At 42.8% G+C, this 127216-nt stretch overlaps 2 protein-coding genes across 2 annotated transcripts; one reads left to right on the top strand and one right to left on the bottom strand.

Moving 5' to 3' along the window:
* Positions 1 to 7903: 7903 nt before the first annotated feature.
* On the top strand, positions 7904 to 23778 carry LOC126195134 (dynein light chain roadblock-type 2). The gene is made up of 4 exons (XM_049933630.1): positions 7904 to 8167; positions 8248 to 8326; positions 23184 to 23351; positions 23464 to 23778. Exons 1-4 carry the CDS (start codon positions 8165 to 8167, stop codon positions 23505 to 23507), a joined length of 294 nt encoding a protein of 97 aa, XP_049789587.1. The 5' UTR covers positions 7904 to 8164; the 3' UTR covers positions 23508 to 23778.
* A 1820-nt stretch (positions 23779 to 25598) lies between these two features.
* On the bottom strand, positions 25599 to 62486 carry LOC126195133 (transmembrane protein 234 homolog). The gene is made up of 5 exons (XM_049933629.1): positions 62069 to 62486; positions 49970 to 50121; positions 49734 to 49800; positions 28132 to 28224; positions 25599 to 25768 (listed from the first exon to the last, which is right to left on the bottom strand). The coding sequence occupies exons 1-5, from the start codon at positions 62082 to 62084 to the stop codon at positions 25674 to 25676; spliced, it is 423 nt and encodes a 140-aa protein (XP_049789586.1). The 5' UTR covers positions 62085 to 62486; the 3' UTR covers positions 25599 to 25673.
* Between the last annotated feature and the right edge of the window lie 64730 nt (positions 62487 to 127216).

The following is a 127216-nucleotide window of genomic DNA, read 5'->3' as shown; positions in this document are numbered from 1 at the left end:
TCATATTTTTTAGTGTTTCTCTTTTTCTCTATTGGTATCATAATTGTTGCAAGGAAGTCCACATGCCATTCCACTTTGTCATCTATCTCGTTACAGAGGTACACTATTTCTTTTCTTGCCTTGTTTCTCAGACTCTTCAACAGATCTGCTGGCATATCATCATTTCCACATGCCTTCCTATTCTTCATCTCTTTCAGCAGCTTTTCTATTTTTGTTTCCAAGATGGTGAATACCTTTCCATCTTCCAGCATGTAATGCTCCTCTTCAACCTTAATTTCGCTTTGTATTTCATCCCCCTTATAAAGACATTCAATATATTCTTGCCATCTGTTCAAAACCTCCTGTGGTTCTTCTGCTAGAGTACCATCCGCTCTTTATATTTACATGTTATTCCTCTCTCTTTTACATTTAAAAACTATCTCACTAGCCACTGTATACATCATTTCATGCTTTCCCTCTTTCTCAATTTTCTCTTTTTCGTGGCATTTCTGTTTCTTCCATTTTTGCCTTGCTTCTTCAGTTCATTATTCAGTTTCCTGTACCTCTTTTTGCCTTCTTAAGTTTCTACATTTTTCCACTTTCTCCACTCTTCCATCTTCTTCAGCATGTTTTCTGTTATCCATTATTTCCTGATACTTTGGGATACTCTAATTCCTAGTACTTGTTTGGCAGAATACATGAGTCCTTCCCTCATTTTTATCCATTTGTCATTAACACTTTCATCAGCACTACTTCTTTCCCATTTTTCCATGAATCTGTTCTCCAAATCTGATACCTCTCCAACTAATATCTTTCCCTACTCAAATTTGATGTCCATATGTAACATCTCCTTTTGTGGTGTTCAAATAATGTTTTACCAACTGCTAATGAATTTTCTTTACAGAAACTAATTGCTCGTTCACCTCTCTCATTTCTTATTCCTAATCCAAATTTTCCTACTGTATCTCCAGCTCTTCCTTCACCCGCCACTGCATTCCAGTCCCCCATGATGATAACGCAGGCATTTCTATTTTCTTTCCTTATTCAGTTTCCTGTATCTCTTTTTGCTTTCTTAAGTTTCTTCATATATTCTTCCACTTCCTCATCTCTATGCTGGCTGATTGGCATATAAACCTGTATTAACACCAAATCTTTTGAACTATACTTCAGTTGTATCATCAATATATTGTAACTTCATTACCTTATTTTTCCGCTTTTTCCCTAACAACATTCCTACTCCGATTCAACACTTTTGATTTTCTCTGAGTAAAACAGCGTATAATCTCCACTTTCTATCTTCCCATTCTCTCCCCATCTCATTTCACACAAACCGAGGGCATATAATCTGTTCCTTTTCATCTCCTGTTTTGCATTCTCTAGCTTTCCTGCTTGCTATAGTGTCCTTTCATTCCATGTTCCAATTCTTATCTTTCCTTCCTTCACTGTCCCTTTCTTCCTTTCAAATATGTCTACTCTTTATGTGTTCCTCTCCCAAAGATCCGAATGAAGGGAAGTTTTAACTCCGGAGTCTTTCACTTGAAGAGACACACCATGTACTGCTTGGGAATGTAATGTGGTAGTTTCCCGTTACTTTCCACATAGGCAGTAGCATCCCCAGCCTAAAATCGGCCGCTCACTATGAGTCAGATGCTATCTATAGCCGCCCCTCTGGGGTACAGTCGCTACTTGTACTCTTTTTGTACTCAAAGAGAGAAAAGGTGCCTCTTCAACCAGCTCTGCCATACTGAAGTCCATCTTCTCCACCTTCATTGCCGTTGAGGTCTTCACTGTAACCCTCGCAGGAGCCCTCACGAGGCACTACCATCCAGGCCAGGTGAACCAAGGTTTTTTAACGAGGTGTTATTCCTCCTCCTCCTCCTCCTCCTTTCTCAACCAGGCTTGGGACCAGCTATGGTGGATTTTGATCTATTTTAAAATATAATAATTAATACTCTGGGGAAATAGCAAAACAGAAATGAAATTCTTGTAATGCAGAAGACAATTAGAGTAATGGTAAGAACAAATAGCAGAAGTCATTGCAAGCCTTTGTTCACTAAGACTTTAACTCTAATTAATTTATGTATGTAGAAAGTGTTAGTTACATACTGATTGAACTACCAAATTTAAGTGTAAGAAATTAAAGACATGGTTATAATACAAGACCCAGTACCATGCTGCTCTTACCACAAAATAGACTAGCAAAAATAAACAGTAGTCATACACACATGGCAATCAAAATGTATAACAAACTGTGTAAAAATGCCATGAACATCCCAGTCAAATCATTTACTTAAGGAAAAATTGCATGGCTGCTTGCTAGCTAACCCACCTTCCTCTTTAGAAGAATTTTTAGAAATATCACATTCGAAAATGTAAATAGTGTATGTATCTAACATTAATAAGCATATATACTGACAAAGTCTATTTCATGAACAAATGCTGGACGACTAAAAAACAATCGGAATCTATTCAGGGATTAAATGTTTTAGATCCCTATATAAATCATTTTTGACCTTGTACTGAGACCATGATAGACACTGTTGGAACAGTTTATGTCACAGTTCGGGAAATCTCGGATTCTGTTCGATCCATTGATCAGCCTGCATTCTAGTGACCTGTTGGTGCTATGCTGATTATCTATAATAGCGTTTTTAATGCACTATGAATTTCGACAATAACTGTGAAACACGCACTGAAATTCCATCTAAGGTGGAGATCATACAAAACAACGGAAACCACACTGAAGCGCCAAAGAAACTGGTACAGGTCTGCGTGTTCAAATACACAGATATGTAAAAAGTAGCAAACGGCACTGCAGTCGGCAACACCTACATAAGACAACAAGCGTCTGGCGCAGTTGTTAGATCGGTTACTGCCGCTACAATGGCAGGTCATCAAGATTTAATTGTGTTTGAACTTGGTGTTATAGTCGGCGCACGAGCGATGGAAAATAGCATCTCCGAGGTAGCAATGAAGTGGGGATTTTTCCTCTGCAACCGTTTCACGAGTGTACTGTGAATATCAGGAATCTAGTAAAACATCAAATCTCCAACATCGTTGTGACCGGAAAAAGATCCTGCAAGAACGGGACCAATGATGAGTGAGGAGATTCATTCAACGTGACAGAAGTGCAATCCTTCCACAAATTGCTGCAGATTTCAATGCTGGGCTATCAACAAGCGTCAGTGTGCAAACCATTCAACGAAACATGATCGATATGGGCTTTCAGAGCCAAAGATCCACTTGTGTACCCTTGATGACTAAAACTCCGCCCAAACAGGCCATGAAGGCTCAAGGGTACCCTGGTATGTCTAGATATGACTCTGACAGGTGACATATGTAAGCATCCTGTGTGACCACCTGCATCTATTCGTATCCATTGTGCATTCCTACAGACTTGGGCAATTCCACCAGGACAATGTGACACCCTACACGTCCAGAATTGCTACAGAGTGGCTCCAGGAACACTCTTCTGAGTTTAAACACTTACGCTGACCACCAAATTCCGCAGACATGAACATTATTGAGCACATCTGAGGTGCCTCACAACGTGCTGTTCAGAAGAGATCTCCATCCCCTCATATTCTTTCGGATTTATGGACAGCCGTGCAGGATTGCTGGTGTCGGTTCTCTCCAGCACTACTTCAGACATTAATTAAGTCCATGTCACGTCGTGTTGCAGCAATTCTATGTGCTCGCGGGGGCCCTACACAATATTTGGAAGGTGTACCAGTTTCTTTGGCTCTCCAGTGTCATAAACAAATAAAAGATTGCAATCATGATTTTGTGTGGTTTTCGAGCTTTCGATCGTCCCATAATCTAATGATGTCTGATGGCACTATCTCCAAGGCAGGTCATTTAGATGTAATTTATTCTCATGATAAAAATTTACAGTCACTTTATTATGATACAGTTCGTTTGTTTGGCATTTAATTCTTGATTAGTTTTCTTGACTGTTTCATCTAAATGGCGATTTCTTGTTTTCAGACTGATTAATTGTGGTAATGTTTCTATCTGTTGTCCAACTATGTGAACAGGGGTGGAATTGCTCATTTGCAAACCTACTCGGTAAACCATTACTGCCTCTCATAATCAAATAAAATGTTGTATTGGCTTCATCAAGCAATATTTTTTGGAAGACATTTTCACCTTTGTTACCTTTACTTAAAAATCGACATAAAAGTTTCTTATATCCATACATATATACATACATACTGTATGAGAACGCACATTGTAAATTTGTTCAAATGCAATAGGAGTTTGTCCAGTGGTAGGATTTAATGTTGTTTCTACCACTGTTTCAAGAAATTGTGTAATTGATGCAGAGCCGTAGCTTATCATTGTGGCTAGTTCATAGTTTCTTTTGTATACCTTGTACTCAGGCCACTCGGATCAAATGTAACATGATTGTTCAAATAAGCTCGATATTGTATCGAGCGCTGTGGTGAATTGGAAAATCTTGATCCTGTTCTAACGCTAGTATCGTTTGACCACCTCTATAATCCCCTATTATATGTAAAAAGAGAATAGTTATTCGAGACAAGGCCATAAAAAGAACAAGTGTTATTGAGATGTAGTGGCTAGTATTTGGAGCTTGCAGAAGAGATTTCAGCAATAATATCTTTGACGATTGCCTCTCATGATTCTACTCAGTCTCTTTTGTGCAATAAAGATTTTTGGGTTAAAGGTCAATTACCCAAAAACATTATACCACACCCCATAACAAAGTGAAAGTACTCAAACTAAACAGTTTTGAGAGCATTCATATCACCAACAGTGGTATAATTAACTTTTAGATAATTATTCAGATTATTTTGAAGTTAACAAATCACTTTTTGAAAAATTTGATTTCATCCTGGTCAGTTAGGTAACTCATTTTCCACTCTACATTTGGCTATGAACATTCGGACAAACATATGTAGCAAAAACTAGTGTCACTTTCCTTGATCAGGTACGTGTAAACATGGACAAGTGTACATCAGAAAACTTTGATACTGGCTATAGTGACCACCTCTTCGCAATTACTAACCATACCTGCAAATCATATTTCGACCATTGTACAAAACATTATCCATAAAAAGGTTTATAGTCAGAAAAATATTGGAACTTCCAGTATCTAATCAGCAAAGAATCTTGGAGAGCAGTATATGATACCTCCATTATCAATGAAGTGATGGAAAATTTTTGAACATTTTCAAGCTTAATGTTGACAATGTGATTTCCAGAAGCACAGATAGATTCAAAAACTGGGTTACATCAGGCAGTAGAGTATCTTGTAAAAGGAAATGGGAACTTTTTATGCAGTCAAAAACTGACAGCAGTCCAGAATTTAATCAGTTATTTCAAAAAATACAAGCTAGTTTTGAAACGTCATAAAAGAGGCAAAAATTAAGGAAAATGACGAATATATGAAGAAGTTATCCAATAATTAAGTCCATGTGGAAAGCTGTGCAGGGTCTTACAGGGAAGAAGATAAGTCACAAAAATATTGTGACATCGCATGTGGCGAGAATGTCACTGACCCTAGGGCAGTTGCAAACAGCTTCAATTCTTATTATGCAACTGTTCCTGGAAAATTAGTGAAGGAAAAATTTGGTAATCATTTTAATACAACATGGAAATCTTTCATCTATAGAAAAAAATAATAAATCCATGTTCCTCAGTCCAATAGGCCCAACAGAGCTATTAAATATCATTAATTCACTGAAGAGTAATTATTCAACTGGTGTTGATATTCTAGATTATATTATAAAAATAACAGCAAGACAAATAATCTCTTCTTTATATATAAATACAAATACATAAATGACCTTGTCGATGACATCGGAAGTTCACTGAGGCTTTTTGCGGATGATGCTGTGGTATATCGAGAGGTTGTAACAATGGAAAATTGTACTGAAATGCAGGAGGATCTGCAGCGAATTGACGCATGGTGCAGGGAATGGCAATTGAATTTCAATGTAGACAAGTGTAATGTGCTGCGAACACACAGAAAGATAGATCCCGTATCATTTAGCTACAAAATAGCAGGTCAGGAACTGGAAGCAGTTAATTCCATAAATTATCTGGGAGTACGCATTAGGAGTGATTTAAAATGGAATGATCATATAACGTTGATAGTCAGTAAAGCAGATGCCAGACTGAGATTCATTGGGAGAATCCTAAGGAAATGCAATCCGAAAACAAAGGAAGTAGGTTATAGTACGCTTGTTCGCTCACTGCTTGAATACTGCTCAGCAGTGTGGGATCCGTGCCAGATAGGGTTGATAGAGGAGATAGAGAGGATCCAACAGAGAGCAGCGTGCTTCATTACAGGATCATTTAGTAATCGCGAAAGCATTACGGAGATGATAGATAAACTCCAGTGGAAGACTCTGCAGGAGAGACGCTCAGTAGCTCGGTACGGGCTTTTGTTGAAGTTTCGAGAACATACCTTCACCGAAGAGTCAAGCAGTATATTGCTCCCTCCTGTCTTAAATGCAGTGGACAACCATAGGGGTACCTCAGTTTTATTCTTAGACCTAACAAAAGCTTTTGATGTAATTCATCATACTGTATACCTGAGGAAGCTTGAGCGATATGGTGTAAGAGTGGATTAAATCATATTTGGAATATCGCTCTCAGGTAACTGAAATTAAAGACATGGAAGGTAACGAACTTGAAGTATATCTTTCAGAACAATGTGGACTAAGTAATGGTGTTCCACAGGGCTCTATTTTAGGTCCCTTTCTTTGTTTGGTATACGTTAATGATTTTCCATCACACATTAGGAATTCTGAACAAGTACTGTGTGCAGATGACACCAGTCTATTGATTGACGGGAATAACGAAGAAAATCTTACTCCATCTCTAAAAGATAATACAAAAGAAGTGTCTGAATGGTTTACCAGAAACAGGCTAATAGTTAATCCACAAAAACGGTACTCATAAATTTCCACACAAATGAAAATAAAAATGCGGCACAACCTATATCATGTATAGATAACCTAAACATTAGTGCTGTTAATGAAACTAAATTTCTTGAGATTCATATCCAGGGAAATCTTAAATGGAACACACATATCACATCCCTAAACTCAAAACTAGCAAAAATGAGCTATGTAGTAAGAATTCTTTGCAACAATACTAATGCAGAAACAGGTACTTTGCTAGTGTACATTCAGTACTGAAGTATGGTATTATTTTCTGGGGAAATGTGCACCAGGCCATAACAGTTTCAGGAAACAAACGGCAATTATAAGATTAATGAAACAAGTGAACAGCACAAAAGCATGTAAACCTTTCTTTAAAGATCGTACCCCTTCCCTGCATTTATATACTGTAAGTAGTCATGCCTGTCAAAAACAGTACACTGAGGATATCTCTTGTCTCAAAATAAAAGTGTCCATGACTACAGGATCAGGTCAGACAGTGAAATGCATGTTAATCATTGTCACACCACATTATGCCAAAAAGATGTATATCATGCAGGAACAAATCTATACAACAGCTTACCAAGACATATAAAATGTCTTGCAGAACTTTAAAAAGTCTGTCACAGCCTACAATCTGAAGTACTGCTACTATTCAATGTCACAGTACCTTATGTAACAACAAATGTAATTTGACTCTTTAACTGTAGAAATAAGTTATAAATACACAGTATTTAAAAAAATATAATTATTAACTGTATAGATCCAATCTGTTATAAAAATTTACATAATGTATGTTTGATGTTTGAAAAATCAATACATAAAAAGGTTTTGCGCCCAATATCCTTTGTACGATATATGTACTGAAAAAGAGATTTATGTGGACAAATAAATAATTTCTAAGGAGTCTTGTTTTCGCTCTGCCAAACGTCTAACAAATAAGGGTCGATGTGTATTCTGTTATGTTCTTTACTGCAGTTCTCTTTGGTTCTTGTAGTATCATAATAAATATAGCATTCGACAGGAATATGAACTGTTACGGTCTCCTTCAACTCGTAGGAGGCTATGAGGCTACAAATTATACATGAGCTGGTCTCAGTGAGGATTCTTCGATATATATCGCACAGGACGTTTATCGGAGTGAAGAGGATAGTCGATAACTTTAAAACTCCTTGCATTGTTGATTTGTTGTCAAGTACTGGAAGTATGTGCTAATGTCAGTGTCAGTGCTGTAAAATAATCGTAGTGGTGTGAAGTCCTGTACATTTATTACAATGGTACCCTTATATTTCTTATTTTCTTGGGCCATTTATTGGTGTCATTTATGTGTAACAATTATTGTGAATTATTCTTTCAGGCCAGTGAAGTTGAAGATACCCTTAAAAGGATACAGTCCCATAAAGGGGTAGTTGGGACGATTGTAGTGAACGCTGAAGGTAAGTGATTGTTAATATTGTAATACATTGTTTTGTTTGACTGGCAGAACTGTTCATCAGCGTATGAATCATATACCGAAAAAGCACTGTTTGTTGCCGCTTGATACGACGGTTAATAATCATGTTATTTACTTTCTTCATTTTCTCAGCGTCCGACTTTTTAACCTTAAAATGAAGCAGAGAATAAAAATGTTTTCATTATTTTGTGAATATCTTTCCCAGTGATGTGTTGTTTTCTTTCAGAGTGTTAGATTCTGCAAGTAATTCCCAAATAGGAATGTCTTTTCTTCTAAAGTATCACTCAACAGACGTGCTAGGTATATGCATGTAACATCAGAATGCGCGGGGTGGTTTACTGCTTTGAAGCTTTTTATGAAGTAAAGTTACTTGATGTTGTACAACAAACAACGGTTCTAAATGTTTATACTTGGTCGTGGTTCTCTTATGTAAGGAGAAGGATTGTGCTATCACTGTAATAGGAATGTGCCCCACATTTACCATTCACGCAATTACAGACAATGTAATGTATGATTTGATAAAGAAATAATTTAGATCTGATGTGTAGTCTGCTACAACTGGAGAAAGTCTTATGATGTAATGGAAATACTGTCATATCCACATAACTATTGTAGAGTCCATATTTGTTTTGATCAACCACACTGAGCATTTACAATACAACATCCTTGCCATGTTGGATACACCAGTTCTCACCCAGACACCAAAGTGAAGCGACATTGGGCTGTGTTATTACTTGGAGATGTGACCAGTTAGGAACATCTGGTGTCATTGGCTCAGGAATGTGCTCGTTGCTGAAGTGTAATCCAGAGAAAGACTGGCACCAGGCTGTTCAGCCATACAGCACTATTACTATTAGCATTTGCAGTGCTGTAAATGTGTCTTAATGGTTTCTGTCTGACATTTGTGCTGTCTGAATCAGAATAAGCCGTTTGGTGGCACATAGTCAAGGGTATTTCATATTAGTTTTAACTTTCCTCCTTTACAACTGAATCAGAGATGCTGCTTTATAAGCATGACCGCATGCAGTGTATGGACAGTATAACTTCTCACAGATGGTGCTGAGAGTAATCCTTGCTCCCTTTGAAACCTACTCTTGTAGGATGGACAGCATTTAGAGCAAAAATGCATCACTGTTTTTATGAAAAAAGAGGTGACATGCAAAGGTAAATATTGTTTAAGTAATTTTATATAAAAACTAATGTTTTGTGGTTACAAAATATAGACACATTTACTAAATAAGGTTGACACCCAAATGAAACCAACTTTGACAGATTTCCACTGATATCTAACTCCCAGCATCCAGCATGAAGAGTGCAAAGCAGTGTTTTTAATGATTCCTCTGCTCTCAGTATCCCACATTAAAAGTGTGAAGCTATGTTTCAGGTCTGCTATGGCCTGCGCATGCTGTAATAGTTTTGATTTTATCATACTGACTTGGTGTGAACCATATTTAAGGGCAGTTTGTGTTCTTACAATATTGCGAAAAGATGTACTCTGAAAATGTTGAACAGTCTTCCATATACTGCCCGATATCTTTGTTGGTGTGGCCCACTGATTTTTGCCGCAGACCTGTGGAAGCACAAGACATACACATAAATCATGCAGCCCCATTTTCTTCCTACTGGTGTTTCTTCAGCAATAAAATCTGCTGAGCTGGGAAAAGTTAAATGAAAAAGGCCATAGAAAATGCATTGTTGGAAAGCTTAATGTCAGTGGCAGTTTTGTTCATGTGCCTGTCAGCTGCTCCGCACCTGTGTTGTATGGTAAGTGGTTACCTGTACTTCTTCTCTGGAGAAGTAATTTTCAAGAATGGCTCACATGAGGTTCCGATAAGTTACTTTCTCTGTATCTAAGCTACACAATCTAGAACCCCCTACCACTGCATGACTGACTTGGTTGCCCCACTGTTCATGACTCCATACAGCTTTGCACTAGCATTGAAATATTGGCATTGGCCCTAGTGACTTACTGGTAATGATACAGGAGACTGTCACCACAACACACACTCATTACATTCATTAACATTGAGAGATGGCTGCTATCCACCAAACTAAGCAGAGAAGAAAACAACAGATCTGATAACTGGTTTTGCCATTCACAAATTATTTGTATATGTTGAGAATAGCAGTAATGCCGTTCATCCCTCCATTAGTTTCTAGTGATGACTCTTCATCCAGAGCTACATACTGCCTTCTACCATTGGGGAATCTTCAATTCAGTTACATGAAGAACTGGTTGTAGCTCTTAAGGTACGCAGTTTAGAGCTCATGTTTACTAGCCTTTTTCCATTGAATGATAGTTCCTGTCATATTCCTGAATATTTGACCATTGCTCCTGGGACACATTGTGTAGATTCACATGTTTGCAGTAGATACCAGTTATAAGTGCTGCTAATTTTCCTAAATATTCAGAGTAAAGTATAACAGACCATTTTTAAGTCTCAAGATCTGTAGATTTTATAACTTCCACAGGCATATAATTTTAGAAATCAGATAAACTTCATTCACAATTTCATTTTTGTTTTGCTGTCTCATCATCGGTGCACATGAAGTTAATAGATAACTGGGCAGAATGTTTCAAAATGCTGCTGACTTACCTGATCAAAGTTGTGGGGCATGTGTGATAGCTCTTTGATGCATTGTGCCTTTAAACTTGTAAGAGCCATCCCAGATAGCATTCCCCCCCCCCCTCCCCCCCCCCCCAAATCCCATTAAAGTATCCACAGTCTCATGAAGCCTGTGGGACACTTCTTTGGACAGCTTGCTGGTCATATTGCTAAACCACATTGGACTTCTATCATACTTCACCTTTGTTGGTACAACCTCATCCAGCATGTGTTGAATCAGTACAAAATGCTATCAGTACCAGTAAAAAACGTGCAAGTGAAATTTGCGCACATTCACAATGCGCTTGATTCTGAAGGAAGACACTGGTCTTCAGAAGCAAGAATTGTCATATATATCAGTCTGTTGCCTGTTGCATATTTTCCCATTAATGCCATGTATACTCTCTTCCTTGGCAAGGTTTTTTTTTGGGGGGGTGGGTGGGGTGGAGAAGGAGGGGTAAACTATATTCACCCTGTATATAAAGGGTTTATCAAAAGTAATCATCAGATTTAAAAAAAAAAAGATGACTATTATGTTATTTGAAATATGTGCATGAGCAAAGTACTGTTGGAAAGAGCAAACTGTAGAGTTTTATATGGTTCCTGCTAGGTAGCAATAGTGTACGCCCACCTTAGTTCTAGTAAAAATGGTGTCGGGACAACACAAAGCATGACTATCGTACTAAGTATGACGCTACAAATAATTCAGTACCTTATCTTGCTGACAGTACAGGTAATGTAATGGATGATGATAAACAGAAGGCCGAAATTCTAAACATAGCTTTCAAAAACTCATTTATGGTAGAGGACTGCAGCACCATTCCCCCTTTCAGTTATCGAACAAACACAAGGATGGCTGACGTAGTGTTTAGTGTATCTGGGATTGTGAAACAGTTAAGATCCTGCCAGGAAGGCATCTGGCCCAGACGGTATCCCCATAAGATTTTATGTTGACTATCTACAAATATAGCACCATTCTTATCCATCATCTATCAGAGATCATTGGAGCAGCAGGAAGTTCCATGGGACTGGAAGAAGGCCCAGGTCATAGCAATCTATAAAAGGGTAGAAAATCGGATACACATAATTACTGGCCAATTTCACTGACATCGATTTCTTGTAGAATCATGGGACATATTTTGTGTTCAGACATAATAACCTTTCTAGACTCTGAGAAGCTCATCTGCAGAAACCAGCGCGGTTTTAGGAAACAGCGGTCATACGAGACACAACTGGCCCTCTTTGTGCATGATTTTACAACAGGTTCTAGATACTGACTCCCGGGTTGATGCCATATTCCTCGACTTTCGAAAGGTGTTAGACTCGGTTCCACACTGTCACTTGCTCCAAAAAGTGCATGCTTACGGTCTATCTGATGGCATATGTGGTTGAATAGAAAGTTTTCTAACAGACGGAGAGCAGTATGTCATCCTGAATGGAGAGGCTTCAACAGAAACAGCTGTACGATCAGGTGTGCCCCAGGGCAGCATAATAGGTCCACTGCTTTTTATGATTAACATAAATGATCTAGTTGATGGTATTGACAGCACCATTAGACTGTTTGCCAATGATGCTGTAGTCTGCTGGAAAGTAGTATCATATGAAAGTTGTGAACAAATCAATGAGGATTTGCAGAAAATAAGTGCGTGGTGTAATGACTGGCAGTTATCTCTCAATATTAGTAAGTGTAACTTACTGCGTATAACAAAGCAAAAATCCCCTTTAACGTAAGAGTACAAAATAAATGCCCAGTCTTTTGGAAGTGGTAACATCTGTCAAGTATCTGGTTGCGACTGTTTGAAATGATCTCAAATGGAATGATCAAATTACACAAATAATGGATAAGGCAAACTCTAGATTGCGGTTTATTGGTAGAATCCTGAAGCGGTGCAGTCCTTCAACAAAGGAAATTGCTTACAATACTTTAGTTCGTCCAGTCTTAGAGTGTTGCTTGTCTGTGTGGGACCCTTACCAGTTGGGTCTGATTCAAGACATTGAGAAGGTCCAGAGAAGAGCAGCAAGATTCTTGACTGATACATTTAGCCATCACGAGAGCATTACAAATCTCATAGAAAGTTTGAAGTGGGACACACTTGCAGATAGATGACGTGCTAAATGGAAGGGGCTGCTCACTAAATTCCGAAATCCGATCTTCGCCGAGGATATAGAGCATATTATTACCACCAACTTTCAAATCACGCAATGATTACCATTCAAATATAAGGGAAATTAGAGCTCGTACTGAGGCGTTCAGACAGTTGTTTTTCCCTCGCGCGATCCGCAAGTGGGGGGGGGGGGAATTATGACTTTGGCGTGAATAGTGCCCTCCGCCACACACCACTTGCTAGCAGAGTATATGTGTAGATGTATGGTATGGATCCTCCTACAACACAGAGCATTCAACGCTAGTATGAACAACTCTGAGAAACAGGTTGTTAGTGTTAAGGCAAATCGCCGGGCCGTCTCCGAGTGTCTGACACAGATGTTGAATGCATCCACCATAGTTTCACAAGGACTCCAGAGAAATCCATTCACCGTGCAGTTGACAGCCCAACATGCCCCCGATCCTCCTAGCTTGTGTTGCATCGATGTTAACACATGAAGCCATACAAAATTCAGCTACTGCAAGCACTTCGTGAAGGTGACAACAACTTGTGGAACTCTGTAATTTTGTTCCTGCAAAAAGGAGGATGACAGTTTTATTCCACGCTCAGTGTTGAGTGACGAGGCAACTTTCCATTTAAATGTAGGAAGGTGAATAATGCGAGAATATGGGGAACAGAACAACTATATGAAGTTGTATAACATGAGACAGATATCCAAAATTTAATGTGTTTTGTGCAGTTCGAATCACATATCTCAATATGCTTGAGAACTTTTTTTTCCCACAGTTGGAGACTGATTCAAATAACTTCATTTACCAACAGGATGAGGCACCGCCACGCTGGCACCTGGAAGTGCGGGAACTCTTTTAAGTCAAAGGATTACTGAATGACGGATCAGTCGCACTGGACCAAATGATTCAGCCTTACATTACTAGCCTCCAAAGGTCACCGTACCTGACTGTATGTGATTATTTCTTGTGGGGGGCTTATAAAAGACTCCATTTATGTGCCTCTGTTGCCAACAACAATGAATGAACTGAGACACTGCATAACAGTGACTATGGAAGCTGTAACTCAAGACTTGCTCGATCTAGTGTGAGAACAATTTGAGTACCGCATTGACGTGCTGTGCATCTCTGGGGGGGCATACCGAACACCTTTGAAAAGGTATAAAAAATCTTTTTGGGTATCCTGTTCATAAAAAATAAATAAATAAAAAAATTTCAGTGCGTATTTTTATTAGTTTCAGAGATATCGACGTGCCAGATTGGATGATTCTTTTTGATACACACTGTATATTCCAGTAGGAAAAGTAGGGACACACAATGAACAAACCACCTTCCTTATGAAAGTCACTATGCACTAGTCTTGATACTGAATGTACACAGAAGATGGTCACACAGCAGAGCTAAATTTACTGAGAAAGATTTTTATATAGGTGCACAATGGACCAGAATCAGCTGTCATCACACTTTTAGAACTGAAAATCTTCTCTGTAGGAATCAAGATGGGTTATGAAAACAGTGATCATGTGAAACCCATGTAGCTGATGTGTTTCTTGACTTCTGGAAGACTTTCCATACAGTTCCGCACTGCCATCTAATGAATAGCTGTGTGACTGGATTTAAGAGTTTATAGCAAACAGAACACAGCATGTCACTTTCAGTGGAGAGAAGTCTTCAAACGTAAACATAACTTCAGACCTGTCCCAAGGGAGTGTTACAGACCCAGTACTTTTCACAGTGTATATAAATGAACTAGCGAATACTGTTGTATGTACCACAAAGGTTTTCGTGGATGATGCTCTTGTAGATAGGTAAGTCACCACGCCAGAAAATTGAATCTAGATGCAGGGAGATCTACAGAAGATACACTTGGTGCAGAGGATTTAAAAGAAAAATTCCCTTATGGTTTGCATCTGCAAACATCTTTATCAGTACCCCTTTAACTACAGGAAAGTTCTGCATACAGCCACATGGCCAGGTAGTGGAGGTAAAAGCAGATCTTTGTTGTCAGTGCCATTTAATAGAGCATCATTTGGTGCGTTTAAATTTGTTTGTGAGTATTTAAAATGCCAGCTGTGAAATATAGGCTGTGATTCCTTTCCTCAGTGATAAAGGCATGAAAGTGGCTGAAATTCATTGTCAGATCAGTGAATTTTATTGAGAAAACATTGATGGCATGATATGGAAATGGATGGGAGCTTTGAAAGATGGCCATACAAATGTGCATGACTAGGAACTAAGTGGGTGACCTTCATTGATTACTGTCAGTTTGGCACAGAAAGCTGGTGAAAAAGTGAAAGAGAACAAAAACTTTACGATTTTACAGAACTTTTAAATTATCGAAAGTTACGCTCATGCTGGATACCAAAAATGCTGACTGAGGTTCACAAAAGCAGACATTTAGCCAGTTCTTTGACTTGTCTGGAGTGGTACAGAGGGGAAGGTGATAAGTTTTTAAGCCAGATTTTTGCGGGTTACAAAACGTGGGTGGGTTACTTTGCACTTGAAGCAAAGCAGCAATGCGCAGAATTGTGGCATTCAACATCGCCCAAAAAAGTGAAGTTCTAGCAAACAATTTAAGCCGGGAAATTGTATGTACTATTTTTTGAGACAATAAGGGAATATCACTTGTGGATTTTTTGCCTCATGGTAACTCCATAAAATCTAAGGCTTAATGTGAGAACTTAAAAAAACCACACTGTTAAATCCAAAACATAAGGTGTGACATGCTGAGTAAGGGGATCACATTACTTCATGACAATGTCTGAGGACATGTGGCCAATCAAACTCGAGAGCTGATTGACTCATTTTGCTGGGAATAACCTGTTCACCCTCTGTACAGTCCCTATCTACCGTTTGTTTCTACATTTAAACACCAACTGGGTAATAAGTGCCATGATGATGATGAAAATGTCAAAATGACTCTGTTCCATTGGTTATCTAATTGGACATATCTCTACAAGGACGGTATTCAAAACCTGGTTCTATGATGCAATAAGTGCCTCAGTGTCAGTGGGAATTGTGTAGAAAAGTAGGTTAAAGTACAAGCTTTCATATAAAAATAAAATTGCTAAGTCTACTTGTATTATTTTTATTGTAAAATGGTACTTAAAAATCATGCCTCGTATAATGCACCCTGGGGGCTCAGTTCAGTTTGTCGATGTGTCTAGAAGGATCATTTGAAATGTAGACACTGCACACTTGTCATGTTGCAGCAAGAAGAGTAATCAGCATGGGAAGTTGGTCACTGAACTGGTACACATCACTGCAGTATCATTTGGATGCAAGGAGCATAGAATGAGTTCTCTTCAGCATTGTGTGCAAGATTTGTCAAACACATGGCGATTTTTGTAGAGAGAATGTGGAAATGGTCTGGTAACAATAAATTCTCAGGAATTGTGTCCCATAGGTAGTATATGGGGCCAGTAGCTTATATGGATGCTGGATGCCTCATTGTCAAGGGTAATATAGGAGCTTTTCAGTGTCAGGAATGGATCCTCCAACGTATTGTCCAAACCTGCGGTCCACATTTTGGTGGTGGATTCTTCTTGAAAGATGATAATGCAGATGCGTACTGTGCTCACCTCATGAACACCTTCCTCCAGGATACAGGGATCAACCGAATTGAACGGCCTGCAGTAATTGCTGAATGAAGCCTGTTGAACATAATTGGGACCACTTATAACCTGCAATGTATCATCACAAGAATCTTCTTCCCACACTTTATGACCTGAGGAGAGCCCTTGCAAAGCATTGTACAGACTTGAAGAGTGATGTCTTGTTCCCTTTGTTAGTAGCATACTGGGAAGGTTTCAAGCACATTATGATGCACAGGGTGGAACAGCACAGTGTTGAATGTTAAAGAGCTGCAGATTTTGATTTCACAGATGTGCAATTTTAAAAATATTGCTTTTATATTGGCTTGTTTAAGGTAGGGAAGGTTAAAACGGGAGGAAAGATAAGTCAGACCCCAGGATGAAAGAGAGAATCTATCGTTAAGATGAATAGAGACATAGATGAAGGGGGAGGCTCTGACAGCTCCTCCTCCATCTTTGTCTCCCCTCATCGTCACAAGTGCCTCCCTCTCTTCCTGAGGACCAGGCGAACTGCCTTTCCTTTTTAATCTTCCCAGCTTTTGGAACTATTAGCCTTGTACGTCTGCATTTCTATAGGCAGTACTGAAAATTTTTCCTGCAGAGGGGAAGTACTGGCCTGCAGTTCTCTCATAATTTTATCGTTTCCTCAAGTGACTCTTCATTTTGATGGCACTATTGTTTTGTTTTTATTCCACAGTACAGTTATTGATTTCAGATTCATAAGACTTATTTTTTCCCTTCTCCCCATGAATCCAAGCCTACACATGTGTGCACGTATGCAGGTGGTGCAATTTTTTGTAGTTTGTATGCTGCAGTAGTAACTAATGTTACTGATAGTTGTGCATTTACGCAGTTCAAATTTTAATATGTACATCCAAGAATGTGCCCTATTCATAGGCTTCTGTTCATGCTTTTCATTAATTGTTGCTGCTGACAATAACATGTGTTTTTGTGCTGTTCAGGGAGTTACTTCACAGGAATCACTTACTAATTCCTTGAAACATATTGACAATACTTCTGTCATTGTCTGTTTAGTTGTAACACTTGTCACCCAGAAAAGTTACCATCTCTTTTTGATGTACTGAAAGCAAAAAGTCATGCACATGTACAAAACAAATAGGAGTATACCCAAAATTGAGTGCTGTGGGCTCCCACTGGTGATTAGTCTCTCATGACTAAAATTGTTGTGGATTGGCAGGAGAGCCAACCCACGAATGCTAGAGGAAGCCGAAAGGCACGTGTTGAAGCTCACGCCGGCTGGCGTGAGGTCTGGAACAGGACAAGGAATTTAGACTTCAGAAAAAAGGAGGTAACTGATGGAATACTTAACTTTAATCCATTAATGTTGAACGTAGCTCTTGTCTGTACATTATTTACAATATCAATAGTAACTGAATAATGGCGCCTTGCTAGGTCGTAGCAAATGACGTAGCTGAAGGCTATGCTAACCATCGCTAGCAAAGTCGGTTGTACAACTGGGGCGAGTGCTAGGAAGTCTATCTAGACTTGCCGTGTGGCGGCGCTCGGTCTGCAATCTCTGATAGTGGCGACACGCGGGTCCGATTTAAAGGCTACCACCTAGCAAGTGTGGTGTCTGGCGGTGACACCACAAAATCCCCCCCCCCCTCCCCCTCCAGTATCATTTGGTTTATTCGGCACCACTTACAGCAGTCTTTTTGTTAAAGACTACTCAAACCAATTGTTTCTAAACCCATTAATTAAAGCTTTTCAAAAATGTGCTTCTGGTTTCATCTGCAGGTCAATATGGTGCAAAGTTAACTATATTAGAAGCTAATTAGTGTATTTGCATTGAAACCAGTAGTCATGCATTGCTGTCTGTAGATATGATCAGAATATAGTTTTAACACTTAACTAGTTGCATCATTTTTGGTACATGTTGAGTTCGTTTGGCTTGAAATTAAAAAATGAAAAAGAATATAGTATTCCTTTGCACCCTGAAATAACCATTTACAGTGTGGATTTTTATTCCTTTTTGAAAGAAAAAGATGGTAGCTATGATTTTTTAAAGAACCTTTTAAATTCCAAATGACTGCTTTTTTAAATAAAAGTTCCAGTAATCTGTTATCAAGTTATATAGAATAAAATGTTCATTCTTTATTGTCTTATTCGCAGGCTGTACAGGTACCTTTAGTGTAAGTCTGCTTCTTCGACAGTAAAGATTTTACTAAATACATATTTTTCAAAAATAAATACAGAAAATTTGTGACGCTTCTGGAGGGGGATACTTCTTGGCCAGTACAGTTTTCTGGATGTTTTGTTGCATACTCACACTTTCATGCGGGAACACTGTGGGTTCTACTGGGTAGCACCTGAATGAAAACCATGCATTCTGTGCAAGTATTCTGTCAGTTTGTGTACCGAGACCACAACAGTTAGCTGAAAGGCGAGCAAAGACTGCATTAGACAAACATTGATTGTAGGTAATAACAAAGCCAAAATAGCAGCCCTACAGAGAGCCGTGCAGTGCATGGTTATTGTCAGTACGTGGCAGCCGCCAACTCTGCCACAAGCATTTTGCCACATGACAAACATGGATATACTCTTCCACACTGTGCCTAGCGACATCACTGGATGTATGCATAACTATAGCAATTGACCCATCAATATGTTTGTTGAATCTGTGAGTGGGACCAGAATCATTGTGGACAGTGTGGGGAGGATAGGGCGGGCATGACCTGTTGCAAAGGCTGGGGTGTGGCTTCGAATGCCAGTGCAGAGTCAGAGGGGAGGGGGGGAGACTGATGTGCCTGGGTCCAGATCCATAGATAGGGTTGATGGGCAGTGGATGATGACTCGAGAACCAGGAATTCTAGGCACCTACTACCTGAATTTTGTCCTGGAACAGGACCTCGGATCGATGACTGAGTTTGCCTCAGATGGCGTAACTGTAGCTGGCGTGGTACCATTACCAGTGAAGGATGTCCCAACTTGTGGCCACCAGTACCAGGTGGCAGCTTCGGTGTTCAGTTTGATTTCTGCACCTGGACTGCGTGATACTTTTACAATTTTGCCACTAGACAGGTTAGGTCAGCTGAATTTCATTTTAGATGACAATACTGATCTCTCACAGTCCATGGAAATTGGAGCTTGAATTGCTTGGGAACTCTTCAAAGCCTTAGCAATACAGATAACAAACTTCAGATAGAGAGAGATCTAATTGCAGTCACGTTTGAGCAGAAACTTCACTGTCTGGTCCTAATCTAATCACTTTGTCATGGAGTAATAATTGTGAGTTTGAGGTTCCACAAGATTATGTAAACTTGCATTTTATTCGTTAGCTTGGTAGTTCTTTGATTCATGATGCATAACTGTCTGTGTTGCATTATGATATCAAAGGAACTCTCAAAAAGCAACCGACACATGCATTTTTGTAGCAAAATATTCACTTAAAAATGACTGGCCACTTTTTGCGTAAGATAATAGATCTTTGGGTTTGTAGATAATAGAAAGGCTCTCTGTTGCTCAGGGCACATTCCTGAAAATAAAGTGCTAAACACATTTGCTACCCTTCCCAGTCCTCTTAAGAATCATTGAATAACTGGAAAACCATGATTGCAAGAAGCGATTGTATACTTGCCGGATCCATCAGCTCCTGTACAATTTCAAGCTACTGCACAAGTTACTGCTTTCCAGAGCATGAATAACTGCTTGTCTATAGGGTTTGAAATACTCAGCAAAATAACCGGGCAAGTCCTATTCCAGCACAGGATTGATTTCAATTCCAAAAAAATCTTCGCCACCATTTTTTGTAAATTGTTTCTTCAACAATATGAATTTCATGAAGCAAAAATTATTTACAAGTGAATCACAGAAGGTATACTTCAAAGGTGTGGAAATACACACAACAAAAACTTATACAGTATGATACCTCTTGCCCTCTGAAAGTTTCTTGAATAACTCGCATGTTAGTGTAGGGGAAGACTGTTGGTGGTTCAACTGGGAAGCACTTAAATATGAACCATGTTTGTTGCACACCCGTATGCCGTTGGTTCATTCACTGAAAACACAACTGTGTATTGAATGGTGATCAAAGACTGTACCTATTGGCATAACATTGATAGTAGGCAACAACAAAGTCAAAATTGCAGTCTAGGAGACTGCCATCAGCAGTTAGACCATAGCACTTGCTGCAAACATTGGCTGATTGCAACAAGTGACGCATGGGGGCCCATGGCATGGTTAGCTAGGGGAAAAATAGATACTACCTACAGGAAAATTACGTGCACTTGCGGGGAAAAGAGAAGCTACTGCATGAATATCAAGAGCTCAAATAGAAAACAGTTACTGAGGAAAGAAGGGAAAGGTGCAAAGCGTATATAGAAGGTCTATACAAAGGAAGTGAACTAGTGTTTGGGAGAAAGATCCAAAAGGGAGGGTTTGTGAATGAACCATTGAAATTGTGCATGTTGTGATCAGCAGCGTGTGCTACTGGGTGGCCAACTCTACTTTTGGCACAGTTTGACAGTGGCCATTCAGTCAGTTGAATTGCTGGTTACTTGTCATGCCCACGCAGAAAGCTTTGCAGAGACTGCAGTAAAAATGGTAAATAGCATGATTGCTTTTATAAGTTTTTCTGCTGTGTTGTATCATCAGGCTTTTTCTTCTCAATACCAGCTTTTCTGAACTACATAGATGGGAACTGTCCTTGCAACACACCTTTATCCCTGCAATGCTCCTGGTCTGGTCTCCACTAGCGCACTGCCCACATCAACCTCCTCCTTGGCTCAGGATTGTAACTGCATCCAGCTTTCACCCACATCCTCTTCCCCAAAGTCTCGCCTTTGTGTGTTCTGTAACCCCCTCCCAGTCCACTCCTCCATGTCGTAGTCATTGTGTACTGCATGAATTCAGTGGTGCCCGTATGTTGCATTCCTACATCATGCACCTGCTGCCTCTCCCTTTCACATTCATATCCCACACACATGCTGCCTCCCTCAGAGCTGTCAGCCACCCTCCCACCCTCTGGCTCTCCTGTCTCCCTTCTCAAACTTGACCCAAAACAAACCCTCTTCCTGGCATGTATACACATGGGCCTGGGTGTGCATGCACATGCTCTATGTCGAGAAAGGATTCATACGAAAGCTAGTAAGTTTCTAGTCTTGTTTATGTGCCTCTCAATGACTCAGTGCCTCTTCTATATGGGAAGACAGCTGAACTTAACTGTGCATTATCACTCATTAACATCACTTCCCTGCCACCATCATTTACCTGTGATGCAAGGTAATGCTGTGGAATTGCGTAATTCATACAGATTCAGCAAGGCCTTAATGACCATGTTGTTGACCAGCATTGTACCACTACCATTGCCTTCTACATCTACATCTGTACTCTGCAAAACACTCTGCAGTGCATGGTGGAGAATATGTCCCAATGTACCAGTTATTGGGGTTTCTTCCCATTCCATGCCCATAAGGAGTGCAGGAACTATGATTGTTTAAATGCCTCTGTGCCTGTCTTGGAACAAATACCAAGATCCTGTCTCCATTGTGGGCTTGAAATATTTTTGAGCCCCAAAAAAAGGCCATCCTTAGAGACTGTGAACATAAAACTAAGACTAATGCTTCAATAGTCTCTCTGTATCACTTATCACTTTTGCACTCGAATAGTTACCAGCACTGTTCATGTCTACCTGCTGTAATTTGAATGTGAAATTCCTCAGCAAGTAGTATTAGTAATTTTTCAACAGCATGGTAGTTGTTAGTTAATAATAACATTGATTTAATTTCAGTGTGATTCTGTTAGTTCAGTTAACACAGGATTTACCTATTATGGTGATATAATGCAATTGACAGATGGTGAATTCATATTAATTTTATAAAGACTGATTCCAGTCCCCATTTAGTCACCTTGATTTAGGTTTTCCATGATTTGTGTTAGTTGTATTGAGCAATTTTTATGGTTCCTCGAGCAAAGTTATGACTGCTTTTCCTTTTGTCTTTGGCCCCTAGGGTAAGAGTTCAATACCAGTTTGGTGAACATTTCTCCAATATTACTTCCACATGCAACGACATTGTGTAATGCTGAGTTCAAAAAAGAAATGTTTCAGCTTTTCAAATTAACTAATGTGTTTAATTAAAAAAAAGTGACTTTGTATTGGTACACCCTTTATTTCCAAAAATGAGCTTTTGGCGTGATGTAGCATTAGGAAGTGCCATTAGTGTATACCCTAAATAAATAATATTAAAATAAAAGGAGCTGTCGGAATGCATCAGTGTTGGGTGTCACAAGTATGCAGAAATGGTGTTTATACCTATAGATACAAAAATAAAACATGCAGACCACATTTACCAGCAGCACCATGTGTATGATGGTTGTCATCCTTGCTCAACACAATTTGTTTGGAATTCAGTGGGTGGGAAATGGTTTTTATGCCCCCCCCCCCCCTCTCGGTTTCTTTCAATCTTTGTCATATTTCTGCTACCTGTGTATGTTGAAATGTCAGAATGTGTTACTAAACTGACAGAGGGAAGAGCCGTCATTACAAAATTAGTTTGTTCTTATTTCCAGGAATTCCTATTAAGACGACAATGGACAACACAACTACTGTTCAGTATGCGGGACTGATAAGCCAGTTGACAGACAGAGCTCGCAGTGTTGTTAGAGATTTAGATCCTACCAATGATCTTACTTTTCTTCGGATACGGTCCAAAAAACACGAAATATTGGTAGCGCCAGGTGAGAAACCAAATTTAAACAGGATTTGTTTTACACTGCAATGATATAAATTTTGAATAAATTGTTGAGTAGTTACTGTTTTGAAATGTTACTTTTTTTTTTTTTTTTCCAGACAAGGAATTCATTCTTATAGTAGTGCAGAATCCAACAGAATGAACTGCAGGCCAAAGTGGTGTAATCTGGCACAGCGTGTGTTCATCAGTGTTCCTGAACACAGTTTTAATCTGTTGCAGAACTTCACTCACAAATAATTTACTGGAATATATTCTTGTTGCATTTGCTGCAACATGATCCTTAACATTTTTGCAAGCTTTACTCATTATTTATTGCCATATGCTGATTTTGCAAAATAATGGAAAATGATTTATGTGTATTTCTGTATTCTGTTAGCATTTTTACTGATAAAATAAATATCATGTTACCATATGCATTCTTAGGAGTACCAGCTACTGAGCTGTGCATTTGTTGAATAGTCACTGTATTCTTAAGCTTTAAATAGTAAGATGTCACGCAAACTAATGCATGATCATAAACCATTGTTGATGAACGGATGTTGAAGCCCAGCATGCATATTGACTTCCAGATGATTCTCAACGAGTTAAGAGTGCAGTACCTTAGATTTTGTGTTCGTATAGTGGAAGTGTGGTAGCTGTAAAATTTTTAAAATGTGTAATGCAGACAAAGTTACATTCCTGCATATGACACTACATCATAACCATGTAATTTATACAGTACAGTTAGTAAATGTTTACCTTCATCTGTGTACTACAGTTTGCAAAACATTTTATTACAATATTAATATCTCTCACTTTGCCTACCAGTGCGTTTAAGAGAGAAATTAATTTCACATCTGTTTGGAGAGATTGAAACCATAAGATGACTGAAATGAGATCTTCCAGTTTTCTACACTAGTTTTCACAAGTCCACCATTTACATTTCTCAGTTAAAAGAGCTGCTCCTTTAGTATGACCGATGTTCTTGTTTTGTGCTCTTCCCTACTTCTCATATTAGGAATTAATCATTTTGATGAAAGTTAAATCACTTGATCTGCTTTATATTCTGGGCAATACAATCTGCAGTCAGCCATAACAAAAAGTGCTTGTAGTTTAATGTTACTGACAAGAAAAATATCTAACAAAAAAGCTAAATGTTTGCTAAAACAATAAATCTGAGTAGAGAAGTACTTTCAGAGGCATATTTCCCACAACAGAAGTTCCTGTGTTGTTGTATGCTCTTCCATTATTTGTCAATGAAGCAGCAGAAACGTGATTTTTCATTAAAATGATTGGAAAAACAGTGGAATGGAATGGTAAGCAAAGTCGATAACGGCAACTTGTAGACATGCTACATCATTTCTGGTGCATCTGCACTGCAGTTGTCCAATATAAAATGCAACATCACTTTATCAAATGATGCAACAGGAGTATTATCTTAGTAGCCTGGTTGTTGCCACACGTATGGCAACATAGCTCTTTACCTGGTGCAGAAAGTTGATTGTAAGTAGATGATGAAATATCAGTCAAGGGTTAACAAATATTGTTTAAAGCAAATATTTAACTGTGTGCTATATAATTTCTCATTTATTAATCTTCTAAATTTGCTTGTGTATTACATAGTATTGCTTCTTATGTGACGTGTCCTTCAGTAGATTTTAGATTCGTCAACCTTGAAACTACACTCTCTGGTAAGTGGTTGTTTTGGAATAGAACAGCGCAATATTCTCAATGAAAGAGCAGCCTTTACAAAGCATACACTTTTTTCTTGGTTGAGGTCAGTGGAAGCTGGAGGAAATGGGAGTAACAGGCTAAATGTCCTTCCCATACTGCAACTCTGAACTTTTGCTTGTGTTGCATACAAAACATTTATACTCACTGCTGGAAATGATTTTCCTTTTCAGAGAAGTCATAGGTAATGCTGCCATAGTACCTGAAAATGATTTACCACCTTTCTAACACCAGCAGCTTAATCAAAGCATGGAAGAATGTAGTACAGTATTCAGAAAAGCTACTACAGTGCTTCTTCACACAAAAGTGTTTGATTCCTAGGGTTGACAGTGAGGGGACATAGTCCACCTTCACTGAGGAAAAGCCAGAATGTCCAGACAAAGCCAAGAAAAATGTGTACCTGTACAAATGCATAGTGCCCCCCCCCCTCCACACACACACACACACACACACACACACACACACACACACACACACAAAAATCAGGAGAGAGTAAGGAGATGACAAACTTCAGAATATTAGGTTAATACGCAGTAAAGAAATCTTTTATTTTATACCGTCCCATTTATGAAACAAATACAAAAATGATACCATAGATTCATCCAGCACCACCTCCTCCATTTTGCATGAGGAATTTGTCCATACAGCAAAGTGATATTCCACACACTATCAATGTAATGCCACACACGGTCTCTGTAGAAATAAGTTCAATATTGACTAGCAATAAATTAGCAAGCAATGTGAACAAGTATAATTTTAAAGCTATGAATATAATTTGTATCACTATCAAATTCTTCTTCAAGTAACCCTGTGTGGAATTAGACATGCAGTTTCAACAGAATAAATATAGGATAATATACTAACAGTATAAAAACACACTTAAAAATCTGGATTTATTCCAATCTGTGAGAGCCCAGGTATCTCGTATTGACATAATTTATCTTTGTAATTTTTTAATGTGACTGCAGAACTGCTGCTACTTCCATTCTAAAAGCTAGATTGTGTACCATCTCTATTTGGATGTTTTATTACTCTTTTCTGTGTAGAATTGACAGAACTCATTGACCTTAATAAGTTCATCTCTCTCTCTCTCCCCCCCCCCCCCCCCCTCCCACTCCCAGTTGGTACCAACCAAAGTCGCCTTTGTGTAGGCATTTGATTAGGTGAGCTTTTGTTCAAAGCAACACAAGAAAATAGTAAATATGGAAAGGAAAACTTCAGAAACAAACCACACGTGAAAGAGGTGTGTGTGTGTGTGTGTGTGTGTCAGAGTGAGTGAGTGAGTGAGTGAGAGAGAGAGAGAGAGAGAGAGAGAGAGAGAGAGATATGAACTTCTTAATGATATTCTACACACTACAAGAGTGGGTGCGTGCGCGCACACGCACACACACACACACACACACACACACACACACACACACACACAAACTGGTCCATCAGCGCTGTGTAGGTGCACATTGTACCAGTTGTCAGGGATTGACATTCTGTTCAAGTATGGATTGCAGGAAGAATGGTATGCATTGTGGGAAGAATGATTGTGACATCTCATTGAATCGGGTGTACTGCCGGTGGCCTGCCTTTTTCTGCAACACAATATTTTAACATCGTACCTCGGCGTCTTCATCAGGTGCTTCCTGTGACTGAACTTTCAGCACGTGATGAAGACGCCAAGGTATGATGTCGAAATATTGTGTTAGAAAAACACAGACCACCGGCAGTACACCCAATTCAACGAGATTTCACAAAATCGCCAGGAAAGTCTAAGAAATTAAGAATGATTGTGTTTGGCTCTCTCTCTCTCTCTCTCTCTGTGTTGTAATTATTCTAATCTTGTCCTCACAATCCCTGCTTGAGCAGTACATAGAGATTGTAGTATATTTGTAGTCATCATTTACAGGCGGTTCTTGAAACTTCGGCAATAAGCTATCTCGGGATGATTTACGTCTATCTTGGAGTATCTGCCCCGCAGGTCAGGCAAACCTGTGACCATTCATGCTGCCCCTTTCTCTATATGTTCAATAACCCAAGGTAGTCCTATTTGGTACAGGTTCTACACACTTCAGCAATATTCTAGAATGGGTCACATGAGTGATTTGTATGCAATCTCCTTTGTAGATTGACTGCACTTCCCCAGTATTCTCCCAATACCCCGAAGTTTGACTGGGTCTATGTGATCATTCCATTCCATGTCCCTACAAAGTGTTACACCAAGGTATTTGTATGAGTTGGCCAATGCCAACTGTGACTCATTGATATTATAGTCATAGATACTACTATTTTTTCATTTTGTGAAGTGCACAATTTTACATTTCTGAACATTTACAGCAAGTTGCCAATCTTTTCACCAGTTTGGAATCTTTTCCAGACCTGAGTGAATATTTATACAGCTTCTTTATAGACAACTGCATCATCTGCAAAAAGTTTGAGGTTCCCATTATTTTTGTCGCAAGGTCATTAATATACAAAATGAACAGCAATGGTCCTAACACATTTCCCTGGGGCATACCCAAAGTTACTTGTACATGTGATGATGACTCTCCATTCAAGATAATGTACTGTGTCCTACCTACGAAAAAGTCCTCATTTCAGTCACAAATTTTACTTGATACCCATATGACTCTACAATAAGTGTAGGTGTGGTACTGAGCCAAATGCTTTACAGAAGTCAGGAAATATGGAATCTATCTGACTGCCTTGATCCAAAGCTTTCAATACGTCATGTGAGAAAAGTATGAGTTATGTTTCACATGATTTATGTTTTTGGAATCCATGCTCTTGATTAGTGCTGATCATGGAGCGCATTTAACTAGGCCAGAGATTTCACATTCTCAAAGTCTCTGACTTGCTCTGGTTGGACAGGACTTGTGGGAAGTTCAAATACATTGAGCAGGCTTCTGTTTTCATGCGACATTTTTGTTATATTTGGATATAAAAATCTTCAGAAGCTATATATGTGTGCTTAATGTTGATATTCTACAGTTTTTGTGTGTCATTACTTTGAGGCATACTTTACTTTGTGGTATAATGAAGCTAAACACTTCTGAAGCTGTACTCACTGGCATTGGGTAAGCTTTCTCCCAAGATCCAACCTGTAGCTGCAGTGAACACAAATGTGAGGGAATTTGCTACTGGAACTGCCAAAGACATTTCTGAAACAATGGATTACACAAATGAAACACTGAATAAAAAGTACAACTGTTCATACAAAATAAATATCCATCAATTTTACTTGAATGTAATGTTGTAAATACTCCCCCCCCCCCCCCCCTCTTACTATGTTCACTGGAAAGAGCATTCCAGGAATAGAGGTCTTCCTCCTACAATGTAATACTGATCAAGTATCTCATTAAATTCCTAGTGTAACATGTGATGTCAGGCTTGGATGAAAGCTGTGGACTAACAGCAGTTAGGCAATGCGTTCAAAATATCTGACATACTTCTATAACTGAATATTGCTACTTTAAGTTTGCTTTCAATAAGGTATTTTGCATCATAAAGACTTTACTTTTACCATACTACGTATACTGCTGATAAAATATGGAATATTAAGTATGATGGAAGTAGTACTGGGAGCTGACCAAATAATATATGAAGTATTGTACTGAAAAGGAAATACCTCCAAATGTTTTTCATTTTTTTTTTTTTTTTTTTTTTTTTTTTTTTTTTTTTTTTTTGAGGTGGCTACACAAATGGAAATTGGGAAATCACCAGGGTCTGGAAATGTACCAGTAGAATTTCGTGTGGCCTAAGTATTCTGTATGAGTACCTAAGCAGCAGTATCACAAGTTCAATCAGCCAGGCTGTAGGTGAGGATTTTCAAATAAAAAATGCAGAACATTTGTAAATCAAGTGGAAGAACAAATTGGCTTTAGAAGAGGCAGGTCAGTGTAGATAACATTCTTACCCTAAGGCAAATCATGGCAAAGAGACTGGAAAGGAATTGAAGCAGTCATTTGGTCTCCATGGATCTTGAGAAAGCATATGACACAGTGCCACTAAAGCTATAGTTTGAGGTGCTGTGGTCAGAGGAATTGGCAAAAATGTTTGTAAGAAGTATCATAAACCTCTATAAGTCAGCAGAATGTGTTATTAAAGTGGGGAAAAGAAATCTGTGGATAGGTCTTCAGAATAACTAAAGGATTGAAGCAAGGATGCTCTCACATTCTTTGAGATGCATGTGCAGAAGATAGTGGATCTATGGTGTAGAAAGTGCATGGGCATGTGAACTGAAGTAGGGAACCACTGTATGTAATACTTTCCTGCACTGATGATCAGGTCATTGAAGCAAATGATGAAGGGGAGGAAGTTTTTGGAAGAGTATAAAAAGTGAGGTTCGAAAATTAATTTTGAGAAGATGGAGTATCTATGTTGTGAAGAAGAGGGAAGTAACTTGTACATTGGCGGACACCTCATTAAGTATGTTAAGCGTTTAAGTAACTGGGTAGCATTCTATCGGGCTGTTGTATATTACTGACCTTGCTGACAATATTGATAGTAATCTCAGACTTCTTGCGGATGACAGAGGTATCTACAATGAAGTACTGTCTGAAAGAAGCTGCATATCAAATCTCGATAAGTTTTCCAAGATTGGCATCTCATTCAAAATGTTCAAAAATGTAAAATTGTGCACTTCACAAAGCAAAATAAATGTAGTATCCTATAACATCAATTGGGCAACTCATGCAATATACATTGGTGTAACACTTTGTAGGGATATGAAATGGAATGATCACAAAGGCTCAGCTGTGGGTAAAGCAGGTGATACACTTCAATTTTGGTAGAATACTGAGAAAATGCAATCAGTCTACACAGGAAATTGCTTACAAATCAGTCATGCGATCAATTCTAGAATACTGGTCAAGAGTTTGTACACGTAGCAAATAGAACTAACAGGGGATATTGAACCTGTACAGAGAAAGAAAGCATGGATGATCACAGTTTTGCTTGATCTGTAGGAGAGTTTTACAGAGATACTGAACAAACTGAACTGGCACACTCTTGAAGATAGATGTAAACTATCCCGAGAAAGTCTACTCACAAAGTTTCAGGAACTGGCTTTAAATGATGACTCTATGAATATAATACAATCCCCTATGTACTGAAAGGCAGCTATCCAAAATTTAAGTCTATGCCTTGGTCTCTCGGAAATGAGTTTAAAGGATTTATATAAATCCACTGTGGAACCAATAAGAAGCTATGGGACTGAGTGCTGGGAACTCACAGAAAGTAAAGACTTAGAGCTTCAGAAATGAACCACTTGAGAAGAGTATGTAGAATTTCCCTTCTTGACCTAAGAAATGAGGAAATTAGAGAAAGGATGCAGATTGACTATAGTATTATGGATAGAATAGAAGAACAACAGTTACGATGGTTTGGGAATGTCAAAAGAATGAATGAAAACAGATGGCCCAAGAGAGTACTTTCATGGCAACCTCTTGGAAGCAGAAGAGGATGAACAAGACTAATGAGAGCACTATAACCTCCAAATCTTGTGAGAGATTAGCTCAGCAATATTTGCTATCCAGATACCTCCAAAATCAGAGACATCAGTGTCTCAAAATCTTCTATTTCAGTTACTTCCATTCACTGATGTGCTATGGACTCATCTTCTGGGTTAATTCACCACTATTGAAAGAAGTATTTATCATTCAGAGAAAAATGTTGTCAGAGTTGTATCTGGAATTCCTGCAGGAACTCATTTAATCTTTTTACCAAGTTGGGATGTTGATAACTATATCACAATATCTCTTTTCAATCATGACATTCATGCTTCACAAACTCTCAAAATGAATAACACCACCATCACAACACAAGAAGGAAATGTGCCATATAATGTGATCTGAAGAATCTGTCTAGTGCAAAAAGCAGTAAAACACGCTAGCACAAAAATCTTCAACTCTGTTTGAAGTTCATTTTGAAAAATGAAGAAACCACAGGACAGTTGCTTGACCCACAATCTTTTATTGTGTACACAAGAGTTTTGGAACACTTACAGTTCCATCATCTGCTGTAAAAACTATAATCACTTTATCATGTGAGGTCATCCTCACCCCAGTGTTGTCATGGAACCAAAGGTTCTGGGTCAAAAGTGTGAAAGGGACAAAAATTCCATAACCACTACTCCCCCCATGCTGCGTGATCTGTTTGTGATCCTGGTGACACAGCACAGGGGGGATAGTTGTCATGGGATTTTTGTCACTTTTACCCTTTTGACACGGAACCTCTGGTTCCACGACAACATTGGCATGAGAATGACTTCAGATGATTAAGTTATTTTATTTTTTTACACCAGATGGCACTTTGAGTGTTCCAAAACCGGTCATGAATACCATAAAAGATTGTGGATTAATCAACTGTCCTGCAGTTCTTCATTTTTCAAAATGGACTTGTACACTTGCAGCTGTCCCATAAGGAGAACACAATTCCAAGTAGTATTAAGCCCTTAGGGGGTACTGACCGATTATTTAAATGTAAGTTAAAGGAATTTTTGCTTAAAAACATTTATATTCTCTATATGTATTCTGCAACAGGGACAGATGAGACTATTTCTCATATATTTATGCGTTTTCCCATTTTAATGTCTCTTGTTGCTTTAATTACACCTTATAAAACACTTGGTGTTCTGTAAGTTATGAAAACGGTCCTTGCACTTTCTTGGATCATATCTGAAATTTGTATTTCAAACCTGAGGGTGTGATTGTTAATGTTTCTTGTTAACCTCTGTATGTAATTGTTAATGATGTGAACACAATAATGAATTAAAAGTCTTCACTCATTCCAGTCCAGATGCTATTATGTAATATGGAATATGCAACACAATACATAAACTGCTTTTTTTATAATTCTGTGGTATATCATGTAAGGGCATCATTCTTGTTTGGTGAGCTAAATCTCTGTCAGCCATCAGCCTCTGTTGGTGAGGAGATTAGCAAGTCACTTATTTAGCTTTCCTGTTTGTTTTCATAGTTTAATTCTTAAGTTAGTAGTAGTACAATGGATAGGGTGTATGTGTGCTGTGTGCAGATGCAGGAGGAGCTGGCCACAGTTTGCAAACAGCTGAAGACACATATTGCCATGGTAAGCTGTCTGCAGGCTGTTGCCTCGGGGTGTGGCGGAAGTGGAGTAACTGATGTCAGTTGTTTCACCCATGGGCTCTGCTATCGAGGCACCTTCCAGCATACCTGATGTGGGGGATCCACTCACTGTAGAGTGAGTGGTGGGTTTTTACGTAACTGCATCACTTGAGGCAGAGTGTCAACGTGGAGTCTGGCTTTGCCCATTCACTCTGTAATTTGACAGGTAGCTGATACTTCAGCAGGGTCCGAGCAGGCACATGGGTGGGGGGGGTTTACTAGTTATTGGGAACTCCAATGTTAGGTGCATTATGAAGCCCCTTAGGGAAAGAGCAATGAGGGCTGGAAAGAAATTCAATGCGCACTTGGTGTGTCTGCCTTGGTGGCCTCATCCAAGACTTGGAAGAGGCCCTACCTGTGGCTACTGACAATGCAGGATGCAGTAGTCTGCAAGCTGTTACTACAATCAGCACCAATGAGACCTGTCGTTTGGGTCTGAGGTCATCCTCAGTTTTTACAGGTGGCTGGCGATGTGATGAAGACTGCTGGTCTCACTCACAAGGTGCAATCAGAGTTCACAATTTGCATCATCATGCCCAGAGTTGATCGGGGCCCTTTGGTTTGGAGCGTAGTGCAATGTTTCAAGCAAAGGCTCCGTTGATTCCATGACATTCATGGGTGCAGATTTCTGGATCTGCATTATGGGCTGGAAAGTTGTACGACTCCCCTTGATCGGTCAGCAGTGCACCACACAAAAGAAGTAACTACTCAGATAGCAGAGTACTTGTGGAGTGCACACGAGAGATTTTTAGGCTAGGTAGTAGTTTGAGGTTCTCTGATGGATGCTTGCCAGTTGATAAGCAGGAAGAGAAATCAGATCGCATACAAAGTAAGGACACTTCGACTGTCAAAAGTTTAATGGAAAATTGTCGAAGTATATGTAACAAAGTTCCTGAACTTACTGCACTGCAGAGAACTTGTGGCATTCAGATTATTCTCTGAACCAAGAGCTGGACGAAATGAAATAGTAGGCTCCAAAATATTTCGCTAGGCATGGGACACACATGAAAAAGATAGATTATACACCATATGAGGAGAGGGTTCATGGCTGATGACAAAAATATTGTGACTATTGATTGCAAAACTAAGTCATCTGGATGCAAGTAGCAGATTTAGGTGAACTCAAGTTAATTACTGGATGTTTTTCCCAGCCACCCTGTTCTATGTCAGCAGAGCACGAGTACCCAGATCATGCAGTATTACTTGGAGGCAACTTTAATCTACCAAGTATAGACTGGGACATTTATGAATTTACTGCAGTTGACATTGACCGACAGTCTTGTGAAACACCTTTGAACACTTTTTTCGAAAACTGCCTTGAACAAGTAGTTAGACAACCCACACACAATGGAAATATTTTAGACCTTGTAGCTATGAACAGGCCTGACCTTAGTGCGAGTATAGAGACAGAGGTTAGTGGTGGTGATGATGATGATGATGATGATGCCATAATAGAGATAATGGTTAGTAAAGTTGATAACTCCATCATGAAGGTAAAGAGAGTATTTATGCTAGAAAATGATGATAAGCAGTTGATAGCGTGCTACTTAGACAATGAATGGACGTAATTTCATTCAAATATGATAGACACAGAGGAATTACAGGCAAAGGTGAAACTGACTTAAATTGCTCTCTGGAGACATGTGGATGAAGGATGGAAAAGACCCTCTGTGATTCAATAATAAAGTTTGGAAAATGCTGAGGTAGTGGAGATTGTTGCATTATTGGTTAAGAAAAGAACACACAAATATCAAAAAGCAGAAGTTCATGGAAATCCGTGTGTTTGTAAGAAGATCAATGCATGAAGCAAACAGCAACTTACACCGTCATACCTTAGCAAAAGCTCTTGCCAAGAACCTGAGAAAATTTTGGTCACATGTAAAATCATTTCTACTGCTGGCAACACATATTTTGCATAAGGACCATGAATATCAGATGGTAGAAATTAGGGCTTGTACGGAGGATTATAGACAGTAGTTCTCCCTTGCTCTATTTGTGATTGGAACAGGAAAGGAAATGACTAGTAGTGACACAAGGTATCCTCTGCCATGCACTGTACAGTGGCTTGGGGAGTATGTATGTAGACTTTCAGGGTGACACAGAAAAACAGGAATATTTCCACAATCCAATAAAACTAGAAGCGATGAAGGAGAGAAAATGCTCTCATAATAATTGAAACTTTACAACTTTTAACATTTATGAAACATTGATGGCATTTGTCATTTCTTTTTAAACTATGTCCTTTAGATGGCATCCTCCTGTACGAATACATTCGTGAAATCGGCTGTTGAGAGTCCTCACTGATTGCTCCTAAATCTCTGTTTTAACTCATCCAGGGTTCTTGGTTGAGTCGTGTAGACTATGCTCTTGAGGTAGCCCCACAAGAAAAATCACAAACAGATAAATCTGGCAATCTAGGGGGGCCCCATGGAATGTTACTGAATTGTGAGATCACATGGTTACCAAACAATTCTCGCACATATGCCACTGATTGCCGTGCAGTGTGTGATGTTGCTCTGCCCTGCTGAAATCAGGCTTCTTGAATGCTTGGAAAATTGTTCAATGCAGGTGTAACAAAAGTTCATAACATCTCCACGTAACGATTGGCATTGACAGTTATTGTGTTTCCCTGTTCATTTGTAAAAAAATACGGTCCGATAATTCCATGTGATGAAACATGACACCATACTGTCACTTTACTAGTGTGTAAAGGGCGCTCATGAATATCATTGTGATTTGTGTTTGCCCAGTATCAGTAGTTTGGTTTATTCAAATAATCTGTGAGATGAAAAAGTGCCTCACCCGATATGCACTACTTGTTTAGAAATTCATTGTCATTGTTTATTTTTGTTATCATTTATTGACACAATCCTAATCGTAACCAGTAATCATTGTCCTTCAGTTGTTGCACCATCTGTAGTTTGTATGGATGAAATTTTAAATCAAGATGAAGAATGCTGCAAGTACTCTCCCGAGACATTCCGACCACTGCTGCTAGCTTATGAATTGAATGCCGTTGGCTCTGTAAGACAGACTTGCGTACAACACCAATGTTCACTGGAGACTGCACACTTATTTGTCATTGTGTTGGTTTCTTCTTGAGGGCAGATCCAGTCCCTTCAAAGTTATTAATCCAACATTTTATCATGTGTTTTGACGGAACAGCATCATGACGTCCTAAATTATAAAAGTGTCAAAACTCCCTCTGCACCGCTACCAAACTATCATTGTTTTTATAAAACATTTTTATGGGTAACACATGCTGTTGTCCATTCCACTGATCCATGATTACTGAAATGGCGGACTGTTTACTCGCTAACTATCACAATTCGCAGTGCTGCCACCTGCTCATGGCTGCCCCTACTCATTTCAAACATTACCGTTATTCTGTGTCACCCTGTATAACCTTTCCAGTAAAGTAATGGCTTCTACAAGTTTCATTGATCACATAAACTGTAGTTTCTGTTGTTTCCATTTATTGCTTCTAAATTTCTCTCAGCTTGTTCGTTAGTTTGGAGTTAAATTTTGTGTCTGCAAACATAGTCACATTGCTTTTCAGAATAACAAAAAAAATCATGTTTAAAAGCAGCAAAGTGCCAGTCAAGTTGGAAGTCATTTTCTTCCACCACACTGTAAATATCTTAGTAGACTAATGCTCCAGAAAATGTGGGTTTGTGGTCTTTATCAGTCATCACCAGCCTGTGTTGCTGCCATGGATGAATCTTTCATAGAACTTGCTATCAGTTGCTTTTACACCACCGTCTTTCAAAAACTGCTGTGCAAATCATTTATTTTAATGATCAAGTACTCCATGTTATCTTCATAAAGTGCCATCTCTTTCAGCAACAAATTCAAACTATTCTTGATGAACAACTTTAACAGACACTTTCACAGTCTAATACAACAGCGATTGCAGTTTTATTATTGATTAATACTCATGATATACCACAATTTGCAACTGTTTGGTCAATTTCCTCTAGTCTAGCCTTCTTGACAGAAAGAGAGTTGCAAAACCAAATACCTACAGATACCTTAATTTTATATATTCTTGATAAGTGACCTATCTTGGCACAAGAAGAAGGCAATCCTCATCTACACCGAAGAGCCAAAGAAACTGGTACCTGCCAAATACCATGTATGCCCCCACGAGCACACAGAAGTGCCGCAACACGATGAAGCATGGACTCAAGTAATGTCTGAAGTAGTGCTGGACGGAACTGACACCATGAATCCTTCAGGGCTGTCCATCAAACTGTAAGAATATGGGGGGTGGGGGGGGGGGTGGAGATCTCTTCTGGACAGCACATTGCAAGACATCCCAGATGTGCCTATAATGTTCATGTCTGGGAAGTTTGGGGCCAGCGGAAGTGTTTAAACTCAGAAGAGTGTTCCTGGAGCCACTCTGTAGCAATTCAGGATGTGTGGGGTGTCACATTGTCCTGCTGGAATTGCCCAAGTCCGTCGGAAACAAGACATGAATGGATGCAGGTGATCAGACAGGATGCTTACGTACGTGTCACATATCAGAGTTGTATTTAGATGAATCAGGTGTCCCATATTCCTCCAACTGCACACGCCCCACACTATTACAGAGCCTCCACCAGCTTGAACAGACTCCTGCTGACATGCATGAGGTTGTCTCCATACCCTTACATGTCCATCTGCTCGTTTGACCAGTCAACATGTTTCCAGTCATCAACAGTCCAATGCTGGTGTTGACGGGCCCAGGTGGGGCATAAAGCTTTGTGTCATGCAGGGTACATGAGTGGGCCTTCGGCTCAAAAGTCCATATCAATGACGTTTTGTCGAATGGTTCACACAATGACACTTGCTGATGGCCCAGCATTCAAATCTGCAGTAATTTGCGGAAGGGTTGCACTTCTGTCACATTGAATGATTCTCTTCAATTGTTGTTGGTCCCATTCTTGCAGGATCTTTTTCTGTCTGCAGCGATGTTGGAGATTTGATGTTTTACCATATTCCTGATATTCACGGTACACTCATGAAATGGTCGTATAGGAAAATACCCTCTTCATTGCTACCTCGGAGATACTCTGTCCCATCTTGGCTCGTGCGCCGACTATAATGCCACATTCAACCTTACTTAAATCTTGATAACCTACCATTGTAGCAGCAGTAACTGATCTAACAAACTGCACCAGACACTTGTTGTCTTACACGAGCGTTGCCAACCACGGCGCCGTATTCCGACTGTTTACATAGCTGTGTATTTGAATACGCATGCCTGTACCAGTTTCTTTGGTGCTTCAGTGTATAAGCAGACTGGTGTGTAGCACATAGACACACATAACAGAGGGAGCAGTTGCCTGGGCTGAGATAAGTGGTGAGGGTCTAGGTAAGGATGCACAAGTGAGAGCAAGGGGGGGAAGGTTAGCAGGATGGTGCAAGACAGGTCTTTCAACATACGTCTCAGCAACTGCACAAGAAGAAGAACAGAGGGTCAGAGGGTAGAGTAGGTATGAGGGGGGTCCCCATAAAAAACCAAAATAACATTGCCATGGGTGGAGCTCGTGTAGTATGCATTTCTACCCATAGACGAGTATAGCACAACTCATTGCCACTTCAGTGCTGCCTATTGTGGACCTGGCTTGTTCTGTTCATCTGCAGTGATTGTTTTTGCTAGTGCTGTTTTGTTCGTGTTTTGTTTTTTATGATAGCAAATTTAAGTGAACAATGTGCAGCTGTGAAATTTTGTTTTCTACTGCATAAAAATCGTGCTGAAACTGTTTTAATGTTGAAGCAGCTTACCAAGACGACACTATGGGAAAAACTCAAGTGTACGAGTGGTTTGATCAATTTAAAAATGGCAACATCTCAATTAATGATTAACCTTGTTCTTTACAGACTGTCAACAGACAACTGATCAATTGTCAGAGATTAGTTGTTTATCTTGGAGCTTGGTTCAGTCTTGATTTATGGCATATAGGAGACTGATTCTTTCACCACGACAATGCACCTGCATCAGAAGCCATCTCTGTTAGACAGTTTTTGGCTAAAAATGGCATGGTTCCTCTGCCCCTCACACTTTACTCGTCTGACCTGGCACCGTGTGACTTTTTTTATTTCTACATGTGAAAAGAGGCATGAAAGGACACCAGTTTGTGGAAGCAGTCAAGTAAAAAGCAAGGAAGGAGCTGTCACCTAAGATGACTATAAAAAATGTTTTGAACAGTGGAAGGACATTGGGACAAATTTATTAGTTGTAGTGGAGAGTATTTTGAAGGGGATAAGGTTGTTTAGTAAACAATTTGAAAATATATAGCTTTTAAAAATTAATTCCATTTTTTGGGGTACCTCCTCATAAAATACATACATAGAGAGACAGTACACAATTTGGACTGGGAAGGGGTGGTGTTAACAGAAGAGAGAAGGGAAAAGCTAAGGAAAGGCAGTGGGAAATAGGTTAGGAGAGGTTCAGGTCAGGGGAATTGTGAGAGGGCAGCATATGCTGGAGAGACAATTCCCACATGTGTAGGTCACAGAAACTTGTGCTGGAAGCAAATATCCAATGGCCCCATAGTGCTGAAATCAATTGTGTTGTGGTGCACAGCATGTTCAACAACTGGATGGTCAAGCTGAAAGTTTGTCAAAGTTTGGCAGTGGTCATTCATGTAAGTAAACAGCTATCTAGGCCTACCTGTCATGCCCACATAGAATTCTGTACAGTAACTGCAGCAAAACTGACACACAACATGGCTATTTCCACATGTGACTCTGCCTTTTGTGGGTAGGAAATGCCTGTGGCAGGACTATAGTAGGAGATGGTGTGTGGGTTTATGGGGCAGGTCTTACATCTGGGCGAACAACAAGGGAATGACCCACAAGGTGCAGTATTGGGAGTGAGATTGGAATTGGGATGAACACAGATATTCTGTAGGTTGGCTGGGCTGTGGAACACTAGTTGGGGTGATGTGGGTAGGATATCTCATCTCCCACAAGAACCTTCAACTTTTCCAATTCCACCTGTCCTTCACCATCATCAATCTGGTCCATCATAAACATACAATCCAAGCTCAAAGCATACTTGACAGCCTCTACTCCGTTCACAAAATCCTTTTACTGTTCGACCGCAACTTCTTGAGTGCCATCGCTGCAATAGAAACGTCTGCCCTTCAACAGTTGGAACAGCATGCTACTCCTCTCCTATGCCTGCATGGTATTACCTGCAACCAAGAGATCCTACCAATCTGATCTAGCCCCCACTCATAGCTCCCTCGCTGTGGCTTGCTGACTTACTTCCACATTTCCAAAAATTTCCTTACACCTTCCATGAAACACAAAGCTCCCTTAACACTATCATCAACTTTTCTGCCAAAATTCTGATCCCTGCATAAGTTTGAGTGCTTTCTATATACCACATTTTTAGCCCAAACCCTAAGTTCAACCATACTGGACTCGTAAAGGATCTTCTTTCCTTTCTCATTCTCTGCAGTGGATACATTTCTTCGTCATGCACCCCACTAATAACAGTCAACCAAATCTCCGTACAAAACATTGTTCAATCCCTTGCTGTACTTTGATGAGTCTGACTCATGAAAACAAATGCAGGCCAACCATAAACATAACAAGTTACACATGTGAGAACAGAAGTTGGGCCAAATGTAAACATCTAGCCACACTCATAAGAAAAAAATGTTCTGAACAAGTGTAAACATCATGAGTGCATCCCATGAGACAAAACGTTGTTAGTTATAATTGTGGTTTAGTTCTTACCATTATGAGAATTTGTCACAATTTATTAAATCTACATTATGCGTACTAGTGGTTTTGTACCCTCATTTTTGAAGAAAAATTTAATAAACCTTTACATAATGTCAAGAGTGGGGTGTTTACGCGGAAATAGTGACGAAAAATCCAGAGATAGCGACATCTTTGTACAAAAGGGAAAGTGTGCAAAGCTTTCAATTGCAGATAATGATAGTAAGAGAAAATGCAATGCCTCAATCGTGTATGATGGATCTGGCAGGAAGTGAAAAACACACCAATCATTTGGAAATATTTCAAATCATTTAACTGAACACCCAGGATTATTAGAATTATTTTTTATTATGCTTGATAACAAATTGTGGGAAATACTTGCCACAGAAACAAATCTCTTCACATGTCAGATAACAGACCATGAAGGGCACAAAGCAGAAAGAGGAAGACACTTGGTACCCTGTTGTTTTTGACAAAATGAAGGCCAACTATGCACTGTGCGTCTTGATGGCTCAAGTCAGAAAACTAAACATCCAAACATATTAAGACCAGTAGCACAAATGTGAATATTTTTTTTCAAAAAAAAACTAATGGCTCTTAGAATATTTAAACAAATTTGGAGTTTCTTATATTTTTTGCAAAAATGAAACTACTGACAGTACCAACCAGTTTTGAAACATAAGATCTATTATTTGGCCTGAAAAAGTTAAAGAAATTCACATACCAGATGAAAATGTCAGATAGACAGGTTTTTAATGAAAGATTAAGTACATTTAGCATACAAACACACTACTCTTTAAAAAAGAGGAGTGAGATTTGCATTAGAAATTCACAAACTACCAGAGGCAAGTACTGGTTATTGTTATGGTTTCAAAATATTTCCTGGCCATGACAAAACTGATAGCAACAGCAGTACATCAGAGAATGCTGTCATTAACTTGTCAATTTTCATAGTGAATAAGGAATATACTATGTTTCTTGACAACTGGGACTTTTCTCCCAACCTCTTTTTAAAATTACACCACGAAAACATAAATGTTATCAGGACGGTATGCAAAATATGCCAAAGAATATTCAAAAACTATGAAAGGAGAATGTTTATGAGAAAATTGTAACAATTTGTTGGCTCAGAGATCAGAATACAAGCTTGATGTGTAAATGATATTAATGAAATAAGACACTGTAGAGAGGGTTGAACACACAGACAAACAGTTTAGAAAAAGAATGAAGCACCAATGCATCCTCGAATACAATAAGGGAATGGGCATAATAAATCATCAAGATCAAATGTTGGCCGTCTCCCAATCATGAGAAAATTCCTCGAAGGATACAGGAAACATTTTTGTATATATAACAGACATGGCTCTGTTCAATACGTACATTATCCATAAAACAATACACAGTCAAAGAATGGAAAAATATGTTGATTGTCAAATAAATATAGCAGAGGCAATTTTTAAAAATGTCCAATTACTGGACTTTGTAAAATGAGGAAAACATCCACTAGGTGAAACACCTCTTCAATTCAAAGTACAATAGTGTGCCCATTTCCCAAGGGGAACATATGAACCTGAAAACTAAAAAAAACACCCAATAAGGAAGTGCAAAGTTTGCATAAAACACAAAGCATGAAGTGAAATGACTTGGGAATGATGGAGTGTAAAGCACCTTTACATCTACCATGATGTTTACAAAACCACCATACCACACAAGACTACTAATTTTTGGAGTTGTAGGTATTTTCCTATTGGAAATTCATTAAAGGGGAGCACTTTTTCTTGTAGTTAGATTTTTTGTTGACAATATCTGTTTTTCGGAATTGTGTTATAACATACCTTCTTCAGAAATCACACATGAAGATGCCATAGACGATTATAATTTCTATTAAATTATTGTTTATATATAACAATATACATTCATATTTATATTTTTAAGTAATGTTTGAAAGATTTTATTAAAAATATACATATTAAAAAAGGTACATTAACTGAATTAGTTCTGATGTCCACAAGAACAGTATTGCATGAAAAAAATCAGCACTTATCTACATACCAGGTATCCAGAAGTCAGCTTGTATTGCAACTGTCTAGCACAGCATGTTGGCCTGTATAGCACTTGTCATCTCCAACAGTTTGGGCATGGATTTCTTTGAACTAAATGGCACAAGGGGATGAAACAGTTCTGACTTCCCTCCAACCATGAACTTCCTTCTCTTTCATCCCTTTCTTGCAGTCATCCCTTTCTAACCTGACTTCACCTTCCTATCCTACATCTCTCCCCAGTGAGTCCAACACCACTCAAATAGAACATACAGCTATCTGTTATCTGGAAACCAATCAAGATCTTATCATCCTTCCCACAGACCAAGACATTACCACAATGGTCATGAATCACAGTGACTATGTGACTGAGGGCCTCCATCAACTTTCCAACACCTCTGCATACAAACCTTACAGACATGATGCCATTCCAGAAGTCCAACATGATCTCCAGCAGTTCCTCAAACCCTTAGGTCTCTATCCCAAAATGTGACACCTGAATGCATTTCCTTCCTCACTCCAGCAATCCCCCCCCTCTTTTACTCTCAGCAGCCCTGCCTTTTACATACTCCCCAAACCCAAATCCTCAGTTCTCCCTACTGGTCATCCCATTGTGGCTGGGTACAATCCGCCCACAGAGCAAACCTCTACCTTTGTTGACCAATAACTCCAAATTATTGTCTGTAACCTGACACCCTACATTCAAGAAACTGCTCGCTTCCATCATGCCTTTTCACAGTTTCTGTCCCGTTACTCCAAACTCCTTGTAGGTTACTGTGGATGCAACATCCTAATACACCAACAACCCTCATGCCCATGGCTTTGCAGCCATGGAACACTACATTTTCCAGTGACCGCCTGCCTGAGGCCAAACCCATCCCTTTTTTCCTAATCCTCATAGCCAACCACATCCTGACCCACAATTATTTCACTTTTGAATTCCAAACCTATAACCAAATCAGTGATACTGTCATGGGTACTCACATGGCACCATCCTGTGTCAACTTATTTATAGACCATCTGGAGAAATCCTTCCTATCAAGTCAACACCTAAAACCCTTGACTGGTTCAGATGCATTGATGACATTTTCATGATTTGGACTCATGATGAGGACAACATTTATCCATATCCTCAGCACCAACTCCAAAACCTGCTCCACCTGATCCTTCTCAGCTGCATAAGCCATCTTTCTAAATGCCAATCTGCACTCTTAGACAACAGCTCCATGAGTGCATATTTTCACATCAAGTGCACCAACCACATACAGTACCTCCACTTTGACTGCTATCACCCATTCCATGTTGAAAAGCCTCTTCTTTACAGCTTTGACAGCCATCTACCTTGGAAAGCCTGATTTGACAAAATATACTGACAACCTTACCAGAACCTTTATTGACAGACAATATCCTATCCAGCTCAGCTATATACAGATCTCCCTGCCATATCATCCTCTGAGACCGGTAAATCTATTAACCACCTGTCGATAAGCACTCCTACAATCACCCAGTATCAACTTGACCTTGAAAAGCTTAACAACCTCCTCACAAGTGCTTCGATTATGATACTTACCCAGAAATCTACTCACATCAACCAAAGCAGTGTCCCTTCACCGATCCACCTATAGACTGTCCTTGTCCATCCATATTCCAACCCAGCACTCCTTTTTGTCAACCCAGATGCAAGGCCTATCCCATGCAGCCTCCTGCAGCCCAGCCACAAGCATTTCCTACCCAGTAAAAGACAGGGCCACATGTGAAAACAGCCGTTATATGTCAGCTATGTCACAATTACTGCAAAGCATTTTCTGTAGATATGATAGGTAACCAACAGTCTACTCATATGAATGGCCACCGGCAATCTGTGGTGAGCCGCAAACTTGACCATCCAGTTGCCCAACATACTGCACACCCCTATATGAGTGACTTTCAAGATCTGCTTCATTACACAGGCTGTTGCATTCTTCCTTCTGGCACACATTTCTCTGAACTACACACTTGGGAATTATCTCTCTAGAATACCCTCTGGTCTCACAATCCTGGATGACACCTCTGTTAACCCGTTTCCAACTACTTCTCTCTTTTGTCCACATCACTTCTTCTTTGTAAGATTGTGTACTGCCTCCTTCCGACATTGATCCCCCCCCCCCCCCCCCCCCCCTTTCCATGAGGGCATCACTATCGTCATCTTCCTATCTTATTCTCAATTCATGATTTAAACTGTTTTTGTAATCATCTTGTGGTTGAACCTCTTTTCTTGTCTGCATTTGCTTCCTAATACAGTATAAAGAATTGTGGTCCTGCCTTGAGCAAACACAATTTTTCTTGTTTTAGTACCCAAGCATGTTTAGGAGACGTTTCTCCACTCAGTGGGATCATTTACTCTCTTAAATAACACATAAAGAATTTATGCATTATAAAACAAAACAGCTTATGGGAACACAAGGAAAAAATTAGGAAAAAATCATTTATATTAATGCTTGGTGTCTGTTCTTTTGGACGTGTCTGAAACCACAGATGCAACATCTGGAATCTGCAGGTGTGATACATTATATATAAACTGAAACTGGAGGGGGGAGAAAGGAAAGGAAAGAAAAGGGAAGGGATTATTGATGTCAGCTGCATTGGGGCTTAATGTAAAATCAGCAGTGACAAGCGAAAATGTCTGCCGGATCGGCAGTTGTGTTAACCACTGTAACACCCAGACACAGTGTTTATAGCAATTAGTGGACTACCTTGGCATGCCTCTCGGCCAACATAAACTCCCACCAGGAGCCACCTATCCACAGTTCCTGCCGATGCCATGTCTTCCATGCTCACTACTTTGAGATTCCTGCAGGAGGTCAGACATAATCATGCATCCACACTGAAGAAGGTGGATTCATTGCCCATCAAGGCATATCAATTATATGAATGCTTGGTGTCTCTTCTTTCAGACATGGTTAATGCAACTGCCTAATAATCAGGAGATCATGGGTTCAAATCCTGGTCTGGCACACATTTATATTCGTTGCTGCTGAGTCTACATAAAGTCCCAATGCAGCTGATATCAATAATCCCTTCAATTTCCTTTCCTTTCTCCCCCCCCCCCCCCCCGCCCCCTCCACTTTAGTTGTGGATTCTGCACTGTGTCTGTTCTTTCGAACAAGTCTTCAGGACATGGACAGGGACTGTGGGTAGGTGATGCTAGGTGCGAGTGTGGGTCGGCCAAGAAGCGTGCAAAGATAGTCCACGAAGTTGTGATAAACACTGTGTCTGGGTGGTGCAGTGCTTAATGCAATTGCCTAGTACATGGGAGATCCCGGGTTCGAATCCCAGTTTAACACATTTTCCTAGCTACTCATTTAAAGGTGCCACCAATAAGGCATAGTTACAAATGAAATGCCTATATAAGTTTGTGACACCTAGAAACTGACGAACTCATGTATTGTTATTGGTTGTGGATGATTCAATGTCGTCTTGACTCTCTCTTGTGGAGGCTATGTTTCATGGGTGTTGATGGTGTGCACCACTGGTGCTCCAAAAACACACTTCAATGGATTTATAAGCAAACTGTGTGCACAAAGACAGTTGAAAAGCATGCATAAATGCTCTAAATGCACTTCCTCTGATCTGGACATCACTAAAACATTTTCAATATAGATAAAACAGAAATCAAGATCATGTATCACTTTGTCCATAAACCCTTGAAAAGTTTGGGCACTGTTGCATAGACCAAATGGCATCCTAGTAAATTCAAAAAGTCTGAATGGGGTACACTCAGCCGCTTTGGGGATGTCCTCTGGCATGACTGGTTTTTGATAGTAAGCTCGCAATACATCTATAGCAGAGAAGATGCATTTCCCATGTATGTTGTGTATGAAGTCCTCAATGCTGGGAATGTGGTATCAATCAGGAATAGTCTGTTTGTTGAGCTGATGATGATTGCCACAGGGGCACTATCCATTAGTTTTCTGTGGCAGGATGTGGAGAGGCAGATACCAGTTGCTACTAGATGGTTGACAGATTCGCTGCACCAGCATGAAGGCAAAGTCCTCATTTGCTGCTTTAAACTTATACAGTTTCAAACACAGTGGTCATGCATGGATGGTGTTGTGTAGGAGTTGTTAATATGTAGTGCACCATACTGTGTTGACTGGTGCAAGTGTGGGTGACTACTGTGTCGGCACTGTTCATATTCTGACTCCTTAGGTTGGCTGTCGTACCCAGAAGACTGTGGTGTTTGAGGTTTCAAAGTAGTCCAAAGTACGAAAAAAGTCTGCTCCTAATATCCGATACTCAGCGACTATGAATTGCCATTTGAATCAACATTGAAGACCCAGATTGGGAGCTAATGTCACCCTTTCATATGTCTGATTGGTGGAGCCACTGGCGGTAAACAGGTGACAATTGTTACGACTACCATGAGGTAGGCATTTTGCCGGGTTAACTGACACATCTGCTCCAGCGCCTGTCAAGAACCGCTATTTTGTGTATCGCTCAGTGATCTGTTGAGTCAATTGCCATCAGCTATGAGCCTTTGTCATTAAATGGCAGGTCACAATTCGTGGTCTCTGTACTAAATCATCTGTAGTACCAACATATCCTCAAGGTTGGTGGCGAGCAGCCATGACTCCAAGTTGAGCTATGGTGCCGACATTGGTTGGTACTAGAATGCACATTCACAACCAGTGCTGTGAGCTCTGCCAGATGTGCCTGTAGCGATGTAAATGTTGCTGCGGCGGGCTCTCTGGTTGTGGTGTGGCAGTTGCCTCTCTTGCACACAGATACCTTTCCACTATACGGTTGGCTGTCCGCAAGAGTGCGTCTAAAGCTCTGGCACACACCGTAAGTATCTTTTGTGCGCCCTTGGGCAGGCGTGACATCCAGATACACCTCAGTATGTTACCACTGACTGCATTATTTGCCAAAGTGCACAGACGACATAATAACTGCGATGGTGTTGGATCACCAAGCTCTTCTGTGTGCAGCAATTTCTCCAGTCTCTTGGTCTCTGACTGTTACAGTCACTGATTAGTGTGATTTTAATCGCTGAGTACCACTCCACGGCAGGGGAATCACCTGTTACTGTTCATATTCCGGCGCTATTCGTATTCTGGCTGCTTAGGACATCCTTTGCTTTGCTGGCCATCTTTTCATTTAGTGCCGCAATGAGGTAGTTGTACTTCTTCTCATCGGCAGTGACATGTGCCAACACAAACTGGCTCTCCAATTGAGCAAGCCAAAGTATTGGGCTTTGTTGCCAAAATGGAGATGGTTTCATGGATACATGGCTGACTGCTGAGATCAATGGCATCTCACTTGTGGCTGCTAGTTCTGGCACAAGTATAGTCTAGGCTCCTCTGTAAGTTGCATGAGAACTTCATAGCATGGCTGGCACGGTTGTCTTATGTGTGCATTGTGGTACAAAAGGTTTACATGTATGCTGTTGCCGACGCAGTCATTTAACTCACTAAGCAGCGTGATAATGTGGTTGTCACCATTAAATGTTTGGTATTTGTGACAAGATTTGTGTCAACATTTACAAAGCACAACTACAGAGACAATGCATAAAATACATCTCTGGTTACACATGATGACCAAAAGTAAATAAAAAGAGTAAACAACACTATGACTACATAACGTCTCATAAACTTCTTTGACAAGCAGCACTTTGCAGCAAGATAATTTGCCACTACCACTACAGATAGACTGCTACTCCTCATACAGAGGAGAAGGTGAGTAGCAGAAAGGCACAACCAAAAGACTGCTATATGTTTAAGCTTTTGGCCAAAAGGCCTTCACCTAATGTAGAAAACACTCATGACTGCTGTTTCTGACCACTGAGACCAGACCCATTGGTCAGAGGTATTGGTCATATATGTGTGTGTGTGTGTGTGTGTGTGTGTGTGTGTGTGTGTGTGTGTGTGTGTGTGTGGGAGGGGGGGTGAGAGAGAGAGGGGGAGAGAGAGAGAGAGAGAGATGTGCTTGCGTCAATGTTGTTTTTTTTTTTTTTTACTTTTTATTTATTTATTTTAGAAGAACGCCTTTTGGCAGCTCATCTGTATGCTTTCTGTTGTGGCTGTCTGCGGCTCAACATCTCCTCCATATGGTGAGTAGCAATCAATCCTTTTCATAATATTAATGTTTACTCTCTCCAACTTTTTGGTAGCTAGTTGGGTCACTCCAGTTAATATGTACAAATGTTCCAAAACTATACATAATCTTTTTTAAGTGCTCTGAAGTAATATGGTATAAAAAAACTGCATGATTCCTAATGACATCTCTTTCATGCAATGTGCTTAATGTCTCAGAGTTTTGAGGCAGCTGAGTTAAAGATAAGTTGCACCATTCAATTTTGATTCTTATTGACTCAATACATGGTTTCCATTTCCAAAAACTTATATTAAAAGGTGACCAGCTGAAAACGTTTCATCTTATATTGGCAGTAGTACAGAATAAACACGTTGCACATGTACTTATCAACTTTTCCCATACAATTTTTTTACTGTGATAATTCTATAAAGCATACTTCCCTGAACATTGACCAGTGTATCTTTTTGGGTATATATTTTAAAATCCTGTATTTGCAGTTACAATGTACACTGCCCATCAGTTGTTGAAGGCAGATGAAGTATACACAATTTGACCTCACTGGTTTTCTGGCAGTGACTGATTAATAAGGTATTTTAGAATATTCAGCCAAGTTGTTGATTCCATTTTTCTGCAAGACATTCGACAGCTGAACAAGTTGTCTTCTTCAGGTGCTGCAAGCTGTGTTATAGAGGTTACTAACTGACTGGACTTTAGTCAGACTTTTTAAATCTTTATTCACCTACTCATAAGAGCTGTTATCCCAGTAGGCTGGGAGTGGGGTAGATGGGTTCCCAGTCGAGAATATCATGGAGGGGATTTCCAGTTGATGTATTCGCCTCATAACCAAGGGAAACCTCCCAAAACCTGTGTGTGCATGTGCGTGTGCGTATCAAAGCTGCTATTTATAGTCCATTTTGACTCTTAGTGTCCACTTCCCCCCTTGATGCTCATGTTTTTTTAAGAGCTTACAGGGACATTCAGTGAAGCACACATTCTCTTAGTATTTTCTAGGTCTGATGGATGAGACACACAGTGAGATTTTGATAAACTAAATGCAGGATCCAGAGTCCTGTTGAATTTAAAATTCCATCCTGGTTTATTATGTTTTTCATCTTTTTTTCAAGAGAATCTTTAGTTACAATGTCTCAGAAGCTTGGAATTTGCACCCCGACTCTACTCTCATTACATTTCATTTCACGATTATTGTTCACATAAAATATGATGCAACCAGTAACAAGGTGCAAACACCAAGTTTCTCAGACAGCCTAGTTAATGCGTCTACCAAAATAAAGACGTTCAAAAACCCAATAAACCAAGACGGAGATTTCAGTTTAAGCAAGACCTTAGATCCAGCACTGAAGATATTGAGAATTCAGCAGTCATCTCAGCCATCAAAGCAATAGAGGACATACCAGGGGCTGGGAGTTGAATTCATCTACAAACACCATTGCTACACCGACTATACTTCATGGATCGCTGGAGTTCAGGCATGAGTACACATAGCAAAACAGCATCAGTGATCAATATATCATGCTGGAAAATTAATGCAATCAATGCCTTGGCTGAACAACGAAAAGCACGCCATCAGAATGTTATTTTCTTTACAAAAATCATGGATTATAATACGCGTTTTAAGTCATATGAAGTTCACAGATTATTCGCAGAATATGGTAAATAAGGTAAAAATATAGTTACCTGTATTTTGAAGAGCCAAAAAGTAAAACAGTGAACCACTCTGGTTTAAAAGGAAAGGTGTCATGTACTGTAAAAGATGTAAATTGAATTTACAGACAGCTATACATGATGATTACAGTTTAAAAAATCAGAAGCAAGAATAAAATGAATTGCTTGTATTAAAAAAAAATACTAGTTACTGAATATGTAGAAGACTATGAATGTCAAAGAAAAACAATCCATAGTAGTATACAAACCTTCCAGTTACTCAATAGGAATTTAACTTCTTTAAAAAACTTTTTGGTAGAGGATTTTTCACTAATGTCCTCTACCCCTGAACTTCCTTTTTTGATGAATGGATTAGTGCAGCCCCATAGAACAGCCGCAACAACAAGGCTCATTACAGATGCTGCAAATAGAAATAGTAATTTGATACAATGCGAAGGCTTTTTATTGCATAAGCGGTCATATCGTAACAAGTCTGTTTGATGTACAGCATAATATTGTGTGCTATTACAATCATTTGTTTATATCCAATGGTTCAGCAGTGAGCAATTGACAAAGGAAATAAATCAATGAATCAAAGTAGCATTGATACAGTGACTGTACACATCATGTTAGTTATCAGTCATTAAGATTGGATTTTGTCATACATTTAACACAATGCCACTCTTCTATCACAGTGTTTCTTAATGATTAGGGACAAAAGTCTTATGCTACACATAAGAAAGCTAGATTATAGACAATGTCCAAAATCAGCAAAGAGATTCTGGAAACATAGTGGCACTGATAGCTTGAGTGTCGACAACTCCAATAGTTTCAACACTTATACAGACCATGGGAAAAAATCATACAATTTCAGACTGACAAAGGACATAATTTGCAAGCTATGGCTAGGGAGGGAAAGCCTGGAGAATGGACAAAAAGTTTTACATGCTAAAAAGTAGTTATGGAAGGGGAATACAAAGCCTGGTGCAGTTACTAAGTAGCTTGTGTTTCTAAGCCAAGTGAAGAGATCAGCTATGCTGCCTATGAAGTAGGGGAATATTTTGGAGAAGAAAATTATTTTCAACTCTTGGGGTGCAGGAAGCAGCTTGCATTGCAACTTCTATTAGGCTTTAGAGTTGGTTACCAGGCAGACTCCTTGCACTGGTGTGCAGATTATTATTCAAGTAGTACAGTAAATTTTACATGAACCTTTAAAGGGAAAATGTTTAAGTAGAGCTGCGAGAATCACTAAAGAGAGGGAGACATTCACACATGGGCATGATTCATGGATCATCTCTCCCTCAGTATTATCATATTTAGTGTGGTCATTTAGAAAATGCTCCTGGTATGTACAACTTATTGACTGAAGCAGTTGTCTCACTAAATCAACATTCATAGAATCCCAATGATTTACAGTGTTTTTGGTAGGAATCTTTCATGTAAATTACTTCAAAAGAGGGAGCTGTTGCTATTATAGGGTCCAGTCACATTAATGTGACCACGGTCTGCATCTGACATCAACATGCAGTAACCACTCACTGCGGGCAGGTGGCAGCACTAGCAGTGGAGGATGTATAATGTGTGTATGTGTGTGTGGGGGGGGGGGCATGAAAAACAGTGCAGTTGCTTTTGAAATGTGGAAACAGAGTGATTTATTTGATGTTTAAAAGGTTAAGATCATTGGCTTTCACAACAAGGGTGGAAGCATTTCTGACATGGCTACATTTGTAGCCTTTCACATCCCACTGTAGTTGATGTATACTGCGCATGGAAAAATAGCGCTATCCAAAACACTTGCCAAGACAACTGTGGTGCGCCATGGGCCATAGACGACAGGGGTGAACTATGGCTATGGAGATGTGTACGGGTGAATAGACATGCAAATGTTGAGCAACTGACTGGCCAGATGAACCAAGGGGCCACCAACAGTGTCTCCTCAACATATGTTCAGTGAATGTTGCTGTGATTGGGCCTCCACAGCAGGCACCTGGTTCGTGCACCCATGCTGACTCCTGTTCATCAGCAATGAAGGATGGAATTTGCACACCAATACTGCAGCACTGAGTGGTGTCAAGTGGCTTTCTCACATGAATCAAATTTTATGCTCCATTGGACAAATGGCCGTTTGCCTGTACAGCCCTGCAACAGTAATCAGAAGGGTCCAGGCCAGAGGAGGGAACATTATCAACTGGGGTACATTTGTGTGGCATTCTCAGGGTGATCTCATCATTCTGAAAAGGACAGTGGATGAGCACAAGGACTTGTCTATCCTTAGAGATCATGTTTTTTTCTTTCTTTCTTTCTTTTTTTTTTTTCTCGGCATGATGGTATGTACCAGCAGGCAACATGTCATACAGCTTGAAGTGTACATGCATGATCTGAAGAGCACTAGGACGAGTTTACTGTACTCGCCTGGACACCAAACGCCCATGTCATGTATAATCATCGGAGAAACCTAGCGCAGCTGGCCATAGCACTGGAGTTGGCACAGCTCAACATTGTTTTCAGTACCTTCCAGAATGTTGCTGACTCTCTTCCTGCATGTCTGTGCTGCAAAAGTTGGTTATTCAGACTTCTGACAGGTGGTTACATTAATGTGACTGAACCATGTATAACCTGAATGTGTAAACAGCAGTACACTTGTTTCCTGAAGTTTGTGGCTGGTGACGTAACAGAGTAACATGATTCAAAAGATGTAGATGTACAAACAAATGTATGTTCAACACGCCAAAAGTCAATCAATCATGTACTCATTGTTGCTGTTGAGTTACGTCATATTTACACAAAAAATATGTTTGAAGTTATAATTATTTCATTATTTTTGTGGACAGTGGTATGATATGTTACATCACTTGGTGTCAAACATTTACTAATATTTCTCAGACCTTTATTATGAAATATAAGCTTGTTATGTGTCATAACTAAAATCCTTTGCATGTGTGAAGTGTGTTGAATGAGCATATTTAATATGGTATTGTATCACCTACAACTCATCATACAGCTGCAATTTTTTATTGAACTTATGTGTAGAACTCTTGAGTTGATTGTACCATTTTTCATGAAGTGCAACACTTGTGAGGCAAAACATTATGACTGCATGCTTAATGGCATGTTGGTCCATCTGTGGAATGCAGTACAGCATCAATTTTGTATGGCACTGATTCAATAATTCCTACATAGATTTTCAGTAGTATGTCACACCAGATTAGGTTGCACAATTCCTGTAAATTATGAGCCAGTGTTTTGTGGGCACCGAACTGGCATCCAGTAGCACCCCTGATGTGTTCTATCATTTCAGATCTGGCAAATATGGTGTATACGGCATCAATGTCAGTCCACTATCGTGCTCCTCAAGCCACTGTAGCACAATTCTAGCCTTGTGATGTGGACAGTTATGCCAGGAAATGCCATCACCATCACAAAAAACATCAAGCATGAAGGGGAGCAGGTGGTCTACAATAACATTCACATAATCCACAGCTGTCATTGGCATTCACTTACTACGACGGGTCCTATGGCCCATTGCATTGTAATTGACAATGTCACTGCATTAGCATAGACACATTTAGGGGTCATCTACTGCAGAGCCCCATGTTCAACAATTTGTGCTGCATGATGTGCTCTGAAATACTAGTGCCTGCACCAGCACTGTTCGCTTGTCATCAGATCTGCCACAGATCGCCACGTCTCTTGCTTTGCAGAGTGGGCGAGCTTCTGACTGCCACATTCTCTGATGAAGTAAGGACATCTGACTCCTTGTTCTTTGCTTGTGGATTCAGTGCCTTTCAACCACTTGCTACAAATGCTCAGGATAGTAGCATGCGAACAGCTTCACCATTTCTGACAAGCTCGTTCCCTGGCACTGGGCTATAATAATCTGCTTTTGTTAAAATCACTAACGTCAGTGTGTTTCCCATTTGAAGCCCTTATCATCAATAGAATTGTTCCCTGTTTGTCTCTGGTCCATTTATATACTTCCCTTACAGTGTCGAATGCCCACGACAACACCAGGTGGCATTCAATTTTGTGCTAGTCAGTGGTTATAATGATTTAACTAGTCACTGCAAGTCAATAATGATGGTGAAGAGCAACTGCACCGGATTATTTGCTCTAATAATAAGCAGGGACTTTCATAATTGCTAAAATTAGTTTTTGTAGTTTTCTGTATATTTTCTCATTCGAAGGAGGGGGCACATCAGTGGTTCTGAAGTACCCTTAATGCCTAAACATAATACTTGTGAGAACTGGGTTGGTGTCATCTATGAACGTGGATTCCTGGTTAGTGAACAGCATCTCTGCAATAGAAGGAACTTATTCACCTAGAATATCCAGAAAATCCTTGACTATTGTTGATCCTTAAAGAGTATTTGGAGAGTTATTATAGTTATTAAGACACATGAACAGCAGGTTTCAAGTCTTCATCCAGCAATAAAGATTTTTTATCTGCTATTTCTAAAACATTTCTAATGCAAGCCTGGATGTTTCCCTCACTAAGATTGTGATGAATATTCTCATAACTTCTTTTCCAACCTGAACACATATTCTGCTTCTAATAACTGTGGACTCAACAAAATGTTAATCCCTCTAGTTCCCCCTCCTTCATTACATTAAGTAGCTACAGGACCACGATAATACTATAAAACTGTAATCTGTACCATAACAGAGCTATATCCACAATGAACAGTGAAAATGAAATTTCATGTGGCTAGGGCCTCCTATTGGGCAGACTGGTCATCTGGTGCAAGTCTTTTGGACTGACGCCACTTCAGCGACTTGCGTGTCGATGGGGATGATATGATGAGTAAGACAACACAACACTCAGTCCATGAGTGGAAAAAATCTCCGAGCCAGCCAGGAATCGAACCCTGGCCTCTTTGCGTAGCATTCGGCCGTGCTGAACACTCAGCTATCAAGGCGGACACAATGAATAGTGCAAAGTACCATAGATGGAAGTGTTTGGGTGTCCACTGTTCATACATCCAACTTCTTGCTGAAAACAATGCAAAGGATTAGTCATTGGACCATATTACTCTTTTCCAACCAGAAGAGTTCCATGTTGCAACTTCTTTCTGGCATCTGAGTTTTTACAGGATGGCCTTTATTGTGATCTTAGCCTTGGAGTCCGTATCCAGCAGCAGTAATCCACTCTGTGTACTTCTCATTTACTATAATAAAAAAAATATATGTTTTGAGATGCTGACAGTTCAAACACCATTATCTCAAAGTTCATTAGTATAAGTACTTTCAATTTTGGTGTTCTCGTCATACACCTCCTATGTTAAAATTACCTCAGATCTCATTGCTCTTGATACAAGTAAAATACTGGTAATCATTGATACAACTGCAGCAACTTAATGCACTCGAACAAAACATCTTTATGAAAATTCATGTGTCTTTGCCAGTTTACCTCATCTACACCTCACCAACTGCACAAATAAATAGAACTACTATATCATCATATGGCATGAAGGCACTGCACTCTAGAATATAGGAAATTGTCCTTTCCCATAACCATATGTTTAAACTTCCTTGTTTTGTTTGTCGTTGTCTTCAGTCCTGAGACTGGTTTGATGCAGCTCTCCATGCTACTCTATCCTGTGCAAGCTTCTTCATCTCCCAGTACTTACTGCAACCTACATCCTTCTGAATCTGCTTAGTGTATTCATCTCTTGGTCTCCCTCTACGATTTTTACCCTCCACGCTGCCCTCCAATGCTAAATTTGTGATCCCTTGATGCCTCAGAACATGTCCCACGAACCATCCCTTCTTCTAGTCAAGATTTGCCACAAATTATTCTCCTCCCCAATTCTATTCAGTACCTCCTCATTAGTTACCTGAACTACCCAACTAATCTTCAGTATTCTTCTGTAGCACCACATTTCGAAAGCTTCTATTCTCTTCTTTTCTAAACTATTTATTGTCCACGTTTCACATCCATATGTGCCTACACTCCATACAAATACTTTAAGAAAAGGCTTCCTGACACTTAAATCTATACTCGATGTTAACAAATTTCTCTTCGTCAGAAACACTTTTTCTTGTCATTGCCACTCTACATTTTGTATCCTTCCTACTTCGACAATCCTCAGTTACTTTTCTCTCCAAATAGAAAAACATCATCTACTACTTTAAGTGTCTTATTTCCGAATCTATAATCTATTAACCACTGCATCACCAGATTTAATTAGACTACATTCCATTCTCCTCGTTTTGCTTTTGTTGATGTTCATCTTATATCCTCCTCTCAAGACACTGTCCATTCCGTTCAGCTGCTCTTCCAGGTCCTTTGCTGTCTCTGGCAGAATTACAATGTCATCGGCAAACCTCAAAGTTTTTATTTCTTCTCCATGGATTTTAATTCCTACTCCAAATTTTTCTTTTTTTTCCTTTACTGCTTGCTCAAAGTACAGATTGAATAACATCAAGGATAGTCTACAACCCTGTCTCACTCCCTTCCCAACCACTGCTTCCCTTCGGTGCCCCTTGACCTGTATAACTGCCATCTGGTTTCTATACAAAATGTAAATAGCCTTTTGCTCCCTGTATTGTACCCCTGCCACCTTCAGAATTTGAAAGAGAGTATTCCAGTCAACATTGTCAAAAGCTTTCTCTAAGTCTACAAATGCTAGAAATGTAGGTTTACCTTTCCTTAATCTATTTTCTAAGATGACTTGAGTCAGTATTGCCTCCCGTGTTCCAACATTTCTGCAGACTCCGAACTGATCTTCGCCGAGGTCGGCTTCTACGAGTTTTTCCATTCGTCTGTAAAGAACATGCGTTAGTATTTTGCAGCTGTGACTTAAAACTGATAGTTCGGTAATTTTCACATCTGTCAACACCTGCTTTCTTTGGGATTGGAATTATTACATTCTTCTTGAAGTCTGAGGGTATTTCTCCTGTCTCATACATCTTGCTCACCAGATGGTAGAGTTTTGTCAGGACTGGCTCTCCCAAGGCCGTCAGTAGTTCCAATGGAATGTTGTCTACTCCTGGGGCCTTGTTTCGACTCAGGTCTTTCAGTGCTCTGTCAAACTCTTCACACAGTATTGTACCTCCCATTTCATCTTCTTCTACATCCTCTTCCATTTCCATAATATTGTACTCGAGTACATTGCCTTTGTATAGACCCTCTATATACTCCTTCCACCTTTCTGCTTTCCCTTCTTTGCTTAGAACTGGGTTTCCATCTGAGCTCTTGATATTCATACAAGTGGCTCTCTTTTCTCCAAAGGTCTCTTTAATTTTCCTGTAGGCAGTATCTATCTTACCCCTAGTGCGATCAGCCTCTACATCCTTACATTTGTCCTCTAGCCATCCCTGCTTAGCCATTTTGCACTTCCTGTCGATCTCATTTTTGAGACGTTTATATTCCCTTTTGCCTGCTTCATTTACTGCATTTTTATATTTTCTCCTTTCATCAATTAAATTCAATAATTCTTCTGTTACCCAAGGATTTCTACTAGCCCTCGTGTTTTTACCTACTTGATCCTCTGCTGCCTTCACTACTTCATCCCTCAGAGCTGCCCATTCTTCTTCTACTGTATTTCTTTCCCCCATTCCTGTCAATAGTTCCCTTATGCTCTCCCTGAAACTCTGTACAACCTGTGGTTTAGTCAGTTTATCCAGGTCCCATCTCCTTAAATTCCCACCTTTTTGCAGTTTCTTCAGTTTTAATCTACAGTTCATAACCAATAGATTCCTTACGTCTCACATATTGTATGCTGATAATTGCAGGTCTGTGGGTGTCACAAAATTAAAATTTAATTACCTATAATTCTGAAACTGTTAAATTCATTATCTGATAACTACAAGTACATATAAAGAATGCTGTCATTGTTTGGCTTTTACAGATTACTTATTGGAAGGTATTGATAAATTTTAACAGTTAATATTTTGATAACCACATTGGAAAACAAACTGACTGCTGAAAACATGAGCTCTTTACATGCATACGGTATTCTTTCTTTTTTGTGTGTGTATCGAATATTTTATGATGAGACTAATCTTCTGACTCAACCATTTTCTCATAGTTAAATAGGGTCATTGACTCTTGGTGCTCATCAGTTATATTTTAGATATGTGCCTTGGGAATGTTGGAAACAGATGCTAGCATCATGCATGTTGGTAGGTACTGAGACCTTTCTTCAAAGTTGGAAGGGGAGTATGTGTATAAATTCAGATGCTCCTCTGTAATGATCTGAAATTAACTTGCTTTTCTTGAAGTATATCTCCCCTCTCGATATCTTGTTTCTTCTCTTGATAGGCTTCATTTTCTTAGCAGTTTGGTCTGCGCTGAAAATTTAATCATGCTTATCTGTTTCCAAAAAGCTACTACATAACATACACAACTCTTCTAAGGGGGGGGGGGGATGATATACAGTTTCAGATCATAAAATATTGAAACATCACTTTGTAGTAATAATTCGGCAATTAAATCTATCAGTACAGATTGTTTGACAGTTCACAGCAGACTACCTCATCTGCTCTTTCCTTCACAACATAGCAGATTGTCACCAGGTGCACTATTCCATGTAGTGCAGTGTATCTCCGAGGCCAGAGGGCAACTTCATGGAGTTATCACCAAACCAGCAGGTGCCGCAAATAGTGGCTGAATTGCCAGTGTTGCCTGATCTTGTAGAAATGCTGTAGCCATCCTCACTCAATTACATGCACAGGCAATATGAAATCCCCATAGAATATTTATGTCCAAACTCACTAAATCCACTAACTGTATGTTTGTTGATCGTCATTCGTCAGCATTATAAACACTGTCAATACATCACATTGCCACTACGCTACATAAACTGTCGAATTCACTAGATGTTACTCAACGAAAATGTGGGTGATAACAGTTGCTGGAAGCTATTACATACTCAAATTCAACGTGCATAATGAACATCAGGTAGTGTAATACTTGGCGACTTAAATAATTTTGTGTGCATAACTGGAGAATAATGCTCACTTGTCTCATGATATCTCATTTTTTCTAGATCCTAGTATAAATAACTTTCAAGCATGTGCAACAAGTTAAGAAATACATTGGTGTAGTGAAGCAGTTTTAATAGAATGTTTCTGTATATCGCACTAGCTATTAACTGGTCGTAATGATGGTAAGTGTTATGAAGAATCCGAAGTTAAAGTTGGTCCCATACTCAGTGTTAAGTTTAAATGACAGAACCAAATTGCTCTCCTGCTTTCTGCCAATGACATAAAGAGATATATTGCCAGTCTCTTGCTCCAACCGGTTAACAAAATTCCAAATGCGAGTTTATACGGTGTGCATTAGTGCAGTAATTGTTAGTGCCATGTAGTGTTGATTCAAATGCGTACAGAATGTAAGGCATGAAGAAAGTGATAGCTCGCTGCTGTTGCACACCTCACTCTTCCCAGGTAGTTTTAGGATGCAGCCACCATACCTAACATCCCCATCTGACAGTCTGAATACCATCACTTTTCGCTGCTCCATTAAACACTGTGGAAGTCCTTGGGAGTTAAATACGGACAATGGTCCAATGCCTGATAATATGGATATGTAATTCATAACCTCTCCTCCAGTTTCTGATGATGAATATTTCTTCTACCTTCAAAACTCAGACCAGTTACCTTCAAGTTAAGAGTTGTCAACTATTGTGTCTCAGCATCCTCATCTGAAGAGCCACAGGGTGTGACATTAAACATAGGAATTTTCTTTTCTCTCTTTATGCTAAATGATCAATTGTATATACCTTTTAATCATAAATTACATCCCAAAGTTGCTATTTGAAAAATAATAGAATCCTAAAATATTTTTCCATGTCAGGATGAATATGAAACAATAATTTATAAAAGTGGGTGATACTACATACTATTAATGTTTTCTAAGTGACTCCTTGGCTGCTTTATTTCCTACTTTATGTCTGTTAGCAACTTGTTCCAAGAGTTCTGCATCAGTATACAGATCCCACTGCGGATTCTAGACAAGGTTGTGTATACATGACTGGCAACCTCGTATGTACAGTATTCATACACTGAGTACTGAGAATTAGATGGCAACTCATCTGTTATGGTTTTGATTATTAGATACAAATTATATGAAAGAGCAACACTAATATCATTGAAGTGGAATTTCATATTTCTCTGAGAGCATTGGCATGCTCTCTTGTATTCACTGGTGCACACAGTAATCACTGATGATGGTGAATAAAGTACTTATTCAATTCTGATATATTAATGTACAGACTATTAGTATATAAAACAATGAGTGATATCCCCCATAACATGCTAACATTTTCCTCTTCTGTGCAGAACTGCCATAAAGTGCTCTGTGATAAATGAAACTAGGCCTGTGTTTAATTGGTTTTCATTGTTCTGTCATCTAGATACACTAAGGAATTTAAAACATCAGGTGTGTCGGCACTTGCCTCTCTTGTATGGTTCTGGAACTGTCAAAAGTATTAAAAAAACTTGCAAGCTATGGCATTTGTAATTCACAGACATGCTTTAAAAGGATAAAATCATATTTCAGCAGTAACAGAAGGCAGGATATGACAACAGAATCTTGATGCAGATCTGAAATCAGGCATATTAAGTATGGTGTACATCAAGGATCTGTACTTGGCCCACTCTCTTTACCTATTTGTAAACAATATTCAAGGTAAGAAGGATATAGGCTAAAAAGTATTGAATGCTTCTAACATGAAACTAGTGGATATTGAAGAAAATCTGGAAACATGGGAAAGAATTGCTTTCATGGTAGCAAATAATACAGCACAGTGGCCCATACAGCAATATTTAACTATAAATCGAAAAAAGACAATGTTCATGGTGCTCACACACTGAGAAAAGGAAGATCACATAGATATACTCATATATGAAACAAGACTGGAAGAAGTTAAAAGATTTTTGGGAATTACATCCACCAGTAAGCTTCAACGGAGATAACTTATGGACAATGTCTGTTGCAAATTAAACACCATTAATACTTATAATGAAACAACTAGCAGATTATGCTAACAAAAAACTTCTATGTACAGAGTACCATGCATTATTTGAACCACACTTACAGTATGGAATTACTGTTCGGGGAAACTCCTTCAGCAATAACACAAAAAGAATTTCTGTATTGCAGGCAAAAGGCCATTAGGAACATTTTCAATAAAACAACAAATCTATGATTCATGTAGGGCTGCATTCTGTAATCTAAAAATGACTTTTCCATCATGTACATACATGAAACAATGATTTTATTCACAAATGGCAGTACATTACTAGAAAGAAATGCAGATGGTCATTCACAAGATATAAACGCCACCTGAGATGAATACCCATGACTAGTAAAGCATCATCTCAAGAGTCTACAGTACAGCATAAGCAAAAGGATATTAAAAAAAACTTCTACACAATTCAGCATCATCATGTAAATGAATTATTTAGTGGAGAAAGAATTTAACAGTGTGGAGTGAGGAATGCTATTGTAACTGGTATGTATGTACTGTAATCAATTGAAAATATTGTAGTATGATGTACGTAAATAGACCTTACGTGTTGTTTCATATTGTAATATGTAGGCTAATGTTTTTAAGATTTTAGGTTAAGCTGATCTGTATCACAGACATACAAATTGTACATAATGAAATTGCATAAAAATCAATAAATCTTAATCTCTCGCGCACATGGGCATTTGATGTTGGTTTGTCAGTGTGTAATAAGCATTTTTATACCTGTAAAGAATTGAAGAGTTTGCCGTGAGAATTTTGTGTACAGCTATCTGATGCTGTATTATTATGGATTTATTATTTACAAATGCTAGAAGCATTCTACTCTATAATAATCACAATCCAACAACGCAGTATTTTCATTGTGAGATGTTATAAGTTTCAGTATTAAAAGTATTCAGTTGTAAACAAAAGGAGATTTCAACAGCATAATTCTTTCTGTTTTATTAGAATGTAACTTTATTACTAAGACCACTACTATATAGTGTACACATTATTAATTAAATATGAGTGGTACCGAATTTATTATTACAAATAATCGGAGCATTCGTAAGTAAGCGGTGTATACAAGTCGTGCACCAAAACATCAGAATATTTCTCAGTTGTCTGTCACTATTCGGAAAAATTTCTGAAACACGGGTTTGGCAAAGTGGCATTTAAAGTGCCTTGATGGCGAGTTATGAAGGGGACCCTACCACATAAACTGCATTCTTTTATTTTTTAACAACTGCATAACTAAACTGTCTACAAACACTAAACACAAGATATTTCTACATTTCGCCAAGGCAGCACAGCACAACAAAACCTTCTGCAGTACGAGTGACGACTGCGTGAAATACACAACCTTCTTAAAACAAAACAAAACAAAACAAAAAAAAAGGAGATGTCACTCACATGTTGTCCCACCCATTTTGCGATGTTAGAAATGGTAACTGCTATCCAAACAAAACAACCATTGTAGCCTGTTCTTACAATGTGTGAACTGTGAAATTAATTGGTAAGTGCTAATAGTAATCTGAACACTGCGATATCAAAGGAAAAATCAAGTCAATTTGTAGCCTCAAATTATCATCTCAGAAACTTATTTCAAAATACGCAGATAATAAAAAACGCCTTTCCCTTAGATAGGCTCTTAATTGTGGACTGGACTGCGAAGAACAGTAAATCCTACACGTTCCCTCATCGTTTAAGCAAACTGCTACGCATCCCCTATTTGCCTGGCACTTGGTGCTGCGTTTATTATGAATTTATGATGAAAAGGTGACAGAAGAAGAAAACACAAAGCCGACTGTGGGTAAAAAAAAATACCAGAAATACTGGGTGATCAAAAAGTCAGTATAAATTTAAAAACTGAATAAGTCACGGAATAATGTAGACAGAGAGGTACGAACTGACACACATGACATAGGTTTTTATTAGAATCAAAAAAATACAAAAGTTCAAAAAATGTCCGACAGATGGCCCTTCATCTGATAAGAATAGCAATAATTAGCATAACAAAGTAAGACAAAGCAAAGATGATGTTCTTTACAGGAAATGCTCAATACGTCCACCATCATTCCTCAACAATAGCTGTAGTCGAGGAATAATGTTGTTAACAGCACTGTAAAGCATGTCCGGAGCTATGTTGAGGCATTGGCGTCGGATGTTGTCTTTCAGCATCCCTGGAGATGTTGGTCGATCACGATACACTTGGAACTTCAGGTAACCCCAAAGCCAATAATTGCACGGACTGAGGTCTAGGGACCTGGGAGGCCAAGCATGACGAAAGTGGCGGCTGAGCACACGATCATCACCAAACAACGCGCGCAAGAGATCTGTCGGACGTTTTGTGAACTTTTTTTTGTTTTTTTTTGTTCTAATAAAACCCCATGTCATTCCAAGCATGTGTGTCAATTTTTACGTCTCTATCTACATTATTCCGTGGTTTATTAAGTTTTCAAAATTATACCGACTTTTTGATCAACCGGTACATTGTGACGGTGACGTTTTGTTTGCAAATTTCAGGTCACAGCAAGATTTTCGATTTTATCCACGGGAAACTGCTGCTACAAGGTTGGTAATACATTTCGTTAGGTGGTAGCAGGTGACTTATATTCCAGTTTGAACAATTTAATTTCTCATGTCAGTGATTAATGATTATTTCAAAAACAGAGATATTTAACGGAAGCTCTTAGTCGTTGTATCATGGATTATTTTATAAAAAAGTTATATACAAAACTTTAATCATACAAGGTTACATATAGATTGGCCCATAGGGCACAGTGTTTTCCGCTGCGAGATGGGCGCTGTGCATCAAACTGATCACATCGCTTGTTCATAAATTATTTATTAAATTTCATTAACACAGCACTTTATAAATGGAAAATATCCTTAAAGGAAGCCAAAGATGACAAAAGAGCACAACAACAATATAAATGTTAATCATTCGATTTGCTTATCGTTAATTTCAGGCTGTGGTAATAAGTGATCAAGTCACTTTTTCATTAGCTTCTTAATAAATCTCACTAATTAAACTCAGTATAAGTGACATATGTCTTTACAGAAAGGCAAAAGTTGACATTAAAACACAACAACAATGATAATATTACTCATTCATTTGTTTCATCACTTTTGGACTGTGGTAACTTTAGAGGAATTTTAACGAAGTCAGAACAGAAAGTTTCAGTGTGCGTCAAGCAGATTGGCTTGTGATACATTTTACAATAATATTTTGTCAGTCTTTTCCTTACTGTGCAGGTATTTCGCCTTTTCCTCTTGATCCCAGTTCCTTTTCTGTATTACTGTTTCTGTCTTCTGCTTTTTCTTTGCACTCTGACCTATAACATTGTAGCCTCAGATGAAGGTCCGTGTGACTTCCTGAGTTGTCCAAGCTTTTTCGAGCTAAGTGAGGTAGAAGTAATGCAAGATGCAATTGTTTCAGGAATCCTTTTTTTTTGCTACAATTCTCATTGTTGCCACAAGAAATTACTTGCGCGTTAACTGCACTCGTACTGATCCCTGCAAAAAGTATAACCATGGGCGAATAGCGCACATTTCTTGCAACATTGTACAAAGTAGTAAACTTATATGTTAGCGTCGACTCCACCTTTGGCGCTATTGTAAAATGTTGCAATGGGCAGATTCCGTTTATCTCCAGTGTCAGAATCTATTGAATTATCTTCATGCAAACTTGATGCCAAAATCACATCCTTCCCATTTTAGGAACATTAGAGACAAAGACATCGTCAGGAGCGCCCCACGGAAGTGTGATAGGACCACTGTTGTTCTCCATGTACACAAATATTGGGCGAACAAGGTGGGCAGTAGTCTGCGGTTATTTGCATACGTGATGCCGTGGTGTACGGTAACGTGTCGAAGCTGAGTGACTGTAGGAAGAGACAAGACCACTTAGACAAAATTTCCTGTTGATGCAGTAATGGCAGCTAGCCCTAAATGTGGAAAGATGTAAGTTAATTTGGATGAGTAGGAAAAACAAACCTGCAACGTCCGGATACAATATTACTAGTGTCCAGTTTGACACAGTCAAGTCATTTAAATATCTGGGCGTAACATTGCAAAGTGCTACGAGGTGGAACGAGCATGTGAAAACTGTGGGGGGATGGCAAATGGTCGACTTCGGTTTATTGGGAGAGTTTTAAGAAAGAGTGGTTCGCCTGTAAAGGAGACCGCCTATAGGACGCTAGTGCATACTGGTCTAGTATGATTTAAGGAAGACATGGAAGTAATTCAGAAGAGGGCTGCTAGATTTGTTACCAGTAGGTTCAAACAAAATTTAAGTGTTACGGAGATGCCTTGAGATCTCTGGAGGGAAGGTGGCATTCTTTTCGAGAAACACTATTGAGAAAATTTAGAGAACCAGCATTTAAAGCTGACTGTCCAACGATTCTGCTCCCGCCAAATACACCCTGCAGAAGGACCAAGAGGGTAAATACTAGAAGTTGGGTGCATACAGAGTCGTAGGGACTGTCGTTTTTCCCTTGCTCTATTTGCGAGTGGAACAGGAGAGGAAATGACAAGTAGTGGTACACCAGACCCTCCACCACGCACCTTACGGTGGCTAGAGGAGTATCTATGTAGATGTAGACATAAAAAACTAGAGTGCAGTCTTTCTTGAAGCCAAAAAGTGAACTGTGGACAGCCCTTCCTGTAATGGTAGCACAATCCAGAGGAACTTCACACTTAATTTTCATCGTTCCAACAAAGGAAAAAAATTCCTTTCTAACTCTTCTATCAGTTGTCTGCTGTTACATTTTGACCGAATTGATAAGTAAGTTCAAACAGTCACAGAGAAATATCTGAAGATTTATTGTTTATATGGTATAATCCTTCTGGCTGCAACCCAGCGTATACAGGGCGTTACAAAAAGGTACTGCCAAACTTTCAGGAAACATTCCTCAAACACAAAGAAAGGAAATATGTTATGTGGACATGTGTCCGGAAATGCTTACTTTCCATGTTAGAGCTCATTTTATTATTTCTCTTCAAATCACATTAATCATGGAATGGAAACACACAGCAACAGAACGTACCAGCGTGACTTCAAACACTTTGTTACAGGAAATGTTCAAAATGTTCTCCGTTAGTGAGGATACATGCATCCACCCTCCGTCGCATGGAATCCCTGATGCGCTGATGCAGGCCTGGAGAATGGCGTATTGTATCACAGCCGTCCACAATACGAGCACGATGAGTCTCTACATTTGGTACTGGGGTTGCAAAGACAAGAGCTTTCAAATGCCCCCATAAATGAAAGTCAAGAGGGTTGAGGTCAGGAGAGCGTGGAGGCCATGGAATTGGTCCGCCTCTACCAATCCATCAGTCACCGAATCTATTGTTGAGAAGCGTATGAATACTTCGACTGAAATGTGCAGGAGCTCCAACGTGCATGAACCACATGTGGTGTCGTACTTGTAAAGGCACATGTTCTAGCAGCATAGATAGAGTATCCCGTATGAAATCATGATAACGTGCTCCATTGAGCGTAGGTGGAAGAACATGGGGCCCAATCAAGACATCACCAACAATGGCTGCCCAAACGTTCACAGAAAATCTGTGTTGCTGACGTGATTGCACAATTGCGTGCGGATTCTCGTCAGCCCACACATGTTGACTGTGAAAATTTACAATTTGCTCACGTTGGAATGACGCCTCATCCGTAAAGAGAACATTTGCACTGAAATGAGGATTGACATTGTTGGATGAACCATTCGCAGAAGTGTACCCGTGGAGGCCAATCAGCTGCTGATAGTGCCTGCACACGCTGTTCATGGTACTGAAACAACTGGTTCTCCCGTAGCACTCTCCATACAATGACGTGGTCAACGTTACCTTGTACTGCAGCAACTTCTCTGACGTTGACATTAGGGTCAACTGCACGAAGAATTGCCTCGTCCATTGCAGGTGTCCTCGTCGTTCTAGGTCTTCCCCAGTCGCGAGTCATAGGCTGGAATGTTCCGTGCTCCCTAAGACGCCGATCAATTGCTTCGAATGTCTTCCTGTCGGGACACCTTCATTCTGGAAATCTGTCTCGATACAAACGTACCGCGCCACGGCTATTGCCCCGTGCTAATCCATACATCAAATGGGCATCTGCCAACTCCGCATTTGTAAACATTGCACTGACTGCAAAACCACGTTCGTGATGAACACTAACCTGTTGATGCTACGTACTGATGTGCTTGATGCTAGTACTGTAGAGCAATGAGTCGCATGTCAACACAAGCACCGAAGTCAACATTACCTTCCTTCAATAGGGCCAACTGGCGGTGAATCGAGGAAGTACAGTACATACTGACGAAACTAAAATGAGCTCTAACATGGAAATTAAGCGTTTCCGGACACATGTCCACATAACATCTTTTCTTTATTTGTGTGTGAGGAATGTTTCCTGAAAGTTTGGCCGTACCTTTTTGTAACACCCTGTATTTCCAAACTATGGAGGTAAAATACTTGAAAATCTTCCTGGTTTCCTGGGTATGTGTTGGAGAAAAATGCACCTTCCATGGAATCCTTCCAGTTCCTCATCTACTATAACATTTTTCCGATGGTGTAGGAATTCTAGCAGTTCTGCACGAACATAAAAAATAATTACAAAATTGCTGTAATGTTGTCTGTCTCCTTTCATCGCGAATCACATGACTGTCAAATCTAAGGCAGCACATAATGGCTTTGCAACGTCTTATGTTAATTATGAGGAGAAATTTTGTCAATGCCACACCATCAGTTCCCCACAGATCCTCTGAGCATTGTGTGTTACTTCTGTTAACACTAGCTAAGAAACCGATGAAGGCTTTCAATTCAGTAACATCTACTGGTTTTATGTCGCTCACATGCTAAAATGAAGTTTTGATGCTCTGAATATACTGATTTGTATACAAAACTATGCTGTCACATCATTGGCCGGTGTTGAAGTTACTGTAAAATTCTTCGCGCTATCAACTGTGACGTTTATTACTAGAGTACATACATGGTGTCTTTTCTATCCCATCTGTGCACTGGTTGCCACATAATGATTGACTGATATGACTTGTATGAGTTGGGGAAATAGTTTTGGTGGATGGACGGCAGCTTCTGGGGGTCGCTAGCAAAGAAAAAGTGATCGTGTATATGAGTGCATTATGAGGAAACAGTCGAAAGGGAACGCAGAGTCGTCAGCTATTCCGTCAGTGTGAGAGACGAGTCTAAATGTAGAGCTTGTGAATGACCTTCGGACTGTAGTTTGGACACCTACGCCAACGCCGAAAAAACTCTTCCAGTTTGCTTATGTTGTAACTGCCTTTTATTTAAAATCATCCAGTGTTGTGCTATCCGCCGTAAGAATATGATTTACAACATGCAACGTCTAGTTTCCTGCGAAAGGCCATGGATCAGAACTTCTTAATATCAGTTTAGAACATGGCACAGGCCTCGAAGTCATTGCAGAAAAAAACATGTTTGGCATTGTAGAAAAGCGTGTTAGAAAACAGTGTTTGAAACAACTAAACAGGACCAGAGGGATTTAGTAGTCTGCAGGATACGATCATTCGCTGGTCAAACTTTAAAGTGGCCTCTGTAGGGCCTGTATATTTAATAGGCGGCAATAGCAGTAGCAGTTTGAGGTGTAAATTCGGTAAGGGACTTGGTAAACCGTTAGGAATGCTTGGATGGCTGAATGCTGCGGTATTCTGGGGGGCATTGCGAAATCTCTTTCCCCGCGCTGGATCCCCACCACAGCTTTGCGTAATCGCGCCAGCATCGCTGCCTAGGTGACTTCTAAATCGGTTGAGCTTTTATAGTTCTTAATTTTTCTCTGTTTGGAGGTAGTGAATAACGATGATAGCGTGGTGGGCTGATTGATTTGAATGGACGCGGATCTGTAGTACTCTTATGTAGTTTGGAGATGTATCACATTGCGCGCATTTCCATCGACTGGTCAAAACAGGCTCCTGTCGCACTAACTCAGGTCACTTTGTTTCTACACGGGTTGCAGAAGGTGGTGGGTATGTTTTTCTCCGACTTCTGCTCAGTTCTGACTTAAAATGGAATGAACACATGCGCGAAGCTGTAGAAATGGGCGCAGCTGCAAGATGTGTAGGGACTGTCTAAAAGCAGGTTGTATTTTGTACTGTAGCAGACAGGTTCGAGGAAGGTGACTCGTTGTGAGATATGAGAGTGCCAGAACTACAGTGTGCGATTTGCAGGGGGGGGGGGGGGGGGGATGGGGGGATTTCAACCCACCTGCATCAGACAATCTCCTCCTCTTGTTTTAGTTTATGCATCTCAACCTGGGATGTTTATTTCCCAAGCACTGGAGTAAAACTTTACATATAATTTAAATTTGTGGAGCCGAACACTGAAAGTTTTTAATAAGTCTCACTATTAATATTATTAATATGTTTCAGTTTTCTATAATCAGAATAAGTACAACTTTTCACAAATGTGCCTCTACTTTTTGTATTCCCCTCGTATATCTGTACCTGAATGCAGGTGATTTTGTAAATAAGCTTTACCTATAATGTACTTTTAAAGATATAACAAGGGATGGCTTTTCTGATAGTGCATACGCGTCAATAGTGAGTTTCGGCATTAACATCTATTTATAAATAGCTGTTTAACCATGCGTAACGCCACGGTCCAAGCTAGTAACATATTTAATTCTACTAACCCCCTAAGACATCCCCCCCCCCCACTGGTAAAAGCACAAATCGCACCCTGCAGAACTATGACTGAGTAGTAGTTGTAATCATTAAAGGAGTTGTCAGTAGGATCCAACGCAGGTATGTGCTTGAATGGAAAGAGCTGTTTCCAAATCCCAGAGATCATTTGTAGCGGATAGTGAAACACTAAAGATCTGAGAAGGTAGTGCACATTTTCTTACGATCTCAATCAGCACCTGATCTACACTACTGTTTGTGTTTCTTCTCAATCAGTCATCGCCTATAACTCACTGGGTATATTGCGGAACCTCTGATATGGTCTCGAGACAGGATGCGCTACAAATACTATAGAATTATCGGTTTGAGGGAGTGGCAAGTACCACTTACATACCACGTTCCTTAGCCGAATCACTTTCAAAATGCAATAATTTTATCACGAGGTTGCATCGTGCTCTGATAATAGACATTCCTACGATCACTGTCACGGCATTTGTTCAGAAAAAAGCACCTCATTCAGAGGTAATGTCGTATGTTGATTTGTAAAGCGGGTATAGCTTTTAACATGGATACTTGTGAGCACCTGTAGAACCAAGACTGCTTGTGACAGTAACATACAGTAGTTGTTGAGATCGAGTTTTTTTTTTTATCATCTGGTCGATTATGTCTCTCTTTCTAGGACACGGTGGTAGGACTCGCAAGAAAAAACCTAAGAGACAATACCACTCTTCGTTGATTTTCGCTCAGTATTACTTCTAATCGTAGGCAATCAGCTATTGATGAAGTACTATATTTAGTAGTAGTAGGGAATGCGTGATATGTTCGCATTTGAGCGTCAAGTTTATAAAGTATGTGTTTGTTGGAAGGAAATGACTACGTCCAGTTGTAAGGAGGGTATGGATTTGACTTGGAATACTGCCTAGTGCTTGATATCGAGAAGTAATGCGAAAATGGTATAATATTATGGTGAAAATATGTGTGCTCTTGTAATCCCTGAGTCTGGAGATGTGAGTAGGAAAGCAGGGTGTATTTCTGATACTTGGCTCAGTGTCCAATGCCGTTCAATGAGACCACGATCGTAACATTTAATTGTGAGTATAATGATATATATGTGACCGGTTTTCTAGAATGATTCCGTGTATGCATGGGAATGATTCACGTTTCCCGTTAACAGCAGCAGCCATCCGAATTCAGAGGTCTGTTGGAGTGTAGGAATGTATCTAAGTTAACTTTCCCGTCCTCTAGACGACGAAATAGCGAACTAATACTCAGTATGTGTTAAGCGGCTTTCGTGATCAAGTGGAAATTTGAGAAGATGGTGCGTTTGCGCTGGACAGTTATTCCCTCCCATGTAAATTGTTCAGTTGACTGCTTCTGCACATTTCACGCCTTTATTTAGTTGAGAGAAGATCGATTTTGGTGGGTGGAAGACACATCTGCCTGTTCTGCAGTTGGCTTGTAAATTATAGGAATGATTTGGAATCTGTTACATCGCTGGCTTCGGTATTCGAGAGTGGAAATATGAGTTTTCTATATTTGTTTCTAGTTACTCAGTGGTATACAGCATGCTGGACCTCGCTAAAGTTTGGAGTTTGTATAGAAATAATTTCCAGTCTATATCTTGGGAATTACGTTGCTCTAGCGATGGGTAGGACGCTGCCTAGTGCTTGATATCGAGAAGTAATGCGAAAATGGTATAATATTATGGTGAAAATATGTGTGCTCTTGTAATCCCCGAGTCTGGAGATGTGAGTAGGAAAGCAAGCAAGCAGGGAAGTAGGTTCGGATCAGAAACAGTAACGCGTTTGTGCCGACGGGTGACGATCGCGAATTTGTAGAACAGTTATGAGTGCGACTTTGGTCCGCTGAGGATGCTCTGATGTAAAAGGGACGATTTTGTTTGGCGGTGCATATGAATTGTATGTTTACCTCATCGACACGGTATGTGGTGATATATTGTTGGGTTGGAGCTCGGTTTCGCACGCTAATATTCAAGCTCCTGTCCTCAGTGGGGGAGCACTGTAACTGGGTAGGTGTCTTTACGAATTTGACGCTATGTAGGGTACGTAGTGATATATTGATGGGTCGCAGGTCAGTTTCACGTTCTAATATTCAAGATTCTGTCCTCGGTGGGAGAGCAGTGTGATTGAGTAAGAGTGTTTCTGTATTTAACAATATGTAAGCCACTTTGTGAGGTTTAGTTGTCATTGCTAAATGTTGATCTGTGTAAAATAACCGCAGGAAGTCTCGTCTGCAGAAGGAAAAGAAATGCTGACGGTGCTTGAATACCGGCGGCATCAGTAATTCGGCAGGTAAATTCGATGAGAGCCAATCATAATGCTCGATTCATTCACATGTTTTGTGCTGGGATATTGGAGCCTCTGCATAGGGGTGAGAACATTTGCGTATGTTGAGAGCATGAAGGCTATGACGTTAGGAGCGCTGGGAAGAGTGCATTCGGCGTTATTTTCGTAAACAGGTTCTATTAGAACAAGAATTTCCGCGCATACAAACTGAGACACAAAGAAAGCGAGCGTTAACTATTTCTGGGACACTATACTATTCCCGAGACGTCGACTTGGCTCTTATTTCTTACAAAGCCATTTGACTTAAGAATAACATTAACATTTAAGATGATGAGTCGCCACACGGACGTTTCTCGGGTATGAACGACTGAACGCAGCACATATGTTCTGTTAGGAGGAACTTTCACCTTCATCCAGCGTCGGCTCGCGGCTGTGCGCGCCCTGGGAGCATCTGCACCGGTGTCTAGGTGAACACGTATTTGGATAGGAATTTGCCAGGTGTCCAGAATAAAAGCAATGTTGCCACCTCATGCTTGAGGGCAGCTGTGCGTGGTTTGACGGCTGACAGCCACGTCACTTGGCTGGGGTTGCCACAAACCTCCTGTGCACTTTACTGGACAGGGGGTGGTGGAGGTTATTTGCACGCACTGATTGCATTATTTTGCGAGCAGGTCTGCAGGCTGTGCTATGCGTTATTTGGACAGTTTACGGGTACCGAGCATGTCTACACATCACTGTGCTGCATTATTTAGGAATAGCTCGCAGGTCTGTACTTTCTGTTGACAGAAAGTGTTCACATTAGCAAATGCATTTAATTTTATTTTATGAAACCAATGCTGCAAGACAGCTGGAAACCAGATATCAAATGAAATAAGCAACTATGTACAAAGTAAAGCATAAAATAATCATTCAGTAGTCATGAGACATTTCATAAGTTAGTAGAAATTCTCTCAATTCTCGTACATAGACACTTGTCCTAATCAGGTGTGCAGATGTAAGAATGCTTCCAAGTTATGAGCGTGTCGTATTTGCGGTGCTTTCTACAAAGGAATGTCAATAGCGAGGTTAATGGCCTCCTTTTTTCTCCACCTGTGCCTCTGAAAGGCACACACTAATGGCTTTTTTTCCAGGCAACTGTCGTGCGGCTGGGTGCTTACAGTGACCTACCTTCCTTACCGAAATATTTACGACATCAGTTTCCGCTACAGTGACAGTTTGATAGAAATAAGATTTCACAGGTGGAACTATTTGCGTTCCAAATCTGTAGAAACAAAATCCTATAAATATAACACTGTCCAAAAAATTTTCGCTGGCATTGTGATATGTTCACGCATTTACACACATTTCATAAATCTTTAAGTACGATTCTTGGTTTCCAACAACCTTTTTCACAAATCAGAGTCCCTAACCACTACTCATTATTCCTTACCTTATTCGTCGACACTTCTTCAATATTTCATCATAACAGATACGTAGCATAATCAAATAACTCATATAGCATCAGCTTATTGATCATAAACATACCGCAACAGCATAATACACATAATCATCGTAATAATAACATCATAACACCTCAGTCAAATCTCAAAAACGTCGTAGCTTTCTGCAATAATGTCAAAACCTAAATAAAAAACCTCTGCTCATTTCAACAGTGTCATCTACCTCCAACGTACTTTAAAAATCATGATCCCATACCAAATACATTATTCAGAGCTCTCATAGTATCACAATGGTTCCGAAAAAATACGAACAGTTCACAAAGTACAGACGAAATACAATTTCATAAGTGTGAAGTTATCCATCTGTGTAATTGCGTAAACATGTGTCACTGATGTAGAAAAAAAAAGTTTGTTTCTCTGTTAAATACTCAGATAGCTGTGTAATTTATGTGTTAGAGAAATATGGTACCGATGTGTAAAGTTGTATAAGCAAATACCATATTAGCTATGGCTCCTTGTGCTTGCCAAACACATGGTACACAAAGTAAGCGTGTACCCCCCTGAGGATTAATGTAATTATACCCTCAGGTGTTACAGATTACAGCAATGGAATGAAATGTATCACGGAAAACATTTGTATCGTTGTACTTCAAATATCTTTAAAAAATAAATTATTTAAGTACAAAATTAATCACCCAAATACATGTACTGTAGCGCTAAACTGTGTGTCTTGTTGTAAGATAATCTCTGTGTAAGTGTCGTAGTTATCGTCCTCCGAAAGCTAAGTTCTGCAGAAGCCAATGTACTTACCTCATGATAAACAAAAGTGAAATGCTTTGCGTATAGATATCTTAGTTATTACGCTTATTGCCGTGATGATGAAAGTACTGTGCAGTAACATATTGTTGTACTATGGAAAGGCAGTCTCATTGTAGCTATACCACAAAAGTTACTTTTGAAACATGTTTTACTTCCCAGAATAATACAGAAAAACTGTGCAGATATAAAACAGAAACACTGCAAAAACAACATTGTATATTGTCACTCATTAGTAGCGTCATGATAAAATCGTGTAGCTGTCACATAAACTAACCACTGTGTCATCTGGTATCTCACTGAAAGTACTTTAAATCCAGAATGTATTTTCAAGTCAACCAAAATGTTGCATTAAAATCTCATTAGCAGTACCAGTATATGTTCTAAGTATGTAAGCCTTATAGTCATTACGTAATCGTGCAACTAACAAGCAAGAATGTACACACACAATAACACTGTGACGTCTGTTCACTATAACAATGCATTCGTAATTTCTGTTCAAATAAGTTCTCTTGGTTCTTGATTGGAATTTAACTTCAAACATTGTTGCATGGTAACAGTTTCTAAGTCTGACAATGCATACTAGAAATGTGAAGTGGAAAGTTTTATGGCAGAGACAAAGTTAAAAAGCAGATTATTTTTCAATAAACGGTTTCACATGTGGTGTAAACCTTTACTCTTTCTAGTACACAGAGTTTCAACTTGAACGCAATTATCATACGGTATACGTCGGTAAAGAATACTGGAATTTTTCTCAATGTTAGCGTCTATGTTATTTTTCTCTGAGCCAGCCCGCGCACGTGGCTGCCTGCGGTGCGGGTCATTGTCTGCTATCTCTTTGTTGGCGTGCGTCGTTATTGGGATTAGGAGACCTAACTTCTACAAATTCACCTTGACGAGAAGGCTCTGCCCTGTTTGAAGCTAGCCAGTTCTGATGCAATTCAGGTCTGTCGTTACGATTATATCGTCTGTCGTCATGTCGGTAGATTCCATAGTTTCTTTCTTGCCGGTGACGTGGTGGGGAATTTCTTCCTGAATCATAACTGCGCGCCGAACTGTTGCGTCTGAAGTTATTCTGTCTCCCTTGATAATAATTGTTTTTGTTCCCATACTGACTGTTTCTATGGTAATCTCTGTCATATTCATTACTACGGAAATGCGATCTTTCTCTGTAACTATTATTACTCTGCCAGTGGTTGTCATATGGGTGGTGTCTGTTTTGGTCACGATTTGCGTTGTAAGAATAGACTTGTCGCGTCCAGTTATTGTTTCTGTCGTCACGGAATTGTGACGGATGTGACCTGTAATTGTTGTGCTCCTGTTTTCGCGTTCCGCGATTGTCAGTGTCAATTTCCAGTTCTTTTAAGAGCCCCTGAAAAGCTTCAATGTCGTCTTTGCAACGTCCTGCCAAAATAATATGTCGCAAATGTTCAGGTAATTTGATTAAGCAAATGCGGATGAGTTCTGAGGGGCTGTATGGGTTTGACAGGTACTGATTCTTGTGCAACATGTCTTCAAAATATTTCACAAGACTGGAAAATTCAGACTGTTCGAAATGTTTCATCATTATGATGCTATGTTTTACTCGATCTTGTGTGGCTTGAGACCAATATGCTGAGAGGAAGGCATGATAAAATTCTACTTCACTGTGGCAATCGTGAATGACCGATCGCATTCTTACAGCTGGTTCATTCTCTAAATAGCCACACATAAATTCTAATCTGTGCTCTAATGACCAGTTGGGAGGAAAACAATGAGAGAATTGATGGAGCCACGCTTGTGGATGAAGGTCGTTGTCAGAATTCATAAATGGTTTAAATTTACGTGTAGTAATGAACAGCTTATAGTCAAAGTCATCATGTCGGCGAGTCGCATATCGGCCATTGTTACGTCGTTTCGGCGGTTCCATTTCAAAATTCGGTGCACCTTACCAATTTATTTCATGATTTCCGAAATGCGCTGTGTTATTATTTTGTGGCTGTTCCGAATTTCTATGTCCCTCTTTCCGTATTGGGGCGCGAGTGTCCTCAGAAATACGTAATTCTTGTATTACCTGTGTCAGCTGATCTTGTACTTCCCGGATTTCTCTTTGGTGTTGCGTATTAATTTGATTCTGATTTTGTTTGAATTTCTTAATTTGTTCATACTCTTCTGTGTCAGTGATGGCTACAGGTCTTGTGTCATTCAGATCATCATCTACCTTTGTAGATAAGTTAGTGAACTGATCTGAAAGTTCGGCTACTTTATCCGTTAGTGAAATTATTTCCTCTGTGTGTTTTTCTGAACCAAGTTTTAGAGTGTCCACTTGTGTTGAAATCGTATCTACTGTGTCCTTTAAGTTTTCCTGAGTTTTTGCAAGTTGCATAACCGAATCGGTAGATGCAACTGAGTCAATTTTAGCTTGCAAGGTGTCGTGATTTTCATGAACAATAGTTTGCAGTTCTTTTATGGCTGCTTCGTGATTCTGTAATGCATTTTCATGACGCGAAAAAATAGGTTGGAAATGCTCACAAATTTGTGTTTTTACGTCATTACAGACTTTTTGACTTTTCGATTCGATTTTATGTAACTCAGTAGTTAAATCTTCACGTGTTTGTTCAAGTGTGGTGTCTAACTTTTGAAGATTTTGTTCCACTGTTGCTGTGTTTGTCTCTGGTGTTGTTCCATTGTGTCTAACTTTTGAAGATTTTGTTCCATTGTGTCTAGCTTTTGAAGCTTTTGCTGTGTTTGTCTCTGGTGTAGTTCCATTGTGTCTAACTTTTGAAGCTTTTGCTGTGTTTGTCTGATTTTGTTCCATTTGTTGCATTAGCTGTAATAACAATGCATTAGTGTCTGGCATCTGTTCCTCTACGCTTTTCGGCAGTGCATTTGCACCGGCAACATTCACATTTTGACAAGCAGAAAATGTGTCTTGACTTATTTGAGAAAACGGTGAGGACGCAAAACCTGAATCTACAGTATTTGCAAAATTGTGTCCTGTCATTTCGGATTCCTGAGGCGAGCTGTTGCCGAGCGATCGATCGATAATGCTTCCCTGTTCACTAATTGTTTCACTGCGTACGCCATTGTTTGCCGCCCGCTCCATTTCCCTATGCACAATTACCAAATTACTATGTTGAACATTAGTTAATTCATTACACGGTGGCACTAACACACTGCTTTCGTCTTCACTGTCATTTCTCAGTTTACTTTGGAGCCTAGTATTACGTTTTTCACACGCCATTATTGTCACAATATTTCACACGACAACACAGAAAAACACAATTTGAAGAGCAAAAATAAGAGAACACATTAACATAGCACTGAAAATAATATCTAGTTAATTGCAAGAGCAGCTGCGAAATACTTTGTGCAAATCTACATGCATGCCACAACTGTTTTACTGTACAAGAATGAAAAACTACAACTACAAAGGAAATTCTCTCTACAATTACGTGCTAGCAATAAACAAAGGCTGCACTAATTGCACAAACTACAAGAAAAAAATCAGAAGATTCCAGTGAGGTATCCTCGGCTAAGGGTCGACATATGAAACGTCCCCTTAGAAAAATTATACAGGACTGTACTTTAACTGACACACAATATTTTTGGCGCAACGCAATCTGACTTTCAAAAATCCCTACAAAAGAATGGCCCTGACTAACATTAACCTATACCTTTCACAAATCACTTACCTCACAAAAATCTTGGTTACTCGAACTACTGCAATACAGCTAGCGCCATTACTGCCAGCTAAATAAAAGATTCAAACTACGGAAGGCACTAACTACTGATAGGCATAGTTACCAAATGAAAGATTTTAATAGAGAACAAACAATGTATTTACCTTAATAGTGTTGAAAAATCATAATATACATAGCAGTTCATGATATCCAGTCTTACAAATTTCAAAACTCCACCATTTCTCTCCCCACATCCACCACTGCTGGCTGCTCACCTCCAACTGCGCAACGCTACGCGCTGTTCGCATCCAGCTGCCCAACACTACAATGGCAGACAACATTGCAAACTAGCCACAGACCTGCACACAGCACAGCCAGTGATTTTCATACAGAGCGCAACGTAACGTTGCCAATAAGAAAACAAACAGCCTACTTACAATACGAGCGAGGACGAAAACCGTGTGGAAAATTTAGATGTTAATAGGATAGAGGATCAGTTGGAACTTGAAATGACAAATATGAGTAGAACTGGTTTGGTAAGTAGTAATGATCGCACGTAAGTGACTAGCTTGGAACTGTAGTAATCCTACCATTGTGGTCAATATTCCATCTGGAGATATCAGTATCAATAAGCTGTTTGCATTTCTAGTGAAATCAAAAAAATTGTTCAAATGGCTCTGAGCACTATGGGACTTAACATCTGAGGTCATCAGTCCCCTAGAACTTAGAACTACTTAAACCTAACTAACCTAAGGACATCACACTCATCCATTCCTGAGGCAGAATTTGAACCTGCGACCGTAGCAGTCGCGCGGTTCCGGACTACAGCGCCTACAACCGCATGGCCACCGCGGCCGGCTTAGAGAAATCAAATCGGAACAAAGAGGGCTAAATAAACAACGTGATCTTAGAGAGAAAACCTTCAGACAGGAAATTTTAGAGCAAAACAAACAACGCGAACTTGCGGAAAAAGCTTTTCGGGAGGAGAGGTTGGAATTACAGAAATAACGAGATTATCAAGACCAAGAATTAAAGAAAGAGGTATTAAAGATTGTTAATGACATAGATTCACGTACTAAGAAAAGGGATGAGTACCTAACTGCCGAGATAGATAAATTAACATTAAGTGTAAAATCTTCTAATGAAATGAACGAAACATTGCAAAATTTGGTCTCCAAATTAGAGGGAATGTGGAGGAAATAAAGAAAGAACAGACTAAAATAGCTGAACAGATCGATAAAATAACTAAACAAGTAGAAGATTTAAACATCACAAGGCTGGAGTTTATTGACGACTATCTTAGTTCAAATGGCTCTGAGCACTATGGGACTCAACTGCTGTGGTCATCAGTCCCCTATAACTTAGAACTACTTAAACCTAACTAACCTAAGGACATCACACACATCCATGCCCGAGGCAGGATTCGAACCTGCGACCATAGCAGCAGCGCGGCTCCAGACTGGAGCACCTAGAACCGCACGACCACCGCGGCCGGCGACTATCTTAGTAAACAGACGACTAAGATAGAGAAGGATGCATCAGAATGGTTAGAAGCAAAGGCGGGAGAAGTTTACACGCAAGTTCAGAATGCTATCGAGAACGCGACGAGAAAGAATAAACCAGATGCACCACGACGCGAGGACGTAGACAGCGTGGAGCAAATGAAAGCAGAATTCAAGCTTATTAAGGAGAAAGTTTTATCTGATATGCCTATGTGGCAGGAATATGTAACCAATCGTTTGTCAAAAGGTGAAGGTTGCTCCTGCCAATCCACAAAAAAGGTAGTCCTAAAAGACAAAACCAATTTGAAGGATATCCAGAACCGTATTCTAGAAATCAATTGCCTGTTAGGAAGCAACAGTGGCGAGAGAGCGATGAGAGTAACAGTAGATGTAGCGGTGAGTCGGATCTTGAAGATCGATATTATGATCGCAAGGAGGCTGTTTCATCTTCTAAGGATGAACACAGTATTTTGAAAGTTAGACAGTTTCAAATATTTTCGAACAACAAAAATTCAGACACCCAATGGTGTTTATAAAAAGTTTCAGAAATGTATTTCCCCTATCTTGGAAGGAGCAAGATAAAATACAGTTTATAGCGTCAAAGACCAGCGGAGAAGTTTCACTGTGGGTATCAGAAGCAACTTAAAGCTGCAGAATCTGTAGAGATTTTGAAAAATTATTCATCGCTAAATATTGGTCGCAAAGCAAGCAAAATCGATTAAACAATGAAATATATAGTCCGGATCGCAGAAAATGGAGAGGCAAAGGACCTGCTAATATGGCAGATAACTGATGATGATGATATAGTCGGGAATTTTACAATCCTAAAAAAAGGGACCAACGAAAATAGAGGACTTGCCCGCGAAAGGCAAAGGTCCCGAGTTCGAGTCTCAGTCTGGCACACAGTTTTAATCTGTCAGGAAGTTTCACATCAGCGCACACTCCGCTGCAGAGTGAAAATCTCATTCTGGAAACATTCCCTAGGCTGTGGCTAAGCCATGTCTCCGCAATATCCTTGCTTCCAGGAGTTCTAGTCCTGCAAGGTTCGCAGAAGAGCTTCTCTAAAGTTTGGAAGGGAGGAGACGAGGTACTGGCAGAATTGAACCTGTGAGGACGGGTCGTGAGTAGTGCTTGGGTTGCTCAGTTGGTAGAGCACTTGCCCGCGAAAGGCAAAGGTCCCGAGTTCGAGTCTCGGCCCGGCACACAGTTTTTAATCTGTCAGGAAGTTTTACGAAAATACTGTGAAAAGTACATCAATAAAACTCGATACTGGGATAATCCCATTAGGGATAATCCCATTAGCCACAGAGTGGTTATTGGAATTCTCAAGGGAAAATTACCTATTTCTTTACGTGAGAAATTAATAAACGTACCAGATGACGATGTTGACCAATTTTCGTCAGATATTGATTCCCTGGACGTAGCTCAGGAAGGCGCTAAGAACATTGGGAATCAATTTCATTGAACTAATTGTAATCACTCTCAACAAAATAATTGTTGCCGGCCGGTTTGGCCGAGCGATTCTAGGCGCTACAGTCTGGAACCGTGCGACAGCTACGGTCGCAGGTTCGATGTGTTTGATGTCCTTAGGTTAGTTGGGTTTAAGTAGTTCAAGTTCTAGGGGACTGATAACCTCAGAAGTCCCATAGTGCTCAAAGCCATTTGAACCAAAATAATTGTTGTAGTGGCAATAACAGTAATAGTAAAACGAAAGACAATGGGAAGGGTCACTATGTTAATCGAAATCAGAATAATAAGTATAACAATCAGGATAATGATTATCAGTCTGGAGATAAATATTATAAACAAAATAATTCTAATAACAATTACGGGAGTAGTGGACAAAATCGTAGTAATAATGCTGATTATAGCAATAGAAATAAGCAGAATCAGAATGGACACAATTCAGATGGAAGACAGGCGTGTTCAGTGGGGTAATGGACCGAATATTCAGTGGGGGGCTCCCACAAATTTTATTTCAGCTAACGGATAATTTGTACCATCGCCCGTGATGTCTAGGCCTGAAAATATTTCTATTAACGGTAACAATGGACGGAATGGTCAGAATTCTGGGGTTTGAATGGTGGTACTCTATGAAACGGTGTAAGGTTATGGTTAGGTGGTTTCTTATTCTATGACTGAACACAACTGTAAGCTGTAATGACATCATATAATACTGCAATTTTGTCACGGAAATACACGCTTTTACACAGTTTACAATGTGACAATGTTAAGACAGTTGTCAGAATGACGCATCTCGGCCTCTGAAAGTGAACTAATCCTAAACACAGCAGTGTTAAATTTTAATTCTCAGAAAGTTAAGTAATTCTAAACACAACAATATTAAATTTTAACTAGAAGTTTCTATACAAAATTATTCTTACGATTACATCATGGTGTTGGCCAGTACTACGACAAATCATCCGATTCCGGTTCAAAGTTCGGTACTATTTTTAGGGTGACAATCAAGTCTACGGAGAATGGTGAGTTTTGTGACAAGTCGAGCAAAAGATTACCCAAGGGCGCTCGAGTTTACAGTGAACCAACAAGTTTACGCCTCTGCACGCGGTATTTACCTTAGCTGCGATGAGTTGTCGTCTGCCTGGCTGCTCTCGCCTTCTGAAATTCCTATAAAATCTAATTAAACCTTTGCTGAATTTTCCAGCAGAAACTCTCCCTATGTTTCTCGATATGCGAGAAAAGATGAACTCATCCCTAGTCTCAGACTATGGCGATATACACGCACATGGCTGGAGCAGCATGCATATTATAATGCCCTCTCAGTTCTCGAAAGAACAATTAACTAATTGACTGGTTCGTTTCTCCACAGTTGGAGCTCAACGATGCTACAGCGCATTTCTAGCTGGCGGTCAGCCACTGTGAACACAGTGTTCACACAAATTTCTCCTCTGTGTCGTACAGAGCATTATGCACTCCATTTTGCACTTGACGCCAGTTTAGAGAAGAGTCCCCAAACGTTTCACTCTTGTCTTTCTTGTATCCGATTCGACCATTAGGAGCGTTCATCTTATTTTGTGGAAACTCTCTCTACCGATTGCAAGGGTCCTACCACTGAACTGCGTCGAAATCTTGGCACTTTACTCCTTCCCGGTGCGTTTCCGTCAATCGGACGTTTTGTGCCTGCTCCAGACGCTTACAAAGTTACATGTGTCTATCACGTGTGTACGACTTGCAGTTCACGTGTTCGAATGCATCAATGGTTTTGTTCGTATCCCTTTGGCATTCTGAAACTAAAGCTTCTTTCTGTCCTTTCTGGCCCCGTTACTCGCCCTGCAGTATGCGTCTCCTGTCCGGTCGCTGGCTCTCGCTGCGGGACGCGCCCCCTTAAGGGGGGTAGGACGTCAAACGGGCCGACTTGGAGCAGGAGAGGCACCACATGACATTTTATTTTCTACTGTCTATACTTTTACAAATAAATTCATAAAACTTTGTCAGCATCACCAGGAAGGATTCAGGATTCATACTCATAGCAGTGGAAGTGCAAAAGCATAACAAAATAAATTTTTTTTAGATACGAAATTTCATCAATTTTTCACCTACTGTTGGCTGCATTTGTTGCTATTGGTACATTTTTCTTCACATGTAAGAGAGATTCTTTGATTAATTTTGCACAGCATACATACCATACTTACAGGTGTATGGAACTATAGAATTTTCCAAATCTATTAAAAACTGTGATAAAAATTGAGATAATTAACTACAAAATTTGATTTTTTTTCTAGACATGAAGTTTAAAACGTAACAGCTCATTCATTTTTTCATAAATTAAATAGATTCTAGAGTTTCAGGCACCTGTAAGTATGGTTTGTATCCTGTGCAAAATTCATCGAACAGTCTCCTTTACTTATGAATAAAAGTGTACCTATAGTAACAAATGCAGCCAATAGTAAGTGAAAAAATGATGAAATTTCACATGTAAAAAAAATTATTTTGTTATGTTTTTGAACTTCCGGTGCTATGCGTGTGATTCCTGAATCTCGAAGTCATGCTGACAAAGGTTTATGAATTTACTTGTAAAAGTATAGACAGTGGAAATTAAAATGTCCTGTGGTGCCTCTCCTGCTCCAAGTCGGCCCGTTTGACGTCCTACCCCCCCCCCCCCCCCCCTTAAGAGCGTTCTGTAGTGCCTCCAGGGGTGGGGCCTCTGTGTCTGCCTGCGCTGGCGTCCACACAAAACGTTTCCTCTCTCTGCTTGTTTCACCTTCTGCTCATTGGTATGCATTATATAGGGGTGGTGTGTTAATACTGTCGATTGACTGCCATCCCTTTTGCATTACATATTTATAGGCAAATCTGACCATTACCGCCAAAGTAAGTTGAGTGTCATACTCACTTTCCCGTTATGATGTATAAAACAATGTATATGTAAGGTGCGAAACTGGCCTTCATTTATTCCGCCACCTTACAATGGGAACCACAAGGCAGATGCAACAAACTACACTTCTGGCCATTACTGCTTCTTGCGGCGTTTACCATCTTTGATGCCGAATTGTTTGCGATCTTGCGGGCATTGGAGCAGATGAGATGTGTTCCCAGTCTTAAGTTTCTCATCTGTTCTGATTCCCTGAATGCCCTTCAGACCATGCAACACTTGTACCCTGCGGATACGGTCGTCCAGAACATCCACGATGCCCTACTCCACCTGCAATGGCAGGGGAAGGAGGTTTCTTTCTGCTGGGTGCCGGGGCACATGGGTATTAGGAGAAACGAACTGGCGGATGTGGCTGCCAAAGATGCATGTTCCCTCCCTCACGTTGTTGAATGTGCCGTCCCCCTCCATGCTGTTACCTCCCTTTTGCGTTTTCGTGTTATGCGTCAATGGGAAAATGCGTCAGTTGGTGAAAATAAGCTGCGTTTGGTCAAGGCCACCACGCGGCCATGGCGTACGTCCTACCAGTCCTGCAGGCGGGATGAGGTTCTCCTCACTCGCCTCTGCATCGGGCACAGTCCATTAACGCATGTTTTTTTACTCCGGCGGGAGGACCCCCCAATCTGCAGTGCTTGTGGCGCCCAGATTACTGTCCGCCACATTTTACTTGACTGTCTTTTATTCTCTGACCAGAGGGCGGTGGTTTCCTTGCCACCGGATTTGCCCTCTATTTTGCAAGACGACGCAACGACTGCGCTTAAAGGCTTACGGTTTTGTGTCCTGTCCAATTTGTTGCCTCGGATTTTAGAGAGAGGATTTTAATGTGCTGCTGGGTGACTGGTTCACCCAGGTTTTAGGTAAGAGCTCCACCAGTCACGATTACCTACTTGTTTCACTTCGATTTCTGTTCTTCTTTCCTTTTTTAGTGCGTTTCTTCTCCTCTTGTTTTGCCTCTGTATGTGAGGATTTGGAACTGCGTCAGGTCTGTGTCTTTTAGCCGTTCTGCTTGTTCGCTGTCCGTCTTCGTCCCTTCACCGCATGTGTTCCTATTTCTATGCGTTTGGGCGCTGATGGCCACGCTGTTTAGCGCCCGAAAACCTCAAACCACACACACACACAATTGCTGCACCAAGAAGAATTGCAGATGATAAACGGGTATTCATTGGACAAATATATTATACTAGAACTGACATGTAATTACATTTTCACGCAATTTGGGTGCATGGATCCTGAGAAATCAGTACCCAGAACAACCACCTCTCGCCGTAATAACGGCCTTGATACGCCTGGGCATTGAGTCAAACAGAGCTTGGATGGCGTATACAGGTACAGCTGCCCATGCAGCTTCAACACGAGACCACAATTCATCAAGAGTAGTGACTGGCGTATTGTGACGAGCCAGCTGCTCGGCCACCATTGACCAGACGTTTTCAATTGGTGAGAGATCTGGAGAACGTGCTGGCCAGGGCAGCAGTCGAACCTTTTCTGTATCCAGAAAGGCCCGTACGGGACCTACAACATGTTGTCGTGCATTATCCTGATGAAATGTAGGGTTTCGCAGGGATCGAATGAAGGGTAGAGCCACGGGTCGTAACACATCTGATATGTAATGTCCACTGTTCAAAGTGCCGCCAATGCGAACAAGAGGTGACCGAGATGTGTAACCAATGGCACCCCATACCATCACGCCGGGCGATACGCCAGTATGGCGATGACGAATACATGCTTCCAATGTGCGTTCACTGCGATGACGCCAAATACGGATGCGACCATCATGATGCTGTAAACAGGACTTGGATTCATCCGAAAAAATGACGTTTTGCCACTCGTGCACCCAGGTTCGTCGTTGAGTACACCATCGCAGGCGCTCCTGTTTGTGATGCAGCGTCGAGGGTAACCGCAGCCATGGTCTCCGAGCTGATAGTCCATGCTGCTGCATACGTCGTCGAACTGTTCGTGCAGATGCTGGTTGTCTTGCAAACGTCCCCATCTGTTGACTCGTGGATCGAGACGTGGCTGCACGATCCGTTACAGCCATGCGGATAAGATGCCTGTCATCTCGACTTGCTAGTGATGCGAGGCCGTTGGGATCCAGCACGGCGTTCCGTATTACCCTCCTGAACCCACACATTCCATATTCTGCTAACAGTCATTGGATCTCGACCAACGCGAGCAGCAATGTCGCGATGCGATAAACCGCAATCGCGATAGGCTACAATCCGACCTTTATCAAAGTCGGAAACGTGATGGTACGCATTTCTCCTCCTTACACGAGGCATCACAACAACGTTCCACCAGGCAACGCCGGTCAACTGCTGTTTGTGTATGAGAAATCGGTTGGAAACTTTCCTCATGTCAGCACGTTGTAGGTGTCGACACCGGCACCAACATTGTGTGAATGCTCTGAAAAGCTAATCATTTGCGCATCACAGCATCTTCTTCCGGTCGGTTAAATTTCGCGTCTGTAGCACGTCATCTTCGTGGTGTAGCAATTTTAATGGCCAGTAGTGTAAAACCAGCTGCCCTGAGCTTTTGCAGTGTAGCTGACAAAGAGATGGGAGGCAATAAAATCTTAAAGGCGTTTGTATTGAGGTATGATGATGGTACGGATATTAGAGAAGAACTCTTAGATAATCCAGGAAAATTAGCGAATAGTCCTATTGAAGTGGTGCAAGCCATGGTTAAAGTTAAAATCTTAGATGTAGATATTAGCATCTTGTTGGACACTGCCGTAACTTTTAGTGTGGTGAATATGGGACGTTACTAATATTTGAGTGCCAGTATTACCGGTAGCCAACTGTACTTTGTCTGGAGCATTAGGAACAAATTCTGTGCCCATAAGGGCCCTAGTACAGGTAGAAATACTAGTGGAAGGGTAACGACTTATTAGTACCTTCTTGTTGGCTCCTAATTTAACTTATCCATGTATTTGGGGATAGGATTTTATGGGGAACGAGACGTAATGCTCGACACTGCGAAGGCTGTGCGTTCCTTATTATATGTTGTAAGACAGTGATTTGGGAACCAGGTTTTAAATTGTAAGACATTTCCATGGGCAGATGTGGACTCTGACCACAATCTATTGGCTATGAACTGTAGATTAAAACTGAAGAAACTGCAAAAAGGTGGGAATTTAAGGAGATGGGACCTGGATAAACTGACTGAACCAGAGGTTGTAGAGAGTTTCAGGGAGAGCATTAGGAAACGATTGACAAGAATGGGGTAAAGAAATACAGTAGAAGAAGAATGGGTAGCTTTGAAAGATGAAATAGTGAAGGCAGCAGAGGATCAAATAGGTAAACAAACGAGGGCTAATAGAAATCCTTGGGTAACAGAAGAAATACTGAATTTAATTGATGAAAGGAGAAAATACAAAAATGCAGTAAACGAAGCAGGCAAAAAGGAATACAAACGTCTCAAAAATGGGATCGACAGGAAGTGCAAAATGGCTAAGCAGGGATGGCTAGAGGAACAATGTAAGGATGTAGAGGCGTATATCACTAGGGGTAAGATAGATACTGCCTACCGGAAAATTAAAGAGACCTTTGGAGAAAAGAGAACCACTTGCATGAATATCAAGAGCTCAGATGGAAAGCCAGTTCTAATCAAAGAAGGGAAACCAGAAAGGTGGAAGGGGTATATGGAGGGTCTATACAAGGGCGATGTTCTTGAGGACAATATTATGGAAATGGAAGAGGATGTAGATGATGATGAAATGGGAGATATGATACAGTGTGAAGAGTTTGACAGAGCACTGAAAGACCTAAGTCGAAACAAGGCCCCGCGAGTAGACAACATTCCATTAGAACTACTGATAGCCTTGGGAGAGCCAACCCTGACAAAACTGTACCATCTGGTGAGCAAGATGTATGAGACAGGCGAAATACCCTCAGACTTCAAGAAGAATATAATAATTCCAATCCCAAAGAAAGCAGGTGTTGACAGATGTGAAAATTACAGAACTATCAGTTTAATAAGCCACGGCTGCAAAATACTAACGCATATTCTTTACAGACGAATGGAAAAACTGGTAGAAGCCGATCTCGGGGAAGATCAGTTTGGATTCCGTAGAAATGTTGGAACACGTGAGGCAATACTGACCCTACGACTTATCTTAGAAAATAGATAAAGGAAAGGCAAACCTATGTTTCTAGTGTTTTTAGACTTAGAGAAAGCTTTTGACAATGTTGACTGGAATACTCTAATTCAAATTCTGAAGGTGGCAGGGGTAAAATACAGGGAGCGAAAGGCTATTTACAATTTGTACAGAAACCAGAAAGCACTTACAAGAGTCGAGGGGCACGAAAGGGAAGCAGTGGCTGGGAAGGGAGTGAGACAGGGTTGTAGTCTCTCCCCGATGTTATTCAATCTGTACATTGAGCAAGCAGTAAAGGAAACAAAAGAACAATTCGGAGTAGGAATTAAAATCCATGGAGAAGAAATAAAAACTTTGAGGTTTGCCGATGACATTGTAATTCTGTCAGAGACAGCAAAGGACCTGGAAGAGCAGCTGAACGGAATGGACAGTGTCTTGAAAGGAGGATATAAGATGAACATCAACAAAAGCAAAACGAGGATAGTGGAATGTAGTCAAATTAAATCGGGTGATGCTGAGGGAATTAAAGTAGGAAATGAGACACTTAAAGTAGTAAAGGAGTTTTGCTATTTAGGGAGTAAAATAACTGATGATGGTCGAAGTAGAGAGGATATAAAATGTAGACTGGCAATGGCAAGGAAAGCGTTTCTGAAGAAGAGAAATTTGTTAACGTCGAGTATAGATTTAAGTGTCAGGAAGTCGTTTCTGAAAGTATTTGTATGGAGTGTAGCCATGTACGGAAGTGAAACATGGACGATAACTAGTTTGGACAAGAAGAGAATAGAAGCTTTCGAAATGTGGTGCTACAGAAGAATGCTGAAGATTAAGTGGGTAGATCACATAACTAATGAGGAGGTATTGAACAGAATTGGGGAGAAGAGAAATTTGTGGCACAACTTGACTAGAAGAAGGGATCGGTTGGTAGGACGTATTCTGAGGTATCAAGGGATCACCAATTTAGTATTGGAGGGCAGTGCGGAGGGTAAAAATCGTAGAGGGAGACCAAGGGATGAATACACTAAACAGGTTCAGAAGGATGTAGGTTGCAGTAGGTACTGGGAGATGAAGAAGCTTGCACAGGATAGAGTAGCATGGAGAACTGCATCAAAGCAGTCTCTGGACTAAAGACCGCAACACCATATTTTATTTCTATTTGTTATTCCAGTAATAGTAAAGCCCATCTCATTAACCTTGAATGAAGAACTTTGCACGTCATAAGAAAGGTCACATCCTTGTGGTCACAATATACTACTACCCTTTTTGCGTATACAATATATCTAAACTTCCTGAGAGCCCACACCACAGCTAATATCTCCCACTCGATCGTAATGTATGCTCTCTCGCTGTTGGAAAGTGTAGATCTTACAAATGAGATGACCTTAATATCTTCCAAATTGTCAGGCTCTTTGACTTGGAATAACATGGCACATATGCCCGTTGCTGAAGCGTCCGTCATAATACAAAATTCTTTATTCATGTCAGGATGACACAAGAAATTAGCCTTTAACAAAGCTTCGCGTATATCGTAAAAAGTTATTAGCTACACTCGTTATTCCATTTCCAAGGCGCATGCTTTTGTAATAGTCCCAAAAGCACACCATTGTTTAGTAAGCGATTGGGTAAAAGTTTTCTGAAAAAAGACGCCATACCTAGAAAAGATTTTAATTGTCTCTTTGAGGATATGGAGAATTTCTAATCACATCCAATTTCTTCGGATTAGGTAGGCCTACTATCCCATCCGGCGAAATAATAAGCCCGAGAAATTTGATTTTATCTCGGCAAAATTTACATTTTTCTAGATTCACTGTTACACTGTAGTCACTGAACTTATCTAACAAAATAGCTCTACGCACTATGGGACTTAACATCTGAGGTCATCCGTCCCCTAGACTTGGAACTACTTAAACCTAACTAACCTAATGACATCACACAAATCCATGCCCGGGGCAGGATTCGAACCTGCGACCGCAGCAGCAGTGCGGTTGGGGACTGAAGCACCTAGAACCACTCGGCCACAGCGGCCGGCGAACTTATGTAACACCCTCTTCGCCAAATCAACGTGCTCTTCCCAAGCAGCAGTGGATAGTAGCTAATCATCGATGTAGGTGGTTGTGGTTACTTTCTCTCGTAATTCGTAACCAGCACCGTGTCGAGCGCCGTGATTAGAACACTTACACTTACGTTTAACCCGAAGGGCATAACTCTAAATTGATAGCTCCTACCGGCAAATATAAAAGCAGTGTATTTTCTAGAATTTTTAGCTAATTTACGAGGCCTGTTCAGAAAGTAAGCTCCGATTGATTGCCAAATTGAAACCACAGTGAACATCGGAAATGTTTTACTTGTAACAATTAGCTACACCTTTCAGCTACTTCTCTACGTAGTCGCCGTTCTGACTTAGACTTTTGTCATAGCATTGTACCAACTTTTCAATAGCCTCATCATAGAAGGCAGCCGCCAGTGCTTTCCGCCAATTCTCCACGCTGGCCTACACCTCGTTGTCTGTGTCAAAATGTTGTCTTCAAAGACAGCGGTTCATGTGACCAGAGATGAAACTCAGGGGGAGACAATTCGGACTGTATTGTGGGTAATCTCACATTTCCATTTGAAAACGATGCAGGAGCATCTTCATTGCCCCTGCAGAATGCGGCTGAGAATTGTCTTGAAGAAGAAACAGCACGACAGTTATGTAATGTTAGCTGCATAGCTTCAGGCGAAATTTCTCACCAGGCCCTCGTACTTGGCGGCAGACACTATTTTCTAGACATCTTTACGCACTCACTGCGAGCTCAGAAATGAGAAGAGCGACGTGATGCTAACTGGGGATATACTAGAGACACTACCCAACACATCTGTGCAAAGCTTTATCGGATTTTCATAGTCGTTTCCATTTCGCGACCGATCGGAGCTTACTTTCTGAACGCCCCTCGTATTTTGCCAGTGAGATGATCGGAGGTCAAGAGAAGTTAAATAGTTTAGCCCGTGAAAACTCTGCACTAATTCTTCTAAGTTTTCCGGTCTGGTACGTACAGGTTTGATGATTTTGTTAATATTTCGGGCGTCCAGAACCAAAGGCAAACTACCGTCCGATTTCCCCACAGGTACCAAGGGACTACTGTACGGAAAAGTGGAAGGCTCAATAATGCCCCATTCCAACATCCTTCGAATATACTTACCCACTTTTTCCTTTTTTGCCCTAGGTATTGAGTATGATGCTTTACAGAATGTCTGATGAGGGTATACATCCATCTCGTACTCATAATCCTTTGTAACGCAAGGTTTTTTTTGTCAAGAACATTAGTATGATTCCGATACACTTCAGGTAGTTCGTACCTTTGCTCATTAGTTAGATATTCGTATTCTAGCATTTTAATTTTTATAAGTTCATTGACGTTTGACACTCCTTGATCAGTTAACGAATATATGAGATCCTTATTGTTGAAGTAGGTTTCAGATACAACCTTCTTTTGCGATTCTTGAACCAAGTGTTAGTTATGATTAATATAAATATATTGTAATATTATAATATTAATATATTAAAGGTAAAAACAATATTGTAGCTGACGGTTTATCTCGATTACCTCAAGGCAGTAGAGGTGAGCGTCAGCTAACAGAACCGAATCAGAATTTTAAAATAATGGTTATACAAAACCTACCTCTTAAGAACGAGGTAGAATATTTATGTAAAAATATGTCCAAGTTACAGAAACGGGACCCATACTGGAATAAGATTATCTGTAATCTGCAGAATAACATTAGTAACGCGCATATGCTGAAGTATAAGTTACATCTAAATATACAGGGCGTGCACAAAGTCTTGCTCTGATTATAACAATTTATTACAGGATAACCGTTTAACATAATAATTTACATTTGATGCCGTTACATAGGTTAGTGTTACTAGTATTTTAAAGACCACTTACGTTAGTAAGCTCAACGTGTGCTCCCTTGGTAGCTCGGTGAAGGTTGAGGCGGTATTACAGTTCCCACCAGGGGAGTAATGTCCGGATCGGTGGATTAGAAGGAACGGTCCAACACCCTGGCCACCCCGCTCTCCAGACATTAAGCCCCTTGACTTTTTTTTCTGAGGCTATGTCAAGGACAGAGTCTTCGTCACACCAGTTGCTGACGTCGACGAACTGAAGACTAGGATAAAAGCTGCTGTGGGTACTGTGACAGAACACATGTTACGAAACACCTGGCGGGAACTGGAATACCGACTCGACATCTCCGAGCTACCAAGGAAGCACACGTTGAGCTTTACTAAGGAAAGTGGTCTTAAAAAAAACTAGGAACACTAACCTATGTAACAGCATCAAATATGTCAAACGGCAATTCTGTAACAAATTTTTATAATCAGGGCAAGACTTTGTGATCACCCTGTACTATTTCCTAAGATTATGAGGGGGGGGGGGGAGAAAGATAGAGAATGTGTATTCCAACGGAAACGTTTCTACAGCTCTCCATTATTCGTCGGGCACTTTTTAGTGCTAATAAGTGTTCGGAGAAACTGAAATAATACTGTTTTGTTCTCAACATGAAGATGAAAGTATTTTAAATCTTACATAAATGTTAACTATGTCAAAAGGTTAAACCTATAACTATTGTAATTAACTATGGTTACAGCCCATAAGGCCGGCCGGAGTGGCCGTGCGGTTCTAGGCGCTACAGTCTGGAACCGAGCGACCGGTAGAGACTAGGCGACTAATGATCTCAGAAGTTAAGTCGCATAGTGCTCAGAGCCATTTTGAACAGCCCATAGTACCGTCAAAACCTCTTGATCTTGTGTCACGTGAGATCATAGGACCATTACAAACGGCGAAAGGAAGATTGAAATATGTAATAGCATTTTAGGATGTTTTTTCGAAGTTCCTGCTAATGTATCCGTTACGATCTACTAAAGCCAAACCTATGTTAAATAAACTGGTAAATGACTACATTCCAAATGTAGGCAAACCCACGGGTATATTGACTGATAATGCTTCGTATTATGCTAGTAAAGCCTGCCATGAATGTATGGATAATTTAAATATAAGACACATCTTTGTATCTCGTTACCGTGTCGAGGCATCGCCTGAGGAGCGGGCATTCCGGGACTTCAATAGGTTTGTTAGAATATATGTAGACAGAAACGATTATAGATAGATAGAATATGTAGGTATGTTTGAAAAGGTACGTAACAAAATGTCTGAACACCCAGTGTAGTCCTGTAGAAACGATCTGCCACAGGGAAGCATCCTGGGAATGGATTAACACCGAGAATAGCTGATCCCATAATAGACAGAAATGTACTTATTAGTAAAGTTCAACTAGCCTTGCACAAGGCTGCGATGTTAAGGAAACGAAAGTATGATAGGAAACTAATTAAAGTTAATACATATGATTTGAATGATAAAGTACTATTACGGAAAAACGCCAAGTCGTCTGCGGTGAAGAAGATGAACAGAAAATGGCAACATCGATATATCGGACCGTATAAGAGAATCAAGATTCGACATCTGGGCTGGTTATGTATTGGGAGATATCCATAATGGGGGGCTCGCCAAAGGGTTGTTCCCTCATAAGGACCTGAAGAAATATTGTGAATGAGAAGAGAACGAAGAAGAAGAGTTTAGTTATTGTCTTTAGGATAACTTATATTCTTTGTGTGATTTCATGTAAATGTAAGGGAACTACTGTATCTTAGTGTATGTTTTATGTATAGTTACTTGCATTGTTTATGAATTTCCTTTCTATTATTATGTTGAATAATTGCATCAGATGTAAAGTCAGTTTCATGAGGCCAATGTATGTAAAAGCGCGATGAGTACTGAGGCAATAATACAGTACGTAGGGAGAGGACAATTGTCCTAAAGGTTAACAGTCAATTATTTCCTATATAATGGGGTTTGATCCTAATTCAATGGAACACACTGTGAGAGTTTTTGCAGTATATAATCACCGGCTGTGACTGACATGGTGTCAAGCACTGGCTTGAGGACTGAATCTTGGTACTATACTTACCGATTTTATGATGTGTGACTGCATGTTTAAAGATAAACGTACCGGAACTGAATAATAACGTGTGAGACAGAAGCTTGGTCAGTCGTATCATGCGTGTTACGTGTTCGGAACTGAATAAAAGACAGAATGTGGGTTCGTGACGCGCGGGAAGTGGTTAATTAAACGTCATGTCGTTACGTGTTTGAAACTGAAAGGACGGAATCTGCGCTCGTGATGGGGAAAGTTGACTGATCATGTGTTGTGACTGTACGTGGGTAGAACTAAAAGGACGGAATCTGTTCACGTAACTAGCTGCACAATTATTAAATGTAATTAATGTGAGTGTTACTATAAAAGGAACCCGGTGTGATTATGTATTTAATACATGACGATCTAGAATCTGTGTTAAAGGCAATGTCGTGAGTGATTTGGTGAAAAATGACTGTGATTAAGTCCATTTCGTGAAGCTCACGAACACTTAAGGAGTTAACTACTTTAAGTATGACTAATTATCGTTCTTTTGTCTTGAAGCGATGTAATTGTTGCTACCATATATATGCACAAATTTTATGTTCCACATCCACATTATCCACGAGAATGAGTTGTGCGGAACCACTGCCTTCGAGAGTCAGCTCTGTGGAATGTGAAGACGCTCCAAACCTACTGATGGGGCGAGAATACACACCGACGCTGCCTGCATGTTACGGGGCGAGATAACATACTGAGGCTGCCATAACTATGTGGTGATCGGGATGACGTGTTGTCCCTGTCTGAATTCTCTGACTGGACGAGAGCACGTTATGACGCAGCAGAGAACTTCTACACGAAACGAGATGCAAAATGTTGTACCAGTATCTTGTTGAGCGAAATCACAAGCAGCTAGAAATCAAGACTTTAAGAAGACTGGAACAACGACCACCTAATAATCAGATGGTCGTCGAACGCTGCTTGCGTCAAGATTGACGATGATGTCAAGAAAGAAACCTGCGGGGGGGGGGGGGGGGGGGGGGGGGGAACTCTGCAAAATAAAACCCGACGCCAGAAAGCCATGATGCATTAAAACGCAATGGAAGGTAAGAAGATTTCAACAAGTACTTCATCAATCAGCAATAAGAAATCATATACACCAATGATAAAGATATAACGTCTGCCCGCCCGCTTAGCCGTGCGGTCTAACGAAGTGCCGCCTTGCGCGTCGAGCGAGCAGACCGTAGTTAACTTCCCCCTGTGCCGCAGCGCCACTTGTGTCGAAGCTACTCAGTCTTGTTGGTGTATCGGCCGGAGTCACACCGTAGTTGCCTAGCGGAGTTTGTTGTCGTTTTTCCCCTCGGCGGCGGTGTTTTCTGGACGCACCATGGTGTGTATCGAGTCTCCCAAGTCTGTTCCTCGTCGAGCTACTGTTCGTTTCAGTTTTGACAAGAGTAGGCGTTGTGTTCAGCCCTGCTCTTTAGAAATTCACGACTGGTTGGCTGATGTTATCTGTGTTACGCCTGATGAGGTAGATGCTGCTTACTTTGATTCTGATTTGTATGCATTCTTTATGAAGTTTTATGATCCCGTTCAAGCAGAACGGCTTCTCTCGCAGGTTGGTTCCAAGGTGTTGTTTACACATCGAGATGGTTCCGTTAATCAAGTCCTCCTTGAAAATGCGGCACTCGAGTATACTTCGGTTAGAGTTTATAACCTTCCTCCTGAAGTGGACGATTCATTTCTTGAAATAGCGTTGCTTCTGTTTGGAGTAATACAGCATATCTGATGTGAACGCTGGTCAGCACGACATCGCTTCCAGTGTTATGTTATCCGAACTGTGGACATGTGCGTTAAAAAGAATATTCCTTCCCACTTAACTCTTCGTGGTTACCGGATCCATGTTACGTATGCAGGGCAAGAAGGAACCTGAAGATGACTTGGACAGGATTTGTGATTGGTGTAAAGAATGGCAGCTAACTCTAAATATAGATAAATGTAAATTAATGCAGATGAATAGGAAAAAGAATCCCGTAATGTTTGAATACTCCATTAGTAGTGTAGCGCTTGACACAGCCAAGTCGATTAAATATTTGGACGTAACATTGCAGAGCGATATGAAGTGGGACAAGCATGTAATGGAAGTTGTGGGGAAGGCGGATTGTCGTCTTCGGTTCATTGGTAGAATTTTGGGAGGATGTGGTTCATCTGTAAAGGAGACCGCTTATAAAACACTAATACGACCTATTCTTGAGTAATGTTCGAGCGTTTGAGATCCCTATCAGGTCGGATTGAGGGGGACATAGAAGCAATTCAGAGGCGAGCTGCTACATTTGTTACTGGTAGGTTTGATCATCACGCGAGTGTTACGGGAATGCTTCAGGAACTCGGGTGAGAGTCTTTAGAGGAAAGGAGGTGTTCTTTTCGTGAATCGCTACTGAGGAAATTTAGAGAACCAGCATTTGAGGCTGACTGCAGTACAATTTTACTGCCGCCAACTTACATTTCGCGGAAAGACCACAAAGATAAGAGGGATTAGGGCTCGTACAGATGCATATAGGCAGTTATTTTTCCCTCGTTCGGTTTGGGAGTGGAACAGGGAGAGATGCTAGTTGTGGTACGAGGTACCCTCCGCCACGCATCGTATGGTGGATTGCGGAGTATGTTTGTAGATGTAAAGCGGTCATCTCAGGTCGGATTGCCCGCACCGTACTTATCAAAGACGTCTTCCTTTAACATTAGCAGACAGTGTCTTTTCAGTCTACTGACAATCTCCAGCTTTAAGCGATGTTGGGGGGCAACATTACTCCCTACTCCTCGCGAATTTCCACCGTTACCGGCGCGTCCCAGTGCGGCCGTTGTCCACGAGGGGCCGACGGCTCTTGCAGCGCAAGTCAAACGCCGGCGGACTGAGGACGGTACAGATTTCGAGAGCGTCCCTCTCCAGTTGAAATGTGTGTTGTATCTGTCCCCCCCCTTCACCTGTAGACGCGACTGTTCCCGTGAATTCAGATGTTCCCGCAGAGACGTTGCCTGTTGACCAGTCTTAGTGTTCCAGTGAAATACCACCGCTCCTCCACGCTGAGACGGTGGGACAACAGGATTCTATGGTTTCTCATCCTGGTGATTAGGTGATGCAATCCTCTCTCAAATCTGAGCTTGACGTGCCTCCAACCCTTCCACATCGTGAGTGTATGTTTTTACGGAATGGTGTGAAACAGCGTGTTAAACCTGCACGTGTAGCGGCACATCGTAAAAAGAAAAACGAGGATTCCTTGGCTTCCGATGGGGAGGATTAGAATTATATCTTCTTTCCACCGCCTCCGGACGTTGAGGAGAGAAGGGCGTGATGACTTCATTTTCCTTAGTGTTGTTTCTTTGACCTTACATGTGCTAACGGATGCAGGCATATAAATTTCGGGTCGACAGAAGCGTCCGATCCCACGCGTCGGCTTTGACCCGTGACGTAAGGGTGTTGTCGTGTGACGTCATGACGGCGCGGAGTTTGGTTTGAGTGTGGCTGTCTCCAGTTCTGTTTTATCTCATTTTATTTACTTTTCTGACCTGTTCGTTCTATCTCGTGAGATTTTTTTTAAAAAGACAAAAAACACTAATCAGCTACTGAAGCATCTTTATCTTCTATGGGTTGCAGGGGTTACGACCCCTGGGCAGGTGGGTGGGTATTCATGCATGGCTGTCTTCACTTCACGTTGTAGCTACGCAAGGCGTCTAAATTTGTTTATATTTAGTTTGCCCCCCACCCAAAACACCCCATTTCCCGCGCTTGTCCCGTTAGTGTCATTAGGCTTCTTGTGGAAAGTGTGTGTGTTTGTTTTTGTTTCCGCCATAGTTGTGACGTCATGGGTCAAAGCAGACGGGTGGGATCGGACGCTTCCGTATTTCCTAAATTTCTAACGCTTAATGTTAATAGGATATGTTCCCAATTACGGCTTGCTGCGTTACGCCAGTTTAAGATTCCCAAGCTGATATCGTGTGTTTACAAGAGGTGTTGTTTGATGTGTTTTGTCTTCCTGGATACTGTTTTTCAAAATGTTGGGCTTCAGAATTCTACCAGTATGGCTTTGCTTTGAGATGGAATCCCCCTGACGGACTTCGATAACCTAGATCGCGGTATAGACTGTAGTTTTTATGACCTCACCTTAATTTTTCTTTACGCTCCGTCTGGATCCGGTCGTTCGTCCGATCGCGCGCGATTTTATAAGGAAGAAGTTGTTTATTTACTCCGACGGAACCCGCGCAATGTTTTGCTGGGGGGCGATTTTAACTGCGTCTTACGTTCTGTAGATCAGACCCCCAATTATACATAGTGTCGTGAACTTAATGATATGGTGACGTCTCTGCATCTCGAAGATGCTTGGGTTTGCAGATATCCTACATTTTTGGTGCGGTTTACGTTTTTTACAGCTACTTCAACACATTTTGTTGGCCTGTCTCCTTTTAACTGCGCTCAGGCAGACGTTTGCGCTGCCTGATACGCTCCCTGCCCTTTTAACAGATGACACTGCCATGGCAGGCTTAGTTTTGCGTTTTATTCGAGCAGGGGGCTTTTATCACTTGATCTAAGTGTTTGCCTTTTTTTTTGTGTTGAGTCTGGCCTTTAGCCTACAATTTTAGACTAGGTTTTTTAGTGTGTTTCTTGGTGGTTGGCTTTTCCTTTTTTGCCCCTCTGGTCGGCTAACCACTGCCACTCTCTGTGATTTTAATTCCTTTTGTCTGGTCTCTGTCTGAGTCTTTCTTGTCCTGTCTTCTCTTGTAATCTCCATTGTTCGTTTTTATTCTTTGTGGGTGTTTGAAGATTTTTGAAAAAGGGACCGAAGGCCCTAGCAGTCTGGCCCCTTTAATCCCACAAACCAACCAAGCATCTACTTCAAGTAGGCGATTGGACCGCTTTTATTTATCTGCCCTCATCTGTAGTCAGCTACTATCGATTGATGTAATTCCTGCCAGTTTCACTGATCACTGTGCTATTTCCATGACTTTTAACAACATCCCGCAACAGGTCCATCTTTCACGCCCTTTATGGAAGCTGAACTCTCTACATCTCACGGACCCCCCTCTGGAAGGCATTATCGCCGACGTGTGGGGGCGGACAATCCAGTCCCAGGCGCATTTTCCCTCAATTCTAGAACGGTGGGTTACCTTTGCTAAACCTCGGATTCGAAATACACTCAAGCATTTTAGCCTTCAAAAAGCGGCCGAAATAAGGCGAACTAGGGAATTTTATTATGCTGCCCTTCGCGATCTTTACGATAATGCTCGTGATGCCCCCTTGAGAGTCGTAGACGTCCACTGTGTGAAGGCAAAACTTCAACTCAAACGTAAGCATATGGATGGTGTCCAATTGCGTTCCCAGCCTCGTTCAATCGTACAGGATGAGTTGGTCTCTCCCCATGATCTTCTTCGGCTTCACAAACTATCTCAAATGACGTGTCTTAACTACCATTCGTTCTCTAGATAGGCGTGAGTGGTCCTCCGAATCTAATATCATGCGTGTACTTTACCAGTACTTTTCCGAATTTTATTCTGAAGTGGATTCAGACGGTTTACCGTCTGTTGATTTTACCTCCCTCCTTGATAGTGTTGTTACACCAGCTCTCCAGGAAGAGTTTTTCTCTGTATTCCATAGCGATGATATACTTGATATTGTGGCGCGTTCTCCCTCCCACAATTCGCCTCGCTTCGATGGCCTTTCGAAAGAATTTCATATTCGATTTTGCCCCCTGATAGGAGATACGATAACTTCTATGGTGAATGAAGAATTCTACGGAGGGCTTATCACGCCCAGCTTCAAGGTTGCTAAATTTTTCCTGATCCCCAAGAAGCTGGGACGTTTGCCCTTGGATCAGGTCCGCCCGATAACACTCTTCAACTATGATTATAAAATAGTGGTGCGAGCTATGAATAGCAGACTATCCGTGTTGTTGGCTACCATCGTCGCGATCCATCGAAGTTGTCTTCTGGGTCGTATTCTCCTGACTCTCGTTGCTGAATGTCGTGATTCAATTTAGATTGCTTCCACCATTCCCGTACCATGTGCTTTGCTTTTCATTGACTTTCACCAAGCGTTCGACCGCGTTAATCATGGATTTCTCATGCGAGTATTGGCGACTGTTGGTTTTAACGATGCTGCACGACGACTGTTTAGCTCTCTAATTACTGGTATTTGTGCGTCCATTGATGTAAATGGCTATCTTACTTTCCCCATCGCGGTGTGTCAGGGCGTCCTTCAAGGGAATCCATTATCTATGTCACTCTACGTTCTGTTTCTGGAACCCTTATTGCGATCTATAGCTGTTCGTTTAGGTGGCTAGTTGCTGTTGGGAGAGAGGTTTACCGTTCGTGCATATGCTGATGACGTTATGGCTCTTCTCCGTACCCCTGATGCTATACCACTGCTGAAGGAAGTTTTGGATGCTTTTGGTCGTCTTATGGGAGCGCGGGTTAATGACCAGAAATGTCGCTTACTCACAAGCGAACCTCCCCATCGCACCCCCCTCAGCCCCCTGCGGGTCCGGGGTAAGAATAGGCCCGAGGTATTCCTGCCTGTCGTAAGAGGCGACTAAAAGGAGTCCCTCCCCCTCAAGGGGGTAGTTAGCGCCTGCGTCCGGAGACGGACGGTTCCACGACCTCTATTTGCGGTCATTTTGCTTTTTCACTTCTCGTTTCTTCCTTTCTTTGGTTGGTTCCTTTCTTTGCTCTTCTCCACCTCACTGTCTTCCTTACTCTTTCCCCTGCATAATCTCCTTGCCTTCTCATTGCCTTCTTCTCCTTGCCTTCTCATTGCCTTCTTCTCCTTGCCTTCTCATTGCCTTCTTCTCCTTGCCTTCTCATTGCCTTCTCATTGCCTTCTTCTCCTTGCCTTCTCATTGCCTTCTTCTCCTTGCCTTCTCATTGCCTTCTTCTCCTTGCCTTCTCTGGTCTCCGCCTCGGCGTTTGAGACACTGTCCTCTCTCTCTCTCTCTCTCTCTCTCTCTCTCTCTCTCTCTCTCTCTCTCCTTTTTCCTCTTCTTCCTTCCTCCCTGTGCGCGCCTGAAGGCCGACCCACGCGTTCGCACGCGTAGCCGGTGACGGGGTAACGCGTAATTCCCCGCCCTGGGTAGACATGTAAGGCACGCGCGTACCCCCTGGTAAAGGCCAGGCCCGGGGAGGGGTGATTGCCTGAGCTGATACCTTCTGACCATGCCGATTGGTCCCTCCGTCTGTTTCTCGGGAGGTGTGACCTGAGATGTAAACATTCACCTAAGGCGGGAGTGCCCTCTGAGAGGGTCCCCACAAGGAAGGAGCGCGCCATCGGAGACGCTGGCAATCATGGGGGATTTCTCCGCAATGGATTTCACTCCATCTCTCTCGACTTCTGCCCAAAAACGGAAACGTGACCAGCTACCAGTGACAAAAGTACTACCGCCTGCCCCACAGTTCCTCGTCGTTTCTCGATCTGAGGACGGAAAGGATTTTTCCTCTGTCAACCCTTTCGTTATCCAGAAGGGCGTCGATGCCATAGCCGGATCTGTCAAATCCTGTACCAGGTTGCGTAACGGTACCTTATTACTCGAAACTGAGAGCGCCTTTCAGGCACAAAAACTGCTTCGGGCCACACTCCTGTACACATTCCCTGACCGGGTGGAGGCTCACCGAACTTTGAATTCGTCTCGTGGTGTGGTCTACACTAGATCCCTCGACGGTTTGACTGACGAGGAGATTCAATCTTTCCTCGCTGAGCAGGGCGTGACGGCTGTCCATAGGGTCATGAAAAAGGTCAACAATGACCTTGTACCGACCCGGACACTTTTTTTGACCTTCGATAGTGTTAAGCTGCCATCGCGCATCAAAGCGGGCTACGAGGTTATTTCTGTTCGCCCCTATGTCCCGACACCTACGCGCTGCTACCAGTGTCAGCGTTTCAATCACACTCGCCAATCTTGTTCCAATGCGGCTAAATGTGTCACTTGTGGCAGGGATGCCCATGAGGGTGACTGTCCACCTCCGTCTCCTCGTTGTGTGAACTGTCAGGGTGACCATGCTGCATCCTCCCGCAACTGTCCTGTCTATAAGGAAGAACGCTGTATCCAAGAAATTCGGGTCAAAGAGAAAGTGTCCACCTCGGCTGCTCGCAAGCTATTGGCTAGTAGGAAGCCCACGCTGCTCCCAGCGGGGAAATACAGTACTGTCCTCGCCTCTCCTCGGACTACCAGGGAGGTGGCAACCCAGACCTGCGATCTGACCTTCAGCACCACGGTCGTCCGTTCGGCCAGTGCTAAGATCGCGCGGTCGACGTCTCCTCTTCGTCCCATCACCCCACAGACACCAGCCCCTTCATCAGCTTCTGCTAAGACGAAGACCCAGAAGTCAGATGCACGGGCCTTCAAGAAGGAACCGTCCCGTGCAGACTTCCTACGTACCTCGACCTCCCAGCCTTCGTCCGGTACTTCCACCAAACGACCATCCAAGAAGGCTAATAGGAAGCACAGTTCTCCTTCTCCGCCACGGCGCATTTCTTCTCCTGCGCCACCCAGCGGTTGCCGCCCCAGGCCGTCATCCCTTTCGCCTGGCCGCACCGCTGGTAGCCGAACATCTGGCCGTTCACCGGCGGAGGAAGCTCCCCCTCCCGGCCATCTTCCCAAGATGGCTGATGAACCTGTAGAACCAATGGACGATGACTGTCCGCCTACTGATAGCGGCGGCAGTGCTCGCTCGAAGCCAGGCCCTCAGCGGCCTTCGAGGTGACCCCTTCTTTCATCTTCCTTTTTTCTTACGATGGCACTTATTCACTGGAATATTCGCAGCATTCGCTCCAACCGAGAGGACTTGAAGTTGCTGCTTCGCTTGCACCGTCCGCTCGTCGTAGCCCTCCAGGAAACGAAGCTACGCCCATGCGATCAAATTGCCTTGGCACACTACACCTCTGTGCGTTTTGACCTACCCCCTGTGGTAGGTATCCCAGCTCATGGAGGGGTTATGTAGCTGGTCCGGGATGATATTTACTACGATCCCATCACGTTGCACACCGGCCTGCAGGCAGTTGCCATCCGCATTACTCTCCCCACTTTTACATTTTCCATTTGTACCGTTTACACTCCATCGTCGTCTGCCGTTACCAGGGCAGACATGATGCAACTTATTGCTCAGCTACCTGCACCATTTTTGTTAACTGGAGACTTCAATGCCTACCATCCCCTTTGGGGCTCTCCAGCATCCTGCCCGAGGGGCTCCCTGTTAGCAGACCTTTTCAACCAGCTCAATCTCGTCTGCCTCAATACTGGCGCCCCTACTTTTCTTTCGGATACATCTCACACCTATTCCCATTTAGATCTCTCTATATGTACTCCCCAACTTGCACGCCGGTTCGAGTGGTATGCTCTTTCTGATACATATTCGAGCGACCACTTCCCATGTGTTATCCATCTCCTGCAGCATACCCCCTCTCCGTGCTCATCTAGTTGGAACATCTCCAAAGCAGACTGGGGGCTCTTCTCTTCAAGGGCGACCTTTCGGGATCAAACATTCCCAAGCTGCGATAGTCAGGTCGCACACCTCACGGAAGTCATTCTCTCTGCTGCTGAATATTCCATCCCTCACCCTACTTCTTCTCCACGTCGCGTACCGGTCCCCTGGTGGACCGCAGCATGTAGAGACGCTCTACGTGCTCGTCGACGTGCTTTACGCGCCTTTAAACGCCACCCTACAGTGGCGAATTGTGTCAATTATAAACGATTACGTGCACAGTGTCGTCGTATTATTAAAGAAAGCAAGAAAGCCAGCTGGGCTGCTTTCACAAGCACCTTCAACAGTTTTACTCCTTCTTCTGTTGTCTGGGGTAGCCTGCGCCGGCTATCTGGCACTAAGGTCCACTCACCAGTTTCTGGCTTGACGGTCGCGAATGACGTCCTTGTGGCCCCTGAGGCTGTCTCCAATGCCTTCGGCCGCTTTTTCGCAGAGGTTTCGAGCTCCGCTCATTACCACCCTGCCTTCCTCCCCCGCAAACAGGCAGAGGAGGCTAGGCCACCTAACTTCCGCTCCTCGAATCGTGAAAGTTATAATGCCCCATTCACCATGCGGGAACTCGAAACCGCACTTGGCCGATCACGGTCCTCCGCTCCAGGGCCTGATTCTATTCATATTCAGATGCTGAAGAACCTTTCTCCTGCGGGTAAAGGTTTTCTTCTTCGTACTTACAATCGCATCTGGATTGAGGGACATGTTCCCGCATGCTGGCGCGAGTCTATTGTTGTCCCGATTCCTAAGCCGGGGAAGGACAAGCACTTGCCCTCCAGTTATCGACCCATCTCGCTTACCAGCTGTGTCTGTAAAGTGATGGAGCGAATGGTTAACTCTCGATTGGTTTGGCTGCTCGAGTCTCGACGCCTACTTACCAATGTACAATGTGGATTTCGTAGGCGCCGGTCTGCTGTTGACCATCTGGTTACCTTGTCGACCTTCATTATGAATAACTTCTCGCGGAAGCGCCCGACCGCGGCTGTGTTCTTTGATTTGGAGAAGGCTTACGACACCTGTTGGAGGGCGGGCATTCTCCGCACCATGCATACATGGGGTCTTCGCGGTCGCCTCCCTCTTTTTATTCGTTCCTTTTTAATGGATCGACAGTTCAGGGTACGTGTGGGTTCTGTCCTGTCAGACACCTTTCGCCAGGAGAATGGGGTACCACAGGGCTCAGTTTTGAGCGTCGCTCTCTTCGCCATAGCGATCAGTCCAATAATGGATTGCCTCCCAGCTGATGTATCAGGCTCCCTTTTCGTGGACGATTTTACCATCTATTGCAGCGCGCAGCGTACGTGTTTCCTGGAGCGCTGTCTTCAGCGTTCTCTTGACCGTCTTTACTCGTGGAGTGTCGCCAATGGCTTCCGTTTTTCTGCCGAGAAGACGGTCTGTATTAACTTCTGGCGCTACAAAGAATTTCTCCCACCGTCTTTACGACTTGGTCCCGTTGCTCTCCCATTCGTGGAGACAACAAAATTTTTAGGTCTTACATTTGACAGGAAACTTAGTTGGTCTCCACATGTCTTATTTGGCTGCCCGTTGTACCCGTTCTCTCAATGTCCTCCGTGTTCTCAGTGGTATGTCGTGGGGAGCGGATCGAACCGTCCTCCTTCGCCTATATCGGTCGATCGTCCGCTCCAAGCTGGATTATGGGAGCTTCGTATACTCCTCTGCACGGCCATCCATCTTACGCCGCCTCCACTCCATACAACATCGGGGTTTACGACTTGCGATCGGAGCGTTTTATACTAGTCCCGTCGAGAGTCTTCATGCTGACGCTGGTGAGTTGCCACTCACCTACCGGCGCGATATACTGCTTTGTCGGTATGCCTGTCGGCTACTGGCAATGCCTGACCACCCATCTTATCGTTCCTTTTTTGATGACTCTCTCGACAGTCAATACGGGTTGTATGTCTCCGCCCTGCTACCCCCTGGAGTTCGCTTTCGTCGCCTCCTTCAACACCTTCATTTTTCACTCCCTGCCACCTTTCGAGTGGGCGAGAGCCACACGCCACCTTGGCTCCAGGCTCAGGTTCGCGTCCACCTTGACCTCTGCTCGCTCCCGAAGGAGGTTACCCCCGATTCAGTCTACCACTCCCGTTTTGTCGAACTTCGTTCGAAGTTCATTAATACGACCTTCATTTATACAGATGGCTCTAAGACCAATGACGGGGTCGGGTGTTCTTTTATTGTCGGGGCACAAAGTTTCCAATATCGGCTCCATGGCCATTGTTCGGTCTTCACAGCTGAGCTCTTTGCCCTCTACCAGGCTGTCCTTTACATCTGCCGCCACCGACATTCTGCATATGTCATCTGCTCCGATTCCCTGAGCGCTATCCAGAGCCTCGGTGATCCGTACCCGGTTCACCCTTTCGTGCACCGGATCCAACGCTCTCTTCAGCAGCTGGTGGACGTCGGTTCTCCAGTTCGCTTTATGTGGATTCCTGGCCATGTCGGTATCCCTGGGAACGAAGCTGCAGATGCCGCGGCCAAGGCTGCGGTCCTCCAGCCTCGGACAGCTTCTTGTTGTGTCCCTTCGTCAGATTGTAGCAGGGTAATTTGTCGGCGCATTGTCTCGCTGTGGCATGCCGATTGGGCTGCACTTTCAGACAACAAGCTTCGGGCCTTGAAAGCTCTACCCGTGGCTTGGACGTCCTCCTCACGCCCTTCTCGGCGGGAGGAGGTAGTTTTGGCCCGGTTGCGAATTGGCCACTGCCGGTTCAGCCATCGCCATCTGCTGACGGCTGCGCCGGCGCCGTTCTGCCCATGTGGGCAATTGCTGACGGTCCGCCACATTTTAACGTCGTGTCCGAATTTTAACACCCTACGTCTCGATATTGGCCTGCCATGTCCTGTAGAAGCCATTTTAGCGGATGACCCACGAGCAGCTGCTCGCGTTCTTCATTTTATCAATTTGACAACCCTCTCAAAGGACATTTGATTATGCTGTTTTCTTTTTTAATCCTATGCCTGTCAGTATGTCTTTCATCGTGTTCTCCGTTTTGTTGCTGTTTTAAACTTGTGACTCGCGGTGCATTCCTAAAGTAGTCTGGGCGCTAATGACCGTTGACGTTGTGCGCCCTAAAACCACAAAAAAAAAAACCCTCAGATTTAGTTATCCCCCCAGGGGATCCACAACTCTTTTGTGGATACGTGCGTAGCGAGCATGGGACCCCGAGCTGATGTGGCCTTCCTTCCTTTCCGGGCTGCATGCCTTCCCTTTCCGCATCCTTCCCCATCCCCCATCTTCGCCCCCCTCCTCACCTCTGGCTCTTTCTTTCCCTTTCTCCCATTCTGGGGTTCTGATTTGTGCCTACGTCTGGAGACGGACGGTTGTAAATATACTACATTCTTCGCCTTCCTTGCTTGTAAGTCTTCATCCGTCCTTATCCTTCTCTTTTCCTTACCTCTTCTCTCTACCCTTTTCTCCGCTGCAGCGTTTGAGACCTCTCTTCTTTCCTTTCTCTTTCTCTTTTTTCCTCCCTGTGCGTGTCTGAAGGCCGACCCACGCACTTCCATGCGTAGCCGGTGACGGGGTAACGCGTAATTCCCCGCCCCGGGTAGACAGGTAGGACACGTACGTACCCCCTGGTAACGGCCAGGCCCAGGGAGGGGTGATTACCCGAGCTGATACCTTCCGAAAGTGCCGATTGGTCCCTCCGTCCGTTTGTCGGGAGGTGTGACCTGAGGTGTGAACAATCACCTAAGGCGGGTGTGCCCTCAGTGAGGGCCCCACACAAGGGAGGAGCGCGCCATCGGAGACGCCGGTAATCATGGGGGATTCTTCCGCAATGGTTTCCTCACCTTCCACTATGTCTGCTCACAAACGTAAGTTCACTGAGTCTCAGCCACAGTCAGTTCTTCCATCGTTGCCACAGTTCCTTGTTGTTTCTCGGTCTGACGAAGGTCACGACTTCTCCACAGTAAACCCTTTCATTATTCAGAAAGGTGTCGACGCAATTGCAGGTCCTGTAAAGTCTTGTTCCAGATTACGGAATGGCACCCTGTTGTTAGAAACACACAGTGCCCTCCAGGCACAAAAATTGCTGCGTACTTCTCTGCTCCACACCTTCCCTGTCCGGGTGGAACCGCACCGTACCTTAAATTCCTCGCGTGGAGTAGTTTATACACGCTCCCTCGATGGATTGTCTGACGACGAAATTCAGCATTACCTGTCTGACCAGGGCGTAACGGCTGTTCATAGAGTTATGAAAAGGGTTGACACGAACATCATTCCAACCCGCACTGTCTTCTTGACGTTTGACAAAGTTCAACTCCCATCGCAAATCAAAGCCGGCTATGAGATAATTTCCGTTCGCCCTTACGTCCCAAACCCTACGCGGTGCTATCGATGCCAGCGGTTCAATCACACCAGCCAGTCATGTTCCAATCCGGCCAAATGTGTTACGTGTGGCAAGGATGCCCATGAGGGTGCTTGTCCACCTCCATCCCCTCGCTGCATCAACTGTATGGGTGACCACGCTGCTTCCTCTCGAGATTGCCCCGTTTTTAAGGACGAAAAACTCATCCAGGAAATAAGAGTGAAGGAAAAGGTGTCGACCTTTGCTGCTCGAAAATTATTCGCCAGTCGACAGCCCACCATGCCTCAGAAAGGAAAATACAGCGCTGTCCTTGCTTCTCATCGGCCAACAAAGGAAGCGGCCACGCAGACTTGCGACCTCACCTTTAGTACCACGGTCGTCAGATCGGCCAGCGCAAAGATCGCCCGTTCAACCTCACCACTTTCGCCTGCCCACTCTATGGCTCACCCTTCGTCGGGTTCTGCTAAATCTCGAGCCCAAAAGTCAGACGCCAAGTCTTCGAAAAAAGAGCATACTCGTGAAGAGTTTTTACGTACGGCAACTTCCCAACTATCGGTCCCTCCTTCATCTAAACATCATACTTCCAAGAAGGCTAGTAATAAACCCAGTTCCTCTCCTTCTCCGCCAAGGCGTGTCCCATCTACAGCACCACCTGGCGGAAGTCGCCCTCGGCCGTCTTCTGTGTCGCCGAGGCGCACTGCTGGCGGCCGATCAACCGGCAGGTCGCTGGTGGCAGGAGCTGCTCCTGACCAACCTATGGATCAGGCTCTTCTGCCTTCGGCTGAATGCCATTCCATGCTGTCGGTCGCAAGCTCAGAGCAGTCGTTGAGTTGACAGCGACCTTGGTCACATTCCTCCATTTTCTGTTCACCCTATGTCCATTATCCACTGGAATATCCGCGGTATTCGCGCTAATCGGGATGAATTGTCGATCCTCTTACAATCCTACTCGCCGGTCATCTTCTGTCTTCAGGAAACAAAGCTGCGTCCCCACGACCGCTTTGTTCTCCCTCATTTTCAGTCCGTCCGATATGATCTCCCCTCTGTTGAAGGCACTCCAGCACATGGAGGACTCATGATTCTTCTCCATGAAACTCTCCATTATCACCCAATCCATTTAAACACCTCCTTCCAAGCTGTCGCCGTCCGTCTTTCCCTTTCCGGATACACGTTCTCTCTTTGTACTGTATACATTCCATCGTCCACACAAATGGCACGAGCTGATCTCCTTCATCTTCTTGGTCAGCTTCCACCCCCATATTTGCTGGTTGGGGACTTCAATGCCCACCAGCCGCTTTGGGGATCTCCACATCCTTGTCCACGTGGCTCACTATTGCTAGACGTCTTCCACCAAGCCGATCTAGTTTGCCTCAACACTGGGGTCCCTACATTTTTGTCTGCCTCCACGACAAATTTATCTCATTTGGACCTCGCGGTCGGTACTGTTCCGCTAGCTCGGCGCTTCGACTGGTTCGCCCTTGATGATACACACTCGAGTGACCACTTTCCATGTGTCCTTAGACTGCAGCCTCAACAGCCATATATGCGCCCGCGACGCTGGAAGTTTGCCCAAGCCGATTGGATACTTTTTTCGTCTCTAGCGACATTCGATGACCGTCACTTTCCCAGCGTCGACGATGAGGTCACACATATTACCGACGTTATTCTTACAGCTGCGGAACATTCAATACCACGCACCTCCGAATTGCCCCGGCGCCCCCCAGTTCCTTGGTGGAACGAGGCATGCCGTGATGCACTACGTGAGCGGCGACGTGCTCTCCGCGTTTTCCGCCACCATCCTACTTTGGCCAACTGTATCCGCTATAAACAGCTCCGAGCGCGATGCCGTCGTGTCATCCGCGATAGCAAGAAGGCAACCTGGAAATTCTTTATTAGCTCATTTAACACCTTCACTCCCTCCTCGGAAGTTTGGAGTCGGCTTCGACGGTTCTCAGGCGCGCCTAGTTTCTCCCCGGTCTCTGGGCTCACTGTCGCGCATGACACATTAGTGGACCCCGTCGCAATTTCTAACTCGTTGGGTCAGCACTTTGCCGAGATTTCGAGCTCTTCAAATTACCCGCCAGCGTTTCTCCCGAAGAAACGTGCAGCGGAAGTGCGACATCTTGCTTTCTCCTCTCAAAATCGCGAAAGCTACAATACTGTTTTCTCCTTGCGGGAACTCCAACATGCACTCTCTTCTTCTCGCTCCTCCGCCCCAGGACCGGATGGTATCCACGTCCAAATGTTGCTGCATTTATCAACCCATAGTCCGCGTTACCTCCTTCGCCTTTATAATCGAATTTGGACCGACAGTACTTTTCCCAGACGATGGCGGGAAGCTATCGTCGTTCCTGTTCCGAAACCTGGAAAGGACAAACATCTCCCCTCTAGCTATCGCCCCATTTCTCTCACGAGTAGTGTCTGTAAGGTTTTGGAGCGTATGGTGAATTACCGTTTAGCGTGGTGGCTGGAATCCCGCAGTCTTTTAACACCTGCCCAATGCGGATTCCGACAGCATCGTTCTGCAGTTGACCATCTTGTTGCTCTCTCCACTTATATCATGAACAATTTTCTCCGGAAACGCCAAACGGTAGCAATATTTTTTGATCTGGAGAGAGCATACGATACCTGTTGGAGGACAGGCATCCTCCGCACACTGTTCTCTTGGGGCTTTCGAGGCCGGCTGCCCCTTTTTCTTCACGAATTTATGGCAGAGCGCACATTTAGAGTGCGGGTGAACACTACTCTCTCCCGCACTTTCTCCCAAGAAAACGGGGTACCCCAGGGCTCCGTGCTGAGTGTTGTACTGTTTGCCATCGCTATAAATCCAATTATGGATTGTCTCCTTCCCGATGTCTCGGGCTCCCTCTTTGTGGATGATTTTGCGATCTACTACAGCTCTCAACGGACCAGCCTTCTTGAACGACGTCTTCAAGGATGTCTCGATCGCCTCCACTCTTGGAGCATCGAAACAGGCTTCCGTTTTTCTCCCAGTAAGACCGTTTGTGTTAATGTTTGGCGACGTAAGGAGTTTCTTCCGCCCTCCTTACATCTAGGTCCTGTCAACCTTCCGTTTTCCAACGTTGCTAAATTCTTGGGTCTTATGTTTGACAGAAAACTGTGCTGGTCCTCCCACGTTTCCTATCTTTCGGCTCGCTGTCTGCGATCGCTTAACACCCTCCGTGTCCTGAATGGTACCTCCTGGGGAGCGGACCGAGTGGTCCTTCTCCGCCTCTATCGCGCCTTAGTGCGCTCGAAATTGGATTATGGAAGCATAGTCTACTCCTCTGCTCGGCCGTCTATTCTTCGGCGTCTCGACTCTATCCACCACCGTGGATTACGTTTAGTGTCTGGAGCTTTTTACACTAGCCCTGTGGAAAGCCTTTATGCTGAGACTGCTGAACCTCCGTTGTCCAATCGGCGAGCGGTCCTTCTAAGTCGTTATGCTAGCCATCTGTCTTCCATGCCTGCTAATCCAGCCCATGCCCTTTTTTTCGACGCCTCATTTGATGTAGGGTATGCTGGCCGCCCCTCCTCCCTCCTCCCTACTACCACCGGGAGTCCGCTTCCGTCAACTGCTCCATTCTCTTTCCTTCCGCTTTCCTAAAACCTTCTTGACAACTTGGGGTACAGCACCGCCTTGGCTCCGTCCCCGGATCTGCCTGCTCCGTGACCTTTGTCGATTTCCCAAGGATGGTACCCCTACACTTGTTTATCGTCGGGCATTTGCTGCTCTATGTGCACAACTGACGGACGCCACATTTATTTACACCGACGGCTCGAAAACATCGTTAGGTGTAGTGAGTGCCTATATTGTTGGCGACGCCCCAAATCAATTTCGGCTTCCCGACCAGTGTTCGGTGTATACTGCGGAGCTTTACGCTGTTCTCCAGGCTGTCCACTACATCCGCCGCCATCGGCGGATACAGTACGTTATCTGCTCCGATTCTCTCAGCTCTCTCCTCAGTCTCCAAGCTCTTTACCCTGTGCACCCTCTGGTCCACCGGATTCAGGACTGTCTGCGCTTGCTCCATCTGGGGGGCGTCTCGGTGGCGTTCCTCTGGCTCCCGGGACACGCTGGTATATGTGGGAATGAGGCGGCCGATATAGCGGCCAAGGCTGCAGTCTCTCTTCCTCGGCCAGCTATTCCGTCGCTTCCCTTCACCGATGTACGGAGCGGTTTATGTCGCAAAGTTGCTCATTTATGGCATGCGCATTGGTCAACACTTCCCAATAATAAATTGCGGGAAGTGAAAGCTCTTCCTTGCGCTTGGACTTCTTCCTCCCGATCGCGTCGTCGGGAGGAGGTAATTTTAACTCGACTCCGGATAGGGCACTGTCTTTTTAGCCATCGACATCTTTTAAGCGGCGATCCTCCCCCACTCTGTCCCCACTGCTCTCAGCTGTGGACGGTAAGACACCTTTTAATTGAATGCCCCTATTTTAATCCGTTACGCGCCCGTCTACAGTTATCGCCTGATCTATCGTCGATTTTAGCAGATGACACGCGCTCAGCCGACCGCGTTCTCCAGTTTATTAGTGCTAGTGAAATGACGTCAGTTATTTGAAGCTTTTTTTGGGGGCAACCACCCCCTTTCTGTAGTGGATTTTTAAGCCTTCCTTCTGCTTTTAGTTTCTCCAATTTTATGACTTTGTTCCCATTGCTGCTGATTTTCAGTTTAGGTTTTTTTTTTGTTTTTTTTTTTACTGTTTCCTAAGTCACAGGCTGGGCGCTAATGACCATAGCAGTTTTGCGCCCTAAAACCAAACAAAAAAAAAGATTTAGTTATATGTTGGCACAGTGGATAGGCCTTGAAAAACTGAACAGATCAATCGAGAAAACAGGAAGAAGTTGTGTGGAACTATGAAAATAATAAGCAAAATATACAAACTGAGTAGTCCATGCGCAAGATCGGCAACATCAAGGACTATGTGAGCTCAGGAGCGTCGTGGTCCCGTGGTTAGCGTGAGCAGCTGCGGAACGAGAGGTCCTTGGTTCAAGTCTTCCCTCGAGTGAAAAGTTTACTTTTTTATTTTCAGACAATTATTATCTGTCGGTCCGTCCGTCCGATGCTAAGCAACTGCGCCGTAGTATGGGTACGCTACACCTAAACGGAAAAATTTGAAAGAGTTAAAAACTTATGTTTTGACAGAGCACAGGGAAAACTGTGCGACTGTGAAAAACTGTTGCATTCATTTGTTGCAGTTTATGTGACACTCTTATGTTTTCATCACTTTTTTGGGAGTGATTATTACATACACAAGGAAACCTAAATCGGGCAAGGTAGAAGAATCTTTTTACCCATTCGCCAAGTGTAAAAGTTAGGTGGGTAGACAACATATTCCTGTCATGTGACGCACATGCCGTCACCAGCGTCGTATAGAATATATCAGACGTGTTTTCCTGTGGAGGAATAGGTTGACCTACGACCTTGCGATCAAATGTTTTCGGTTCCCATTGGAGAGGCACGTCCTTTCGTATACTAATCGCACGGTTTTGCGGTGCGGTCGCAAAACACACACTAAACTTATTACAGTGAACAGAGACGTCAATGAACGAACGGACAGGTCATAACTTTGCGAAAATAAAAAAAGTAAACTTTTCACTCGAAGGAAAACTTGAACCAAGGACCTCTCGTTCCGCAGCTGCTCACGCTAACCTCGGGACCACGGCGCTCCTGAGCTCACACTATCCTTGATGTTGCCTGTCTTGGGCATGGACCACTCAGTTTGTATATTTTGCTTATTACTTTCATAGTTCCACACAACTTCTTCCTATTTTCTCGATTGATCTGAGCTCAATTTTTCAAGGCATATCCACTGTGCCAACTTATAACTAAATCTGAGGGGGGGGGGGGGTGCGATGGGGAGGTTCCCTTGTCAGTCTGGTACCGCGCGCGGCAGAGTTTGAATCCCCGCCAGACGTCATGGACGTCGAAGACCCCTAGAGGACTCTGCACCATCGCGCCGTAAGCTGTGGCGGCGCGCGACTGCTGGCCCGCTTTTAGTGTGAGGGCGCCACAGTGGAACACGTGGTTCCAGCGGCCAATAGCGGCACCCCTGATGGAGTACTTAAGCGTCTGCCTCTCGCTCACCCAGCATCTCTCCCGCCGTCCTTCCTATGTCACCGTCCATAACTCAGATTCCTACACCTTTTTCCCCTCTGCCGGTGTGACCCAAGGCTCCGTCCTCTCCCCCCTTCTGTACCTTTTGTACACGGCGGACATGCCGCCGCCGTCAGCCCCCGTCCACCTTCTCCAGTTTGCCGATGACACCGCCTTCCTTGCCCTTGCCCCCACCCTACAGCGCTCCCAACACCTTCTCCAATCCCATCTTGACCGGTTCACCGCTTGGTGCAACCAGTGGTTGCTCAAGGTCAATCCCTCCAAAACCCCGGGCGATCATTGTAGGCAAAACCACCCCTTCCTTCCGCCTCCTTGATTTCTACATCACCATCTATGGCCGTCCCATCGCCCTCACTCCCACCCTTAAGTACCTTGGCGTCACCCTCGACCGTCGCCTCTCCTGGACTCCCCACCTCCGGACAATCCAAGCCAAGGCACGCTCCCGACTCAGTCTCCTCAAGCTCCTTTCCGGCCGTACGTGGGGTCTGGACCCCTCCACCATCCTCCACACCTATAAATCCCTCATCCGCCCTATCCTTTGTTATGCCCATCCGGCTTGGATCTCCGCCCCCCCTCCCTTTTATAAATCCCTCCAAATCCTTGAACGCCATGCTCTCCGCCTCGCCTATCGCATCCGTCTCCCCTCCCCCACGCGGATCCTGTATGCTCTCATCCCCTTCCCCCACCTCCTCCTTTTCCTTGAAAGGATGCGGATCCTGTACACGTAAACTCGACCCTCCTCACCCGCTCGTCTCCCCGATCCTCACCCACCCCTACCCGCTGCCGCGCCTGTATTCCCATGTCCCACCCGGTCTCCATCTCTCAACCCTCATTACCCTCTCCCAAGGTGGCTTCCACCAGCTCCCCCTCCCTGATGTCCTCCTCCCCTGCATCTACCCCTCCTATCAACTTTGATCCTCCCCCCCCACCTCCTGTGTCCTTTCCTTTAGGCACCCTCCCTCCCCCCCTTTCCCTTCCCTTCTCTTTCCTTTCCCCCCTCCCTCCTACCCTCTCCCCCGGGCTTCCCCTCCCCCTTCCTCCCTCCCCCTCACTCCTTTGCCCATGGCATCTCTGCTCTCCCCTCTCCAATTTCCCCTTCCTCCCCCTCCTCCTCCTCCTCCTCCTCCTCCTCCTCCTCCTCCCCCTCCTCTCTTGGCAGGTCCCCGGACTCGCACACGCTCAGTGAACATTCGCGCGCCGGAGATCATCGCCATCAGTGTTTAGTGTGTGTGCATCGTTTTGTGTTTTGTGCAGTTACAACTCAACTGTTCACATGTGCCATCGCCGTTCTCCGTGTTTTGTGCGCCGTGTCTCCAAGTGTTAGTGTTTTTTTTCGTCCAACGTGAACGGCTTCTTGTTTATTGTTTTTTGTTTCTCCATTTTTTGCCCGCCGTTTTTTGTATTGTATATATCACCTCTCTGTCATGTTTATTGTTCCACTTAAGGCTGAAGAGCAGCGTACTATGCTGCTGACAGCCCGCCTGTATAGGTGTTTAAACTTACAATAAAGGAAAAAAAAGGAAGCTCACCCAGCCAGTCTAATCTCGCGTAAGTCTTTGGACACATTGCCTCGCGTTAGACAGCTTACTTTCTTTCTTTTTCTGTGTACGAGTGGACGTGTTTGTTAGGTTTCCTTGTGACTACGTTGTTCGATCTTGTTGTTGTCCGTCATCTCCTTCATAGTCTTGTCCATCCTCTCCCGTTGTGTTGTTGTTCGCGGGCCTCTCCGCCGGTTCCGCCGCGCTTTCCGTCATTTCAACCCCGCGACCGTCCTGGTCGCAGATAAAACACTCAGTTTTCGAGGATTTGACGCTGTTGAAATTCCGTGGGCTTTGAAGATCACCTGATATCGAACATTAGATGTTATAATTGACAGTTGTCCGCTGAAGATGGATACGATAAACTGGAAGTCTGTCGCAGATAAGATTCAGGGAGCAATCATTGAACACGTGTGTCGCTCTCTCTCACTTCTTCATAAGGTCCAGGCCATGGAAACGTATGTGTTCAGTAAGGCTCATTTTGTTGCACAAATCTTTCCACTTCCTGCGATGATGTACCGCAAGTTGCAAAGTTTAACTGGCCCAACTCTATATTTTGCGTGCGTTTTGAGGTAATGGCACGCCCCTATCTGCTGGGAGGTTTGGGCCTCCCTGACATTAGAGTTAAGGCTTCTGCCTTATTTATCCGTTGCACCGTTTTAACGTGTCTCCACGCCCCCCCCCCCCACCCCCGTCACTTACAGCCCGCCTTCATGACTGTATCCGACTGGAGAGTTTAACACCTCCACTAAATATTTGTAGGATTAGTTATAAACTAAGGCACGTAAAGGAATTTTTATTGAAGTCAGCAATTTAGGAGTAAATATCCTTTCCCAAGCGATTCTCTCCCTAAAATGGTTCAAATGGCTGTGAGCACTATGGGACTTAACTTCTGAGGTTATCAGTCCCCTAGAACTTAGAACTACTTACACCTAACTAACCTAAGGACATCACACACATCCATGCCTGAGGCAGGATTCGAACCTGCGACTGTAGCGGTCACATGGTTCCAGACTGTAGCGTGTAGAGCTGCTCGGCCACACTGGCTGGCATTTTATTCTTCCACTTGTGGCACTGTTTTATTAGGAACAAGGGACCGATGACCTTTTAGTTTGGTCCCTTCTCCCGCCTTTAAAACAACCAACCACATATGGAGCGCCTTTTTTCTAACCGTCCACAAGCCACGATGCCATTTGGGATCCATGTGCAGCATGTGCTGGAGTCACTCGGTGTGGCGTTAGTTTAAACCCTGGATTTGGGGTCGCACTATCTGCCACCCTGGTTACTCGAGCGGCCCCGAGTGATTTTAGATTTGGTGCGGTACAGGAGTAAGAGCACTCCTGTTTCCGTTTTTAATGCGGTCTTTTCTGCCATTTTATCTGAGCACCACGACCATGTAGCTGTTTTTACGGATGGGTCTAAACAGGGTGACTCCGTTGGTTGTTCTGTCGTCGTCCCGGATCGTGCCTTCAAGGTCAGACTGCCTCCCGAATTTACCATCTTTGACGCAGAATTATATGCAATCTTGCGGGCACTGGAGCAGATGAGACTTTCTCCCAGTGTTAGATTTCTCGTCAGTTCAGATTCTTTGAGCACCCTGTACTCTCTCCAGCGTTTGCACCCAGCAGATAAAGGAACCCAGACAATCCACGATGCCCTTCTCCAACTACAGAAACTGGGGAAAGAGATGTCTTTCTGCTGGGTACCAGGGCACGCGGGAATTCTGGGGAATGAATGGGCTGATTGAGCAGCCAAGGAGGCGTGTCGTGACCGTCAGATCTTTCAGTGTGCTATCCCCTGCATGCCCTCACCTCGCTGTTAAGGTGTAAAATCCTGTGTCGCTGGGAACATGAGTGGCTAGAAGTGACCGACAACGAGCTCCGTGTCGTCAAGCCCACAACTCGGCCGTAGCGCACTTCCTCCCAGCCACGTCGACCGGACGAGGTCCTCCTCACTAGTTTTCGCATCGGCAACAGCCCTATGACGCATGGCTTTTTACTCCGGCGAGAGGACCCTCCGATGTGTGGTGCTTCTGGCGTGCAGATCACAGTGCACCACATTTTATTGGACTGCATTTTATTTGGTGACCAGCGGACTGCAGCGGGTTTGCCGGCGGATCTGCAGTCTATTTAATGCAATGATCAAATGACTGTGGTTCGCGTTTTAAAGTTTTGTGAATTGTCCCACGTTTTAAACAAGATTTTGAGATGTTTTTAATGTGTCAACAGGGTGGCTGGCTCACCCAATTTTTTTTGTAAGTGGTCAGACTCACATTTCCTTCAGCTCTTGTGTTTTGTTTTCCCTCTGTTTTAATTTCTTGATTAGCTATCTTGCTCCTCATCGGTTTTAGTGCATCTGAGAGTGCCTACGTGATAGTCATTGTGTGGTTGTTTCGTGTGCATGCGTGTACGACAATTTTCGTTCTTATCCACATTCGTTTGCTTTAATCAATTGCAGGTTGCTGATAACCTCACCGTTGGGGGCCCATAAGATCCCAAACGACACACACTCTTCCACCAGATGGTGATGCATGACACCTTTATGCATTAACCTCCAGGAAACCTGGTTCCCAGCAATGCGGACCCCTGCCCTCCGTGGATACAGGGGTTATTACTGCAACCGTAGCACATACAATAGTGTGTCAGGTGGAGCCTGCGTGTATGTCCTTACCTCTGTATATAGTGCTCCTGTGCCCCTTCAAACATCATTGGAAGCTGTGGCTGTACGCGTAAGGACTACTCAGGCCATAACCGTCTGCAGTATCTATCTCCCTCCAGGTGGTACAGTCTCCTTGACCGAATTGGCTGCACTAGTCACCCAACTACCCACGCCTTTTCTTCTCCTTGGGGATTTTAACGCCCACAATCCCCTGTGGGGTGGATCGAAGATTACTGGCCGAGGCAGAGATGTTGAGAATCTCATCTCCCAACTCGACCTCTGCCTCTTAAACACTGGCGCTGCCACGCATTTCAGTGTGGCGCATGACACGTTCTCGGCCATAGATCTGTCGTTGTGCAGCCCAGGGCTTGTACCATCGGTGCACTGGAGAGTCCATGACGACTTGTGTGGTAGTGACCATTTTCCCATCTTCCTTTCGCTACCCCAGCGTCGATCCCATGAACGCCTGCCTAGATGGGCATTTAGCAAGGCAAACTGGGAAACGTTCTCCTCTGCTGCCACTGTTGAATCTCTCCCCCACGGTACCATCGATGTGGCGGTTGAGACACTGACTGCAGCGATTGTTTCCGCTGCGGAACGTACCATTCCTCGTTCGTTAGGGTGCCCCCGGCGAAAGTCAGTAGTCAGTGCCTTGGTGGTCTCCGGAGGTCGCTGAAGACATTAAAGAACGTCGGCGGGCTCTTCAGCGACATAAGCGGCACCCGTCTTTGGAGAACCTCATTTTCTTCAAACGTCTCCGTGCTCAGGCACGGCGGCTCATCAAGAGGCGGAAACAGGAGTGCTGGGAGAGGTACGTTTCCACCATTGGTTCCCGTACTTCACCCTCCCAGGTGTGGATGAAGATTCGGCGCATCTTTGGATTGCAGCACTCTACAGGTGTCCCAGGGCTTTCCATCAATGGGGCGCTATCCACCGATGCCGATGTAATCTCTGAGCATTTCGCTCAGCACTATGTTCGGGCGTCTGCGTCGGGAAATTACCCGCCTGCGTTTCGTGCGCTAAAATGCCAGGAGGAATGCAAACGGCTTTGTTTTGCTTCTCGCCACCCTGAGGCGTATAACACCCCATTTAGTTTGTGGGAACTCCAAAGCGCCCTGGCACAGTGCCCTGATACAGCCTCTGGGCCAGATGGCGTCCACAATCAGATGCTCAAACACCTGTCCCCGGACTGTCAGTGGTGTGTTCTTGCCATCTTCAACCGCATATGGGGCGATGGTGTCTTTCCGTCGCAGTGGCGAGATAGTACCATCGTTGCGGTGCTGAAGCCTGGTAAGGACCCACTTAATGTGGATAGCTATCGGCCCATCAGCTTGACAAACACTCTGTGCAAGCTACTGGAACGTATGGTGAGTCGACGGCTGTGTTGGCTGCTCGAGTCTCGGGGTCTTCTGGCTCCGTGCCAGAGCGGCTTCCGTCAGGGCCGTTCCACCGCCGATACTTTGGTCTTCCTTGAGTCTGCAATCCGCACTGCTTTTTCCAGGCGCCAACACCTCGTCTCCGTCTTTTTCGACGTCTCCAGAGCATATGACACGACGTGGCGGCACCATATTCTCGCCACATTGCATGGGTGGGGTCTCCGGGGCTCTCCCCATTTTTGTTCAGAATTTTTTATCTGTTCGGACATTCCGCGTTTTAATTGGCACATCCCATAGTTCGCTTCATATCCAGGAGAACGGCATTCCACAGGGCTCTGTATTGAGCGTGCCCCTTTTCCTTGTGGCCATTAATGGCCTTGCAGCAGCAGTAGGGTCATCTGTCTCACCCACGTTATATGCTGACGATTTCTGCATCTTTTTCAGCTCCTCCACCATTGGTGTTGCAGAACGTCGGTTGCAGGGAGCCATTCGCAAGGCGCAGGCGTGGGCCCTAGCCCATGGGTTTCAGTTTTCCCCTGCGAAGACTTGTGTTATGCACTTTTGTCGGCGTCGAACTGTCCATCCCCACCCTGAGCTGTATCTTCAGGATGCTATGCTCAGGGTTGTTGACACTTACCGTTTTCTGGGATTGCTGTTCAATGCCCGGCTTACTTGGCTTCTACATATTCGTCAGCTCAAGCGTCAGTGCTGGCAGCATCTGAATGCCCTCTGCTGCCTGAGCAACACAACTTGGGGTGCAGATCGTAACACGCTGCTGCAGCTCTACAAAGCCCATGTGCTGTCCCGACTGGATTATGGGAGTGTGGCTTCGCGTTCGGTGTCAACAACTGTTAGCCCTCTATGCTGCTCACGTCCGTTGTTCGCCCCGTCACCCTAACTACCATCTCCTTTTCGCTAATGCAGCAGTCCATATCGAACACCGGCGGCCGCGGTCAGGCCATACAATTGGGATCCGTGTTAGGTCACTACTTAGTGAACTCGAGTCTTTGCCTCTTCCATCTGCTTTTCAGGTCCACCCACATACACCACCTTGGTGTATTCGTCGGCCGCAACTTCGGTTGGACCTCTCACGATGGCAAAAGGATTCAGTTCCTCCTGCAGTCTTGCGCCGCCAATTTCTTGCTCTCCTCGACGCATCCCGAGACTCGGAGGCTATCTATACAGATGGCTCGGTGGTTGATGGCCATGTGGGGTACGCTTACGCTCATGCGGACTATGTAGACCAGCGCTCCTTGCCGGAAGGCTGCAGTGTTTCCACCGCAGAGCTAACAGCCATTTTTCGTGCCCTTGAGCGTATTCGTATCAGCACTGGAGAGTCTTTTGTCATTTGCAGTGACACTCTCAGTAGTCTCCAGGCTCTTGACCAGTGCTACCCACGCCCTCCCATTGTTGTTGCCATCTAGGAGTCCGTTCATGCTCTTTAACAGCGGGGACGTTCGGTGGTGTTCGTATGGACCCAGGGACACGTTGGGATAGCGGGAAACTAACTCGCCGACAAGTTAGCTAAAGACGCTACCCGCAAACTGCCGTTGAAGATCGGCCTCCCGGCAACTGATCTCCGATCTGTGTTACGCCGTCGGGTCTTTGGGATGTGGGCAGACGAATGGCGCACTCTGTCTGTACCCAACAAGCTGCGGCGAGTAAAGGAGACCACGACCGTGTGGGGTTCCTCCACGCGGGCCTCTCGCAGGGAATCTGTTATTCTCTGTAGGCTCCGCATTGGTCACTCTTGGCTGACGCATGGTCATCTGCTGCGTCGAGAGGACCCCCCTCATTGTCGCTGTGGTGCAACCACGACGGTGGCCCATCTGTTGTTGGAATGTCCTCTTTTAAACGCTCTCAGACGTGCTTTTAATCTCCAGGGTGAATTATCCTCTCTTTTAGGTGACAATGTCTCTATGGCAGATCGGGTTTTAAGTTTTATTCGCGCAAGCGGCTTTTATAGGTCCATTTAATTTTATTACATCACCCTCTTTTGAGCTGTATCTTTTAATTAGTTTTGTGTTGTAATTCGACTCCATCCTAATCTTTTAGGCTGGAGGTTTAACGTTTTGCAGAGTGGCTGGCTCATCCTATTATTTACGTGATCAGCCAGCCACGATCCTCTGCTGTACAGTTTTAATTCTTTCTGCCTTCTCTTTGTTGTTTTTGTTGCTGTGCTCCATTTTCCATGTTTCTTTATTATTGACCTTGGGGATTTTCTTCCGCTGGAATTTTTATCTTGTGCTTCGAATGACTAATGGATGGTTTCACTGTGCTCTGTGTGTTTATGAAACAAGGGACTGATGACCTATGCAGTTTGGTCCCTTTAATCCTCCAACCAACCAACCAACCAGATGGTGATGTCACACAGCATGTACTGGCTGTGCTGATAGTCAAACTGCCGTCGCCTTTTCTGTTAATGGGCAACTTCAACACTCATAACCCATGGGGGTGGATTGGGGGCAACGGCCCGTGGCACTATCATTGTGCAAGTGTGGCACAGCTCGACCTTTCTATCTTAAATAATGGTGCCTCCACACAATTCAGTGTGGCTGCAGACCTCTCTGTCTGCAGCCATGGCCTTCTACCATTTGTCCAATGGAGTGTAATTGACGACTTATGCGGTAGTGCCCACTTTCCGATCTTTGTCACTGCCACACTGTCACTCTTCTGGGCGCCTACCCCAGATTGGCTTTGAATAAGGCTGACTGGAACTCGTTCGCCTCCATTGTCACTATTGAGCCTCTTTCTCCTGACACCATTGATGTGGTGGTTCACACGATCACCACTGGCATTGTTTCTGCAGTGGAATCTGCAATTCTCTGTTCTTCTGGGTCCCCTCAGTGGAGGACTGTGCCTTAGTGGTCACCGGAGATCGCTGTGGGGATTAGATACCACAGGCGGACCCGCCAACGTCATAATTGGCACCCGTCACTGGAACACCTTATTACCTTTTAGTGGCTTTGTGCCTGAGCTCGACGCCTTATTCGTCAATGGAAGCAGGAGTGCTAGGAATGCTATGTCTCCACCATTGGCATCTGTACCTCTCCATCGCAGGTTTGGGCCTAGATTAAGCAACTCTATGGCTATCAGAGCCCTGTCAGTGTCCCTGGGCTATCCCTGAATAGATAAGTCTGTACCGACTCCGAATAGCTTGCAGACCTCTTAGCAGAGCATTATGCTCAGAGTTCTGCTTCTATAAATTAACTGCTGGCCTTCCTCTCCCTGAAAGTGTGGTTGGAACATCGGAGACTTCCATTCCATATGCTCCATCCCAAATCGTACAATGCTCCATTCAGTGAGTGGGAATTACAAAGTGCCCTATCTGCTTGCCCTGATAAGGCTCCAGGGCCAGATCGCATCCACTATCAGATGTTCAAACGCCTCTCGGTGGACTGCCAGGGACACCTCCTCGACCATTTCAACCGTATCTGTGTTGAGGGTGAGTTCCCGTCTCAATGGCGGGAAAGCATCGTCATCCCCTGTGTTGAAACCTGGCAGGAACCCACTGGAGGTGGTCAGCTTCTGCCCCATTAGCCTCACCAGCATTCCATGCAAGTTGCTTGTATACATGGTGAGCCAGAGGTTGAGTTGGCAACTTGTCTCGGGGCCTTCTGGCTCCATCACAGAGTGGGCTCTGCTACCAATAATCTGGTCTGCCTGTAGTCTGCCGACCGCACAGCTTTTGCCCGCCATCAGCATCTGGTTGCAATCTTTTTTGACATGTGGAAGACGTACGATACACTGTGGTGACATCACATCCTCACCATGCTTCATGGATGGAGACTTAGAGGCCCACTCCTGATTTTTATTCAAAATTTTCTGTCGCTTCATACCTTCCGCGTGCGAGTTGGTTCCTCCCATAGTTACTCCAGAGTCCAGGTGAATGGGGTCCCACAAGGCTCTATCTTGTGTGTCTGCCTGTTTTTAGTTGCTATCAATGGGCTAGCTGCAGCTGTGGGAACGTCCATATCGGCGTCTTTGTATGCTGATGAGTTTTGCCTGTACTATAGCTTCCCTGGTATTGCAGTTGCTGAACGGCGGCTACAGGGCGCTATCCACAGGCCGCAGTCTTGGGCCGTCACGCACGGCTTCGTTCTCGGCCGCCAAGACCTGCGTCCTTGCATTTCTGCCGGCGTCACACTGTTCACTCTGAGCCATGGCTTTCTCTTGATGGTGAACCTCTTGCCATGGTGGAGACGCATCGGTTTTTGGGCTTGCTTTTTGATGACTGGTTGACTTGGCTCCCTCATATTCGGCAGCTTAAACAAACGTGATGGCGCCATCTTAACGCTCTTAGTTTTTTGAGTCACATCAGCTGGGGTGCCGATCGGTCTACCCTTCTCTGACTGTATCAGAAGTTGATTCAGTCCCATCTCGATTATGGGAGTCCGACTTACGGTTCAGCATCGCCTTCCGCATTGCGGTTGTTTGATCCCATACTTCACTGCAATATCTGACTCGCAACTCGAGCTTTCTGTACAAGTCCTGTAAACAGCATACTTGTGGAGGCTGGTTTCCCTCCATTGCGGATCGAGCGCCAACGACTACTGGCCGCTTATGCTGCACATGTTTGTAGGTTGCCCAGGCATTAAAATTACCGCCTCCTGTTCCCCAACTCGGTCGTCTATCTTCACGAATGGGCAGTCCTGGTCAGGGTGTATGACCTTGTTTCGCGTCCTGGTTATTCTTTCTGGGCTTTAGTTTTTCTGTCTCATCTCTTTTCTCGGCCTATTTTACGTATACCCCATAATGAGTGCCCCGCCTATGCCTTTGGCTGGATTTGGCGCAGGGTCTCAAGGACTCTGTCCCTCCTGAGGCCCTTCGTAAGCTGCTTTCTTTCCTTTCTTGCCGCGTTTCACGACTCTGACGTGATCTATACCGACGGTTCGATGGTTTCTGGTCGAGCTGGTTATGCTGCTACTCTTGGGAATCATTCCAAACTATGATCATTGATGGCTGGCCAGTGTTTTCACTACAATGATGGTAGCCATCTCTCGCACCCTAGAATGTATCCGCTCCCACTCAGGTGAGTTCTTTGTCATCTGTAATGACTCCCTGAGCTGTTTAAGAGCTATCGACCAGTGTTTTCCTCACTCTCGTCTGGTGATGCCTACCCAGGAGTCCATCCATACTCTTGCCCATTGAAGTCGCTCCATGGTCTTTGTGTGGACTCCGGGTCATGTCGGCATCCCGGGAAATGAACTTGTTGACACGCTGACCAAACAGTCTGTCCGTGCACTGGCCCTGGAGATTGGCCTTTTGCAGTGTGATCTCCAGTCAGTTTTTTGGCAGAAGGTCCTTGGTACCTGGAGTGATGAATGGTGCGCCCTGCCTTCACCCAACAAACTTTGGATCGTCAAGGGGACCACCAGTGTGAGGCGCTCGTCCTTGCAATCCTCTCACAAGGTCTCATTTGTAATTTGTTGGCTACGCATTGGCCACACCTGGCTGACACTTGGGCCATGAGGACCCACCTTTATGTCGCTGTGGGTCAGCTTTGATGGTGGTCCACATCTTGTTGGACTGCCCACTTTTAACTCCGCTCAGGCAGATATTTGCGCTGCCTGATATGCTTCCTGCACTTTTATCAGATGACATTGCGATGGCAGATTTAGTTTTGAGTTTTATTCATGCAGGGGGTTTTTATCGCTTGATCTAAGTGTTTGTCCTTTTTTTGTGTTTAGTCTGACCTTTGACCCACTATTTTCGACTGGAGTTCTAGTGCGTTTCTTGGTGGTTGGCTTTTCCTTTTTTGTTTCTATGGTCAGCCAACCACTGTCACACTGGGAGTGATGTTAATTCCTTTTGTCTGGTCTCTGTCTGTGTCTTTCTTGTCCTGTGTCGTCTGTCATCTCTATTGTTGGTTTTTATTCTTTGTGGGTGTTTCACGTTCATGGGAAAAGGGACCAATGGCCCTAGTAGTCTGGTCCCTCCAATCACACAAACCAACCAGTTACCACATGCATGGGTTTGCCTTGTCTTCTATGCTCTTACGATAGTATCCAGATAAGGAGTATTCGCCATGCTGCCATCAACAGCACGTAAACCTCTTTGAGCTTGGTGGATGACTACAGAATTCGAAATACTAAAGGCCAAAATTTTATTCAATAGCCACTCCAATATAGATTATATTGTAATTGGTCTCCAGTTAGAGAGATATCTTCAGTTGCACTTTTTAGGCAATAAACAAGTGCGACTTAAGAGAGTCTTAGTTACTGCCACCAGTTGCTCATGTGTATTTGGGTAGTAAATGAACAGCCTCTCGGCTATTTTGACCAGGTTATGATGCCACTGGTAGGGCTAGCACATCCGAGGAGTAGCTGGCAGTCCTCGGCGGACCAGGTGGATTGCTCCTTATCTGCGGGTGAATTTAGTCTTCCTCCAAATGATTCTCATAAATTGACGGTGAATCTTTATACATGCTAGGATGGTGTTGCAGATCATTTCCCACTGAAGGAATTCTCGGAGATGAAATTTCTCCCATATTCTCTGGTTGTCCCCACTCCAGTTTCCACGTGCACCTACCACAAGAGGAAGAACCTCTGGTGAATTATTAAGCTGGTATTTCCTCCTAACAGCCAGGAACAGATCCTATCTGTTGTATTTGGCCAACTTCAGCTCATGGGCTCTATGAAGGCTACCCTGGTATTCGTAGGCGACTGTAGTTGCTATCAGGGAGCAGCTGCCGACTCCTGGTGTCCCATCGGCGTCGTGGATGACGAGAATATCTGGGACATTTCTCTCTGAATTGGCCAGGGTCAAGATAGGCCCATCCACAACCCTAATCAACCAGCACATTACCCCCTGCGGGTCTGGGGTAAGAATAGGCCCGAGGTATTCCTGCCTGTCGTAAGAGGCGACTAAAAGGAGTTTCAACCGTTTCGGGCTTCCATGTGATGGTCCCCCTTGGGGTTTGACCTCCATTTTTCAAAATTCTACAGAAGTACGAGCCTTTTGGGGAAGGACACCTTACGTGGTGTACCACTGGTCCTCAGTGCACTAAGACCTTGGCACTCAGCATTGTAACGGCGTTGTAACCATACCCACTATTCCTCAAATTTGGCCTCAATGCCTGATGGGTTGTACAAGTTACGCCCATAGTGCGTCCCCATCTGCACCTACGATCATGATGGACTTTCCATGGCACCAGAAATCCAGCACGGTAGCCAGCCCATTGTGGTGGGGTCGTCAGGTACCCTCTAGGTTGTAGCCCCCTGACAACACAGGGATCGTACTGCCGATACCTGAGCTGCACCCTCCCCACGTCGGCCAAGGAGTAGATGCCTGTCTCCTTGGGGCATCAGGACTCCTGGCAACGGTCATCCTGCCAGGTGGCCCTTGCTGAGGCTGGGTGGCGCCTGTGGGGAGAGCCCCTGGTCGGAGTGGGTGGTATCGGGGCGGACGTTTCTCAGATGAAACGTCAACACGTATCAGGTCGCTCTGCGGCCGAGTCTTTCAAATGGAAAGGTACTGTCTCTAGTTCTGGTTCTCCTGCCCTTTCCCCCTTGGCCACTCCCTGGGAGGAGGGACAGGCCCGCCAGCTTGGGGCGAAGTACTTCCCCCGCTATTTGGTCTGTTCTCGAACCGATGGGGGGACGTTCGCCACCTCCAAGCCCACGTTCTTTGTTCAGCACATTGAGGACATCTTCGGGGAAATCGAGGCTCTCAGTAAGATGCGTTCGGGGTCTGTTCTTATAAAGACCACCTCCGCCACACAGTCGGCGGCGCTCCAGGCGTGCGACCGCCTAGGGGATATCCCAGTGTCCATTGTCCCACATCTGGCACTAAATAGGACGCAGGGGGTTATTTTTCATCGGGACCTCCTGCTGCAATCTGATGAGGAGCTCAGGGCCAACCTGGAGCGCCGAGGCGTGCATTTCGTCCAGCGAGTCCAGCGCGGCCCCAAAGACCGTCGCATTGACACCGGGGCCTTTATCCTCGCCTTCGAAGGGGAAGTTCTCCCGGAGAATGTAAAGGTGATGTGCTACCGGTGTGACATGCGACCTTACGTCCCGCCTCCTATGCACAGTTTTCGGTGTTTGCGCTTTGGGCACATGTCGTCACGGTGTGAGGCTGAGCCCCTTTGTGGCGATTGTGGACATCCTCTTCGTGAGGAACATACATGCACCCCACCACCTCGGTGCGTTAATTGTCCTGGCATCCACTCGCCTAGATCCTCAGACTGCCCCGCATATCAGAAGGAGAA

This window comes from Schistocerca nitens, chromosome 7, assembly GCF_023898315.1.
Source record: "Schistocerca nitens isolate TAMUIC-IGC-003100 chromosome 7, iqSchNite1.1, whole genome shotgun sequence".
NCBI lineage: Eukaryota > Metazoa > Arthropoda > Insecta > Orthoptera > Acrididae > Schistocerca > Schistocerca nitens.
The sequence above is the reverse complement of the archived record's forward strand: the minus strand, read 5'-3'. Positions and strand labels throughout refer to the sequence as shown.

Coding starts and splice junctions, on each gene's coding strand:
- LOC126195134 (XM_049933630.1), top strand. Junction 8,327..23,183: donor GATTGTAGTGAACGCTGAAG/GTAAGTGATTGT, acceptor TCTTATTTCCAG/GAATTCCTATTAAGACGACA. Junction 23,352..23,463: donor CGAAATATTGGTAGCGCCAG/GTGAGAAACCAA, acceptor TTTTTTTTCCAG/ACAAGGAATTCATTCTTATA.
- LOC126195133 (XM_049933629.1), bottom strand. Junction 49,801..49,969: donor TCCTATTGAGTAACTGGAAG/GTTTGTATACTA, acceptor CATCTTTTACAG/TACATGACACCTTTCCTTTT. Junction 28,225..49,733: donor TTTGGCTCTTCAAAATACAG/GTAACTATATTT, acceptor CCATTGTTTCAG/AAATGTCTTTGGCAGTTCCA.